The sequence below is a fragment of the Platalea leucorodia genome (assembly GCF_965183815.1).
Source record: "Platalea leucorodia genome assembly, chromosome: 4".
In the NCBI taxonomy this organism is placed as follows: Eukaryota; Metazoa; Chordata; class Aves; order Pelecaniformes; family Threskiornithidae; genus Platalea; species Platalea leucorodia.
The window spans coordinates 38,909,792-39,053,500 of NC_138826.1; the positions used below are offsets into that span (position 1 = coordinate 38,909,792).

General features: G+C 42.8%; 2 protein-coding genes across 2 annotated transcripts; both read left to right on the forward strand.

Annotated features, from left to right (window-relative positions):
• The first annotated feature begins 269 nt into the window (after positions 1 to 269).
• Positions 270 to 15,048, forward strand: CISD1 (CDGSH iron sulfur domain 1). The gene is made up of 3 exons (XM_082310774.1): positions 270 to 365; positions 6,072 to 6,277; positions 12,811 to 15,048. Exons 1-3 carry the CDS (start codon positions 335 to 337, stop codon positions 12,898 to 12,900), a joined length of 327 nt encoding a protein of 108 aa, XP_082166900.1. The 5' UTR covers positions 270 to 334; the 3' UTR covers positions 12,901 to 15,048.
• An 8,329-nt stretch (positions 15,049 to 23,377) lies between these two features.
• IPMK (inositol polyphosphate multikinase) lies at positions 23,378 to 69,976 on the forward strand. Its single transcript, XM_082310773.1, has 6 exons — positions 23,378 to 23,633; positions 28,655 to 28,740; positions 45,126 to 45,222; positions 54,159 to 54,331; positions 63,058 to 63,139; positions 64,154 to 69,976. The coding sequence occupies exons 1-6, from the start codon at positions 23,393 to 23,395 to the stop codon at positions 64,786 to 64,788; spliced, it is 1,314 nt and encodes a 437-aa protein (XP_082166899.1). The 5' UTR covers positions 23,378 to 23,392; the 3' UTR covers positions 64,789 to 69,976.
• Positions 69,977 to 143,709: the final 73,733 nt, after the last annotated feature.

The following is a 143,709-nucleotide window of genomic DNA, read 5'->3' on the forward strand; positions in this document are numbered from 1 at the left end:
AAGCCAAGCCGGTGTCTCCTCAGGGCACACGCCGCCGCCCACCGCCCATTTTACACTTGCAGGGGCCTCAGAGCTCACTTTACCCCCAGGGAGGGCCCTGTGCCGGGCGGCGGTGCCCCGCAAGGCCGCCTGTCTCCCTCTCTTCTCCTCCGCGGTGCGATCCAGCACCAGCCGTACCCGCCCCGGCCGGCGGCGACCCCACCCTGGGCGCCCCATCCCTTCCCCGGGAGAGGCCTTTCGGAGGCGGGCCCGGCCGCCATCTTGCGGGCGAGCGGCGCATGCGCGGCGGGGGCGCGGAGCTGCGCGTGCCCTCAACGGCGTCCGAGCGGGAGCGATGGGGCCGGGGCAGAACTCCCACGTGCGGGGTAGGGGCGCGCGCGGGGAGGGGGCGGCCGCGTGCACCCCGCGTGCTGGCGGCGGCGGGGGAGGAGGGAGGGAGGGAGGGAAGCAGAGCGGAGGGGCCGCGGCCCCGCCGCGCGTTTCGCTCCCCGCCGGACCCCCGGGGACAAAATGGCGGCGCAGCCGCCCCCTGTGGGGACCAGGAGGGACCCCCCGGCCCGGCCCGGCCCGGCCCGGCCCGGCTCGGCTCGGCTCCCCGTGAGAGCGCCGAGCTCCGCGGCAGGCCCTCGTGTGCGCCTCGTCCCTCGGAGCCGGCCCCGGCCGCCCGCCCGGTTTTATTTGTGACGGGGACAGCCCGCCTCAGGCACCGCTGTCTTATTTCTGCCTTTCCCCCTGCCGCTTCGCTGTGGGGACTGGCCTTTGTTCGGGCCCCGTCGTTTATGTGAAGCCACCGGGTGTAAATTTCATGAAAACCTGTAAATTTCTGGGTTTTTAACTCGCCCTCAAAGCCCGATACTGTACGGTAGAGATAACCGTGATATTTGCGCTGTGTAAGGATTGACCTAAACCGTGCCTGAAGTAGCGTTGTGTGGCTTAAATGCTGTTGGGCAGCCGGGCGGGACGAAAGGGTTGGGATGGATGGAGGGCAGAACCGAGAGCTGAGTTATCCGATTTCCTCTAAAAAATGAGCTTCACCTGCGTGGCTGTGGTTTCCAGTTGCAAAGCTGCTCGTGGTTTGTGCCCTTAAGTCAGGAGGATACATCCATACACATTCTTTTTTATTTTTCTTGGGGTACACTGCTGGTATAGAGGATGTTGGTAAAGGCATTGCTATAGTCTAAAATAGGTTTATAGTGATGGAAGGCTGTGCTTATTAAAATAATCAAACCAAAGCCCCAAGGATGACTTGATAATAGCTTGCAGCCAGGTTGCATTCCCAGCGGGAGCTTTACTGTCGTCTATAAGCGTGCAAGAATTAGAACAGTTCCTATGCGCTAGGAATCGAGAAAAAAACATAGTTTGTGGGGGAAGGAGAAGAACATGCTCCTAATCAAACTGCAAATATCCTCCTTATCCCAGGACAGCAGGGGAACAGCTGATCAGAGCAGTCTGGAGGGTGCTTTGTTTAGGAGGAGGTGGCATATGGTTAATGTGATTTCTATCAAGATTAAACTTGATCAGTGCCTGGCAACTGGCAGGTCACAGCTCTGTCTTCAGCTTGTGTGTGTCTCAAGCTGATGAATTTTGGAAATCATACTAATGCCTTATTCCCTACTGAAAACTAGACACCAGAAACTTACCATATTTTTGTGGGACTTAATTCCTGGTAGTAGTTGGAGAGCTTCTGTGTATATTGGTGTGCATATGTACCAAAAGGTTACCATTTGGAAGGCAGTGAATAGCACAGCTAGTGCTTTTTGTTGAGAGTAATGTGGTTATTTGCAGGTGTGACCCCGTACTGACCACAGATCTGAGCATGGTAACTTGTCTTTTTGCTGCTTATTGGCCAGATCCAACAACCTTTCTCCCTCAGGTGGCCTCTTTACGTTACGGTTTCAGTTAAATTAAGCCTGTCAGTCATAATCCCATTTCTTGTGGATGCTGTGAAGTGGCAGAAGTGACTTTATCTGCTTGACTGGTTGGCTCTTAGACTTCGGGTGCAGCCAGTTATCCTGGACGACTCCTCAGTAAGCGAGTGCCACGTGCTTCTCCAAGCATGGCCTTTCGTTGTGGGCAGTTACTGGACTGTCATAAACAACTCTTGGAAAATAATAGCCTCTTCATTGGCAACAAAAGGAGGAAAACAACGCTTGAAAGTTACAAGCACTTATGAAGACAAAAAAATACAGATTTTCATGTCTGGAGTTATTACTCTCTAGCTGACTTTCAAATAACATGAACATTTTTTAAGCAGCAGAGGTAACTTGAAAATTGCCTCTTAGGACTGTCTTGAACTACCTTTGTAGGGGTGCGGCTATCCCCAATGTGGTTGCCAGTTCCTGGAAAGTAAATTGATATGTGTTGTAACAAGGATTGTGTACTCCTGGTGGAGCCAAGACCATCTCAGTGTCTTCATGCACTTGTCAGTGCAGATGGTAAATGCATGTTCTTCCTGCAGATAAAATCTGTCTGAGCTCTCTGGTAAATCTTAAAAGTACCTCTGTGGCCTAGATCTGGAAACATCCAGAGCAATTTTCTAGCTGTTTAGGGAGAGAAGGGAAGAGAAACTTTGTGAACCAAATCTTTTGTTCATTAGGTTATGTCCAAAGAATATAGAAGAAAATAAATTCCCACCATCAGCTTGTTGCTTTTCTCATCTTCTGATTTTTTTTGTTTTTTTTTTTTTTGTTTACTTCCATGCACTGCCTGCTCTCCTGGGATTGCATTCTTTGGACTTCTGTTTCCTTCTTCCCATCTCTCTTCCCTTCTCTTCTCTTCTTTGTGTGTTAATTTTTCTGGAGTTTTAGCCAAACCTTTTCCACTGTATAGTGCATAAGACATTGAAACAATTTTTCTGACGTGTTACACAGGCCTGTAGTGTCTTGTCCTGTAGTGACTTGTAACATTGCATTTTGGTATTACACCAGAATTGGGATTTGTTTAATAATCATGCAAAAGCTGCTTTTAGTGTTTTTATTTTAAAAAGAAGTAAAAAACCTTGACATTCCACATCAATGTCACTCTGTTTACAGATGTCTTTTCGAGCAATACGTGCGTGACCTTAAGAGTTTGGCAGCGCACTGTTGAATTGGCACCAGAGGCCTCTTGAAACAGAGTTTAAAGTATTTAAAATCTTCTGAAAAGTGTTTTCCTTCCAGGTGTAGTTTTATGGCTAACTTAGTTTCAAAATGAAATGGGCATTCCAGCTCTTCCAGATCTGTTTGTGAAACAAAACAACAGTTGACAACAAAACTTATTACCTCTGAAACCTTGCAGGATGAGATCATCCTGAGAGAGAGTGAGTCCATTTGTTAAATTCAAATAGCTTTCATAAATTTAAATTACGTTTATTAAGGTAATGCTGAAATTTAAAGAATAGACTGCTTTAAATGTTTGGGTTTCTTGTATTATCGGTTGATACTATTTCCCACCCTGATACAGCTCCAGAGAAGTGATGGGAAAAAGCTAATATAGTAAAAAAAAGACACTGTGATCTATTATAAGAAAAAAATATATTAAGCTGTTTGTATGTATACAATCTGCCCGTGTGTCTAATAGATGAATCTGGCCCTCGGGAGAAGTAGAGGGTCATTGAAATATGAGATGACAATTACTTTAAATTAATGATCTCTGCTTGTTGAGCTGGATGTGCTGTGTATGGTTATGTGGTAGGTGGCCCGACGGATAGTCAGAGGGATCTGGGTTACCTGCAGATGTGCAGATCAGCTCGGCTGAATGTGCTGCAAGGCTGCTGAATTTTAGTACAGGCTTCCCTGCTCGTGCTGTGAGTCGTAGAAGTATTTTTATCATCAGAATCTTTTCCTCTGATGGTTTGATTTAAAAACATGGGTTAAGATTTGATCTATTGGTAATGCATCAGCTAGCGGCTTGGGCAACCCTTGCAACTGCTGCTTTTCTGAAATCGCCAGCATGGGCGGATCACTCTGTCTTTCCTGGCGCTGTTGTGGCTGCCAGAAATCACTTTAAACTTGTCAGATCCAGCTTCTCCCTGAACTGACTGGCTACCTCCTCCCTTGCTCTTCTTGGGGAAGCGTGCTCAAGCGAGAAGGGGAAAGGGTGCTGCAGACTGTCCGCAGTGGCTTTCCTTGGAAGAACCTGCTGCTTCTGATTTAAGCCGTGGCTGTTCTTTGGATTAGTTTGGGCTGTTTTGCTAAATTAAAGCAGATTTTCATAGAATCCCTTCTTAAATTTCACCTCCTCGCTTCTTTACCCTATTAAAATGAATGCATTACTCTGGCTAGTTTGTAACGGGGAGATAAAGAGGTGAGAACTCACTGGATGGATATAAACCACTGAATTCACAATATGCTCTCTGGGGCTTTTATTGCTTAAGGGAGTTTGGGAGCAGGGAAACATGCCCTAAATTCTTTGATGTTTTTCTGGTTCTTTGATGCTTTTCTGTATCTTAATATCACCCTGTTGTTACGGGGGGGGGGGGGGGGGTCGTCACTCACTTGCAGGGGAGGTCTCAGTGTATGTTGGTCTCTTCTGCTTCATTTACTAAGAAAATGAGCTCTGAAGAATTTCTGCATCTCTTACTCCTTTAGTAAGACTCTAAAGGAGTGCCTGCCTTCCCTGATCTTACAGGACTGCAGACGTCATACAAATATTTGTCTAATTGTATTACTACATCCAGACCTTTGTGGATCGGCATGGTGCGTATCAGCTAACGCAATATTTTAGCTGAGGCAAGGCCTCAAGGTAGGGATTTTAGAAAAGGCTGTGTGACAGGCCAGAAAACCTTCTTGATCCTTTTAGTGCAAGTTCACAGTGGCAATACAGCAAGTCAATTAGCCGTGGAAAGTAGCAAGAGCTAACAAAGGCATTTTGTTTCTTCTTATCCTTTAGACTTAATGTAGTGCTTCTCTTGCCCCAAAGATGCCATGTAGCTTGGCATCTTTCAAATCCAATACAAACATTGAAGGGCAAGATAGAAATTCCCAAATGGAGACTGTTTTAGTTTTCTTGAGTTGTGTAAATGTGCTAAAATTTAAATTCCTGTTTGATTTGTCTGTAGAGGCAGCCAAACTCTATATGTTAGGAGTACGTGTGTGGGTAGAAGTGGTGGATAAAAAGCAAAAAAGGAAAAAAAAGGAGTAACTGCCTGCAGCTCTGAGAGAAACGGCCAGGGCAGTTGCTGCAAACAAAACCTTTGGGTCAAAGTCCAGCTTATTTTCATGAGGCAGAGAAGAAACAATAGAGCCACAAAAAAGTAGGAAAACTCCTTGCAGAAAAGGAAATTATACCAAGTGAGCGAGACTGCAAAGATTTTAGAGATATCTAGAAGGGGGGGGAAGTGAAGCTAGGAGGTGGTAGGAAGAGGATTTTTTAATGGAAGTTGTCTTTCAGAGAGTCAGAACCTAATCCAGTTAAAATAAACTCGTGCCATTATTCTTAAATACAATCTTTTTCGATCCATATTCTTTCCTGTACACCACAGTAGGGATATAATCTAAGCTGGCTTTTGTTACTCTTCTGAAGTGGTAGTACATTAAATAATTTCCCCATTGCCAAACACCTGTTAACATTTTATTTGCAAGATGCATTATATTAAAAGCTACTCAGTACCCGTACCTTGGGGGGATCCTGCTTGGGTTGTTAATGCTGAGCATTCTTCTTTAGTGACTTTCCTGCAAGTGAAACAACAGGGGGTTTTGCTGCTACAGGGTGTACTTAGAGCTGGTTTAATGTGCTGAACTTGGAAACACTATACTAGCGATGTTGGTATCACAGGTTCCCAAATAAAAGGTTAAAACAAACAAACACCACCAAACCCTGCCAGGTTAATCCTTGCCCTTCTGTAGAAGGGATGGGGGAGGAGGAGAACTCTGATCAGGAGAAAGGAGTAGATTAACTAGGTGAGCGTCAAAAGAATATATTCTTCTAAAGTACTGCGTTACTACTACAGGACAAAAAGGTCTGTTGGAAAGCAGAAGTGTTGCCACAAGCATGAAGACATTTACTACTGAGTAGTTTTAATAGAGTGTTGTGGTCAAAAAGTGACAGTCTCTTTCTTTTTTTCTTGTTTTTCCCCTTCTCTCTTATTCTAGCTGAATGGATTGCTGCAGTCTCCTTAGCTGCTGGAGCAGCTGCTGTTGGGTATCTAGCTTACAAAAAATTTCTCTCTAAAGACAAATGCAGCAAAGCGATGGTGAATCCCCATATCCAGAAGGATAACCCCAAGGTAGTCCATGCATTTGATATGGAAGATCTGGGAGACAAGGCTGTGTACTGTCGTTGTTGGAGATCTAAGAAGGTAAGAGAAGAATAAATGCTCCAGTTTCATTCATGTGCATGCATCTTTCAACAAAACTATTTTCAAACTGCTTTATTTAGAGGAAACTAAGTTCTTTTCTTTTTTTCTTCTTTTTTTCTTCTTTTTTTCCTCTAACCTATTCTGCAGTGAGATGTAGTAGTATTTTAATCCATAAAACTATGTAGATTTATGCTGTCACTCAGAGTAAAGCCTGCAGATAAGCGCTAATAGCGAACAAAATATTTCTGTAGCTCTGAAGAAGCAGACCCCTTGAAAGGAGAGCTGCTGTGTGGAGCAGTCAGTCATGAATGACAGATACCATTTTGTGTGCTGCCTTTGCTAATACTGAGGCTTATACAAAACTACCGGCCTGTTGGCAGTGGGAGCTCAGGAACTGCAGTCTGAGAGGACCTTAAACGCTGTTTACTGAAGGAAGTTGGAAGCTTTCTCTGTCAGTCAGAAAGTACCTTGCGACTAGTTCATGGTGTTAATAACACAAATCCATTAAGAAGTCTCTTGGTATACCAGAGCTGGTGTCAAATTGTCACTTGCAATGTCTGAGCCCATCATTAAATCTTGTAGACAGGGTGAGTGCAGAATTGTTTTGGAAGACCTGACTTGCGCAGATGGTGTTACGGTGGTACTGCTGTTCTGTCCTGAATTTATTGTTGTAGTACTGCTATGTACTGTGGATAGCTACCTTTTCTCGTGTGAGTGATTACAGCGGTGAATTGTTTCCAGTGGTGATTGAAGTAATCTAAAAAGAAGTCATTGTGGTTAAAAGCTTTTGAAGAATCTAGATAGATGGACTTAATGCATTGTGCCTTGGCAGCTCAAAATAGTTTTATGGGTAATCCTACAGTAAAGCCAGCCATACTTAAAGCTTTTATGGTTGAGCAATTAGGAGTCTGACCTAGACACTGGTTCAACTTACTTGCATATGAAGTTGGGTTGCATCAATTGCCTAAAATTAGCGGTAGGTGTGATACCTAGCCTTCCAGTAATACGAAGATCAGATGTAAATATGAGGTAGAGATGCATGACATCTGATGTAACTGAGATCTGTATAATTTATCTGTAGTGGTAGTTCTGGGATCTGTAGTGAGAGAAAACAGATTGCATGAGAAGTCCTTTCCATTTACCACTGGCACACATTTAAAAGCTTTTTTAGAAGTCAAGGTGCTAATGTGTGGAGACTGAAATATCGTACAAACCTTCAAAGCCAGATAACTGAGGCCAACAGCCCTGAAATCTAGCTCGCTCTCTATCAGTGAACTGAATACTAGACTTCTCAAGCCTTAGACACAGGTCTAATTGGGTCACACTGCCATTTGCCAGGTACTGTAACTTTTGGTTCTTGCTGTTGTCAGATCTGACTTCGTTACCTTGTGGGTGAAAATAACTTGGGAAGTTACACATTTGTAGCTGTATTTGGTTTAACAGTAAAACACTACTGAGGATTAAACAGCATCATGAATTGATTCTGAAATAGTCCTGTGGAGATGGGCTTGTCTTCTTTGCTCTGTCTGGAGGCTGAACTGAAAAACAAAATTCTGCCCCCCCCCGCTTCCCCCCTGCCATTGCCGCAGTGTGCTCTGTGGACTAAGTTACTTATGGTATGATTATACAACAGGGAATAGTGTATGTTTACATGCAGTGATGGCTGTACAGCATGCAGGTATCATGTATGTGTATAGCACCATTGCCACTAAATCTTTGTGGTAAGTCTCAACTGACAGCCAGAACCCAGTGTTGGAAGCTGCTGCAAGGGCTACAACTTCAGAAAAGAAAAAGGAGGAGGAGAAAGGCTGCTCTAAGTATCTGCACTTCATTTTAATATTTGAATTTGGATTTACCTCGGGTTGCAATAGTGTAGGCACCTCCTTCAGTGCTTCTGCAATGAAAAAAAAAAAAATCCTAACTTGAACCTTGGTGTTTGTATTTTCTGCTTCCTACTCTGTTTTCTAAACAGAAATGGAAGATAGTGCCTGGTTTTAGTGGTTGCATTGCAGCTCCTGCCAATATTCTAGCTATTATTTGATAGTATCTTTTGTGTGTGTGTCGTGGTTTAACCCCAGCCGGCAACTAAGCCCCACGCAGCCGCTCTCTCACTCCCCCCCGGTGGGATGGGGGAGAGAATCAGAAGAGTAAAAGTGAGAAAACTCGTGGGTTGAGATAAAGACAGTTTAATAGGTAAAGCAAAAGCCGTGCCCGCAAGCAAAGCAAAGCAAGGAATTCATTCCCTACTTCCCATCGGCAGGCAGGTGTTCAGCCATCCCCAGGAAAGCAGGGCTCCATCATGCATAAGTGTTACTGGGGAAGGCAAACGCCATTACTCCAAACGTGCCCCCCTTCCCTCTTCCTTCCCCAGCTTTATATTGCTGAGCATGACATCACATGGTGTGCAATAGCCCTTTGGTCAGTTGGGGTCAGCTGTCCCAGCCGTGTCCCCTCCCAGCTTCTTGTGCCCCCCCAGCCTCCTCGCTGGTGGGGTGGGGTGAGAAGCAGGAAAGGCCTTGGCTCTGTATAAGCACTGCTCAGCAAGAACTGAAACATCCCTGTGTTATCAACACTGTTTCCAGCACAAATCCAAAACATAGGCCCATACTAGCTACTCTGAAGAAAATTAACTCTACCCCAGCCAAAATCAGCACAGTGTGAAATAAAAATCTTAAGAAGTACGTTTTGGCATATATTGAAGGGGTGTTGTCAGTTTAGGAATGTACTGTCCTACTGAGTTAGGGCTCTGTAATCACACACTAAAAGGAAGTAGATGGGGCTACCTTATAACAAGTCTGTTAAGAACTCTGATCTGAAGGGTCTTGTAAAGGCATTAAGGAGGTCAGTGGAAAATTTTGAAGGTATTTGTTTTCTTTTACTGATGCTTAATAATGAGTATTTTAATCAGCATGTTATGCTTCAAAGACTGCAGTTTCCAGTTTTGCTGCCTTCCTCTTGCCCTGATCGGTTGACCTTGTATGGTGGGTAGCATGGTCTTTAAGGTGGTGTACGTGCTTTTTCTCATGTTCAGTTATTGCCAAGCAGTAATAAAATACAGAGACATTCTTCGTCATTCTCACATGCTTGTCATCTTTGGAAGTAGTTACCTAGCATTATCTCTTTCTTACAGTTCTCAAACTAAGATCCTGTTAAAATTTGTAAGATAATGTTTTCTGATGGCAAAATGGTAGAATGCGTGTGCTTCCAATGCGGGGAATTACAATTACTCCAAAAGCAGTAAGTACCCGCTGTGCTTTTGTTAAATAAGTGGCGTATGGGGATCTCTATTCCATATACAGGTTAGAAGAAATGTCCTCTTGTATGATTGCGTGAGTGCTTCTCATCAGATTTAGCCTCATTTGAGGCATGAGGCTGTTAGTAGAACCAGTAGCGTTATGAACCATAGGATATTTCTGTATGTACTGACGATGCGCATGCACTACAGCTGGCTTCGCATGGTGTTCCTCCTGTATGGGGAATAACAAAACACTTGGACTATACCAAGGTGTTTTGGAGTAACTCTTAAAAAAGGAGCAGGATTACTTTCAGTTGTTTTTTTTTTTTCCTGAAATAGTATACTTCAAAGGCTTTTTTGTTTATTTGTGCTGGCCAAAGTCTTCCTGGAGTACATGTGTTTAAAAAAAAAACAAAAACAAAAACAAAAAACCACAACCACATCTGGTACCTTCAAATAAGTCTGTCTTGGGATGTCATTATCTGTAGGTAGTTCTTTAAACGGCCCTTTCCTATTCAGTGTTGTGCTCTGCAGGCACTTCAGAGCCCTGCTTGTCAAGTTTTGTGGAAAAACCCGGTATTCAAATTTACCAGTATAGAGGCAAGAGTTTTGTCTTAAAACCAAACTGTAATTAGTCTAAAGTTAGAACATTTGTTTCTGCATGTTTAAGTGTGTGAGCTGGAGGGAAAAAGATTAATTTGCTTTCTTTTGCAACCTGCAACCTCTGTGTCTTCCAGAGAAATATTAGTCCCCAGGCTGCGGGTCAAGGAATGCTGCTGCAGAACATCAGAAGAAATAGTGGTAGAGAATCTAAACCTGTTCTTGTCAAGGGAAATAAGCTGAGCTGTCCAGATCACTGCACAGTTCCCTCAGGGTTTGAGCTTTGGCCGCTGTTGCTAGCCTGCTTTATCTTAATCAAGGATGAACATGTTTTATCAGGCCCAGGATCCATCTATTCAGTATCTGGTCTTCAAGGTGACCAAGTGAGTGCTCTGGAACAGTGGTGGTGTGTGGTGTTTTTTTGTTTTGTTTTGTTTTGTTTTTTTCTGAGAAGCTCAAGTCTAGTGTGCCAGCCTCTGGGAGCCAGTGTTTCTGAGACCAGCTGACCCAGAGGATGAATTCAGAGCAGTCAGAGTTGGTAGCTGTTAAAGATGTCTCGATGCTCTCTGAAGCCTATGAATCCCACCATTTTTGTCACTTGCAAACTTGAAGTGATGATGTTGCTGGACCTTGGGCTTGCCTCCTTGGGGCATGTGAGATGTTAATGTCTGATGGAAGCTGGGTCGACGCTTCAGTGAAGACCAATGGACTGTGGTGTTGCATGGATAAACAACTGGCCCAGGAACATCTGGGTTGGAAGCTGGTCAGTGTCCCATGAACATATGTTCTTGTTTGCTCAGATTTTTCCCAAGTATCTGTCAGTACCTTCTCATTGAGTCACAAATGACTGATGTGATGATAAAGTTCCTGCATGAATCAGCTTACATGAGTATCCTCTGAATTCAGGTTTCTTTATTTGGAAATGTCACCTGCCATTTATAGCGTGGGTTTTGACATTTTGTAACTGTTAAAACCAAAAAATCTCCCCCTCCCCCACTCCCCCTAAACCACTACCCTACAGGGCATGTGGCTTTATTTTTAGAGCTCTAGGAATTGTATTTGCAAGTGTATTGTCTTCATTATATTGTTTTTGTGCAGTACTTTGAAATCTTTTATTCTAACTAAGCGTGAGTGATAGGGTGTTAATTTTTTTCAAGGACTGTGACTGAGGCATGAACATTGGCATCAGTGGAGTGTCAAAGACTGTTTGATTGTGACTGTACTGCGAGGGAATATTGCTGTTGCAAAGGCAACAGCTGAGTAACACCCAACTTTGATTCCCGTTACTTCTAAGCAAACAAAATAGTAACTGAATGCAAAATACTGGTGTGTGATTTCTGTGATCGTTTCCAGAGTTTCCTCTGCAGAGGAGGCATAGCGCCGAAAACACATCCTTGAGAAGTGATGAGATCTAACCTCACTCTTGTTGCTTCACAGAATGTCCTTTGGCTCTTGCACGTGAGAAGAGCTGCCCAGGAGCAGAGTGGTTGTGACTGGTCTGGGACTTGGGCAGTTACAGCTGGCTAAAGGAGTCCCCATGGGTCTTGCTCTGACCAGGCTGTTCTAGGAGGTTTTTTTTATAGAACAAACATTTCTTCAAATTACTTCCTCAGTGCTACCCTTAAAACCCCCTGATGAATAGCCGTGTCAGTTGGAAGTGCAGTTTATTTCCATTAGCAGGTCAAAATCCTAATGTCGAAGCCAGCTTGCGCAAACGGACCTTTGTGTCGACGAGATAAGCTAGCTGTGTCAGGAGGAAGCAAAGGCAGCTTGCCACTCTAGCTGTCTGGAGTCAGGACAAATATGTAGGTGTCTCTTAAATAAGAGATGAGCTAGGGACACTGTCCTTTTTTCTCACCACGGAAAACCAGGAAAAAAATTCAGTGGAGGATCTCCTCCTGTTTCTCTTCCTCACCCCACTAATCTTCTGTAACTGCATTCAACTCTGGCTGTTGCCTGGGAAGACAGAGGGTGGGGCACGGTTGAGAGCAAGATACTCCAGGTAGGTTACCACTGGAGGTCAGCACGTGCTGTATTTTCCTCATGCTGGCCTGAGGCAGGAACACCAAATAGAATCATAGAATCATTTAGGTTGGAAAAGACCCTTGAGATCATCAAGTCCAACCGTTAACCTGTCACTGCCAAGTCCACCACTAAACCATGTCCTCAAGCACCATGTCTACCCGTCTTCTCAATACCTCCAGGGATGGGGACTCAATCACTTCCCTGGGCAGCCTGTTCCAGTGCCTGACTAGCCCTTTGGTGAAGAAGTTTTTCCTAATATCCAACCTAAACTTCCCCTGGTGCAGCTTGAGGCCATTTCCTCTGGTCCTATCGCTTGTTACTTGGGAGAAGAGACCGACCCCCACCTCCCTACAACCTCCTTTCAGGTAGTTGTAGAGAGCGATGAGGTCTCCCCTCAGCCTCCTCTTCTCCAAACTAAACAACCACACATATAGTGTAGAGCTGAGTTGCTGCTTTTTTCTTAACACTCGCTTTTCTTAACTCTTGTCCACTCTGCGCTCACATGGACAAAACTAGCGTTCAGCCAAAATTCAGGGACAGCTGAGATGCCAGCACAAAAGTTATGTTCTGCAGTCACAGTGCATTTAATAAGATGTTCTAATGAACTTTCAACCTAGGTTCTTAATTCTGACTCTGGATGTACTTTAGATGTGTTTATTCTTTCTCTTTTCAGTTCCCGCTGTGTGATGGCTCTCACACAAAGCACAACGAGGAAACTGGTGACAACGTGGGGCCTCTGATCATCAAGAGGAAGGAGGCATAGAGTGGACAGTAGAAGCTACAGAATGAATGTCTGACAAATCCTCTGCTCACTTGTAATTGGGGGAAAACCCACAAATTCTTTGTCATGTCACTGAAGACTTTCCAGTGTAGTATATACATCAGGCTTCAGCATGTGTATTTTCTCTGGTGTTTGTCTTGTTTTAATCACTACAATGCATAATTTACTAAATAGTCATGGTTTAAATTTTTTGTCCTGTAAAGTGTGTGTACCCTCTCATGGAGTATGAAACTGAAATGACACACAGAATGTACTTCCATCAGAAAATAGGTATTATTTTCAAATACGTGTGTACTACTCTGAGGCTATTCAGTAGAAAGTGTGTTCAAAATGTAGATCTTAAAATTCTGGAGAGGTTCTAAAGTCACAAGTCTGGATAGATTTCTATGTAAAAGGCAGTGGCAGGAAAGAAATCACAGTGCCAAAATGCAGCTTAACCTCTAATTATGCTGCATTTTCTGCAGGTGTCATGTTTGGCCTATTACACTACTGTTCTGTGTGGCTTCTGCAAAAAAAAACAAATTTAAAATGGCAAACTATGAACAGACAACATAAAAGGCTTATAGCAAGATGGGGCTAAAGGGCAACTTTACCTTTGATTTTACAGCCGTGTTGAAACTTGACCCTACTACCATATGGTATCAAGAACATACTACCGGAACTGCAGACCTGTATTTAGAGTAGGATTAGGAAGATGGTATCTGTGAGAGCTTTCTTAATAGACCAAGTGGAATGATCCGAAGTGCTCAGAGTGATGGGCAGGGGGTGGCAGGGTTGTCTTTGCTGCTAGAAAGCCTTAGTTTCACTTGCAATCTCTAGCAGTGAAGCTAACTTCCCCAGAGCACAGGACACTTCTGTGGGGGAGGCTATGCTGATTTATTCCAGAAGCTAAAATAAAAACTAAAACCCCACCCATCATTACTGTCTGCTTCATCATTGCTCTGGCTGGTTCCGGAGGACTCTTCCCGCTGCGGAGGGAGGAGGCACACCTTTCTTACTAAGTGGCCTTAGGCTCTATGTGTCTTAAATAACTCCTGCCTCCCTGGGCTAACTGTTAACGTGGTTCAGCTCATTTTACCAAAAGAACTGACATGGACAAGGAAAGGCTTGGACAACAGCTAGAAACAAGGGGGAACGGAAGGATGAGAGAAGAAGAGCTCTTATCCTCCTTTTGTATGGCACTTGTCTGCCTCATCTGACATGGTTGCATTGACGGCTATCATGTTGGTTTCCGTAAATTAAATAGCTTTGATTTATTAACATGCAAATGACTACAAAGCAAAACCCAAAGAGTGGGGTGGCAGAGGGCTGTTTTCTATTAAACCTGGTCCATTAGCATAATTGCAGCCTGTGTAAGATTGAGCTCTCAATGTCCTGGGACAGAGAGACTACCTCAGAGCTAGAGGAAAGGCCTTTTCAAGAAGCTGACATTTTAACCTGGACCCTTAAGGATTCTTCCAGATGATTGGGGCAGTAGAGGTTTTATTTAATTTTTTGTAAGGGTGTGGTTGGTATGATTGGCTCAGATTGACGAAAATGTTTTGCATATTCTTGATGTGAGGCTTTTGGAGGCTGAGGTCTTAGCTGACTGGCCTGAACTTCGGCAGAAGGCACAGAAAGTAGAGAAGGTGGCAGTAGAGAAAGAGGGTTTACAGGTGGAGTGCTATAGTGGGGGCAACTACTGTCTGTGAGAGACCTCTGCTTGTAAGAAGTTGCAGTCAAATACATTTAGTTTCTACCTTCTTGTCTTGACTGTAAAGGTACTTGATATTTTTTACTTGGCTGAGTACTGATGCATATGGAAAGTTGTTTTAACCTTAAGTTATCAAATACGTTGCTTTTATCCAAAACAAAAGTTATTTCTGTATTATTAGAACATGACATTGGGTATTTCTGTATTTTTGTCAAATACACGTTTGAGCTCATCTTAATCTCGAGGTTGTAACGTCTGTGTTATCTGATGGGTGTGCTGTTTCTTTCAAGGGAGAGTTACACTGTGAGTAGTGCTGTATGCCAATGCTGCTGTAATCATAAACCTGTGTCTGGGTTGGGTTTTCCTTCTGAGACTTCTTTTCCTGTTTGCAGCAAAGCCTGGCTGCTCCTGAAGGAATAAAAGTTCACTGAAAACTGCATTAGTGTTCTGAGAGATGAAGTCCTGAAGTTTCAGATGAGTCTCCCGAGTCATAAAACTGTTTCCTGGAGTTTGCCAATAAAACATTTCCTGGAGTTTGGGCATCAGGCAAGTGGGCTCCATGAGAAGTTTTTTTTTTCCTGGGAAGCAAAGATGCAGGAGCTGAGTCTTTGCTGCTTTACATCCTGGTGAGTTTGTTTTGGAGAAGTGTCACATTTATAAATGTTGACACAAAGTGGTTAAATTTTATCTTGATGCACGTACAATTTTCTGTACTGTGCCTAAAAGTTCCTGTTTTTCACATGTGAGCTGTTTGAATGTGACAATGAAGAGAGATACTTGAATTTGAGTAAACAAACTTGCCAGCAGTCTTGCTGAGCATCACAGAGGACACTTCATTTTTTGTTCCTTAGTGCCATAATAGGTTATCATGTTCTGATAGTCCAAGTGCTTGCCTGCTCCTGTGTTTTCGGAAATCTCTGTTCTTTAGTGCTTTCCTCAAATAATCTCTAGAATATGAAGCAAATTGGTTAGATCTTTGCCAAGTTCTTAACCATAAAGAAATTCTTCTGCAAATGTGCAATTTTCACATCACATTGAAACTCCTACATGAAAATGTGGTACAAATCCTTCATGTTAAGGCAGTGAAGGATTCTTGTCCCAGAGTAAAACTGTATCTACAATGTTCTACACTGTTATTTTTCAACATGCCAGTGTCCGTTAGGAAGGTGAACAAATTAAAAGTACTGATTCTGCAGTAATTGAGTGTGACTCATCAAAATAGTCTGAATGTCAAACAGTCAAGTGCTTCTAGCATCAGCATTCTTGAAGAGGAGACGGCTGTAAGTTGCAGGTGTCTGCTGCACGTTTAATTCAAGCACCGTTAATCTAATGGATAATTTGAAATGGTGGAGGCCAGCATTGCAATCACACGCTGGTCCACTAGGAGGACACAAACGCTGTGCGATGTGGCAATGCTGTTCTTGTGGGGTTTTTTTATGCATGCGTGTATTTATGTGGGGTTTTTTTTCAGCAGCGTTGCTGTCTGTCTGAGCCCAGGCATCTAGAAGTGCTGCATAAACATGTTTGGGACTAAGCAGCTTTTCATGCACAGAGGCTCGTGCGCTTTGAATCTAGGAGTTGTATCGCCAGTTCCCCGACTGCCCGCTGCAGAGCTGACCGCAGGCCCTACTAAAATTTTCACCATATTGTTGCAGTTTGGACCTTGTTCTGGTGCTGTTGGGGTCTGTAAAATTTATTTTGCACAGTTGCACAGCAGCCGGAGCGGGATTTTCCTTTAAGTGTAATGCAGCTAGATAAAGACATGGAAACGTGAGTCACTGTGGTATCACAGTCGCTCAATCCAATAACGGAAGAACATTTTATAATAGCAGGAAGGAGAAGAACGTAGGCGTGAAACCAAACATTGGTATTGCAAAGAAACCGTCTTGTCAGCTGCCTTCTCTTTAGCCATCCTGAGCATGGAAACCTCTTACTAAATTTGGCTTTTGTTTCAACTCCTGAAGCTTCAAGGCTGACAAAACCCACCCTGAGCCCTGGCTGGGTTAGGTGGAAGAGCACGACTTCCCCGTAGCGCGTGGGCAGAGAAGGGATGCCCCGCCACAGCTGCCAGCAGACTGAGTTTATCAGTGCTCAGCACCTCTCTCACCCCGGTCAGAACATTTCGTGTGGACCTGCTGAGAAGACCAAATGCCTTTTGCATTGTCACTGGTACACGTTAAGCCCAGCGGTGTCAGATACCCGTTCCCCCAATTGCTTTGCGCACGCAGGCTTGTTCTGCCCTCGTTTTCCTGCGTTGATGAGCGGCTTCTCTGCACCAGCAGGAGAATGATAATTTTCCTAGAGCCGTTGTTAATTTAGGATGGGTACCGGGGGCTGCTGCTTGAAGCTCTCTGCTGCTTGTTTTCTTCTGTAGCGGTGTTGTAGCTGCGCTGCCCGCGGTGCATAGTGCACTTCTCAGGGAGGATGATCTCCAGGCTGCCTAATGCTGGGGCTAATGCAGAGAGGAGCTGAATAAAAACTAAATAACATAAAAATGAATACATGAAATGTGCGGAGAGAAACAAGGAGGGGAAAAAGAAGACATGGCAGATGGGAGGAGAGCGTAAGCTAGAAGAGAAGATTTAACACTGTGTAACATTGCTAGGTGGTAGCAAAAGGGATAAATCAAAGTACAGAAAACGATGTGTTGCATTTAATTATACCTCTTAATAGAGCGAAGCATAAGATGTACAAAGTGGCTGTTTGTTAGCTTCTGGGACTAAGTGGTTCTATTAGCCAAAAACGTACCCCTTGGAGCTGAAGGGGTTATGTGCCTTGAGCAGACATCTGTTACTGTGGGTTTTCTTCCTGAACTGTTTGTGAAATCCCGCAGCACTGGACAGAAAGCAACGTACACTCATGCCGTGGGTCCCCTGTTAGCAGTCTAATGTTCCTTCACGCCCACCTTTGTAAACTGTTTAATTAGATGTGCAATTATAATAAATAGAAGGAGTATTTACCGGTACGCTCCCTGAAGTCAGTAAAATCACAGTAGGTTTACGTGATTGTAGCAAAGCAGAATTCAGTCCACCTTTCTCACGTGCAGCTTGGACTGGTAAGAAAGGATTTATTGGGGTTCTCAAGCAACTTCTGTTTTCTTTGATACATAGAAGTTGCACACGTCTCACGCAAGCCCAGAGAGATCATTTCTCTTGTTATTTTTTTTCCTGGCTGAAGACTGAACCATCCCTCCTCTCCGATTTGACATTGCACTGCCCTTAATCCGCTCTGCTCTGCATCCTTTTTGTCATGCAGACTGCAGTTTTCTTTTGGTGTTTTTGAATGCATGGTACATTTATACAAAAAAAAAGTGCCTTCTGCTCTCTGAGAGAAGCCTGTGCAGAAAAGAGGAGCTTCCTGAGCATGCCAGAAATTATAGCTTTAATGTGTGAAGCATTCAAAATTCAGCACGCTGCAAGGATTTGCTCGGTAGCTGGAATGTTTGTGCTGTTCAGTCAAGTCAGCTGGCAACAGAAACACAGCAAAATGAATGGTAAGGTCACTGACTGTGTAAGTTTTCTCAAATACTTTTCTGCAGCTGGCAAATATAACCATACATGGATAAGACGTGGTCAAGACGCACTGTCTGTTCACTGCCGGGACTCTTGCTCGAGACTCGGGTACCAAAACAACGGCCAGAACAGACTTCCACTTCAGTAATTATTAAATTTGTTGCTCTTTTCAAACAGTGTGATCTTGCTCTTTCAATCTCATTCTTGGCTCCAACATCTGCACGGGTTAAATTACTTTTTAAGGGTTGAAATTCTGTTGCTTTGCAGACAAAGTCTGGGAATAGAATACTGTTTAATAGAAGAGACTTTTAATGCCACTTGGCAGTGGGTTTAGTCAGTAAATAGGTGTTCGATTCTACTGCAGGTGGAGGCAATGTAAGTAGCCTCTAGGGAAAGACAAAGAGCCATTTTAAATAAACCTCTTGGCGTGTTAATCATCTTAAACCAAGTACCGGGGTTATCCTAAAGCATTAGGATGTGACTGGTAAAATGCCATCATGCATTTGTAAACCTTGAGCAACCCCCTGATAGAGATACAACACCATCCTTGGAAAGTCCTTGTTCAGAAGGACTTTTTCTACCTGTAAGCCATGAGATCAGGAGATGGTACTAAAGACTTTGCTCTAATGCTTCTGTTTCAGAAAGAAGCACAACTTCTTGCCCAAGGGTGTCAAAGCACACACATCTCTCATTGCTGTTTTCTAGGGCTGGAGGCAGCTAAAATAATGTTTCGGCTATTCAGACTCTCCACAAATCATGGTTTAATTCCATCTTCTGCACCGATTAATTAATGGTATGTTCCTATTCTCTGTGAGAGACCAGGCATGGAAGCCGAACTCAATAAGTGGCACGCTAAGGCTACACGTAGCAGCAAAATGATGTCTTTTGTCTTCTCAAGGCTCTTCCCGATGTTGCCCAACATTTTGTTGGCTCTCTTTGGCTGCAGACGCACACCACGCTGATGATCTCAGACAACTGTCAACAGTGACTTCAGGATCTCTTTCCTGGTCTGTGACAGCTGGTTCCAGGATCAGCATTGAGGAGCTTTGGTTTGGATTATTTTCCTCTACATGCATTACCTTACGTTTATCCACGCTGAAGCTCCTATGCCAACGTTGTGCCTTTCATTCACTTCTGTAAGATTCTTCTTGGCCATCGGCGTGGCATTTTACTGCCCTAAGGAGGTCATGAGCATCTGCAGACCTGGAGACTTTGCACACGCTCCCTTCTGTGGGTCGTGAGTGAAGAATAAAACCAGCCTCGGCACCCACGCACTGCTGCCTCCTCTCCACCCTTCCATTTGCTTCCCACCCCTTAACCTCCTCTCAGTCCAAAAATGAACGTTTCCTCCAAATTCTTTGCTTCGTTTCTTTAATGATAAAAAAAAAAGTCCAAGGACTGTGAGGAAGAAACTACTGAAATGCACTTCTCACCTTCATAGTCCTCGTAGCTTTCTAATGCAAAAGACTTCCCCAAATTTACAGCTGCGGTTCTGTTTGTAGAAAAGGTGATCCAGAAAACACACAACTGCCATGAATTAACCTCACAGTCATTTTCAAAACGTACTGTATTATCTCTGGAGAGTGCAGGTTGGCTTTTGACACCGTCCCTTTGTTTTCATCCAGGAAAACCCCAGATGTACCTGGTTGCCAGGGAGGAGAGTAGCGTCAAAGAGTTTGCATCAGTCAAGTAAAATATTAATGATTGTGGGACCTGATGCCTAAGTGACAAGGCAGTAGCTAGGAAAGAAAGTGGGATAGCAGCACCGTTGAGTTTTACAGCTACAACAGACAAGGGTAGTTTGGATTTTCCTTTACTTAACAAGAACAAAAAGGGCAGCACGGACCTTCTGTGAATTTATCAAAGGATTAAAAACCCTGAGCTATTTTAAGAGGGCACGATACAGCAACCCTTCTGCTGTGAAACGGCGAGAAAAAAAGAACTGCAACACAGCTACAACTTCCACACTGCTGTGACAACGTCTGCTGTACGCCGATTGAGCAGGACAGGCCCTCCTGCCCATAGAAGCACCGCTGCAGATGCTCTCACCCATCCAGCAAATTATTGGTTTCACTGATCGACGTTTCTTATCCGGACCACACGCACGGTCCAGGTCGGGTCTGTTGCAATCCGTTCGTCCGGCAGAAGCTACGCAAGCACGGCCGCCTGCTGCAGGAAGCGGCTCTGTGGGCAGCAGGATCCACGCCTCTTGCACAGACCTCACGCAGAAGACACGGCTCCGGCAGAGGAGCGGTATTTTTGGCGAGATGGGGAAGAAGTGGCTGTGAACCATCCAAAAGGACAGTCAAAAATCCAGCGGCACTTGTCACCGTACCTCTAGAGTACCAATATTTTGGCTAAGTCACAGCCCCACTAATCTGTTTACCTAATGTCCCCCTGCACTTCCACTGAAGTATGAGCTTATTTCCTGTACTAAACTACTGTGCGTCTTGCGGTTAGTTATTAACTAGCTGTTGTTTTTGAAAAAGGGCTTTATTTCAGCAGAAAGTTATTCTTTTGTAATCCTTGCTCAGTTCGGGGGAGCTTTGCAATCTGCTGGTGAGACATCCTCTTGCAGCGCAAAGCAGGTTGTGCAAAATAAACGAGCGTGTAATATTTATAATTATTATATTGTTAGTGTTTACATTTTTGTCAGACCGAGGGAGGTAAGATTGTTTTCCAGCAACAAAGAGCAATCCAGAATTAAGCATAATTTTGCCAAATGCATTTTGTCGGGGGGGGGGTTCCCAACCACCTGCCCCCTCTTTAGGAGCTGTCTGCAGCCTGTTTCACTTTCTCTTCGAGTGCAATTGCAAGAAGTTTCCTTGGGAATCTTGCTGGTAGATTCAGCTTTCAGCGCAAACCCTAACAGTATCACACTCTATGGAGGAGAAATTAATTATTTGTCATTTCTGGTATTCTCTTGGTTTCGCTTGTTTTATTTTAGGAGAAGTTCCCAGATAAGATCAGTGAACTCTGTGTGCTGAAGCGTGAGGGTGGAATGAGTGAGCGGAAGATAGAGTCTCGCGTCACTTAATTTCTATATGCATAAATCTGACTAAAGCAAATATCAGGGAAAAGGAAACAGTCAGTGTTTGCTTATTCCAATTACTCATGCTTTCGTATTTCTTTTAATCCCCTCCAGGCCCACTTCTGTTAGCTCTAGGGATATCTAGAAGCTATCTGTTCAGGACTATATACTTGAATAGCCTTTAAATTCTAATTTTTTGCCTTTTAATTCAATTTTTTTTTCCATTAAGATTTCAAGCTCAGGTAGATCGCAGTGTTAAATGGGCACTCATGCAAATCTGAAATGCCATCTATGTTTTTCTCTCTGCGTTTATACCCAGATCAGCCGAAGCATCTCACATCTCCACAGGGGGAAATATCTTTCCACAAGGCTCAGGTTGGCATCCAAACCTTGCAGCAGCTGCTGCTGCCGAGACTGGGAGCCTTCTCTCTGCCAGACACGTACCACTTGTGCTTTTTTTTCACTGTACTCCTTGGTAATTTTTTTTTGTGCAAGGGCTGACCAATCTGTGGTATTTATCTCCTGTGTCAGCACCCCCCTGGTGGGGTTCCCATTGGGGAACCGAAGACAGGAGCTTACGCTTGCAACCACCTGACTCCTAATCTTTCGGGCTGGACAGTAACGACTGATGAGAAGGGGATATTCGGGAGGGAGAAACGTAACTCTTCTGACCAGCCTTGTTTCTTCAGAGAGGATCTTGCTGAGTTGTTACCACTGTCTTCCCCCTCTTACCCAATTAAGAGAGTGAAACAAATTGTTCCATGAACAATGAACTAATGAGTCTCAGTTTTGCTAGATTCATATGCCATGCTCCTTACTCTCACTCTTCAATACTCTCATTTTCCCTGTGACCTTCCTGTTCCTTCGATACTTTAATTTCCCCAGTAAATCCCCCAAATTGCCATCCAGTTCTCCCAAGCACCTGCCAACTATGGGATGGGGAAGAGACAGCAATAGCTGAGCTCACTGCATCGTCGTTCCTCCAATGTCAACGCTGATTCCTGATATGCATCAGTACATTTTTATAAAACCTGGGGGAAGGTCATCTATCTGCTAAAATTCATTTTTCTATCTCTGGCCTTGTTTTCCCATTTCTGCATCCTACTAATGCTAAACATGACTTGATACTGGCAGATACTGTGGCAAAAGTGCAGATCTAATATTCACAGAGTTCAGCTAAGTTTATAAAGGAAAGGAACAGCAAAACAGAAAAGGCAGTAATTACAGGCTGAATAGAGCTGATGTATGCCCTAGTGAAAAGAAATCTTAATAAAGCCTCCTAGCCAGGCAGCGGGCTTTGGGGCCCTGTGAGCGAACGCGGGGCTTGTGCATACCTTCCCCTACCCATGGGGAGTTAAAATTCAGATTAGAGATTAACCCCTTATCCAGTTTTGATCTGGTGTTAGGCTAGGTGCGCCCACCTCAAATGCAAGACCAGCACCTACAGAGCTTGGTAAGGCTCTGGTTTAGACTGCTCTAACGGTCCTTACCCACTTTAAAGGTCTGATACTATTTACAGGCTTCAGTTCGCTCCCGCTTGTAGTCCCTCTGATCGACTGGAGAGGAAATAAACGACCCTCGGGATGACGGTGAATTGATACAAAACTGAAGAGGATTTTGGGCGTGTTTCTGGTGACCGAGAAGCAGCGGAGGGGGAACGGCCTCTGCCCGCCAACGCCCGGCTCTCGCCGCCCTGGGCGGCAGGCTGTCCCGGGAGAGCCGAGGGAGCGAAGGCTGGCCCCGGGGGCTGGCGGCGGGTCGGGGCGGCGCGGGGATGCCCACGGGGGTGGGTGTCACCGGCCCCTCTGCGGCTCGGGGCCGGTTTCGGGTGCGCTCGGCCCTGCTGCCTCCGCAGGCGGCCGCTCGACCCAGGCGCCGCCCGCCCCGGCCTCAGCGAGGCGCCGGGGCTCGGCCGCGGCCTACCCCCAGGGCCGCGCCTCGCTCGGCGGCAGCGGCGGCGACCCCGGCCCCACGGCGGGCCGGGCCGGGCCGGGCCGGGCCGGGCCGGGCGGCGGAGGCGGAGCCGCGTCCGGGGCGGGGCGGCGCCGCGGCCAGTCGCTGCCTCGGCGGCGGGGTGGGCGGCGCGGCGCGGTGCGGAGCGGCGCGGCGCGGGGTGATGGAGCCGCGGGCCCTCGCCGCCCGCGCCCCGGCACGCAGCGCCCGCTGAGGCCCCTCCGCCGCCGCCGCCGCAGCGCGGCCGCCCCTCGCCTCCCGCCGCCACCCCGCCACCCCCGGGAAATGGCCACGGAGCCCCCGCGGCCGGCGCCGCCCGCGGCGGGGCGCCCCGAGGGCGGGCGCGGGCGCTGCGCGGGCGGCGGGCGCGGCGAGGCGGAGGAGGCCGCGGCCCAGCCGGCGCTCGGCGCCTCCCCGGGCCCCGCGGCGGCGGCGGCGGCGGCGGGGGGCCGGCGGCGGGGGCTGAACGGCTGCGTGCCGCTGTCGCACCAGGTGGCCGGGCACATGTACGGCAAGGATAAAGGCGGTGAGCGGCGGCGGGGCGCGGGGAGGAGGGCGGCGGGGGGAGCGGCGGGCCGGGCCGCGCCGCGCCGCCCGTGAGGGGGTTCCCCCCGCCCCCGCCCTCCCGTTTTACCTTAACGCTTTCCAACCGGGTTGTGGCGGGGCGGCGGGGCCGGTCCGGCTTCAATTCTCCTCACGTCCCGCTGGCGGCGGCCGGCAGCTCTGCTGTTGGCGGAGGGTGGGGGGGGCTCGGTGACAGGCGTGAGCCGCTCGCCGGCGGCGGCGGGAGGGGGGCCGCAGGCGGCACCTCGGGAGCGGCGGGCAGGGCTTGCCGCCCTGGTGGCTGAGCTGCCGCCGCCGCCGCCGGGCTCTGCCCGAGCTGCGAGCACCTGTTCGCCCCCGGGGGCCGGCCTCAGCGGGAGGGTGAGTGTCAGTGCGGGCTCCGGCGGTCACCTCAGCGCTGAGGGCTCCGTCTCCCCGGCCGGGGCCTGCGCCTCCCGTCGGGGGCCGGAGGGGCTGGCAGAGCTCTGCCGCTGTGCGGGGGTTGCGGACGGACCGGTGTCACCGCTGCCGAGTGTCTGTCTTACGGTGGTTTTCGTAAGCGGTAACGACCCGCCAGGACGGGATGGTTAACAGGCACCTTTAAGCCAGAGAGGCCTCTGCAGTTCAGCTTCCTTTTAACAGGCACCTTTTAAAAAAGTGGGAATTTAGGCAACGGCGTGCTGGTACCCTCAGAACGTATATTTAAGCTATGCTTTATCTAAAGGGAACCTCCAAACCTATGGCCACCAGAAACTTCAGCCAAATATTAGTAAGTGATTTACCAGTCTGGGGTAACTTCTTAGTTGTTTGCTTATTTGATGGTAAGTCCGAACCAATGGTTAGTAAGCGGTCTAATAATACAAATATCATGAGGATACAGCATTTTTTAAGTGTGCCTCCACTAGCTTTAAGTTTCTATTTTAATTCCATTTTGAGGAGTGAGGTGTTGGCCCTTCTGATGAAGGTGCCTTTTAACATAGGCGATGCTCAGTGCCAGAGCAAGCGGCCAAGTTAACGTTGCCAAATGGCATTTCTCACCCTTTTAGGACATTGCGTTTGGTATAACTCCTGCCTCTGAGCCAAATGTAAGGCATACATCCATTCAGCTCTCAGCGTGCCCTTTGAGAGTACCCTATATATGAGTATGTAGGGTATAGCTATAACGAGTACCCGCTGTCATACTGCCTTTGAACCCTGTCGGTAGGAACTGCCTCTGCTGAATAGGCCAAGGGCTGAACTTCAGAACCCCTTCAGCCATCAGCGAGTGGAATTACAGCACTAATGGCACTGTGAGTTTGTCTTATCTACAGCCTGCGTCCGTGGCATGTCTTGCTGCTGATAATCTCCATAGCAAAGTAATTCTTGTCCCTTGCCCGTGCTGCAACCGGTGCAATAAAATGTAGAGGGAGGTACATTGGATCCTTGGAGCTGTATGTCTTCCTCGTTGTTAATATATCATAACATGGGGTGGGATCAGGCAAAAAAGAGTCACTTCAGGGAGAGCCTCACCTTTGGCACGTCAATTTTATCACAGTTGGGTCAAGACAAAATGGGTGATACACCATCTATATTGTGGGTACAGCTCAAATGGATTCGTTAAAGCTAGCTCCACTACATCTAATGAGCAAGACCAAGATTTTCCTGCAGAGGTACTACCGTGGTTGATGATCTCATCTTAGAAACTGAGTTTTACATTTAAGTGAAGACCAAAGCTGCTCTGGCACTCACAGCGCTCTCATTTTTGTAACTGAATCTTCTTGTTTTATTTCTTTACAGATGTTGTATGTAGGAGTGCAGGCAGTCGAGATGCTAAAGATACAGGGTCATGTATAATTCTGCAGTGCTGCTCCTCATGGTGTCTTTGTTGTGAAGCTAGTGGCCAGATGTTTGGATATATGTAGTTGCTAATAGCACTGGTAAGGAATATCGCAGACAATCTGTATGCCAGAATCTGTGAGAACTTTAAGCATGTGTGAGGAGACCAGTGTGTCTTCTACCTTCTCCGTTGCCTTTTCTGCCTTTTCCTACAGCAGTCACCCTTCCTGCTATTTTCCATTCTGCCCTTTTCTACCCCATTGAACCTTTAGCATTTTAAAAACCTAAAGCTATAAAACCAGTACGCCTTTTTGTTGGGATACCTCTATTGCTATGCATACAACATGGCAAATGTACCTTGAAGGTTGTACTCGGCTGGGGTTAGTATCTGAGCTGTTTACTGATTCAAGCTCAGAGCCTTCCTTGTTCTGCCCAGCTTCCTCCTGCATGTCACTGCTGTTGTCTGCGCTCAACTTCCCTTCTGTCCGCGTATACAAACACACAGAGGACTTGAAGGTATCCAAAGTATTTTTTAACTATTTTATTTTTCTGGTTAAAGTACGCCTTAAAATTTCTTTGCTATAGGGTTCCCTCCCTCCTGAATAACCTTTCCATTTTCCCTTTGTTCCCTGTGACTGTTACAGCTTTGCAAAGAAAGGGCTCTAGCAGTCTCCCTGCATGCGCACATAGACTCTTGGCTTCTGGGCGTTACAATTGACCTGTTGTTGAATGCTGTGATCAGTAGCGCTTCCCCCAGAACAGAGTAAATCATGTGTAGCAAGGTAGCCACCTTGGGTTGTGGCTTAATTCCATAGGCAGGTGGAGAGAGACAGGAGCTGATGGGATACACCACCTTATAGAGCCTGCTGCACCTGGCTGTGGTTTGGTGCCTGTACCCACAAAGTGCTGGAGGTCCTCAAGCCATTAGTGGGGTTGGGTAGCTAACGGAGCCATTCTCTTTCGGTGTGACTTGCTCGTAATGCAAATCACAAAACTTCTAACTCTGGCTGCAGTTTTCCTGATGCAAAGATTAAGGTGGCACATACCTACTGGTCAGTCCTTATTGCATACCCTCAGAGGACAAGAGGATTTTTTTCTAAAGTAAATGTTTGGCGTGTTTGTGCAGAACAGGTTTTGCCTATAGTTCAGTAAAGCATGTGGATTGGATATAAATTTTTTTGTTTTGTTTAGAAGAGTGCATACATCTGTATTGGTTATTCTTGCAGTAGATTTGAGTTTCAGAATGCTAGCAAGCTTTGCATGCAGAGCCATAGAGAAATGTTTGTGAGATATTTCAGAATTTTAATGCTGGTATAGTTCTGCTGCTTCTTCAGAAATGTTAAATTGCTTATTCATCTATTAAAACAATACTGTTCCCTATCTGTGCTGAAACACCCCAGGAACCCTAAAAGAAAACCATGACCAGTGTCCATATGTTAGTATGATCTGCAGGTGATGGTATCTCTGGGTGGTGTTGTAGATCAAAGGGAAGGTTATGGAATTTTCATCTTCGTGGTGAGTGTTGAAACATGAGTCTTTGGTTTCCAGGCCTGCCTCAGTCACAGTTACAGAGTAGGTGCTCTAGTCTGTCAAGAAATCCAGAGGATGAGGGAACTTGAAACAAGGTCAGGTTATATTAAACTCTTCAAGTAATATGTATCAATCCAGTAGTGTGTGGGTTTTACTTCCAGGAATATTTGCCTGGTCTTTCTGCCTTGTAGACGGTCTACTTGTCTTATCATCAAAGCCAACATGCAGATTTTGAGGAGTATGTGTTACAAAACCTTTTTTAATGTTGTGATTGTTAGCAATTCACATTCAAAACACACGCCATTCAAATACTTTGTGCACTTTGCGAAGTGGTTTCCAGCCCATGTAAAAGGGTACGGGGCAGGGGGAACTGTTGTGTCTTGAAGATGTGGTGGTAGTCTGCGAGTTGTTGTGTGGCAATATTTTTCTAGTTCTGGGAAGTATACAAAACCCAACTTTCAGCAAGTAACATGACTTGAGAGCTGTTTTACACAAATTTTTAAAACCACTCTTTGTTCATTGGCACAGCCAACTAATGAAACAACTTTAAGTCTGGTGGTAGTTTTAAAGTAAATATCTTAGCCTCTAAAGATTTTGTTTTGTTTTTAAGACTGCACAGCAGAGCCCATTCAGAGATAATGCTTTCTAAAAGGTGAAAACACTGTTGCTGTTACAACTGCAAACTCTTTTTGGGACACAAAGCTCCTGGCTCGTTTTACTGTGTTTCCTCAAGTGGTAAGCTGAAGATGGAACCTATTTTGGATACAGTTCACATTTTTGTTGCCCTCCTAAGCAAAATAAATTACTATCTGAAAAGCTATGAATAAATCCTAGGAGAAAATTTCTTTTCCAGAAGTGGGTTTTTCTTTTTCCCTTACAACTGATGATCTTGAAATTTAGAGCGCATTTCACAGGGATGCAGTTACTTTTCTCCATTCTCTCCCATATCCATCTCTTGAGTACCCTCAGATATTCAGTTGCATTTCTTACACAGCTACTCAGCAACATTGCTGACTGGAGAGTCATTAAGGCTGTTTTGGGAGGATATTTTGGATTTTTTTTTGGTGCAGGCATGGTGAAGGTGGTCGCCTGGCTCAGGTGAAATTCTGTATTGTAATTATGGGTGATAAAAATAGTAGCATCTGATTAGCATGGAGTACTGTAGGGGTGCCACTTCTAGAAATATAGAAGTGCTCGTTCTATGCCACAAGTATAGTAATACATTCACAGGACATATATTTCTATTTTAGCTAGTGAGAAATGCATTGAATGTGGTACTAACTCCTTTAACTTCTTGGTGTTGTTGGAAAAACAACTTATCAGTTATTTAAAAAGGGAGTGTCTATGTAATCTTCCATAGTTGATTGAATGGGTTTTTTGAGTGGAACTTTTCATGTCAAATCCCAGTACTGTGTTGGCCTTCCGCAGAATTAGACCCAGGAAATCATCTGGTGACTAGAAAAAGAGGAATGCAAGGAAACCTCTCCTAAGGGTTTTGTGTAGGAGCTGCCAATTTCGACTCTACTGTGCACTTACTGAAAGCAGTACAACTTTGCAAATAGGCTGTCCGTGATGGTGTATTTGCTATTTATGAAGGGGGGGGCGGGGGAAAGCTGTATCTCTTAAAACTAAGCTCTGAAGGAAACGCTTCTCTTGTAGGTATACTGCAGCATCCAGATGGGACTGTCCTGAAGCAGTTGCAGCCACCACCTCGCGGTCCCAGGGAGCAGGAGTTCTACAACAAGGTGAGGGTCCTGCAGCGTGGAGGGAGCTGGCTCGCTGTGGGTGAAGCGATGGGTGTCCTTCCTGTAGAAGTACATCCTTATTGTTGCGGTTGGGAAAGTGCAACCTAAATATCTGAACGGTTGGTCAGTGACAGCCCCTAAATTTAGCATATCTTATACTTCTGTCTAGTCTGGTTTGTTGCTAGAAGTATTGCTCTGTTCACTGTATTAAAACTCAGCTCCTTTAAAAAGTTAATAAAAAGTGAAACTTTACAGTTGTTTTAACTTTAGTTTGTTGTATTTCTCCTATTGCTCATCTTCAGTTTGAAGGATGAAGGATGAGAGGGGTCTTGAGACCCTCTTTTTGCTGTGGTGTTTGGTTTGTTTTTCCTCCCCCCCCCCCCCCCCCCAATTTCTTTCCCCTAGAAGGGTATTAATTTAAGTTACCAAACGACCTTACATATTTTGTGGAAACATCTCACATTAAAACAGACTAAGCGACTGTGCTCTAAGTGAACAATGTGTTTGCATACTAGCATTACTCGATAATTCTCATGATGGGACTGCTAGACAAAACAGCAGCTCTTGAGTTAGTAGGAGCTCAGCAGGAGCCAGTTAAATCTAAATGTAAATATTTTTCTGAGGTTTCTCAGTGACTGTCATTTAGATGAGGTTAAGAAAGATGCAATCCAGCCCGAGTGGTAATTCTTCAGTAGAAGGAGAAAGCTTGAACAGACTCCTTTGAGTGTCAGGCTACTTACTCTTCTGTGATATCCTGAGGTACTGACAGTAATGTGCTATCACTGTCTAAAGCCGGCAGGTGAGAGGGGTAAGCTTGAGCATTGCTTAGACATTAACTGTTCGCAGCACAGGCTTTATTATTTTGCCTGTTGCTTAGACTCACGTAACAAGCCATGAGCAAGACCCTGGGCAAAATCTTCGAGAAAGAGGTCTGGCACACTAATACTGCCCTTGTTAGTATGCCATATCATAGTGGAAGAAGTCAGGTCTCAATGCTAGTAACTTGCAAAGTTAGCTTCAGTTATGTCTTCCAGGGCCTTGCTGGGTCGCGTTTTTTGGTTATAAGCCATTTGGGAAAGGGGTTGGGCAATTCTTGAAAAATACCAGAGAAAGGGAAAGGTGTATACACAAGTAGTTGTGCGTGGGTTAGAATGCTTTGTTGTGGGAGAAGGGAAGGAGAGCAAATGCCTGTATGTTACATAGGTGAAAGTACAGGAGAAAGATCTTGGGGTTTTATCGCTTCTCTATGATTAACTACTATCATATTTGCTCTTGGGCAAGAACCACGTGATGCAGGATATAGACACCTAAACACTACGTGTGGTTGTTAGAAGATGAGGATTACTGCGGATTGTGAGGTTCAGTGTAAGGTACAGTTTCACGTGCAGCTTGAGCTGATACAATAGCTTATTGCTGCCAAGAGGGAAAGGCCTTTCTTCCCGTTCTTACCATTTACCTTGTGCCGTGCTGGTGTTTTTTGGACATCGATGAACTGATTTGATTATTTAAAAGATGGCAAAACTTCCTTGTGTTGGTAGTCTTCTGTCAGGTTTAGTGATTAAACTGATAAAGAGTGGGAACGACAGCAAGACTGTCCTGTTTTGGTGACTGAGCTCAATGCATCTTGTAGTCTATAATCAAAGAGACATTATCACCTCGGGGTAGGCTAATGAGCCTCCAGAGAATGGGGGAAGGAGAATTTTACCACTCCTTGAGACAAGGGGTTGTTTACAAGACAGTCAGGTGCAGGAGATGGTGAGAAACAGTCCAGAAATGAAACAAGTCCGATGAATCCCAGGCTGTCACTTTGTCAGGACTAGACAGCAAGTCTGTTGATAAGATCAAACCAGAAAGTTACCCATTAGTATATGTGGATTAATCATGACTTTTTTTTTTTTTAATTTCTGCGCCTGCTTTTTCCCATGTGCTTGTAACTGTTTTGTCTGTAGTGATAGATCAGTTATTGCTTCCTCTGCATGCTACCTTATCCTGGCCTGAATTAAGATTAGTACCCCAGTACCTGGGCCAGAAACAAGTGGGTTTTTTTTCTTAGGGGTAAAGCAGACATCCTTGGCTGAAGTAATTGAGAACTTCTGTAGTTTATGGTAGCAAGAAGATGAGCATGTCTCACTTTCAGCTGCACAAGTCAGCTGGAGAGCAGCTATTGCAGATCTGAGGCAGAAGTGTCTTTGAATAACCAGCAGTGACCGGGAAGCAGTATTTCAGCATGCAGTCCAAGTGCTTGTGAGCTGAAGGTTGCAGGGAACGTGTCACGATAGAAGATAACGAGGCATTAAGAGACAAGTTTGACTATAACTCTGATATATTTAACCTGATACCAGGTCTTCTGTCTGGACAAGACAATTTTCTCTTCTGAAACTGCTGGATTTGCCTTCAGCTGGGTGCATGAACATGACAGAGAGCCATAGTCTGCATCAGTGAATCAACAGATGTTTTTTTCCCTGGTTATCGATGGGTTATTTTCTATTAAGCACGAAGCTGAGTGCTGACTGGTAGAGGCCAAACAAAATGGGCTTCCATTTTGGAATGGAAACTTGAGCAAGACACTGTAGTGCAAAATACTAGTAGTGATCTGAAACCTGTTCAGAAGTGGGTGGCAACTGGAAGTTTTGAAGAATTTCACAGGTCTCTGTCAAAGTGGAAAACTGGAAAAATCTCTCAAGTAATTCCTACTCAGACTGCCATTAGGTTACCCTTCTGTTTTCCTGATAGTGTATTTTCAGTTTAGCAGTTTAAAAAAAAAAAACAAAAAAAAAAAACAAAAAACAAACAAAACAAAACACCATGCTCTAAACAGGTCGTCTTTCTTAGAGATTATTTCAGCAAGTAAACCAAACTTTTATCTCTACTACAGCAATATGTCATTCTCTACTGATGGGGAAATGACTTGCCATGATTCTGTGTTACGAGGGAGGGGGGGGAAGAGAGTATGACAAGATTATCGTTAATACCTTCTATGATGAAATGTAGTAGAACAATGAGGTGTTTGTAACCATTGTTAATAACTTACTACGTATTGATTAACGTATCATTGGAGTGTGACTTTCCAGGGGTAATGTCCACTTTCTATTGAGTTCTGTAAATATGAGTAACTATCAAATCAAAATAATAACACTTTAATTTTGTTCCTGCAAACTCCCTTCCTGTACCTGAGGGCGTGAACTTCTTACAAACATAGGCTGCATAACCATGGAGTGTTTTACCAGGTCTTCTGGTACCCAGATTATCTGGGTAAAAAATTGGAGTTTTTTAACCTTGAATAGCTACAAAATACTTTGTTTTCAATAGGTATGAGCAGCAAGAGAATGAAAAAAATTGAAATAGAAGGGTCGTGGTTTTTTAAGGACTATCTACACTACCTATCAGTTGTTTCCATCTAATGGAAATACTTGGTGAGAATGTGTAGGCGGAGGCACTCTAAAGGTCCGGTTTTAAAGGAGTTTCAGGAGGGAGCGGTATACAGAGATGTGGAAACAGGAAAATAGTGCTGTTGGAAAATGCAGTATAATATATTATGTAGTAGTGACCCATTTCCATTAAAGAAAATGAATTGGTAAAAGGCAGTATGTGTTTATGGTAAGGCTGCCTACACATGCATGCGAAGAAATACACAAAAGCAGGCTACTACTTGGTGTGGTTTAGTATTTGGCTTTAGCCTGCTTTATGCCAGGGTGCATTTATACATGCTGAAACAGTCTGATTTAATTCAGCAGTGTTGGGAGAGGGAAGGGAAGAAGCCTATCAGCCCTCCTACGGTGATCTCTTCTGGCAGATGAGTTGGGAACTGTGAGAAACGCATCCTTTGAGAAGGTTAGTGCAGTCACTGTATGAGGTAAAACCTCCCTGCCTAGCTGGGTACAGGGCTCTTGTCTCAAACATGCCAGGCTCTACCAAAGGGCGCTGTGTGCTAGCGTAACTCTCTCTTCCTATTTAAGAGCTATCCTCTTCAGCACGGGGTTTTTCTTAATTTGTCATGTCAAGAATGTAGCATTGCAGAAACTACTGTCCTGTTGGTGCCTTGAAGAGGGGGAGGAAACTGGAATGTCAGCCTTTAAGTAGGGCACTGCTTTTGTGGGCGCAAAAGGATAGACCTTGGGCTGCCAGTATTTAAAACTGAGGAAGAGAGAATTTACAGTTGTTGAGGTTACTTTCGTGAGTACAGTTTCCTACAAGCTGTGTGTTTAGCACTAAGAGATGGAGTGTTTCTTACGTTCAACAGAATGAAAGAAGGTCGCTGAACTGTTCTGAAATGGCAGTTCTTTCACTTCTGATTTCTGGCATTCACTCAGTGGGGCTGTAAACCTCTGTTACTGTGTGTACCTGTTCTGAGCGTGGCATACTGAAGTTTTAAGGGTTGCTAATGCAGTAGCTAATAAACCGGGATATTATGCTTAACAGATCAATAAATGTTCCTGTAAACTTTTATTTGAATTGCCTTTCTGCTCTCCTACGGTGACTGGATGATGCTTGGGCTGTGAGTAGTATACCTTTTCCCCTTACCCTGCCTGCCAAAAACTGTCCTGAGAAAGCTCTTGCAGCATGGACAACTTGCAGCGCTTACCAGGTGTTGGTTTTTGGGGTTTTTTTGGGTTTGTTTTTTTTTTTTTTCTTTTTCCTGTTTGCTAGTGGCTGCATGTCAGAATTGTCATAGCTGGTTCTCATGATGTTGCCAAGTCATGGCTCCAATTAACATACCTGCAATACTATAAGGTTTCCAAGGCTGTTGTAACACAAGTCTTACCTGAATTCTCAGATACCCTTGTCCCAGACTGCAAGGGTAATTTTGGGGGGTTGCAATGAAAACATGGATGGGGTTCTCCCAGTCCCAGCTCAGCTCTGGCAACCTTCTACCTCTGTCCCAATGCTTGGGAACCAAGGGAGCTGATTCACCCCACGTAGCATTGGGAAAAGATAATTGGGTTAGTCATCTGGCCCTTCTGGATAACAGATCTTCCACCCATTGCCAGCTAATGACGGCTTTGTTAACCGCTGTAGCAGTAGCCTGAAAGTTCAGGGTTCAAGCCCTGCTGACATATAAAATGAATGCAAGGAAGCTGTTACCACTGTAGATAATAGAAATTGTTTTTCACTCTTGTTACATGTCCTGAAAACAAAGCCAGGATGTAAGAGACACAAATAGCTCCAGCATGTAAAAGAGATTTACATTAGTTAGGTGAGAGTCAGGCGCTTGAAAGCTAGGAAGTAATGGTTTCATGGTTGCCCGCACAATTGTTGTTCTGAACTTTTGTTGGATGCATTATAATGCAGCTTTCAGTAGGGCAATGACCTGTCTTTCTGTTTTGTTTTCCCTAAAGAACTTACTAACTCATTTTACAACCTGACATGAGGCAGAATTTATATCGTTTGTGCAACTTTTACGGTCTCTCTTGTAACAGTTCGTCTTTGAGCTTGTGACCAGAGGATAACGTGTTAGTGAAGACCCAATTACGTTAATATTCCTGAAGCCATAGTTCCTCGTGCTTCTGCGGTTACAGAGAAGAAACGTGCAGGAAGTATGCTCGTTTGGACTGTTATCAATAATCTTCTCCTTACTGTTTTATCTATTTCATTCTCAATAACCTGCCACTACTTCTGTGCCATGGCTTTTCATTACGGCTTGATGCTTTCTTCTTTTTTGCATTGTCTAATTTATTTAGTATTCAAGCAGCTTCAGGCAGTGCAGAAGACTTCTGGTGGCTTCCCTCCCCCTCCGTGGCATAAAATCAAGCCAGCAGCCTGAAAGATGTGTTTTGGCCTGGAAGCTTTTGCATAGAGTTGCAAGAACTGACTCATAAGGCTCAGCCCCCTTTCAGCCTATATAGCACAAATCACGATAAGGCAGCCTGTGTTCTATAAACTGTTCCCTGCTAGTGACGGAAAAGGAAAGGGATTGGGGAGGCAAAGTATGTCTTGCTTCAGGATGAAGTACCCTATTTTGTAAACTCAGTTAACTGGTTTTGTAGTCTTGATTTAGATGATTATCCTTGACTGAAAAAGGAGTGGATGATGGCCATCGTGCTGCTATTGTGTACTAAAATATCCTTATCCCGTGATCAAGTCTCCAGCTAAGGTTCTGCTTTTCAGTCTTGTATGGACAAAGCTTGGAGAAATAGGTTGCACGGTTCTCTTAACATCTTATTTTGGGGATGCAATGCCTTGCCCCAACCTTTCATTACTACCGCATTCAGAGCTGTAGCTCGATATCCTGAAAGGTTATCTTTGGCCGTGTCTCATGCTGGTACATCCAGATCTGCTGCATCTCCAGAAGAGGGAGCGGCACTGAAGTATACAAATTACCTGTTCGCAAACATAGCAAGCACGTTCTGATACAGTCCATTTCTGCCCTTGGCGTCATTCCTCCTGCTGAGGAACTGTCTGGGAGGAATTCTGTTTTGCTGGGAAAATAAGCAAATTTAAGTTCTCAAACCAATGTGTGAAATTGCCTCACACTCTATACTTTAGACCATGAGCCTGGACATAGTAATAAAAGGAAGGACATGCAGTACTCCTCAGCTAATGAGAAGAAAATGGCTTTTTGACCAAATTGTGAAATACTGGCAGCTTGTACTAAGATCTTTTTCACATTAAGAGTTGTCTGAGAGATGAAGGATGAAGTGTAGGTATAAGAATCTACTGAGTTCCTATTACTGTCCTATAAACACTCACATTTTTTTGTACTTCAGATCACTATTAAATGACTGAAAGCCTACTGTACCAGGACAGTAAGACTTAGAAAGTATGGCAGGTTTTTGTGATTCTTGCACTCTGTAGCAGAAACAAGTTTGGAAGGGACACACCGCGCAGTAGAAGGTTAACCTAGAAGGGTCTGGTGAGCGTGTGTTCCCTGTGCTCCTTGTATATTGTGTGCTACAGAATAAACTACAACCTGCTTTAATAAATCTAAGAAAACCTCATAAAAGGAGACAGTAAAAGGCTGTTATTGCAGTTTGATGCTATCAAGGAACTACTGGGTGGAGTTGGTAACAGGCTGAGTAGTCTACAGTCGATGCTATGTAAATAAGCAGGAAAAAAAATCCAGTTCTCTTACCAACCTGATTTTGAGGAAGATTCCTTCCCGAGAGTCGATCTGGCTGAAAATAAAGCAAAAATGCATAGTTTTAATGTGCATATCCGCAGCATGCTAAATTCGATTAAGTTACAGTACAGTGCTCCTGCCGTGCTAGAGGGTCATGCAAGTGCTAACTTCTTCAGACTGGATGAAATACTGTTTAAACTTCAATTCAGTTATGAATGTTTCAGAATATGGATAAACTCACTAAACGTATGTTGGTGTTATACAGAAAATACAGTACTTTTTGCATTATAAGTTTATTTGAAAGTAAGATATGGTTGGTGGGCTGCCAGTATGGGATTGAGGAAAGCGTAGGTTGCCTCCTTGAAAGAAAAGGAAAATAAATTCAGGCTCTGAAAACAAGAATTCCAGTTTCCAGATTTAAAAAAAAAAAAAAAAAAAAAAAAAAGGCTTTTAATATGAGAATATTGCATAAAGCCAGGATTGTGTATGTGTGGAAAGAGATGTGAATCATCAATGCATATGGTGGAAAATAATGTAATGTTTTGGTGTGTCCTTGGCCATCCAGGTACCAGATTAACCATAAGTAATTGAAAAACTCCATTAAATATTATGTTGAATGTCCCACTGTGTATATAACATGCTTGTTAAAATTCCTGTAATATCCAATACTGAGGGAGCAATTTGGTAGCAATTATTTTTCATTCTTTGAGTATTTATTTTTCTGAGTGTGCGTGTATTATATAAACATACACATGTGTGGGTATATACACACGTATATGTATGTGTGTGTACATATTTTTTATATATATATATACACACACACAAAAATCTTCTTGACAAATCAAAACAAATAACTTGGCTCACCATATCTGAGTGTAACAGAATCCACTTACGCAGGTTTTTTCTCTGCCTTAACTGGAGCAGACTCTGATCAAAGGCTTCCCGGAGTTTCTTAGTGGTGCTATTACTGTTGTTCTTTTTCGGCTTCAAACCCACCCCCCCGCCCCTTGTTCTAGCACCAGTTAGCACTGCTTCTTTCCTTTCTTGCCAGTGGTGAGCAAGGAAATTGTTTGCAGGTTTGGGAAGCAGCAGCAGCCAATGTGCTTGCCCAGCAGACTGGTGAGTAAAAGGAAGATGCGGGCTCATAGCTGAATCTGTAACTTCCAGTTTTGCACAGGCAAACGTGTAGGTGGGACTCCAAAGAGTTAATTATTCAAAGCAAACCAAAAAATACCTCTAGTTATTACAAACCAGCTGTTTTGATGTGAGTGTATCTTCTCTAACAACTGAAAACCCCTCTACTTGAGTAGAAAACATCAGAATAGCTTTTGGGCTGTTATTTTTAGTCCTTGTGGAAGGAGTCGTTGCATACTTTCCCAGAATCATAAGCTATAAACTAGAATTCCTGTTAGTAGGTGCCATTCTTCTCTATCCATTTAAAAAATTAATAAAAATAATAAAAAGATTATTACTAGCTGCCTCTGTCTTGGCAAGCGTTCTCATCACAAAGTAGAGCCTGTTGCTGGCAGAGAAGCTTTTGATGTAGAAACTGAGACTATAAATCTGATGTAACATTTGTGGGGCAGCACTTGAAATGATTGTTTTGGATACCTGGCTGCAGGTGAGAGTTGAGTGTTCTGGAATAAGGGGTAGGATATACTAGGAGATGGTAAAATACATAGTTGCTGGTAAAATACAAATTAGATGAATAAAATTGTTAAAATTAAGGAGAGTGCAAACAGGTGTTTATTTTAAAGGAAGGTAAAGACTTTTTTTTTTTTTTTTTTTTTTTTCAGGGGTATTGATGGTAGGTGTACTTAAATGGCAGCTCAAACAGAGTGCCTTGGCCTGGCACTCAGGCAGTGAGCCAACTCAAGGTGCTCAGCAGGCTGTGGGACCAGCTGGATGCTGACGTTGCTGCAGGGGAGGGGATGAAAGTGTGTGAGGGACTGTGGTAGCCCTGGCTCGGATTGACTTAAACTACCGTGAAACTGTACCTTTAGGGTAATGCTGCAGTAAACTCTTTGTGAGGGCTGTCTCTTGCAGTATTAAGAAAAAAACCAACCCAACATACATCTGTCAGGACTTGGTTCCCCTTTCTGTCTCTTTGAAATGTAAAATTGAATTTTGCCTATTGAAGTATTAACTGCTTCAGGGTTCCTCCCACCCCTTGTTCTTTCTCACTCCCTAGCTTGAATCTTCAGCTGTGATCAGATAGCTTTTCCAGAGACAAAGGGTAATGCTTATTAATGTTCTCAGAAAGTGGGACAGCCATACTGGCTTATTTTCCCTTTTGTCCTATTGTTCTACCATTTCACTTTTCTTTCAGTAGTTTCAGTGATAATTTAAGCTTGAGCTCTTGAATAGTTGGAGTTGCTTAAAAAAAAAAAAAGTCTTCTTGGAGCAGAAAGTTTGTATGAAAACACTCTGGCTGCTGTCTTTGTTCAACTTGCTTTTGCATCTGTGAGTGTTTGGATGTGTCAAGGTGGTGTTTCTGACCAGGTCTGTGTCTTCCCTTAAAATGCTAAGCAGCGTTTATGTTGCACCACTTCGTGTACTGCAGTAACAGAGCTGTCTTTTGGCACAATAGTTGTAAAGAAAGATGAGAAAACTGGTTGTACCGTACTTCTTCAAGGGAGGTATGAATTGGCAGAGTGAGTTGACTTTTTGCCTTGAAATTTGCTGAATCTCTCTGGCTGTGGGTTGCTTGAGTTTTTGCAGTGGGTAACTTCAAGACAGTGTCACTACGGCTCTATTGGGTGAATGGTAAGTGTCAAACTAAGAAGGAAGAGTAAGTAAGAATGGGAGAAGTAGTATTTAGTGTGTTAAAATTGAAACTTCCTTATCAGATGACCAACAGTAGTATGTCTTAACCATTTTTTTAGGCTATGTTCTCTTTATTTTGACCTCTAGTGGAGAGTACCTAATGTGAACCCTGCTCCAGTCTGTCGTACATGCACGTTGACATAACTGAACCAAAGGAATGTAGGTTCTGCACTAGAGACCTTGATGTGCAATTTGCTGTGTACTTTTGGATGATATTCACTTAAGAGTCTTGTAACCTACTTAGGAGGCTGCTTAACAGGTGTTTGTGCTGTTAATCTAAGTACCATCACCTACACTTCCCTGGGTATCTATCTTCTTTAAGAGCACTTTTTTTTTTAAGAAAAAGATGAATCGGATTGAGGGATCAGGCTTTGTTGCACATCCTGAAAGAAGAATTATCTTTGACTTCAGAGAGCTCTCAAGTTCATTGAAGACTCCAGCTCCTACGCAGTTGAAGCTGAACGTAACATCTGATTGCGCTAGCGAGTTGTGAACCTAGGAGAGACTGAAGGGCAAGAGGAAGCTCAGTTCTGTGGCAAGAGATTTGTGATGAAAGATCATCTCTAATTTTGCAATTTTGACCAAGAAGGCCCTGATGTCTAGTAGCCTGCTCCGTGCTCAGCTGGGTGGCTTACAGCAATTGTAGGGGGGTGTGGGTAAAGTGAATAATTTAAACTTGCTTTGTTGTTAATCGTTGCCCAGGATCTTGTGGGATGAATCTTGTGGGATGAAAGATGAGATGGGAGTTCGCTGTCTTGTGAAGAGGGAAACAGCCCTTTTCTGCTTGTGATGGGGTAGGGTCGGGTGCCTGCTTATGTCTTTCAAAATACTTTACTCTGCAGTAAGTGGTTATTGGAAAGAAAGAGGGACTGGATGATCTGTCTCTACCCAACTTACCTCTGACTGTTGCAGAGCGACTTGCTGCGTATGGTGTCTGTGGCTCTTCGCTCACGGCTCCACCGTGGTATTTGTTCAGCATTGCTGCTGGTGACTGTGCCTGACTGCTGCCTTTTGGATTCTTCTTCTGTCTGCTGAAGTTTTGAAGCTCCGCCACATCCTTAGAAACGGGTCAGGGTTTGCTTTGCCTCTTGTAAAGATGATTCCATGCCTGAGGCTGCAAATCTTGCTAGGGTCAGCCTAAATTTGACTGTATAAAGCATGTGGAAGTGGATAAAATAAGACCTGTTGTTTTTTTGGCATTGTTAGAGAATGACTGGTTGATAAACATGACCAAATAAGTATCTCTCTGGGAGATTTTCACAGCCTTTGTTTTTTGGAAGGTAAGATGGCTGACTCCTTGCTGTAATTTTTTTTGTTTTCTGACTCATGGAAGAAGGATATGATTGTCACAAGTGTGCGCCATTCTTATTTGAAAATCCATTTACGCAATCAGATTAAGGGAATATATCCTGGTTTTTTTAAGATTTTTTTTTTTGTCTTTCTGTAGGTATCGTCAGTGAGAATAATGATTGCAATCTCATGTATAGCACAGCTATATATTGGATAGTAAGCAATTCAGTATAATAGCGTTTAGTATAAGAGCATTCACAAATATTTAACTTTTGGAATTACTCTGGTATCAGATATTTTGAATATAAGCAGAGCTGGGTCAATTCCAGTCATGTTTGTGGAAACAAATACTGTGGATACTCGCAAGTCAAAACACGATGGTACTACTTGGAAAAAGAAGGAAGGGCTATCTGAGTTGTAAAGCCAAGCAGTTATGAATTGCTAAAATCACAGCTGCTGTGATTCAACCTGTTTCAACCTCAATTTTTTGGCGCTAGTACTTGCCTGGTGTAACTGGGTGATGTAGGAGTCCGGAGGGAAACGCAGTGTGCGCTCAGGTAATTAAAGTCTGTAATATAACGCATATAGATTGGGAGACAGAATTAAGGTTGCACTGTCATCTGTAAACATTGCATTTGCTAATTTGAGCGCATGACTTATTAACTGCTCCCCACTCCTCAAGAACCCCCCCCAAAAACGCATTGGAAACTGAACTCTCTGCCTGATGTTGGCAGCTGGTTGGGCATCCTGAGACCCTGCAAGCTATAGTGCTGCTGCCTTTAGGGACAATTTATGATAGCCGGCAACAAGAAAAGGTGGTGCTTCAGACTGACATGCCTACTCTGGCATTTAAAGTTTCCTACTGAAATAGCTTTAAAATAAATGCAAATTTAAAAATATATTCTTTTAAATCAACTCTTTTATGTACTTTAGAAGATTCTCTTTAGACTACATTTCTGTCAAAGTGGTATTTTTTCATCAGGACAATTGAAGATGGGTCTATACTGCCAGAACTAGTTTCCTGTTGAAAATTAAACATTTGTTTTACCCTCCCTCTGTCGTTTATGTGATTAGCTAGTCTTGAGAAAACAAAAAAACCCCGAATGTCATGCTGCTGTAAATAAGGAAAAGAACATTCCCACTTTCCCAAGCAGCCCCTGTTTGCATTAAAAAAAACAGATGAATCTGTTTGGATCAGACTTACCAAAACAAACAGAGTGTACTTTGGATTAAAAACTAAGGGATGGTAAATTTGCCTCGGAATTAAAAAGTCCTGAGGAGCTGGAAATTATGACTTCATGGTGTCTGTTAGACTATCATCTGAGCTGCCACAGGACATATCTGGGGCATATTCTTCCTATGAGTTAGTTGCTGTAATTTGTAATGGTTGTGTTGTGAGCCCTCCAAATGTCAGCATCCTGTTTACTTGCTTTTAAGCCCAACAGTTATTACATTTTATGTCTCCAGTTTGTGCTATTGGAAGAATGTAGCCTGTGATATGTAGAATGAATACCTCCCCTGGCTGAGCTGACACTGAATTGTTTTGCAGTTCTTGATTTGTTGGATGAAGACGTTGTGTACAGTTACTGGTAAAGCAGAAATAACTTCTATTTGTCAGTGTATGCTGGACCTGTTGTTACATTAAAAAAAAAAAAAAGGCACAGCTGCTTGAAATGAAACTGGAATATTGCTGATATGAGTAAAAATATAATGGTTTATTTCTAAAGGTTGTTCTGGGATAAGTGATAACCTGTCTCTTCCATGAGTTTTCCAGCAGTACTGGTAGCGATACCTTTTGGGGCATGAGGTGCACGGTTTATTTCCTGTGTAATTTTAGGGATGGTTTTGTCATGTATACGTTTATATTTGGTATACTGAATGACGTCTAAATGTGTAGCTTGCTACCAGGTTGTATGAAATGAGAAGAAATGTCCGTGGCATGGGTGCTGTTTATGAGGCCCCTCTCTAAGGAGCAGAAGTGGTTCTCTACTGCATAGGAATGAGCATCATTCCTGAAATGTCTGGTTTTGTTGCTTTGCCCACACCAAATGACTTCCTCTCATCTTTATTAACTGCGTGCTCATTCTTGTTTGACATGCAGATGCTTTACAGGCTGAGATTGAGGTCTGTGTTAAGGTCAAATAAGTGCTCTGTTACTTACGTTACGTCAGACTTATGAGGGGAGTTTATTACTGTTTCTGGGAGCAAGATAACTTCTTGAGAGACAGAATAATGCACTTAGTTCTGTTATGCTGACGTAATGGTACTGAACAATGCCATTACGGTGAGTTTTGTCTTCACTTAAAATGTCTTATATCAGTGTATTAAGGGATAGACTACTTGGAAGATACCACTCCTGGAGCTCTCTTCCCCATTTGGCCTTGACTTTGGGCTGTCACACCCCTTTATAAATTATCTGAATATCTTTATTGTATCCTTCTATTTGAAATACACAGAAGCATACTCATAGTTACTTGCTAAGTCGCTAAGTTTAATCACCTAGTGTTGGTGATTAAAAAGTAAGCCAAAGCAAGAGTACTGTCGCTTTTAAAAATGGAAGTGGTCTCCTGACATGTCACTTCCTCAGAATTTTTTTGCCAATAAATTAAGCAAATGAGTTCTTAATTATGTTTGCCTGTGTTTTAGTTGCATTCAGTGTTTCTCCTCCTTGTCTGCTGCACTTTTTGCTTCCCTCTCTCCTCTTTGTCCTGTCCTAAATACATATACTTGTTCCCATATAAAGGCTGTGATACTGCACGATTGTCGCTGCCTCTCAGATCTGCTTAAATTCACCTGGGAAGAGAGTATTTGTGCAGGGTGCAATGCAATTCCCTGTCTTGGCTATGAGGTGCTATGATAATAAACTACCACAGTAAGCAAAAATTGGGTTTGTGCTACTTGTCTGAAAATACCCACAGCATCAGGTAATTTTACCAGTCAGTGCTTGGAGTCCTGGCCCAGAAACAGCCGTCTGTACAGTGCGGGACAGTGAACTCTCTTATAAAAAGATAGCAGTGGACGGGTCTGCGCCTCAGCATCTGCGTGGTGCTAATCTTTCTCTCTCTGTATTCTCTCCCACCCTTAGTGTTTTTTTGTTTGTTTGTTTGTTTTCTCTTCCTTAAGCTAATAAGATCAAGCTACCTTACAGTCTTCTGGGGAAAGCACTGTCTTCAGCTGGCAACATCTGAGGCTCAGCAAAGAAATGTTGCATAAATAAAAATAAACAGCAGTCACTGATCCCAGGGACAAGCAAGGTTGTTTTGTCTTAGAGCACAAGAATATCAGCATACCAGCTTGTGTTAACACAGAGGAAATATAGGCCTAGACGTACAATTACCTGTAGTCCTCAGAGGTCACGCCAGCTTGTTAAACCAGGACATGTGGAAACAGATCAGTGCCCTGCGATGTGACAGTGTGACTTGTAAGATACACACCCAGCAACTTTTGTATGCTTAAGATAGCAACAGTAGTGGTAGAGGGTGCGGCGGTAGGCGTACATCAGTGTTTTGCAGCACGCTGTGCACATATTGGTGTGGTTTGAGCTTTGAGGATTCAGCCCCCTCCTTATGATCTTTAAAATGGGGCTTATACCATAAGCTAGTTAAAGGAGTGGGTCAAATTAAATGCTGTAGCGTAAAGTCGGCGTGGATTTGGTTGTATCGCGTTCTTGATCGCTGCCCAGTAACGGTGCTGGCATAAAGGTGTCGGAAATAAAGGTGTCAGAATTGTGGCTGGTACAAGCCCAGGAGAGCCCCATATTAGGTGTGCGTAAAGGACTATGGAGCAATGCCGTGTGATTGAAGCACATGGGTGATTTGAATTTGCCCAGTTTGAGGTTTCTGTGATGAAACCTAAATTTAGCACAGACCCACATTGACTAATTTTAACGTTCTGCTGCTGCATGTAACTCTTAACTCTGTCTAGAGTTACACGGCATTGGTGATCATAGCGGAGGTTTGCCTTGATGCTCTACAATAGTAGCTGGACTTCAGGTCTGGGTTTTGTTTTTTTTTTTTCCTCTCCCTAGATTATTAATATTACAACGCTAACAGCATGTATTTTGTGATATCTACCCTTTGTAGTTTCCATTGCAAGATATTCTCCCACCACGGTTAAACGTGGATCTCGAAGCAACGAGCTGAGCCAACTCTGCAGAGCTCTGTTAACACCTGAACACCCTTCTTGCGTTGCTTCTGACTTTGCAGCGGGCTCTGACCGCGCTCCTGTGCGTTGCATACTGAAGTGAAAGCAGAATTGTTAGCTTGCCCTGGTCACTCACGTGCAGCGTCTGCGGGTATTGCTGTGCAGCTGCTGCAGGGTTGAGGGACAGGAGGCAAGTCCGATAGCATCAGAACTGCGATAGCCGCAAGGGGACTAGGGTGAGATGGTTCCTAAATGCAGTCATAGTCATTGTAACCTGTACTTGTGGGGACATAGATCTTTTAGTCTGCAAAGCGTGTTGAACCGTGCTGTAGGCTATCCCCTATGTCTGTAACTAGATCTTCAGGCGGGCCGAGGGGAATCTGGTCAAGGGAATGGTTTTGAAAGCCTCTTAACAGCAGCACTGCAAACTGGTGATAGTCATGCGATTCTGTAGCAGATAGCATCCAAGGCTTCGTTTTAACTCTGCAAAGAATTACTCCTTTAGGAATATAAGCCAGCTGCTGTTCCCAAACTGTTCTTGTTTTTCTGACAGAGTTTGAAAAAAATGTTGAAAGTGTTAAAGCAGATGAAAAGAAATACATTGTCTGTCTGGTGTAGTTAGAAGATGAGTTGTTCTGGAGGAAATGAGGAAATACTATCCAGTCTGAGCTTGTATACTTTACCTGATGTAACTTAAAAAGCTTTGGATATAGAATACAACGTAGTAATCCCATACAGTCTTGGATCCGGGATGGGAGAACACCCTTTTCGCTAAATAGGCTTTGGTGCTAACAATTATAGTTTAGATTTTTATTCAAGTTAAGCTATAAACTATTCTTAGGTAGAGTTGGTGCATCTTTTCCACTTTAAAATTTGAAAGAAAGGATACCATTCGTTTATGTTGAACTGTGATAATTATCATCTTCATCTTGTATGTTTTTTAAATGTAAAGTAGAAATTTCAAACATGAAAACAAAGACTGTAAGAAATTATAATTATGGGACAATTGGGAATATAAAATGAATGTTTTAAACTGATGATCTCTCCACCCCTTCCTAATTTATTTCAGGTTTATGACTCTGACTGTTGCGACAGCATTCTTCTGGAGCTGCGGGAATATCTGCCAAAATACTTCGGTGTCTGGTCACCACCTACTGCACCAAATGGTACCGTTCTAATTTTATCTGCTAATCCAAACCTCCTGGAAATATCTTCTGGAGACTGATTTTTGGCAGTTGCAAGCTCTGTAGGTTTTTTTTGGTTTTGTTTTGTAACCCACTAACGTTCCCTCTAACAGATGGTTCCAGTTTGCAGTCCTCTGGCTGGATTAGGTCTTTGGGGTCTTTCTGCCAGGGCAGATGGGGCATGGACGTTGGTACAGTAAAGGTTTCCTGAGTAGCTGGACCTGATGCATATTGCCCCAGAGCTGCTGCTCTGATCTGGGTCATGTTGGAGGAACGGGCTGATTGCATGTTTGTCTGGTCAGGCCTTCAGAGCAAGAGACAGGCACTGTGTGGGTGTGTAAGGAAGAAAAAATGGATAGGTTGGGGCCTAAGAGGAGGCATTCCAACTGGAATCTGCTGCTGGATCTCCCGAGGTTGGATCCCATTGCCTTACTATATCATACAAAGCAGTTATTTCAGCAGGTACCTTGCTGGGGAGCTCTGCTTGTCATCCTCTGTTACTAGTTTGAATGGAACAAAGCTCTGCTATCTTAACTTTGTGTTTGTATAACATGTTAGGAGTCAGGAAAAAAAGGTATTTTGGGAGGACAATTGGAAGACTGTCTCTTCAAGAGAAAATAGATGTTATTGATGTATTTAAAACGGAAACTAGTTTTTCTGGGGACTTTTCTTATTCACACTGGAGAAATGTTGCTTCTGGAACATACAGAAACAAAAGGATGCCATTGAGTCTATTTAAATACACGGGCACCAAAACTAGATCCTACGCTCCTTTAATACAACTCTGTCTTCTTTTGCTTAGGCTGTCACTTGATAGACTTGTTTTCCAAAGAGAGTAGTAAGACAGTGTCCAAAGACACTGTCTAAACTCTGCAAAAAGAAATGCAAGGAGGATTGTGGTAGTACCCGGCACTTTCTTCGCTCAGATTTGCCTTCACACTTCCATATTTGGCACTAACTCAAATAGCTCTACCAGAGCTATCTTTTTCCTTCCCTCATAATTTTATATGTGTCATGGAGCTCACTTAATGTCCCCTCCAAATTGCAAATCAATTTTTTCTATTCACAGTAGGATCTTAACATGTAAAAATATGTGGTCTAGCCAAGATACAGTAATTCAACACATCCCTAGTTTACTTTGGGAATTCACTAGCACTGTGTACCATGGGGCTGAATTTTGGCAGGTCTCCACCAGACATAGCCAGTAGGAATAACTGTTTAAAGGAAGAGTAACTTTTGATTTTGTTTGTTTTTGCTTCTTGAAAAGACTGTGCACTATCAGGAGCCCTCTTCATAGAAAGCTATGGCGGGGGTTCAAACAAAACACTCCATTGCCAACTCTGTTATCTGTAGTATTAATGAGTTTTGTGTGGTCTTGATAGAAATCAAATACATTGGAGATGATGGAGCGTAAGAGAACGCATGTGTGCTGGGTACATCCAAAGCTAAGGAGGTAGCCATTCACGTTGGAAGTCATCTGTTGTTTAGCAGGTATTAGCAAAACTGCATTTGCAAATGCCAGATGTGAAAGAAAACCTCTGTGATGCATTTGTGTGTTTGCATCGGTGCTTGGCACCAGAGGTGAAAAGAATCAGCAGTGTTGCATTTAGACTGCATAAAAAGTAGGAAAACAAGTTTAGAAAAATAGGAAGAGGGGAAGTAACCACACAGAGGAGGGAGATGGAGAGGCTATTTTGGGGAGATCAGGGATGGGTTTGTTACCTGTCCCCTCAAATCAGCTGTGCATTAAGCTCTGGTTCAAAAAACTGAACAATATGCTTAGCTGCTATGATGTGTCCCAGTGTCATTAGATGAGGGAATCTGGCTGCTGAAAGGTGTCTAGTTCTTAAATGTAGATTGAGGATGTATTTGTAGGTTTTTGCAGTCTTGACATTGGAAGCCTGACCTTTCCTTTGGCAGTCACTACTCTACAGACTCGGGGGACACAGCACCATACAACCTCTGAGTAGTGAACCCAGTAATTCCTTATTGTTGCTAAACTGGGCATAGGTGACTTCTAAAAAACCAAAAATTAAATTAAACAATCTATCAGTTACCAAACTATGCTTGCTGCGTGTTCTGAACTATATATATATATTTTAAGAGCATTTGTGGGGAGGAACAACTGCTTGCCTGGTTTGGCAGGGCAGAGAGAGGATGGCCATTGGTGTCCTTGTTTCATATGAAGTTATTTTATAAGATAAAAAAGGAGGGCTCTCTGGCGAATGGTGTCTTGCATGTGTAGCATCATAGTTGTTATCTTGGGTAGAGGGTTGGGAGTTTGAGTAGATTCATACAGACATGAATAGAATCGTAGGCTTGTGTTAGGAAAAAAAAACCAGAGTAAATTTATTTAGGACCACTTGATCTGTGACCATCTCTTGAGTTTCCACATGACAGGTAACCAGGAACTGTGGTGGGTAAGGTGGAGAACACCAAGAGTTTATTTTCTTAGAGAAATATTTAGGGAGAAGCATCAGTCTTCCATGCTGAAAATGTAGATGAGTGGATGAAATTGCTGGCTAAAAGGGGTGAAATGTATTAAGTGTAAATGAGAATATAGCAAGTGTGACAGAAGAGATGGACTGATATTCACAGTACCAATAAAATTTGTAAAATAACTGTCCTGTTATGCTGAAATTGCATACCTAGTACTACTGCACAGGAGATGGAGTAAGAGGTGGATGACACTCCATCTCCCTAAGCTCGTCTAAAATTGGAGTGAGACAATTTGATTTGAACTTTGGGTTCACTGGCATTGTGGGCATTTGGAGTTTATTAATAGAGAAGTGGAAAAGTTGTTATAAAGATGTAGGAGCCATGTTAAGCTTTTTATATCTCCTGCTGAGAGTTCTGGTTTTTGCTGCCTACTTGTTGCCCCTGCATTTTTTTTTTTTTTTACATAACTTTACTGCTGCTCATTTCATACTGTGCTCTAATTTTTGTTGCCTAAACTGAGACCAGGGTAGATAAATATAAGACAGCTTCAAACCTTTATTTTCTTCCCTTGTTGCTGGGAGCAACTGAGGCTTTTCCCTGCTTATTCATATGTTTTGAGAGATGTCTCTTAAGTTATGAGAAGAAGTCAGATGCCTCAAGTTATTTTGTCACTTCTGATTCCAGTGAGGAGTGAATGCATCAGCATGTACGTGCTGAAGTCTGCAGTGGTTCATGCCATGCATACTTGATGAATTTTGGTGGTCTTTTGGTTTGTCTTCTTTGGGACTGTAATAAAATATGTAAATAATATGTCAAGCCACATCTTCCTGCCTCCTTCCCTGCCACTGAAAAATAGAAAGTGGGAGGGCAAGCCTCTGAGGAATGATTTGTTAAATCCTTGAAATATATAGTCAGGGTTATTTACCAAAGCTAGGATAAAAAAATCCTTATGAATTCTTTTCTCTGCAGGGGATTTAACCTGCTGTTGTGGTTGAACCCCAGCCAGCAACTAAGCACCACAGAGCCGCTCGCTCACTCCCCCCTGGTGGGATGGGGGAGAGAATCAGAAGGGTAAAAGTGAGAAAACTCATGGGTTGAGATAAAGACAGTTTAATAGGTAAAGCAAAAGCCGTGCATGCAAGCAAAGCAAAACAAGGAATTCATTCACTACTTCCCATTGGCAGGCAGGTGTTCAGCCATCTCCAGGAAAGCAGGGCTCCATCATGCGTAAGCGTTACTTGGGAAGACAAATGCCATCACCCCAAACATCCCTCTCTTCCTTCTTCCTCCCCCAGCTTTATATTGCTGAGCATGATGTCATATGGTATGGAACAGCCAGCTCAGGTTGGGTCACTCCTGCACTTGCACTGCTTCTTGTAAGACTTGTTCTCCATTGGTTCAGGTGGTTCCTGAACTCATGCAACTCAAATCCCACGTTACCACAATTTAAAGGTATTTATTTCCATTACAATCTCCACCACTGGTCCCTTTGGACCAGACCATGGGGTTTGACATTGCAATGAACTCCTCCCCTTGCCCCTGCTCTGGCTTGGACTTATCCACAGACTGCGGTCCCTTAGGACTTTACCTGCTCCAAGTGGAGCCTTTTCTATGAGCCACAGTCTCTCCAGGGGGGTACCTGCTGTGGCATAGACTCATCCACAGCCACTCTGAGGTGCACCTGTTCCAGCCTGGCCTTCTCCATGGACCACCACGCCTTCAGAGATAGACTTGCTTCAGCGTGGCCTTACCCACAGCCGCAGTCCCTTTTGAAGTAAACCTGCTCCAACATGGCCTCACCCATGGCTGCAGTCCCTCCAGGGGTGTACCTGCTCTGTCGTGGGCTTATCCATGGCTACATGCTTTGAGGTGCTCCAGCATGACCGCATGCACAGCCACTGATGCTTCAAGGTGTACTTGCTGCAGCATGGACTTATCCACAGCCACAGGTGCTTCAAGGTGTACCTTCTCCAGTGTGGACTTATCCTTGGGCCACAATCCCTTCAGAGGTATACCTGCTGCAGCACAGACATAACCACGGCCTCAGACGCTTCGAGATGTACCTGCTCTGATATGGGCTTATCCATGGCCACAGATGCTTCGGGGTGTCCTGCTCCCGTGTGGACTCATCCACAGGTCACCGTCCCTTCGACTCGAGTTCACACTGGAGCTCCAGCCTGTCCAGTGCAGCAGCACAGAAGCAGCAGCGATGCCCTGGCCATCTGCCAGCCCAGGCGCATGGCCATTGCTGTTATCAAAATGTTCCCAGGCACAGCGGAGTAAGATGATAAGCAGTTCAGCAGTACAGCAAGCAGCGAAAGCAAAAAGCAGCCACTAATGAGCACTAGATTCTAATATACAGTAAGGCAAGCAAGCCCTGTGGCAAGCACAGGAGCCTGTCAACTAACAGCTAAACAGCAATAACCGGCTATAAATTTCATCTAGCACATTCCAATCAAACCTGTCGTTATCTTGAACCCTTTGAGCCCCACATTGGGTGCCAAAATGGACTGTTGTGGTTTAACCCCAGCCAGCAACTAAGCCCCACACAGCCGCTCTCTCACTCCACCATGGTGGGATGGGGGAGAGAATCAGAAGGATAGAAGTGAGAAAACTCATGGGTTGAGATAAAGACAGTTTAATGGGTAAAGCAAAAGCTGTGCACGCAAGTAAAGCAAAGCAAGGAATTCATTCACTGCTTCCCATCGGCAGGCAGGTGTTCAGCCATCCCCAGGAAAGCAGGGCTCCATCATGCGTAAGCGTTACTTGGGAAGACAAATGCTATCACTCCAAACATGCCCCCCTTCCCTCTTCCTTCCCCAGCTTTATATTGCTGAGCATGACATCACATGGTATGGAATAGCCCTTTGGTCAGTTGGGGTCAGCTGTCCCAGCCGTGTCCCCTCCCAGCTTCTTGTGCCCCCCCAGCCCCCTCGCTGGTGGGGTGGGGTGAGAAGCAGGAAAGGCCTTGGCTCTGTATAAGCACTGCTCAGCAGTAAGGAAAACATCCCTGTGTTATCAACACTGTTTCCAGCACAAATCCAAAACACAGCACTATACCAGCTACTCTGAAGAAAATTAACTCTACCCCAGCCAAAACCAGCACACCTGTTTTTAGATTGCGAATGCATGATTTTCAGAAGCACATTGGGTTAGCAGTGTACTACATAATAATTTAGAAAATCTGAATTTTTTTGTTTAACAAAACAAGGAGAGGAAGGAGAGTGCTGTAGTTATCTAGGCTCAGCTGCGGACTTGTTTGTGACCTTGAGAAGGACACTTGAGGTCAGATCCTCAAAGACTATGAGAGCACCTGACTTGAAAAGGTAGAGCAGTGATACCTACTGATGTCTCAATCTGAAACTTCCTTTGTTTGCCTTAGTCTTAATGCTTCAAGATATTGTAGGGGTAACTGTTGAAAGTTGTGATATGTTCTGGTACTGTGGCGTTGGAGTCTGTTCCGGTAGACCATAGATCTTGAACACAATGCAAGTAAGAACCGAACAGTGCCTGGAAAAATGAAGCGTAAACACTTGATGCATTTTTCTGAAGCTGTAATGAGAAAAAATAACTTGGTATTATGCTTTATCTGTGGTGGCATTGCTCTCCCCGCAAGGACAAAAAGCTTTTTGAGAGTGGGGGTGTGCATTGAACAGATGTAATATAGTCTTAATTCTGAGCTAGCAGTTAGCTAATGATGAAGACTTTAATAATAGTTCCAAAAAGTGTAAGAGAGAGGAGTTATTTCTGGATAATTCACAGGCTTTGCCGAGTAATTAGTATGTGCCAGGGTTAGTGTTAGCTCCTAAGTTATTTTAATGTTTAATTTTTTTTTTAAATAGTAATTGTTACATTTTTAGGGGGTCAGTAAGGGAGATATTCTAGCTTAACAGATCCGAAACGGATAGGGAACTAAAAAGTGACAGATATGTAGAACTTTTAAATATTTTGGAGGTGCTGAATGTTGGTGCTGCGTGCTTAAAAAGAGGGTTTCGGGCCAGTGGAGTAGAGGACAGTGGATAACCATGGGTGCTCTACAAATGCCTGTGATGGAAAGAGCACAATTATCCTGCCTGCATGTTGTCTGAAGGGAAGTATGCTAGGTTTTGGGAGACTTAAGTTTTACTTTTTAAGCTATTTTTATGGATTCACTTCTTGTTGCATTATGGAAACAGATGTTTTACACTACTTTATATATAGTTATATTTTAGGGTTGATAAAAACATTGCGTCTAAACAAGTCATATAATTTCTGGTAACTTGCAATTCGTATAATTTTCTCTTTGTAACAGTTTGAGACTGGAAGTGCTCACAACATAATCCAAAGCATTTTGGAGTTGGTGGTGAAGGAGTGCAGCCATTTTCTGAGAGGATTTTGTATTTCTTTTCTTTCCCCACCTCCCATGGCATACCTCTGGCTCAGTGCTTTTGAGAGCTAAATACTGAAAACCTTGAATTTCATTTAATTGTTGTTTTCTGGATTGTTTCAGAGTGATGACACGAATCTATTGATTACAGTGATTTCCATAATATGCAAAACAGCTAGGTGTGAAGGATGACGCTTAGATTTTTACAATTTTTGTTATAATAACCGATAGCTAACAGGTGATATGGATTCCCCTGGATTCAGTAGTGGTTCCCCAAAGCCTTGCAAAAGCCGTGCTAATATCTGACTGAATTAGACCTGTGTATAAAACCTTTGAATAGGAAAAGTGGCACCTGCAGTTCAGGTGACACAGAACAGCCTTCCTGGTAGGGAGAGTATTTGTCCTGCTTCTCCTTAGGGGATGTCTGGTGAGCAAATATCAAGTATGTTTGCTGCCTGTGGCTTCTCAAAGTTAAGTATGAGTTATTTTAGCTTGGATATCCCTGCAGTTGTAGTTAACAAACCTGGTTTATGGGTGAGCTAGTCTACAATGAAACTTTTTGCTGTAGCTAGATTGATTCTGTAGCCCAAAGGACATTGCAAAGTACTGTAAGCTGATACAGCGAGTTAGTAGAAGACTGGATTTTTTTTTTTAAATAGTGTATTGGTTTGACGTGCTTTCCTGAGAATGACTTTACGTTAACAGTATGCTTAGTCCCATTTATACATAAAGCAGGCATTTAAGGATTAAATGAAACCTATTTCAGATTGATACATACGTGCGCTGGGGAATTGGGACGTTCGATCATGGTGATGTAAAAATTGAAGCTTTAAGTAGTACTTATTAAAGTAATAGAAGTCCCTTTCATTTCTTATCCTTAAGAAAGTGATTCTACTTAGTGAATCTAAGTGGAAATGGAACGTTACTTGTTCCCTTTATTTTGACTCTAACTGGTTTTGTTACCTGTCTGTCCAGCTATCGAAACAGGGCGCTTTGTCGTCCCTCTTGTCTCTTTAAACTTGAACTCTTTTTGCTTTCTTTGGCAATCCCATTTTAGATTATGCTGCAGCAGTGGGGAATAATACAATGTTTTTGTGTATTCGTATTGCGTTAAAGCCAAATAAATCCACTCAGGGAATAGGCTGTACTTGGAAGAAAAACAAACTTTAATGTGAAGTTTGTTACTGATAACAGGTGGATTTGCAGAAACTGATGTGACGAATGAGACGTGTGTTAATGCTGTGTGTTGTTCTGGTGCATATCGTGCCCTGGCAAGGGCTGGAGGTCTGTGCCAGCTTCCTCCAAGCAGAGCTGTCTGTGAGTCAAGCAGTTACTGAAGTTTGTTTTCTTGTTGTGTTCTGACAGTCGGTGCTGTAGATCATGTTGGTAATAGTCTCTTACCTGCACTGGAGAAAAGCATAAACCAGTTTGACCAGGTTTTAGATACTCCTTTAAATCTTCAGGCTCTCCAAGGGCTTGGGGTTTTTTGGTCCACCCACCATCCCAAAGGGACTTTTGGAAAGGGATGAAAGGCAGCCTGGGATTTGGGGAGTGTTTTCACCAAACGGTGTGCCATGAGAAATGAGTACAAATGGGAGTGGGATAAAAAGAAGAAAAATGAGATGCATTTCGTCCCCTGTAGGGTAGGACTCTGAAGTGTTAAGTTCGTTTTTAAAATAGCACAAAGAAAAATTGCCTATTTAATTCTAGCCCTTTCACACGGAGAAAGGAAACACCATCTCCGTTGCAAAACCAGCCATGTAGTAACCTGCATTTGTATGTGCTTATTAATGCTATTTGAAGTATATTAATAGCTTAATAAAAGCTACTCATTAATTTCATCTGGGCAATAATTTGAATTTGAGTGCTAGGTTAGCACACTTTAATTATATACAATTTTCTAAACAATAAGGCATTTAGAATTTAATACAACAGAATTTGTGGGTGTCAGTGAGCATGATTTAGTCTGTGTTCAGAGACAAATTTGACTCTTAAAGAACTCGTGTAACGTTAAGCCTGAAACTATTCTCCTTCCTGCAACAGAAGCTCAGCAGAAACTATATAATTCTTTTGCTTTGACCCACTGTTTATTAAAGTTTTGTCTTTTTAACAGATACGTATCTAAAACTGGAAGATGTGACCTGTAAGTTTAATAAGCCTTGCATAATGGATGTAAAAATAGGTCAGAAAAGTTATGATCCGTATGCTTCAGCTGAGAAGATACAGCAGCAGGTCAGCAAGTACCCGCTGATGGAAGAGATTGGCTTTTTGGTACTTGGCATGAGGGTAAGAACTTGTTTTGTTTTCAAATTCAGCTTCTGCTCTGGCCTGTTGGCCCACACCAGACACAGCGGCTAGTTTTTCTAGCAAATGACAATACTCTTGAGTTTTACGTAAATAAAGCGTTATCTGAATATGTTGGTAGTACTGGTATCAACCGTTGTGTGAAATATGTTCCAAAACACTGCTCTTGTTCACAACAAGTGTTTAACTTGGCCGTGTCCCTTCTGGGAATCTGTTTGCAACCTGGGTTCTGTATATGTATACAAGAAGGGGCTTGGGACGGACCATAGTTATTTAAAACTGAATGTAGTTGCAATTAAGTCTTCTTGCACAGCAGACATTTCAAATTACCAAAGTATTTTTTTGACTTTTAGGCTTATATCAGAGATTTACGTGCTGAACCGGTCTTTGTAATAATTTAATAACGAGCTGTATCCTCTCCAAATTTTTCATCTTGATTTTTTTTTTAAATAAAAATAATTTTTATGCAATTTTTCTATTTAGGGAAGAGTAAGTTAGCTCTCAGAGGTGATGCATGTAGCTATAAATAGCTGCTTACGTTCTGCATTTAAAAAAGCTTTCCACCAGAAAAAAACCTCTTTGATGCTCTTTGAGGAACAACTGTCAGTTGAAGGTTAGTTTGAGATGGATAAGGCCCTGCAGATGTCCATACTAACGCTATTACATTTCTTTATCTCAGGTGAGGAGAAAGATTCGATATTTGTGTATTGGCTCCTCTAAAACTTCAATGTAAAGAAAAGCTGTACAGAACACTTACGGATCAGTAACATAAATGTGTTGATGTCAGTAATGAATTCCTGATGCAATGCATTTAAATTACTTTTTTCTGCTATGATTGGTGCAGGAATAATTTTCTTCTTGATGTGAGATTTTTTTTGTTTTCCTTCTCACATACACAAAGCCAGGGCTTCTCAAGCTCTGCATCAACAAGCATAAATGGCTGAAGACTTTGATAAGCTTCCCCTTTGCTGTTAGCAACAGCACGCAGGTTGCACCATTGTTTGAAATAATTCTAATATCTCTGTAATGTTTTGTACTTCATTGCCTAGGCTCTCAGCCTTAACTCCTGTCTTGAGATAAGCTTTTACAGCTATAAATTATAGTGGTCAGGAGTAGTAATTATGTAAGCCTATGAGAAAGAACGTGGGAGTCGAGTCAAAAACCAGTCAAACAGTTTAGATTGAGAAGGAAGGCTGGAGATTATAGCTTTGGATTTGGCTTATGTCGTTACATAACCTTTCTTATCTCATGTAAAACAATGTACTTCACGTCCTTTGTTTCATGACAGCGCAAAAGGAATGAATGCTTGCTTCCACACTCTTTTTGCTTCTGACTATTGTTTCTAACATTGTCATTTATTGGTATCTTTGTCCTGTTGCCGAAATTTTTTCGATTCCCTAATTCAAACTGTATGTATAATGATGGTTCCCCCAAGCATTGCAGTTTCCCATCCGGTGTTTAACTAGATGAGATTTGTTTTGTGCCTTTGGTACCAAATTGCATGTTGGAAGTTATTTTCCAAAAAGAATTCAAAAGGTTCCTCCTCCCCTCGCGCGACACTTGGCAAAGTCTACATTCACAAGGCGTTTTCTCTGCTCAGCTTGCCGCCTCGTGATTATGGGGTGCTCTCTGCCTCTCTGCTTGCTTCATTTTTGCAAGATTCTGGCCATAATGTGAAACACTCTCCTGTACGGGCATTTACTGCCTCTAAGAGCTGGATAAAGGTTGCTAGTGTTTGCTGGACAAAACACGGTACAACATGATTCAGAAGGTAGAGGGTTTTGGTCTTAATTTCTCCATTCAATGTTATTTTTAACATGGAGGTGAGCTTGCTTATTAAGTTTCTATTTTAGAAGAGCAAGAAAGAGAGGGCCAGGAAAAATAGAAAATGTAGTTATCTGTGTTTTTTAAAGCACACATCACAGAAGCTGTCATGAAGAGATAACAAGCAAAAATGTGTTATAGGTGGGGGTTTTTTTTACCCCAGAATTTATTTATAGTGGGTTTTTACCCCAAAAGCCATTGATACAGCTTTTTTTTTTTTTTTATTCACTGGTAAATAAGCAGTCATCTATTTATATATAAAATATGTATGGTTTGTCCTTAAAAGAAGCGAGTCTCCTATCTGGCAGAGCTTTGATTTATGCACATAGTTCTGGCATTTGGCATGTGCTAAACTATATTCATCTTAATGCACTGAATAGACAGAATAAATGCATGGAAATGCAGTTAGAAAATACAGTCATTTCAGTAACATTGGTTGAAACCCAATTTCGTATTTACTGGAGAGGTTCCTTTCTTTAACAGATGAGGACATAGATTTGTTATGAAAGTAGTGAGAGTTTAAGTATAAGTTGGAAAGCTAAGGTACGGTTCCAATAGCAAAAAATACAAGTTGCGATATGGTTTCAATAGTAGACGTATAAATATATAGGAAATATCTTCACAGCGCGAAGTATTAAAAATAGAGTATTTTGTATGCTGTTGAATACAAGCAGAATGTGTCGGTTGTGATCTCATTTCGGATTCGCAGTCCCTTCAGAATCCAGAGTTCCCGATTTCTGCAGGTTTTCTTTTTCTTCCAGAACATCTTGATTGCAATATCACGTAGTCCATAACATTTCTGAAACATGTTTTTAAAGCACAAACTGGTGATTACATAACTTTACCAGTATAATCCATCATTTTTGTTTGTGCCTGTGAACTATTGCATGCAGTAATGCAGATACCTCATCAAAGCTGTTTTTACAAGTGAATTTCCTAATCTACAGCACATGTTCCTGCAAGATATTTTAAAACTGACTGTAGCTGAGTCCGTTTTATGAGTTCTTTATGAACCCTTTCTAGTATCATGGTAATTTTCATAAGCTCTGATGTGTTAATAACAAGATTTAGGAAGGGAGGAATAATACAGCTATTAAATCCTGCATCTGGTGTTCATATTCTTCCACAGTAAAAAATGACCAGAACTGGGTTTTTTACATTTATAAGTCTAATTCAAGCTTTGATGTTTAAGAAAACAGGAAGACAAAACAAAACAAAAACTAACCCACCTCCCTACCCCGAAACAAACAAACAAAAAAACCCCACAGCAAACCAAAGAAACCAACCAAAAGCCCTGAAAAAAACCCCCTCCAAACAAGTAAGCTCCCCCCAAAGTCTGGAAATAAATGTCTGCAGTGGTTGAAATGAGCAGTAAACCAAAGGCTCCGGTTGTTTTCTCTGTGCTGGCTGTGTTGCCTCTGTGCACCACCGCCTCCTCCGCTTTCCCCTCTTTCCACTTTCACTCCCTGGTTCTTGCAGTTGAGTTGGGCTCATCTGTTTCTCAGTCTGACGGTGCTGAATCCATGCTGCGGAACCGAATGCAGCAATTCCTCGGAGTCCGGTATGTGCTAGGAGATTGAAGGGTATGTTTCAGAAGTACTTCATTTGTAGAGTTCAGGAGGTTCATCTGTCATCCTCTTGGGCGAGTTCTAGCAGATGGGTACCCTGGCATTTTTTTCCAGCAATTTTTCCTTCCACAAAAGACTCGTCATGTAACTGACAGCTGGCCCACTTGTGTCCTTATGGCTGATAAGATTTCCTGCATGTTAGGAAAAAGCTGATGATGGACGAGATGAGAGATGGTCTCTTTTTTTCCCCCCTATTACATAAAAAGGAGGCATAAAAGAAATTTATTTTAATGAGGTGCTCCGTGGAAGTTCTGGGAGTCCAAAATTATGTATTAAGCTATTTTTAAAATGGTTCATTATTTAACTGCAGTGACGTCGTTTCTTTTATTTAGGAGATTATTAATCTGCTTTTTCACTGAATTAGTTTCAACATAATTTCATTCTACAACTTATTTATGTAAGGACCTTACCAGAACTTTATATTGATTGTCAGAGCATTTGGTGGTATGCTTAATCATGTAAAGCACTCTGTCAAATACCAGAAGAACAAAGAAGCAAAACAGGCAGAATAACATTATAACTGTAGTCTTAGAAATGGGGGTGCAGGGACGCATCTTTCCTGTGCTGAATTTTCAAGCCAGCAGCAAGCAGGGATGTGTGTACTTTCATCAGTTGTGGTCTAGCAACAACAATGTAAGTTTTTTTTAAAAAAAAGGGAGGGGGTGAAGGGGAGGTGTTTAGATAAATGGGCACACTGAGCAGCAGTAATAGTGTTACAGTGTTACTATAAAGAAGTAGTATCAAATAAGAGAATGTATTTTTAAAAGTTTCTCCCTTTGTTATTTTTTCTTCGAATCCTTGTTTTACTTTCTTTTGGAAAAAGACAAAATAAGGCTTCTCAAAACTCAGTGTTTAAGTCTTCTGCTGTGGCAGGATCAGTCCCTGAGAGATCACAGGACTCCAGAGAAACCTGGGTTCCTCAGACATGAAGGAAACCTGTATGTTTATATAGGGACAATTGTGAGGTCCAGGCAAAAGGTACCCAGCTGTGGGTGTGGGTCTTGGCCTGGCGCTGGAGTTGCCCCCTGCCAAGGTGGTGGACTGATGCTGATGTCGGATGTCCTGGGTTAGCAGGGGTGCTGCCTGCTTACCCCCGGCTTTCGGCTTGGTTCCAGTTTCGGCAGCAGGCTGGGTACTGACCTTCATATGCCAGTTATGAGCACAGAGGTGCCTTGCTGTAAACAGAAAACTGTGTAATAAACACTCACTCGCTCTGACCTGTACAAGTGTAAAATAGGGGTGACTGTTAAGTATATTTATGGGAAAAAATACGAGGGGTGGACAGCTCAGCCCTTTGCCCTTTGAAGTCTGGATGTCTCGGCATCAGAGCGTGTATCTCTAATCTCCGTGTCCTTGCTTAGAAGAGCAGGTCCTGGGCTGCCCTCGTTGGGCATGCGGGGGAGCAGGGATGGGCACCGGGAGCTCCGCGGGAAACTGCTTCCCGGGCACCGGCCAGCGCGTGGGAATGCCAGCGGCACACGAGCCCATATCATGCGTGCAATCGAGTTCGTCTTTGCTCTGCAGTAGTACTGCAGAGTGCTGTACGAGCCCGCTCAAAATATTTTTTTTTTTTCCCCAGTTTCAGTGATGTGGATTAGTTAATATTTCTTGCAGATGTGAAAGAGCTCTGCGAGTTATTTAATGGAGATTTTTATTTGTGCTAGCAGTATCTCCACTAAACAGGCTAGTCTTAATATGTATTTAAATTATACTTTCTGGAAGTTAGGGAGTTGCCGCAGATAAGTATTTGAACAGTGTGTGTATTTTTCTGCCTCGCCATGGAAGTCGGTACTGAATTGCCGTAAATAACATTACATAACCTTTGATATTTGTTTTCCTCAATCCAGTCTTCAGTTGCAAGGTTTCCAAACTCTGTATCTCACTGTTGAGATCTTGCAAGGGTTGTGCTTTTTTAAAGACCACGCTGGACCAACTTTGTATTTTAGCTCAAGGTTTTCCTCGGTTCAAGAATGTCAGATGAACTAACCATGATCGAAAAAAGGGTAAAAAAATACGTGTGCGTATGCAAGCGGCAAGAACTTAACACCTCATGGGGAAACAAAAGCCAAGTGCAGGTTGAGAAAGCCTGAAGAGAATTTCCCTCAACAGTTAATCATCTGGATTTTTTGACGTGCTGCCCATACAGAGTCCCTACTACTACTAATCAAAAAACCAAACCTGTTAGCATGCTGGATTCCAGTTCTGTTTACGCAGAAACCTCACTGAATGGGAGCTGCTTGTAGGCACAAGGAGAAGCCTCCGCACTGTCAGCCAAAACAGCTCTGATCTTGTGTAGTAAGAATGTTTCTTTGCCTTTTTCTTTATCTTGCACTATACAGTGAAACGCGTTGTGAATACAGAGCAAACATGCAACGAGCTGGGGCAGGTGGACAAGAACGGAGATTTTCCTGTCTAATAATTTCTTGGCCGTTGTTAAGGTTACAGATTTGACTTATTTGACTTGTCATTGTTTTGACAGAAATGGGCTAGTACAGACAGCTGCAACAACAGGGATACAGAAAAAGGTTGATTCAAAGGCAAATATCCTTTTGGGAAGGGTTAGTAGTAGATTAGTAGCAGTGACAGCATGAACAGAAGCACGGTGAAGCAAGAGGTCCGTAGACTAGGGAGCTGATTTTAGTCTACTACAGCACAGCCATCCCTGTGTTTTGGGGGGGTCGGTGAGGGTGAAGCAAGAACTGGTGAAAGATTATTTTTGTTTGAACTTGGTTTTTGGTTCCTCTGCTTTTAGTATGGGGCTTAATGTATTTGAATTTGGTGGAGGTTTCCCAGGAATGTTTCAAATAGCCACGTCCTTGCAGTTGAGAAAAGGCTTGAAACAGTATTAAGAGACAGCTCTTTGACGAACATGGAGAATACTTTCATGATTACTTATATGTTGCCCTTCAATGCTGTTGTCTGCAGCCAAGCCCATTGGTAACTGAGGGTGTTTGAGTCTTTGCTTGTTCACAAGATAAATATATACATTACATTACGCTGTTGGTACGTGTATGGGACTTGGTAGTTTGTTATCGACCATTTTGTATAGTTAAAAATGCACTGTTAATGCAAAACATGCACATCTGCATGGGTATTTTTAAACTGTGTAGAAAGCCATTTGGGGGGGAATGGTTTTGTGCAAATTATGAGAAGAGGTTGGGTGGCTTCACGGGAAACCCAGCTCAGAAGCAGAGGGGGCTTATGTGCTGCTCCAGCATTTCTTTGGAAAACAAAATGAGCTTGCAGATCTTAATCAGCATTTTTGAGCAAGTGCCCATGTCACAAAAACTGTTAGCTCCTACGGGGGAGGAGATGAGGTTCTGGTAAACAAGATTATTCGTTCAGAAGTGTGCTGCGGTGCCGGTGTATGGAGGAAGCTGCCCCTAGATGGACGAAACGAGAACATTTATTATTATTAAAATGAAGACACAGCTAGTGAAAACTTAGATGTAGTCGTCAGACTCTCGATCCTCGTCTTAAGCAATATATATATTTTTTTTATTCTTGCTCTATTTAATTATGTTTGGCTTGTGGCTCTTTAAATTTAAAAAGTTTTTGAGACTTTTTGTATGTTTTTGAAAATAACTTCAGTACCTGAAGTATTTACATAAGTAATCTTTGGGTTCATACGTTGTGTGCTGTACCTCTTTTATGTGCTTTGGGAAAAAAAAAAAGTGGTGAAAAATGGTTGTTTTCATGAAACCAAAATCACACTTGTCAGATACTGTTTTAGAATAACTCACCTCTGCTATGCTCTTCTGCAATTTGTGGGTATCGGGGCCTCAGTTTCTATAACTATCGTAAGAGTGGAAATAGGAATCATAACAGTGGGAAGTGTCTCTGCTACCAAGTGAGCTTAAACATTCAGGCTTACAACTGTTATTTCTTGAATATAACCAGAATTATTTACTGCCCCTTTAATTCATGGTTGATGACTTAAATCAGTTTCCACACACTATGATTTAAGTTCCTTGGGGACCCTGAATTTAATTACATCTATCTTTTTGTCAAAATAAGAGGTATTTGAGACTTTTCTTCCCAACTACTTTGCGAAGCAGGAGTTACAGACCTGTGTTTTCATATTGTGCTCGTCATGGTTTGGATGGGGGAGAGAGGTTTCGGGGTGGGGGGCTACAATGGAAACAGAATTTTTTTTTTTTTTTTTTTTTTTTTTTTTTTTTTTTTAAATTACTGCTCAGGTACCACTCCTTTTTATGCACTGATGTTTCACTGGCCTGGACTTTCTCTGTGGGCTACAGCAAGAAAAAGACCCCAAAGGAGGGATCGGGGGCAGGCGCCTCACCGGTGCGCCCCAACTTGCTTTCCGTGGGATCCTCTCTTTTTACGGCGGGTGAAGGGAGGGCAGAGCGCTGCAGCCAGGATGGGTGCCGCAGGGCTGGGTGGTCTGAACAAGTGCCAAGCGCAAAGTTTCTGCCAGAGACAACTGCCTGCTTGGTAACACCATTATTTCTGCAAGTAAGAATTGTCTACACTCTGATAAACAAATTCTACTTGGGCCTGGCTGGCTGGCACGTTTCTACTATGGAAATTATTTCAGTTAGAGAGAAAATGTCTCTTTGTAAAACATTTTTGAATTAAGTTGTTAAGCTTGTACAATTCCTGATATGGGCAAAAGTGTACCCGTATGAGTTGCCTCCCTCTCAGGCGAGAGCTGATGTATCACTATCAGCGCTGGAACCGAGCTTTCACTCGACTGCTCTCATTTGTTTAGTATAACCTCATTTGTGCCAACAATTATAGTTTCAGGTGGGTCTCATGGAGCTGGGCCTTCCTGGTCACATCATAGTGTTTCTTATTGTTTTGCTGCTGTGCTTAATATTTTCATCGTTTTAAGAACTGCAAAATAATTGCATTGAATTTTTGAGCTTGTTACGTCTTACTGATGTAATATTCAAAGTAACATGGGTAGGAGCATGACAGTTTCAAGCCTTAGCATTGATTTGCAAGGCAGGTGCCATATCAAATGTTTTCCCGTAACAGATATGTTGCTTTTTGCCAACGTAATGATGTCTTTCTAATGCAGGAAAGCTGTAGCTTAGACCCCAAGATGTGAAGGGGGAGGATTTTGCAGATCAGAGCACTAGAGGGCAGTGCTGACCGCCGCAAGTAACTTAAAGCTATGCAAGGGATAAATGGTACCAAAGATTTTGTAGCCTGTCTCCGAGGGGTCTCATAATTTTGCAGAAATATTGGTTGTTCGAATTAAGTACAGAGTTACCTCCTTGTTTCTTGCAGGTTTACCATGTCTCTTCTGACAGCTATGAGACGCAAAACCAGCACTATGGAAGGAGCTTGACAAAGGAAACAGTAAAGGACGGTAAGGGAATTGGTGTGTCAGAATTTGGCGCTCTTGGATATTTTTCATTTATTTACTTATTTATAGAACTGTAGTAGTCTGTGTGTTCCCATTTTAAAAGTCCCTTTTTCTCCTCTTGCCAGATGGGTCTTTAGCAGTTTCCTGTATCATTTGAACTACCCATCGATCCTAAATTAAGTTTGCAGTTGGCTTTAACAGCAGTGTAGTCTATAGGAATTTCCTCATCACATGTGTTTTACTACTAATAAGGGGGTGATAGTGGTGGAATTCAGTTTTGTTGCAGCTTTGAGACTATAATGAAATAGAAAATTTTTAGAAGTATTAAATATTTTATAATATATATGTTTTTATCTCTAGTTGTCTTCTGTGAATATGTCCTGTCTTTTGTATTAGAAAGCTACTGTAAATGCATCTTTCAGTTAAAGTGACCTTCTCGGTTGAAGTCAATCCATATGTTGCTCTACATTAACAATAAATAAAAATGCTACCGGCGTACATCTGTTTGGTGGTGATAACTATTTCAAACTAGTTATTAACTGATGTGTGTTTATCTGTCCCCCACCGAGAGACAGAAGGACACATGCACAAACACACCCCTCTCCAGAGCCGGCACTAACTTGTCAGCTCTGTCACTCACGATAAAGAGCTCCTTGAGCTTCTTTATCCCTGGAGAATTTAATGAGTCCCTGCCCAAAACTGTCCAGATGCTTGCTAAAATGACATGGGGAGCAGGAACCATGTTCATCTACTGTTTTATTGATACATTGCTTAATTTTATCTACAATCCAAGCCCAATCTGTAGTATTATACAGCCGGCCTTATACAGGCGGGGTGACCGAAGGTATCTGAGTTCCTCAGTTCACTTCTGATTTAGTTAGTAATTGCCTGAAAGGAAACTATGTGAATGCTCTCTGTTTCTTCAAATCAAGAACTGTTCTCATCCTGAAAGAAATGGAAAATCTTTGATTTCTTTTCAGGGCGAACATAATCCCAAAATGTGTCTATTTCTTGCAGGCATCTCGAAGTTTTTCCACAACGGGTACTGCTTGAGAAAAGATGCAATAGCTGCCAGCATTCAGAAGATTGAAAAAATTTTGGAGTGGTTTGAGGGCCAGAAGCAACTCAACTTTTATGCAAGCTCATTACTGTTTGTTTATGAAGGTTCATGTCAGGCAACAACCGTGCGGTTGAGTGATGTCACCTTGGCAGAGAAGAGAGGAGTGCCCAAAGGACTGTTATCAGGTGGAGACATACTGGAGTATAATAATAATATTCATGTAATAAATTCTACAGAGAATGGAAAAATTGAGGCCTCTGTAAGTAAAGGCTTGTCCAAATTTTATGCACTTCACAAAAAGGCATACTCTAAAAGGCACCACAGTCAACTCTCACTAAAAGTTGAAAACTTGGAGCAAGGCAACGTGTGGAAGAGCAGCGCGTGCATTACACAGGAGCATCTGAACGGAAACGTTATACCCCAACTGGAAAAAGTTTTCTGTCACATGCCAGCAGAGATCAAGGAAAGCGCAACCGTAGAAGTCCGAATGATAGATTTTGCTCATGTGTTTCCTAGCAACACAAAGGATGAGGGCTACATTTATGGTCTGAAGAATTTAATCACAGTACTTCAAAATATTTTGGATAACTAAATTCTTTGCTATGGTTTTTACTGGGGGCCAATGATAAAGAAGAGCAACAACATGAAGAATTTCTGCACTTGTAATGCTGTATAACTGGGTTTGTATTGTTCTATATTTTATTTGTCTTTGTACTTTTGGTAGAAGGGTTTAACTTTTTATAATCTCACTCAGGAAAATAATTGATAGTTAATTAGAGAGTGTGAAAGGATGAAGATACTTGAGATTAAGCAGGATAGGTAAATTAGTAGAATAAAATGTATGTGGTTGGCTTAAATCCAAGGAGTACAGTTGTACAATAAGCAAGGGGTATGCTAGTTCCCATAACGACTTTAGCATAGATAACATTTGCCCGCTTAGCCTTGACACTGAGCCGTATCTCCATTAACAGGTTTTTAGAAAATGGACTGAAACCTATTATATAAAGTGCAGGATTGATGTCCTCAGTACTGCCCTCTTGTGTTTACTGTCTTTAAATAACTGGAGTTAACCCTACTTTGAGAGAAATCCCATTCTGAGTCAGTGGTCTAACTTGGAAGCCACTGTATCAAAAAGTGCTTTTCAATGTCACGGGATGATATTGCTGTTATTTCAAGACTGGTGTGGGCGCTTCCCCTCTTGGTGGTTGTCCGTAGCCGACGTTCACCACAGACAAGCTACAACGTAATTTGTGTTGAGGTGCTAAGAAAATGCTGGAGTAAAATATCGTTAACAGGCTTAAACTGCACAACTGCTAGAGAAACTGTTTGTTCCTAAGGAAGAGTAAAAGAATGCAAACGTGAGATGTTCCAGGAACTAATTTGGTTTAGGAGATTAAGTCAATCTGTTAATGGAGTGTCTGATGTTGTGACTAAGGGAAATGCCTTGCTCCCTTGTTCTGATGGCCCTTCTCCAAAAACATTGCTTTTAAAAGCAAACTAATTGAATGGGGAAACAAAGCATTTTGAGTAAGCATACAGAGATTTCCTCTAGCCCTTTGCCGCTTGTATTTTTGCAACAAGCGTTTCACATTTCCACTGCTGGGCAGCACCGACTGGAAACGACGAGCAATACAGGTGAAGGACCCTTTGCTGCGAGGATCCGGTTCGGCCCTGGAGCAACCAGACGTACCTCCGCTTGTCGCAACGGAGTTGTAGCTCTCTTACCCTGGGCTAAAGCCGGCGCTTTTTTTTTTTTTTTAAAATGAAACACAGGCAAGCTCTGTAATTTGAAAGTTGTCCCACTTCCTTCTTTTCCACAGGAAAAATTAAAGCTTCCATATGGAATATTTGAGATCAGGATGATGTATGCAAAGCATTTTTGGCTTGTCTCTTCTGTATGCTGTAAATGTGGCTGTCCTACCATGCATATATAGTCAGCTATACGAAAAGTCGGGATGGAGGAGCCTTGCCATCCATAGAGCAAGGTTTTAATGCTTTAAGCAAGCCCCAGAAGTAAAACTTTTTCGAATGGATTTGGTCATTGGAAACGTACATCTTTTACATGTGGACTTAATGTGACACCGTGGCCTTGCTGCTCTCTCTGTATGATGTTCTGCACTATGCACTCATTTGTGTACACGTCTTTGCAAGTTCTCTACTTGACATGTGTTTTCTATATCAGAAAGAGATAAATACTTTTTCAAACAAATAGGCTGTTTTAAATAAAGCTGAAATTTTAGCTCTTTGAGAACCTGGGTTAATTGGAAGAAACAGGGTATTGTGTGTAGAACTATATTGTTTAAACTTTAGAGCTAATATTGGCCAATACATTCAAGAATGAAATCAATCTGTTAGTAACATAATGTTTTTGAAGCGTGGGAAAAGACGCTTGCAGGAGGGGCAGTATCATTTTGTTGAAAATTTTATGCAAATTATGGTGAAGGCTGAGGGGAAAATAACAGGAAGATAAAGTATTTTTTTTCTACCTGGTATTTCCATTGCATCATGTCGTTAATATATTCCCAATTCTCTGTGAACTAATTTAAGCCATAGTCTAGGAAGAGTTTGTGGTTTTGTTAGCTTTGACGCTGGTTTCTCTGTTAGGATTTTGTTGTTCTATCCCGTAAATAGTCAACGCTAGAGTGGTCTAGGCTGGTAGTGGCCTTGTATGATAAATTCAGAATGTTTTATAGAAAATACGGGGGGAAACATTTATACATCTGAATTTTTGTCCTCTGTAATTCATCTCTTCTGGATTTTAATCCATTTTGTGCCGGAGAAATCAGACATCTGCCTCAAAGAAGTCAGTTATTGGAAAATGATCTGTATGCTCTTAGTATAAGCGCATTCTCCTGTCTCTGCTTTAAGATAGACGTCTTCAGTGTTTGAATGCTCTTTAAGTATTGATTGTTGTGTTGACTATGGCAGTGTTTGTAATGCACCTGGAATATTGTTAAACTGTCAGAATATTTTGAATAAAAAAAAAATAAAATAATTTTATCATGTTTTTTTACCGGTAGTTATTATGGATGTATTTCTGTTAATTTAAAATGTAGCTTGAGAGATAACAGTATTTTTAATTGGAAGTTGTGTAAATAAAGCTTGCTGTAGAGGTGTTTTGGCATAGTACCAGCTGTGAATTTAAGCCTGCAACGGCGTTATATTCACATTGTTCTTGCACATTTTAGATTCGGTGTTTGTAGTGTCTTGTATCTGATCAGATTGGTTTCAGTTATAGTTGGAGACACATTCACAGAAATCATTGAAGAGATTACAGAATTAATTAGAAAATGAAGAGGGAGGCACTGGTCACTAAACGCATGCATCGCCATCGATCATTCCTCCCTCCCAGCGATGCCTCTTCTGTTCTCTGGACGAAGCGTACAGGGCAGGGGACAGTTACGTGGAAATCTTTACGGAAATGGTAACGAGGCTTATAGGTATTTCTGTCCCACAAAACTGCAAGCAGGCCCCTTCCCCAGACTGGTGTGGTCTATCTGAGTGCTGTTGTCATTGATGAAACCGGTCTGTTTTGGTTTTAAGCAATAAGAGTTTGATCTAGCAGAATCGATTGTCAAAAGGGAAGATTCATGGAAGCACTGTCGTTCATGTACTCTCTGAGAATATACTTTTCTGAAGACTTTCTACCTAGGTGATTGTGAGAATTGTGTATAGAGCTTGAATTGTATAAAGTTTTATAAAAAAGCATTTACATATATGGTATTTTTGGATATGGGTGGACTTTGTTGCATAAATTACATTGGAAATTATTATACCATTATGAGATGTTTAAAGTATTTTAATCAAATCATTTTATGAACTAAACCGGAGACTTTACATATAGTTGTAATTCACATGAAACTTGTACTGTTTTCCTTTTTTTTTTTTCTGCTGTAATGCATAGTCAGACCGTTCTTGTCCATAACCCTACAGTTTTGCAGAGAACTTTTAAAGTACTCAGTAGATTAGGAAATCACTAATTCCCTCTAGTTTGATTAACAGAGTGCATACATTCTTGAAATATTTCAGTGCACGTGATATTTTAAGTAATGTTAGTGTATTATACATCTAGAGCCCCAGTAAAACTTCCTCACCTGCAGAGAGCTCCTGCTGATCCGAATCTGGATAATGCAGTATTCAAAATGGGCCTTTTTAGATGTAACAGCAGCAGCGGGGAAGGGAAGGCATCACTTGCGCTGGCCATGGCAGGCAGGGGTGTTTACAGCCTGAACTTTTAAAATCATTGTAATTGTTTTCTCACTTCATGACGTGAAGTACTATCAAGTTATAGGAGGACAGCGGAGGGATAGAGACTTGCATCCACATCTGCTGTTTAAAGTTACAATTAGTTGTTCATCCTCCTTCCTAGTTTTTTTTTTTCTCCAAGTAAGCTTTCCTCCTGAGTGCCTTCTTCGGCCCTTGCCACTGGTAACCTCCTGTAGCATCATTGTGAAATGATTCAAAGTGAAATTTTTATTTCCTAAAAAACTTCTTCCCCATAACTGCTCTTAAAGTGCAGGTATTGAAAACCACTATCAGAATGCCTCAAATATGGTGGGAAATGCAATTTCCCTTTTGCACTCTTTCCCATGAAAGACTGGGAATGGAACGTGAGTGGAGAGCATGCCTCGATGGGAGACGGGATCGTAGGTTTTGTGAAACTTCTTTATCTGTGTTTTGAAGAGGACGTTTTGGGGGCAAGGCGAGTGACAGCCAAACTGCGTGAAGTTTTCCGTTTCTTACTGCAATTAATATTGAGGTTTGGGTTTAAGAAGGTAGCATAGCGGGAAGCGGTGAAAGTTCATGAGGAGCCCCGAGCAGGACATCTGGTCAGTTCTGCAGTGCAGGGAATGGCTACAGGTAAGACGCAAAGGCTGCGAGTCTTCAAGTATCTTGCAGGGAGAATATGCCATGCGTATACGTCGAGTTACACCAGACCGTGGCAGGGTGTTACCTGGGAAGTACATTCCTCTCCATAGCCACAGGCCAAATACTGCCCGTTTTCCATGTTCATGGCAATCTATAAATGAAATCTGCAGAGAAGGTTGTCATCCGAAGGACGAACGTAACTGTTTGAGCAGCGTTTGAAAGGGGAAATAGGAGAAAAGCTAAGGATCGTACAGCAGAAAACACACTTCAAGAAATATCTTTTACTGTAGTCTTGTTTAGCGGAGATGGGCCCCGTGTGTTTGGAGTTTAATTTGTTTATTATATGACATCCAACAGCAAATCGTCAGAACAGAGGTACTTTAAAACCGCCTTAGTTTGAATCGTGCAGATTGGTTCAAATAGTTATTTGATTTTTTTTAAAAAAGTGACCTATGAAGTAACTTCCAAATATGTGTGTTGCACCTGACTTTAAATGAAACTAGAGTGCACAAAGGCACTTTAATACTCTGGGAACTGTACTGGAAGATAATTGAAAGCATGTGAAATCGCACCTGATGTTGTCTTGTTAATTGTTTTTAAAATCTAAAATTCTACATTAATTATGCTTGATGGATGAATGTATCTAGTCTAGTCTGGTCTCAGTTTCTTTGATTCAAGTGTCTAAAGCCGTCACTCAATCTCTTCTGATTTGTATGTGTTTGTAATTTCATTTGCTATTTTTTGCCATTATTGGACTGCAGGGGGCATTGTTAATATTACATGTGTTTATTTTATAGAACATTGTACTATGCTATCTACCGACTTTTGTAACTTAATTATATATTAAGTGATATTTAGGGTAATTCTAATAGCTGTATATTTGGCAAATTATTAAAATTTTCTGCAAGCGACTTGCAAGTATAATTGGTTTCTTTTTAATACAGGAAGATTGAGAAAAAGTTTTCTGGAATATACCTGCACTGATTAATCCCTCTTTCTTTCTCCTCTTTTCTATGCGCTCTATAATGGGTGTTTACCTTGGGTTTACCAGTTTTGCTTTACCACCGTATTTTTGTCATGGCATCCACTGCCATTGTTTGTTGGGAATACCTGCCCTGGTATACAAGAATCACTTCTATAAAATGGAAAAAAAAAAAAAAAATCCAAATCTGCACACAAAAATAACCCCCAAACAGAACCTGTTTTTTGAACAAAAGCCCGTGCTTTGCTGTGTTGCATGTGAATTGTTGGTCAGCGTTGCATTTGATTTCCATAGCAGTCCACCAGTCTTTTTCCTAAAACCTGTTTCCCTGCTAGGAAATACTTCTCTGAATGGAAGGAGGATTGGAAAAGACAAAGCCGTCCCCCTAATGGAGACACAGCAAAAAAAAAAAACCTGAAAGGGATTTTTCATAAATTTGTGACAGTTCAGGCCTTGATGAGCAACTAGAAAAAGGCTATTTTACTCCAGAAGAATTGAACCTCAAGGTTACCTTTAATGTTTGATTGAAAGCTGTGAAAATGGCAGCTTAAGGGTGTTAAAGCTGACTTGGTTTTTCTCCTTGGCCTTTCAGAAGAGGGCGAGTAGTTGGGCAGTAAAAGGAAGGCAGAGATGGAAAGGTGGAAAAGCCACGCTTTGCCTTTGTGCTCTGGGTTGCGAAGCAGGATCCTGCGAGTTGTCCTCAAAGAGGACATAATCTGACCTCTGCATGAAAGAATTTACTGCCTATGTTAAGGTAGGCAACAGAGTTACTGCTTTGCAGATGCGAAAACTAAATTGAATTAATCAACTGATGGGCTTCGTGGTTGTAATTATATTGGAACAGTTGGTGCCAATTAATAGTAGTTTCCAGCTAAGGGATACGTGCAGACAATGCCTGCAGTTATTCTGGAATATAGAGCATAGCAGTCTTATTTTACACCATACCCTCGAGTAAATGAATTAAATTGTTTATGCAGGATGTCTGTATCTAAAATTTCCATAATCCTTTAAATTCATCCTGCAAAGCACTTACCAGGTCCACCAGAGGCTGTGTATGTTGTTGACGACAAGTCCTTTTGCGTCCACGATCAGGTCGCTAATTCTGAAAGCCAGCGGGAACAGCCTTCCAGTTTCGTTGTAAATCTGTTTGGTTTTGGTGTTTGGGTTTTGTTTGTTTGGTTGGGTTTTTTTAAAAAGTGTTGTATTGCTTGTATACCAAAAGCTTTCTAAATGCGTTCGTTAGTCTTTGTCCTGTGGGTCTGCGCAGCCTTCCTTCCCATGCTCCAGAATTGAAGAAAGGATTAAAGATGGCGTGAGGCTACAGCTGTGGGAAGAAGCATAGTTTTGTGGGGATCTAGTTTTTATTGGGTTTTAAATTTAAAAAATCTGACTGGTGGCTATGCATTGAAGAATCCTCTAAAGAAAACCCCATTTCCTTGTTGTTTTAGAGTGAAGGAGGAACCGTGCTCCTTCGTTGCCTGCTGAAATCACTTGTCAGCGGGGTATCGCCCAGTTGGGGGTCACCCCATCTCTGCTGTCTCCTTCCTTGTGCCGACGTCAGGGTTTGACGGGCTGCACAGCGAAACATGTTGGGGAGCTGACGTGGCTGAAAACTGACTCGGACAAAGAAAATTACACGTGGGGAGGTGCAGAGGGGAGCTGGGGCGCTGCGCAGAGCCCCCTTACAAGGAAACCCCATCCAGGAGGGACGTGGCGTTTCGGCTGTTCGGATACGGCCCTGTGTGAAGACCGAACCTACTACTCTTTTATCATAAAGTTCTACTTGCGAGTCTTCGCTAGCACAGCTATCGGGTTTCTTTCCCCCCCCCGCCTCTCTTGCACAAAGCGTGACTAACGGCTGACGGATGCTAAACGTTACAGTCCTGCTCTCGCCTCGCCCTGGGCGATCTGTTCCTGCCACCTCTCCAGCTCAGCGAGGCTTTCTGCAGCGAGTGGGTTTCACTGGAAACCAATCTGACACACAAATTACTAATTTTCTGCTGTCCTGACTCCCTCGATTTGGCTCATTTTGGGGGAGACAAGTGCCTCTTCTGGGCACAGCGGAAGCGGTGAGAGATTGCGGCTGTGGAAGGGGATTGCTAGAGAGCCGTTAAGGCGGCTTACTTTTAATATCAAACATTTCTCTTCATCTCCTGTTGCCACTCTGCTGTCTTTGCTTGTGCTTTTCGTCGTCCTTGCCATCCCCAAACGTAAACTTCCACTAAATGCAATTTATTTTATTTTGTGGCTTAGGTCATCGCAAGATTTAATGATGAATGTAATCTAGAATAGAAACTCTCAAATACTTGCAGTCAGTACACGTTTTCCTCTGGTCATCTCTACATTTACTTTGACCCTCAGCAGAGCAAATAAATCTACCTAGGTATTGTGCAGTGCATCTGTAGGGCAACCTGTAGCCTGCTGCACTGTGCGTCCCCACCGCCGGCAGTAAAGAATCGACATCAGCACACACTTTGGTTGATGAAGCGTAAGGAGAAATTGAGTGCAGCCCATTTTCCCACAGCTATATAAGCTTTGCAATGTGGCTAGCAATAAAAACTTGATTTTTGTTAGCAAATTCAGTGGATATAAATTGGGCAAGCAGATGGGAAGCTATCAAATAGATACTATGCCAAAGTACCAATTTTGCAAAATTACTTTTTAAAAGAAAAGCCAGAAACAAACCAGGAACAGCTACAAAGAAAATATGGACTTCTTGGAATTTGGTCAACACAAACAATTTGTTCTCAAATAGTCTGAGTCTGCAACTGGAGTAGCATCTCCTCTAGGATGTTTTGTCATCCTTTTCGCACGCAAAAAGCCACCCCTATGGTCTCGGGCTTCTCCAGTACCTGTTCATGTAAGTTTGTGGGTAGGAGAGGTAATTCTGGAAAAACATCGTGTTCAGTAGCAATCAAAACCATTGGGAATTTGTATCAGGTCTCTATTTGATCCAAGCAGAAAACAGTGTTATGCTACTCTATAAGTCCATAAAAGCAATGGGCCTCCTATAGCTTGAATACTGTGTGGTTTGCAAAATATTGATGGAAAGCAGGGCTGGATGGACCCTCATGCAGAATCACATAGCCTCTTGTTAGGTTTTACCCTGTTTAAACTCACTGTGGACTCCCTTAGCCAGGGAGGATGCATCTCCCGGGACCCTCCTGAGGCCACCCAGGGCATGTCTCCTCTCCAGCGCCGGTGGCCAGAGCATCGTCCTCCTCTCTCCTCTGCCTATGCCATGAGATGCCGACCGCAGGGCCTCCCTATCCTCTTTCCAGTTTTTTTTTTCTTTACTGTTTCTTTTTTTTCTGCTAAAATCCATTGGGGGGGGGGGGGGGAAAGCAGTGTTTTTAACCTGTAAAGTTAAAGGCAGCTGGGTTGGTTATCAGTGCCCTTTTCCAGCAGTACGCTGCTCTCCTTAGCATGTGGCAAATCTCCAGAATAACCCATTAAACTACAGTTGTTGCCACAGGCTTAAGTAATAATTTTTAATACTGTGTTGCACAGCTGCCTTCTTAAAGAAAAATAATGTTCTTGTGAATAGACAGCATGGCGTCAGCCTGCCTGCTTGCTTCTCTTTTAAATCTGATTTTTACTAAACTTAAGTATGAACCCCATAGTTCTAAAATGAACTAAAAGAGACTTATCATAATTGGTTTTATCAGTTAAACTGCTTTTGTGGTCTGTGTGAGGGAAATGGAAGCAATAAAATGGAAAAAGAGCAATCCAGGCATCAAAGCAACAGTTACGATCTGTCTGGGTCAACAGATGTATTTTGATGAGTTTGTAATTATCATTGCAAATTAGAAAAATGTACTGCATTATAAAGCGACTTGAGAGCTGGGCAGTTTGCACAAGCACTTCTCTTTGCTTTGTGTTGTTAAACGGGTTAAACCAAAATCAGGGGCCGTACACATATTTTCGTTAAATTACGGTTAGCCTTAAAGCTAATCAAAATGCACATAACTGGATTTTTTGGGCTGATTAAAGCCCAGCAGCTCACACAGGTTTGTGGGAGGTGCTTCTGAAACAACCTGAAGGTTTTCAGCAGCCGAAATTGAGCTCTCTGAAATCTTGGATCTGACAGAAGTTATTTTAGTACTAATGGTAGTTCCTAAGTTGGACTAAGTTTAGCATTTGCTTACTCGTTGCTGAGAGTAACATAACTGCGAAGCCTTTGTTTGTGTTAGACCTTCATGCAGCTACTGGAGGAGAGGTATCCTTGGGGGACGTATAGGTATATATATCCTGCTATATATATATATTATATATATATATATTTTGGGTCTGTTTTCAACATTGGTACCCCAATATCTGGAGCAAGGAGGCTCCCGGTCTCTCCCCTGCCACGGTGGTGCCTTGGAGGGGCCGATAACCAGCCAGGCTCTGTCATGGCTCATCTTTGACATCCAACTTGCGGCAAGGCTACAAGCAGTAGTGTTTTAACACTATTAAAACTCTGTGAAGTGATGAATCCCTTGATCCGAAAAAGCCAGTGTGCCTCTAGGAAAATAGCGAAGACACCAAAGTCCTGAGTATGCCCTTGATTTACTCTTTTTTATTGACCCCTTTTCATTTTCAAAGCTTCCACCTCGCCTGGTACTTGCCAATACAAAAGCAACTGCACCGTGTGTTGGAGCAGTCGGCAGGGCAGCCTGCGTGGGAAGTCGGAGAAGTGAATCAGGTCTTTATAATGCAAAGCTTTTTTTCCAGCAGGAAATGAAGGTGCCACTTTTCGTCCTCAATTACGTTAGCTTTGTCTAAATGAAAGCAACTCCCAGGGTATAGAAATCAAGACAGAACGGACAAGCAATCAAAGAAAGGGCGGGGGAGAGAACAAGGCAGAAGAGGAGGAACGCATTTGCAGGGAACTGGGAGTTTTCCTTTAAAGAAAAGTGTATCGAAATAAAAGAAGTTTAACAAAAATAAGGGTTTGTTGCTTGCGAAGCATACCAGCGTAATGGGCTAGTAATAGAAATCATTGATTTATTCACACTAAAACAGAGCCTGGGAATGGCAGAAGGGCGCCCTTAACCTCACCTATGTTGTCCTTAAATCCCAATGCCAGGTCTCCCCACGGGGACCACTGCGATATTCCACGTGACTTTTGATAACGTGGAAAACTGAATTCAGTTTTTGCCTTTAAGTGGCTCTATCGTTTGGTACAGAAAACTCAAGCTGTTGCATTTTGGTTGGTGTTACTGAACGAAGAATGTTTGGGTCTGCTTTTCTCGGGGATGTCAGCAGGAGCTTTCCTCTTGGAGTACGTTTGGAAAGGACCCTTTTGCTCCTCTGATCGAATTCAGTGTCATTTCCAGTTGCACGCTGCACCCAACTACAGAGTACTGCCAAGTCTCCTGAGAGTCCGGAGGCTGATACAACGGCCTGCAGCATCCTCCTAAACCAGCTGCTTCTCTGGGTGATGCTAGGTGCTGATTTGCGACGTGCCCCTTGTACCCAGCAGGGACGATGGCATTCGGCATTAGGCCACGCTCCTGATTTATTCTCCCTCTGCCTCCTTCCTCCCATTAGGACTTTGCAGGGGAAATGAGCCTTTGGGTTTCCCCCATGGGGACCCTGGGGCTCGTGTGACCAGGGTGGGGGTGAACAGAGGAGGCTGGTTCACGGGACTGCTGCGCTCCGTGCTGGCAGCCCGGCGGGGGCCCCCATCGCTAGTTTTGGTGGTATCTGCACAAGTGTCACCGATGCCCTCCGCGGGCCACGGCTTGGCTTTGCGTGTACTTTTCCTGTTTCTCAGAGCTGAAGTCTTTTTAGTTCTATTTCTTCAGTGCCTCAAGATGAGTAGAGTATCCTGTTTGTTTGTGGAGAGTGCCCTGAATTCTGGTCCTATTTTGGCACCACGCCCCTCACCTCGCCTGGTTCCAGAGTTTCTAGTGACCCTCCTGAGACTCTTTCATTGCTTCAGGGTTTTTTTCTTTTCCCCCGCCTTCCCTTTATCAGGAGATAAACCCACCACTGACAGAGAGTGTTTAATTCCACCATTGCCACATTTTTTTTCCAAAACATGTAACAGTAATTCTGGCTTGCGCACCACCATCTATCTTAAATATAACAAATATCCCACGCAGCTTTCTTACACATGGAGAATGATTGGGTTTTTTTTGGCAGATAGCATCTTTTGCATTTTCCCTGGCTGCAGATCCCCATGGCAGTGGGGAGGCCCTGGAGCCTCCCAGGTCCCCTTGTACTTTCTGGCACTGCTGTGGCCCTGCTCTTACTGAGGATGTGAGTACCTCACCAGCACGGGAAGATAAACCCTGGGATGGGTCTGGATGAACACCTGCGAAACTCATGGCAGAGATGGCTACTGCCCATAGGGTGCTTAGCTTTTGACCTGTAATTCTTTTAATTAAAATAATTTTAAGGCATTTTTCATCATCAAAGGCAGATCAGACTTGATTTTTGTTCCACACCAGGATCATCTGTTGGTGATGATTGATTGCTTTTTGTTATTTTTTTTACGCAGATGCAGACAGCATGAGCTGGGCTCTGCATACTTCAGGAGCGTTTGGAAAATGCTGTGTATTTGTGTTTCAGCTGTGCGATATCTTTAGCTGCCAAGTGAGACATCCCAAAATCAGTGTTCCAGTTACCTGGGAAGGGATTGACAACACTTGTCAGTCCTGTGTACGGCAATTGGGTTGAAGTGGAGAGGTGGTTAAATAAGGATAAAATTTTGGACTGTCAATTTTGAGAGTATTTTGTGGAGGACCACAGCTCCTGTGTTGCTGGAGATGCTCTGTCTTGTGCCAGAGGCATGACGGGATGGGGGGGAATGTGGGGGGAGCTGTTGTTGTTGTCCCTGAATTTCTCTCCCCTGCTTGGAGATCTACAGTTATTTTCTTTGGTGGCAGCAGCTGAGATACTGCCGACAATAAAGAGAGCTCCTCTGCCCCAATAAAATGCTAGAGACAGTGCATTAAACCTGACCAAGACAGGTTTACTACTGCGTATCTCTTGGCTTTATAAATGTATATTAGAGAAACCATTCTATACATTAATGGGGTTATTTCACAAGATGCAGAGAAGTAATAGAGCTCTTACATCAGTGGAGTTACGGTAAATAGTCTTAGGACTAAGTATTAATTACTAATAATAAGCAGGAGCACTTTCCCAAGGGAAGCTGTTGCACATGCTTAGTGCAATGTGTTACTGACAAATATTGATGTGTTTTCTTAAAAAATGTGGTTTTAAGGACATCAGTCTATAATTCCCTCAGCTGTGTGATTGTAATAGATATGTATTTTTAAATGAAAATCTGTGAGGGTCATGCTACCTTGCAAAATAACGTAACTAAAAAAGAGACCCTCTGGAAGATAAAGGTATGTATACGGGAAACACCAGTTCCTCCAGGAGGAAAGGCTGCTGGCTTTGAACAAGAAATGGATGGGAATAAAATCCCAAACTCTTCCGTGCAGCCTCATGAGGTGTCAGGCAATAAAGGGACAATGGCAAGGGAGGAGGACACAGTTGGCAGCTGGGATATGGGAAAGATCCAGTTTTTGCCTCTGGTTGAGCCTTCATCCTCTCACCCCTCCAGTTAAAGCTCCTTAATCACAGTTTCCGCAATAAATCGGCCCTCAAAAGTACGTTGGAGATGAGCTTATAACCCGCAGCCCTGCCAGGGTCAAGAGAGAGACAGTGTTGAGCAAGAGGGCACCAGCTGCTCCCTGCGATGGTTTCTCTTGCCCCCGAGGACAGTGGCAATGATCTTTGATCGCAGCGGGCACAGCAGCCCGGCCGTGCAGAGCGACTTCAATCAGAAACCTCGCTGGAGTGCCTGAGAGCATCATGTTAACCTGCTGACTTATGGAAAAAGAAGGAAAATGCTGGTTTTTTCCAAAATCCCTCTATTTATTTAGTAGTGTAATAGTCAGTGGAAGTTGAAAGAACAGGATTGATTATTTTCTTTCTTTACAGCAGCCTGGGCTGGGTTACGGCCACTTTTGGAAGCAGCTTTGGAATAAGTTTCCTTCTTGGTCTAGGACAGCTCATTTAGGGAGTTGCTCTGGGTTTTACCCTCTGGCAGATGGTTTGTATTCTGTGTTAGGAACAGCATATTTCACAAAATAATTGCTTTTGTAGCTCTTTCTTTGCACGTTCTCAGTTGAAGATGCTGCCCTAAAGCTGGTGCGTGTCTGTGTAGCAGCATGGATGTTAGGGGCTCCAGCATGCAGCTCTTGCCTGGCCATCTTGCATAGGGGATGCAATACGCTGTAGGTTTGCACCACCAAAGACCAAGTTTTGGCTACAAGAGAGCTCCTGAGAAAGGACAGAGGTTGGAAAGATAGAGTGAAGTTTTGGGGGGGCTTTCTGCCTTTTTCCCCTTTACCAGAGACCCCGTCTTCATCACCCCCAATGGATGGGCTTGCAGGGAGCTTCCCACCCCTACCACCACTTGGGGAGAAGGCATTTTCTTCCCCAAGGCACCTACAAGTGATTAATCACAGCAACAAGGTGCTGTATAGGCAGAGGTAAGGTGGCCAGAGGAGCCCATCCTCATCTCGTCTGGCTGGGTAGAGGCCGAGCTTTGAGCCAGTTCACCTCTAGGTCCATAGAGCTTAAAATGAAGCTGCTCAAGTTTTTTTAATCTCTTTAGATGGGTCCTGACTCTGGATACAATACTTCCTGCTCCCACCACCAAGCAGGTGCCCGGAAGGTTTCCGTGGCTGGTCATCCCTAGCTCATGTCTGTGCACATGGGCACAAGGTTGCTGAAACACCTGACTGTGGAAGGAAAGCGGCTTGTATTTTAAGGAAATCCGAATGGTTGTAGAAGGAAGAAAAATAGTAATGCAATTGCAGGCCTTCTGGCTGTTTCGCAGTACGTAGGATCATTAAGAGAGGTGCAAAATAAAACAACTATTTGTGGAAAAAATGAGACTGTTGTTGAAAGTAATTTTGATTTTCTTTCCTTCTCTGATCCTCTCTTATTTTCCCTCCCACCACTCCTTCCTGGTTGCTCTTGAAATAGCCCCAGCACCTATTTTTTATTAAATAGAGGAGAGGCAAAGACTCTCCAGAGCACCCTTCTGTGTCAACTCCTGATGACAGGAGAGCCTGTTCCCGCTCTATGTGCACAAATGCACTGATGTCTAGGATTATTCTGGAAGCAGCTGAATAACCTGTTAGGCAATAACTGCCTTCATTGAGCATGCAGCACCAGCTGCTCTCCCAGCTAGGATGGGGAGGCAGCTCCTTTTGGGTTGAGTGAATTGCATTAGGGTGATTCAGTTCATTTTGGCAAAAATATTGGCAACAGCTGCTTCAGGTCCAGCTGCAAATGGCCCATCCAGCAACCAGCAGCAATCCTCCTCCTTTAAAAGCCCCAGAGCCCTCAACCAAGCAGATATTCCAGTTTGGCTCTTTAGTGTTTATTAGCCTATTGGGAAGAAGTTGCTGGAAGTCTGTCGAAAATATGAAATAAATTCCTCTCTTTGCTTCGGTCCCTTATGTTGGTTTACATGCCTGAGCGTGCCCTCCTGCTGGTCAGCCATCCTCTCTGACCAAGTCCTGTGTAGGGGACACGTTCAGTGGAGCGTCCAAGTTCATCGGGAAAGCAGCTCCATGATGCACAAAATGCAATGCTGAAATGAGATAGTGCCCTGGCATAGATGTGTGCTGTCTGGCAGAGGTGAGATCTTCCCACATCCTGCCCATCTCCCCTTCACACTCCAGCTGCCTCATCCCAGTCATCTTTGTGTTTGTTTTTGTTGGGAAACAGCAAAACGCAAAAGAAAGGCTCTAAAGCAATATATTCCCTTTTCTATTTCATGTTATTTATTTTTCACCTTGTGACAAGTACAATTTTCTGTTGGCTTTCCTGATGGAGTTGGAAACATCAGGGTGATTAATGCTTGCAAGGTGGTTTTATTTTATTTAAGCATTTAGCATGGCGATTTCTCTTCAAAATCCACCCAGAGGAAGTCTGTGGGGATTGGATGGTGCACAGGTGAAAAGCTGATGTGGGTCTTCCCTCATGAAATGTATCTCCTTGCTGTGCTTCTTGTATCGGGGAGGTTGAAGGAGCCAGTGTTGGCCTTGAGGATTAAACGTGAATAAAGTGAGTAAGGGGTCAGTAAAGCTGGGAATTGCTGGGAAAACCTGCTGCTTCCCAGTGAAAAGTTGAGGGAGCTACTTATAGCTCTGCTAGTGCTTGCAGCAGGATTTCCAAGCTGGCTCCAGCAACAGAAGCTCTGGAGGGAGCTATAAGCACAGTGTTTCAGCACAGCTTTGAGGTTTTTTGTTTTTTTTTTTCCTCCTCTCAGCCAAAATTGAGCTTTAAAGAGGTGGTGTGTTGGGCATTTGAAAGTGGATGTATTTTTGAGTGATAAGAAAAGAAATTGTTTTCCTTACCCCTGTTTCTATAAGCTGCAAATGTAGTTACTGAAGTCTTTGTAAGCGGTATTCACCTGTGCCTTTGCTGGTCAAATTTAAGTGGTTTTCATCAGTGTATGAGGCCAGCTTTGTTTTCTGTGCTGGCTATCAACTTTCTCTAGAATAGAGAAACAGAAGGGTAGGTAAAACTACAAAATATAGACAGCAGGTGTGGAATTTTTTTTTGGTAAAGGATTTTCATGGCTTTTCAATGTTATTACTGTTTTTGAGATGGTGATTGCAGAAGGGGATGGGTAAATTTAGACACAAAACACTGAGGTGCACGTGTGGTTAAAAACAAGGCTGCCAAAAGACAGCCCTTAGCTGTGTGATGTTCATAAACTACTGGGAGGACTTTTTTTTTGTTGGCAAATGACTGCTGAGAAGCTATGCAACCTCAAATGTGGGGTGAGAAGCATTAAAAAAAGCCTTGTCAGAGGCTGATGTGGAGTTTGGGTGGTTTTCCTTGCCTGTGGGAGTTACCCCAGGCCCTGGAGGCTGCTGTCTCGTTCTGCTCTCTGCTGGTATTTTCGGTATAGTGTGAGGAGAGCCTGATCAGCAGATCCTATTTTGTGTTGGTTTTGGGACAGCTGTTTCTTCCAAGGTGTCCTGACCGCTCAGGAATATTTTTCTTTCCTCGTGAGTGAGGGAATAATTTAGGTTGTTCATCACGGTTGAGGCCTGTGTGAGGAGCTGGACTGGGCTTACGAGTCCCGATTCAGATCAGAATGCCTCATGGTAAGAAATGTGTCATTTCTTCTGGTGAAGTAGTGCTCGTTTTCACCAAAGACCTTTCCAGTAAAAACTGCGAGCCTTTTTTTTTGAAGGAAAATAGGCGTTTGAGGAAGGTTTTTGCAGCGGGAGAAGTGGGGGAGCCCGGGAGAGCGGCGCCGCTGGCGGGCATTACCGACCCCTTGCTGTGCCCCAGGGGCTCCCCCGGCTGAACGACACGCTCGCGGCTCTTTAGTGCTGTATTTACCGCTGAAACAAATGCAGATTTGTTTGGGTTTTGTAGTTGTTTGTTTGTTTGTTTGTTTTTAAAAAAAAACACGGCGCAGCGGTCGGGCCCTCGGTCCTTCCGCGGCGACGCCGCGAGATGGCGGGCTCCCGCCGCCCCCCGCCCGGCCGTGGGCGGCACCGGGGTGGTTGGCGGGCTCCCAGCGCTCCCGGTGTAGGCCAAGCTCACACCGCCGGTAAGCCAAACCTTACTATTTTAAAACCACTTGCTGCCTGTGAGGGTTGTGTGTGTGAGGAAAATGACCTGGGGGGACACCATCAGTGGTGGTGCCTGAGGTAAACCTGAGCTGAGCAGCGGTGCGGCCGGTGAGGCTTTCCTCAGGGCGCGTGTCTGTGGGCACTGAGGTAAATTTGAAGCTTGCCAATGCTCAGGCCCATGTCTTTACCACAGCCTTCGAGGCCAGCTCAGGGGGAGTTTGTTTTCCCCCTGGCTGAAGGGGAACTGGGGGCTGAGATGAAGGATGATGGGGAATGGCTGTCTCCAGTCAGCAGGGTCGTGCGTGTGGGGGTTTTGGGGGCAAACCACCCTTGGGATCCTGAGGGATCCCACTCTGGGAGCAGCAGCAGGAGTAGTTTGCTGTATTAAATAGTATATTGCATGCTGTGTGCAGAGGTCATCTTGGCCTATGTGGCAGAAAACTAGTCCTCAACTGGAAATGAAGGGGAAGGGGACATGTACCATCGAATATGTAACCCTTGGGATATCTGATGCCCTTGGGTTTGCAACAGCTGAGGATGTGCCAAGTCATACTGGAACCACACATAAGAAATTAGCCCGAGGCTGGTGTGTCAGGTGAGCACCAGCTGCTGCTGAAAGGTGGCTCTGGGTCTGCTGTTATTTGGGCAGTGAGCTGTTGTGTACCTGCACTCCTGATGCCTCCTTCTGCTTCCCCTGTGGGTCCTCAGCATGGGCTCTCCTTCAGAAGAAGCCACCTCTTCCCACATTTTCAGTCAGATCTAGTCGAGCCAATGCTATTTGGAACATGTCCAGTGGTGGCATGTGCCACACACAATTTAAAAAAAAAAAGGGGGGGGGGGGGGGGAGAAGTTCCCAGACAGTAGTCTGCTCTACATCTATGATGTATAGTAATGTAAAAGCTGTAGGAGGAATAGTAATGTCTCCTATGAGTCACTGTGGACAAAGTGAGGATATACCTGTTCAAAGAAAATTATTTTAAAAAATCTTCTTGTCCAGATATTTGATGGAACAGGACTTGTTGTGGTGTGGGGGAACCAAGTCTGACCCAACTTAATTCCAAAGAAAACAGGTTTTCAAGGCTTTATCCAGCTGTTTTGGGGGATGGCAGCCTTGATGGCAGGAGCAAGACAGCTCTAATTTGGTGTTTGTAAGTCGCTTATTGTTACCCCACTGGATAGCAAGCAGGAGCAGGGTAATAGCAAGGCTAGCAAGGATGCTGGTGATGTAATACTACTCTGCAAAAATAAACATTGTGTCAAGGATGTAACTTTTTGGTTTTTTTTACATGCAAGGGTTTCTTTTTTATGAGTGTGGGAGGAGTTGTTGCTTTGTTTGCTGTTAGGGAAGAACAGCCATCAAAAAGGTAGAGCTTGGAGCTCATCACATCAGTGTCCTAGCAAAGTCAGCCTTCATCCAAGCTCAGATCTACTTTGAAGTCCTGGAGTGAAATCCTGCCCCACTGCCACCAGTGGGAGTGACACTTGACATCGGTAAGTCGAGGGCTCAATTCCCCATGTTAATCTGGCAGGCTTTGCCTATACTTTGTCACCTTCTTCCTGGCTATCATCTGTTGCTTGGAGACTGAGGAAGGTCAAGCACAGGTAAAATTAGGGTTCAGGACTGTGAGCAAGCTGCTGTCTGCTGTCCTTATGACCTTTCATGCTGAAGCACTGTCAGATGAGACAGCATCTTGCAGAAGCAAAGATTTCCAAATATTAGTGGGTACTGCAACTGCTTTGTAGTGCATGACTATGAAATGGTGCTTCAGGTACAGACCAAAATGGGAAAAGAAAAGCTGTCATGCTCCGTTCTTAAAAATCTTATATCTTAAAAGTTTTATTTTAGGGTTGTCTCAAAACTAGTTTTGAGTTCTTTTTTGGATTAGAAAGAAATAGGTGCTTCTGCAGTGTATTAGTTTAATGATAAACAGTGGTGTAGCACTAGATGTCAGTAGTGCTTCACCCGTTTCTGTGTCAGACCTTACAGGCTTTATTTGCTGCTGGCTTTTGGCACACGGATGCCCTCTCCTTATTCCATATTTTCCAGAATAAACACGTACAAATATGCTGTCCTTCAAAAATACATTTTCTCTTACTTGCTGTCCTTGGTGAATAACCATCTTAGGTCACTGACTTCCAAAAATGACATGTTTTCTGACATTTCAGTAGATCGTGGATAAACTTTTTTGTTCTTAGTGGTCGATCTATAACAGTTGCGTCTGGGCTTGTAACTTAACAAGCATCGCTCTTGTTGCAGCTGGTCATTTAAATTCAGCTGTGAAAGTTTCAAAAGCGGTTCAAACACTACCAAAGAACTTTTTATTTGTAAAAAGATACCCTAGGTCTAAAAGCTCTGGTTTAGCTGCATTCCTTTATTAAACTTAAACTAGACTACTATCAGCCAGATGCTTTAATGAATTGTCCTTTATCACACTTCAGGAAAGCAGATGTACAAAGGAGGTAGCATAATTGGCTGAAGGACTCTGATTTCTCTTCTTAAAATGCTGTAAAGCAGAAGACACATTTTCGCGGTGATCCTATGCTGTTTCTTCGTTCATAATGCTTAATAAAAAATACTACAGCTAGTGTTGTGACAGAAGCCAGAGAGTACAGCCACTTCTTGCTTCTCCTTCCTTAAGAAATATTTAATATGTTAACATAAAATTTCTGAACCTGAATTTCTGTTATTGGAAGAGTTTCTGGAGATTGTAGTTATTTCTCAAGGGTATGCTGTTGTAAAAATTCAACCTATATCAAATAGTTATGCTGTTTGGCTTCAGGATGGAGTTAAAAATGTAAGTATGTCTTATGTTTACTCTTGTTTTCTTCCTTCAAAGTCACTGTAGTCTCTTAGGGCAGATACTGTCCTTGTGTGGTTAGATGCTGGGCAATGTATGGGGTTCAGATCTCAGCTGTGCCTCCTGGATGCAGCACTTATACAGTGTGGGGAGGAGAGAGGTGAGATTAGGAAAAAAGGAAGCTGTATATAGAGGGAGTTTGCTAAGCTCATCAAATATGCTAGAGGAATCTCAATCACAGAATGAAACTTTGAAAATTGCTAATTTTCCCAAGATACAAAGAGCAGCAATCTTTCCAATAATCCACACTCCTCATGCATGCGTTGGATTTAATGAGGTGGAAGGACATTCCTCGTTTCTCCTAATAAAAGAGCTGGGAACGTAACGTGAAATAGTTAGCTGGCAGGTTCAGGGCAAACAAAGTATGTCTTTTACACAAAGTTTGGTGAAATGGGAGAATACATTCCCACCAGGGATTGCAAACAGCAAAAGTTTAAGTGTTCTGAAAAGGGGAGTAAAAATTGATGGCAACTCAGCTGAGAGCTGTTAAATAGAGCCAGATCAGGGACAAGGAGTCCAGGTATTGCTGATCCATGGAACAGGGGACAGTGTGCAAAGGCCTTGGCAGAGACTGTGTATGGGGACGAGCAGATGTTTGGCTGATAGACGTCAGCGTATCAAGCCTGGGAGGTGTGGCAGCAGGTCCCTCTGTCCCTACCACTTGTCCTGCTTTCTGTCCTTATGTAATGTAAAAATATGAATTTTGTGAGAATAAGCATTTGGGGAGAGACTTCTGCTGGGAAAAACAAGTTATCCCCATCCTTTCTGGAGATGCTGGACACAACTCTAGGGGAAGCTGTCCTGCACGAGGAACTTCTTTTTTTTTAATAGTACTAGTAAATCCTTAATGCTAAAATAAACCAAAAAGAAAATAATAGTTCTGTGTAAGGGAATGTTACATTTTAAAGAAGTGTTATCATCATGTATTCCTTACCTATGCAGGGTAGGTATGCACATCTTTCTTACCTACACTCCTTATGCTATCAGTTTTAAGATAGGAGAGTCCACTGGAGACAAGAGCTGTAATATTTGCTTTTGTGGCATCTCCTTGCCTTCCCTTTGAGAGCTGTGTGGTCAAAAATAGCTGTCACTCCAAGTCAGCTAGCCTGGAGAGTAAGTTTCCTTCTGCTGAAATGTGTGATAAAAATATGAACTTTTAATCCATTTATCTCTGTTTCTGAGATTTTTTTTTTTTTTTTTAAATGGTGTTTCTATGTGCCAGGCTTGCTTTGGTCTTCCAACTGTGTAGGCTAATTTCTTTGTGTTTATTCTGGGTTGGCATCTGTTATGGTCTGTACAGAGTAAGAATTGTGGAGGACCACTAGGATGTTTGTGGTATTGTGGGACAGCATGGTGTTCTCTACTGCAGCCTCAGGTTAAAGAGTAGTTCATCCAGGAATGGGTGTTTCTCCTTCACCAAGCAGCTTAAGGCATCCTCAGGAAATATTTTGTTAAGAACAGAAATAATTCATGTGAACATGATGCAAAATGTCTGCAGAAGCTCCTTAACAACAGAATAACTTACTGTTTTAGCAACTTTAGTGCATAAAATGTTTTTTCAGTACTTGATCACTAGGGTATGAGACAGTTTCTGGGGATAAAATTCAGCTGTTCCAGTTGCTCCAAGTCAAAATAAGTAAAACATAACAGAAATTACTTTTAATTTTTTTATTTACTTTTAGACTATATTGCTTCATGAGTGTGGCTATATCAAGTAATATTATGAAAATGTGCTCAGCTGGTATTGTTTTGCAGGAGATGGTGTCACATTGAATTTTGCAAGCATGGGGCTTCCGTCTGCTTTGCAGGCTACTCTTGAGACAAGTAAAGCAAGGATTAAGAATGCAGATGTGTGTTTAGAAAGTAAAGGTGACAGGCAGAGGAACTATGAGAAAACTTATTTCCTGGGGAATTCCTGAGCAGGCTAGAGGCTTGGCAAAGGCTGTGTTGTATGGTAGGAAGAATCCAAAGGAAGTTAACAGGGAAGAGAGAAAAGGCTTTTTAAAATATTCCTGCCCTCTCTATTCAGCAGAGGAGTGAAAGACTGTGCTGTGCGTGTGCTTGGGGTATAGTGTCCCCCTCCTCTTTGGCTGGGATCCCTGAGAGTGGGGTGGTGGTTGGTAGCTCCCCAGGCTGTCCCTATGTGTGCCTACCAGATGGATGAGCAATTTGTGAGCTGTAACTTTTCTTTTTTCCTTTTCCTTTTTTCCCTCCTCTCTCCCCAAAGAGGTCATGGATGTGGTATGGGGGCTCAAATCTGCAGGTTCCCATCAGAGCTATGTTGCTGTTGAGGAACTTAGAAGGGCTTACACAAAATGATGCTTTAAAACTTAAAAATTTTGCTGCTGCAAAAGGTTCAGGTTTACACCAGGGGAGCAATAGCTGGAGTGATATACTCTGTTATGGCCTAGCAGCAAAGGTGGGTACTCTTAATTACTGCATGAGGAGATATGTGTTGTCACTTTGAAAGACAGCTGTATTTGGTTGATGGGAACACATGTGCAATCTTATTGTCCACCTGGCAGTGAACATTGCTGTCCAGCCCCTGCAAACTACTATCAAAGACTAACCAAAACTAAAGAAAAAGGTTAGAAAAGCCTGTCCAAATGTGAACCTGTGCAAGGGAGTGTCCACTTTGGGATCCCACTGTTTTGAATATCATCTGGTGTTGCTCTGTTTGAGGTGCTCTCCTGAAAATCTGAGTATATTTTGTAGCTCTGCTTGGTGGCATCAGCTGAACTGAGTTTTGCAGCTAAAGGACAGAAAAGTAATTTTTTAAAAAACTTTAAAAACTCTGTAGGTACTCTATGTACACAGACTTTCTCTTAAACAAGTACAATTTGCTTTTTCTATGTGATTATTTCCAGTATGGGGAATTAGGTCAGGTGTTACTGTTAAGCTAAGGCTTCCCAGCTTTGATTTCCTTAGAAGGAAATGAAGACAGATAAAGGTGACTGGCTCTATCCCCCTCAAAAATAAATAGTAGCACTTCTAGTTAATAACAGTAGAGTGTTGTGAAATGATAATGTGGACAATATTGCTGTTAAAAGCTTATGAAGACAGACAAGCATTGCAGATACGAACGAGATATATACTTGAATTAATCTATACAAACAGCTTTGTAATTGAGTTGTGGAAAATTATATTTTACAATAAGATACTGTTAGCTGTATGGGTTGCTGGCATGAGTATCTGGTTGCTCGATGCTAACAAAGTAGATTGTATAAACGTAGCTATGTAAGTAAGGATTTAATGTACTTGAAAGTGATTTCAGTGAAATTATTCACTTATTCTAATTTTTTTCCTCAATGTCTCTCCATATATTAAACAGCAAACCTGAGTTGAAGCAGCCAGACAGCTGAATTTTTAAAACAGGAAATGAAGGTAGAGATCCTGTATAATTTCTTAAATTGTTCCCTGAAAGCTGAGCTTCATCCTGTCCTCCAAAATAGGATTCTGAATCTTAAAGGATTAAATCCTCTCATTTCAAATCTCTTAATGAATTGTGATTAGTTCTAGTTTATTTTTTTCTCAACTTCTGTTTTTCAGAAAAATAAATAACTGCAAAGGTAAGAACCTTTTCAGATCTGTGATGGTGAAACTTAATCCAGTGATGGGCAGGTCTGGCCACTGTGGACCCATCATGGTCTAGGCAGGTGCAGTAAGCACCACCGAGGTCTCCCTGATGTTGGCATACCTTTGAGATGCCGTCTCGCCTGTTGCCGTGATGGATTACTCACCACTGCTAAGTGGTGCTTTTTTTGCCATATTGGGGAAATGAGATGTGTTGTGGTGGTGAATGGTGGTCAAGAACAAAATAGGAGAAAGCTTGTTGAGAAATGCTTGTGTTGGTGCTGGAGCCTGAAATGAGTCTGACTCCACCTTTATGTATGATTTGTAAGAAGATAGGGCTGGTGAAGTTAAGCGTTACCTGTCTGCGTTTGAGCTTGCTTTGGTATTGCAGGCAGTGATTTCCAAGGTCATTCCTAGGGCCCTCTGGCATTTCTGGGCATGCTCCCTTGTCTGTATCCCAGTCCTCCTACTTTGTTATACATCAGCTTGTCCTCTCCTTGTAGAGTTTCTGGTGGGCTTTCCACACCAGAAGTAAGAGCAGGTCCTCAAGTGATAGGACCTTCACTTAGCTCTGCTTGGGACTATTTTCAAGAAGGGCCACAAAAAAGCTCCATCATCACTTCTGCTTGCACAAGAGGCTGCAGGATCTCCGTCCCTGGAGGAGCGAGTCTTTCACCACAGGTGGTGAATTTGCCAGTGACCTCCTGCATGTAGTTTCAGAGATGAGAGTTTCCAATGGTGTCCCAGAAATAATCCATCAGCATACACAGCCTGCCCCAAAAGGCTCTACTGTACCCCAAGAGGCAGGGGGTAGGTTCACACCAAGCAGTAAATTGTTGTCTGGTCAAACTTAATGCTGATGAAAAATTAAGCATGGTGTCAACGCATGCCATGGCATGCTCCTTCTCAAACCTGGAAGAGTTGTTTTGTTGGTAAGGGGCTGAGAATTTCAGGGACCTTCTCCTGTGACTGACCTCAGGTAGGACTGTTTGTAAATGCTGGTTCTCAAAGATATGGAAATTCATAATGTATCTGAAACCTTCCATTAGCTTTCAAATGGTGTTTACAAATTTTATTGTGACTATTCATTTTATTAACTCTGTCATAAACTATTCCAATATTCAATGTGAAATTAAATAAACTGCAATGTTAAAGTGCTGGAATAGAAACAAAATAGATGTAAATCCTCCTGAAGGAGGATGATCTAGCAATAGTGACAGAGACAAGAGGTCACTGTCCTCATAGGAAGAAATCGTGTGGGTAGGGGAGGAGGAGATTTCTGTACCATGAGAATTGTGCTTGTTTTGAAGTGAAGGGTAGGAAGAGGTTAGTGATATACAAATTGTGGCAGAATGGAGTATCGAAACAAGTAAGTAAATTCCCTGAGTAGGACAGTCCAGAGAGGCCTTTGATTCATGAGGCAAAGGAGTGCTATGCTGATAAGGGCACTTGTGCATGACTCAGGAGAGATGGCTTTGTCCCTGGTTTTGCTGTTGACCTCGCACCTCTGTGTTTCTTTGTCCTTTCATCCTCTGCCTTGTGTACTTAGACTGTGTTTCTTTGTATTGGGGCCAGCCTGCTGGAGAGTGTGCGCTCATTCAAGACCTTGGCCGGGGACTGCAGACCCTTTTGTCATAGAAATAAATAATCTTTAAAATGCACAGAGAAGCTGTAGAGGATAAGATGGAGGTGACACTCTTTGGTGCCATTTTTGATAAGTTGGCAGCAGTGTTCTGCATATAAAGAATTATTTTTTGAAAAGCAGCCTGCTGTGCAGCAGGGGAATCAAGGGCAGCAGCAGCAGAGGTTTGGAAGAGGCTTGGTGGTGTAGTGTCTAGCAAAAGAGCATTTGTGAACCAGCCTGAGTGTTCCTGCAGCCAGGACTAACCAGGTATTAGCCAGGAGAGCTATGGGGCTGTGCTAATAGAGAAGTTAAATAGTTATTAAATTTGGCTGTGCTGCAGCATCCTGTGGATAAATGCAGGTGTGAAAAGGCTCACTCACAAAAGATGCTGTTTTGAACAGTTTTAAATCTGCTAATTGGTAGATATGAGTGAAAAAGATAGGAGTCTTTTTTCGATTCAAGCCTACCTCTTCATAGTGATGTACTGACATAACTAAACCTGGAGACTTTTGTGTTACAGACAAGAGAAAACTAGCTACCTTGTCAGAAGTGGTTTTTGCAAAGAGAAATTTTAAAAGCTGGTTTGTTGTAATTTAAAAAGCAGAAAATACCTGTGGGTAAGGAACCAAGCAAGGTTATGTGCTGTTGCAAAAAGAAAATTGAAATCAGAGTTCCTTGAAGCTGAGACTTTTAACTTGAAAAGAATGCTTTATTATTTATTTTTTTTTTTAATGGGACCAGCATGGTATTGGCATCTCCTGCAGGCAGAAGTACTTCCACGTCCTGGTGGTGAGGTGGGCCAGATGGAGCTTCCTTACCAGCACATGCAGAGGATGTGGTTTTGTCAGTGGCTGTGTGACTTGGGCATGTCGGTGATTCCCCAGCCTTTGTGAAATTCATATTATACCAAGACGTAAGTGGTATTGTCTTGCCTCCAGCTTGGAGGAGAGAAAATGGTCCAAGAAAAACTAATGCAACTTCTTGTACTAAGATAGAAGATGCTCACCCAGCAGCTAGCTGCCATCTGCTGTTTGTTACTAGTCTGTTCCTGCTGTGGGAGCCTGAGATTTAAAAGCCATTTTACTACTGGGGTCTTTCTGTACAGCAGAACAGGCTCTCCATAAAGCACAGAGCAGCCTTTCTGACAGCTACTGTAGGAAATATCACTAGGAAATGTAGCCTGAGGGTCCGAGCACTCTGGGAGTTTTTTTGTAGCTGTTTATTTCCAGAATAAAGCTACTAATTTTGGCTCTTGACTCTGCCCATGTTCATTAGGCAGATTTTGTGCCTTGAAATGTGTGCTATTGAATGAGAGAAGGGTAAGAAAGGTCAGTGGGGAAAACCTGAGAAGACTGGAAAAAAAAAAAAAAAGTAAAAGTGGTAAAACAGAGCAGAGGGGTAGTGATGAGGTGGTGGAGCTGCCTGCTGTTTTCAGGCTGGGAAGTGAGGAACAGCTGAGAAACGAGCATCAGCAGTGAAGCTGCTGAGGATGGCAGTAAGGAAATCCCACTGTGAAGTCCCTGATGAAGGATGTGTAGGGAGTGTCAGGGGGTAGAGATGTAACCTTGCCTGGGAGGAAGGCATAAAAGGCATTTGGAGCTCCGTGAGCAGGAGAGACCAGCTTCTTTTTCCTCCTACAACTTTTACAATTGCTTCTTGTGCAAATTTTTTTCATTTCCAGCTTTCCAGGCGTGGCCTGACAGATGTGAAAGGACTGCGCTGGAGCTGTCAGGGCACCTGGGGCTGATTAGTAGAAACGTGCAGCTCTGTGTCTGCCCTTGTGGGCTTCACCTACTGATTTTGAGTCCATCTGTGTGGCAGAGTGTGTTAAGGAAAGGCCATGCGCAGTGTCTTTTTGTGGGCTTGCTTTTTTCCTGTCGTCCTTTTGCCTTTCTTAATCTGCATGGAAATGTGGGCAGCAATCTGTAAGAAAACTATAACCCGAAGCAATGAAACCATTTTAAGACTTGTGTCTTGAACTTCTCAGCAAGATTATGTCTTCACTGCCTGAATCAAGCTGGCTTTCATTTTAGTGGTGGGTGCTTGGCTTTTAAGCCATTAGTGCAAGTATGGAAGTCACCGGTATTGTTCTACAGACCCGTGGAGAATTGTAGACAGTTCTCTGAATGGGTACTTTACAAACATCAAGCCACAAACACTGCTGAATGTTAATTATTTCTAAAGGATGTGCATGTTTTCACTTAAATACACCATGATCTTAACACAAAATAAATTTTTAGTGAGAGCCCCTTTTAGAGAAGAGTAAACGCGTAGGGTTTAACAACAGTAATCACTTCTGTCCTTAGAGTTAAGTCGAAAACCAAGTTGTTGGCCCTGCAGCCTGCTATAATGTGTGCTGGGCCATTGGACATTGCTTTTTGCCCACTGTATTCCTATGCACCTCTGCAGCTCCTGCTACCTTTTGCTGATCCTGTTGAGTTGGCAGGTGAGCCATTGCCACCTTCTGATGCTCTGAATTCAGTGAAACTGTTTTGCAGCGGCAAGAGCATAGGAGAGGTGCTTTGCTTTACTTGCTGAAAAAATCCTGCTCTTGAGCCTATGCTGATGGTTCTCTGGGTCCCTCTCTGTCTGGAGGAAGAAGTGTTTGGGATGAGCTGGGCTATGTCTGGTTTTTTGGGTGCAAGCTGTTTTCATATGTAACTGCTCTTAAGCAAAGGTGGTCACTGACAGCCTGTGCAAGGTTAAGGAGGAACACTGGAAATAATATTTTTCATCATTTTATTGATAAGAAGTAAGCATTCAGTCTTCAGGGGGAAAAAAAAAAAATCTCTAAGTCTTGAAGGACTCCGTAGAAGATCTTTGGTCCAAAGAATATGAAATCCCAAACTGGTGCATATTGGACACAGGATGTTGTGAAAGGGTAATGAGATTTCAGTGGTACAACTTGACATTGCTCCATTGCTCATGAATAGTGACCTCAAGGCATATTTACACCAAGTATTCACCAGGTAGCTTCTCAGAGTTATCTAGTTAAGTACCAGCTGAAAGGTATTAATGAGACTGTGACAGTCTAAAATATGTTTATCAGAAGCTTCTGCCTTATTTCAGGAAACCTTTTTCCAAGCTGTCATGCTCGTAGGCTAGATATCTGTTTCCCTTGGTTAACAAAGCCAGTTAAATTGGTATTCTAACTCTTTCTGCGTGAGCCATTACACATGTCTACTGTTGCTCTTGGTAGTAATGTGGGATCCTGTTTGCACACAAAGTGCAGAGAGATGATTCACTCCAAAATTATGGAGTGGCCCTTTAGAGAGAAGCAAAATTGGTGTTCCCTCTAACCAGTGTTTATTATAAATCTGAGTCTCTCAACAGCAATAGCAAAGTACTGAAAGCGCTTGCTGAACAGCATTGCGTTAGCTGTATGTCTTGATGGAAGATGTTATACCACCTCCGAGTCCCAACACTTGAGATAGTTATTCAGTTTGTGCTATTGCCTGAATGAATCTCTATCTGCTTCCGAAACTATGAGCACAATAGAGTCTTCCCTTTGACACAGGTCTGTGCTCACTAGTGAAGATGACGGCAGTAAGTCAGAGGGATTTTTTTGTGGTGAGTTAAAGTTTGTCAAATACGTGAATGTAGCTCACTGAGGGTATTTCCTATAAAGGTGCATGTATACTTCAGATGCTTTTGTGTTTGTATTGTCCTAGGAGCTGTTTAGGTACTGAAAATCCCTAAACCCCATAGGTAAATCCTAGTGATTTTCAGTGTGGCAGCTGCTGGATATATAAACTGTCAGAATATCTGTTCCACAAACTGCCCCAGCAAAAGTCCCAGTGAAAACCACTGTTGGAATGAAATAGGCATGGTGAATATGCGTTTCAGAGGAATAGCATCTCAGGGTTGCATCATCTGCTACCCTTACCAGGTAAAAAGGATGACTGGGTGGCAGATTCGTCCTATACCCTTACATGTAGAGGGAGGATGTTGCAGAGCAAGGTTTTCATTCTCTGGATACCACAGGCCAGATGAATTTCTTCTCAGTCACCTTTGTACTATGCACGAGCATACCCAGGAATTGAACTACTTTGGGGGGCATTGGACTACTCTGGGTGCTTGAGTCCCTTGAGCTACCTGTGGTCCTGTGAGTAACAACTCCAGGTTTCCCCTTAGGCTGAGGAAAAAGCAGTGTCTACAGCCTGGTGTGCTCAGCCTTTGCCTGCCTCTGGCAACCTGTTGCATTTGAAGGTTTAGTATCCTGGGAGTGTTGCAGTGTGGGTCTTTGGTGTCATTTTGTCCTTAAAGGAGGCAGTAGCGGATGTGAAGTGGCTGCTATTATGGCTGCTGTGGCTTTAGGTGTTTAAAGGAAAATTGCTTATTGGGAGACAAAAAATTACAAGTCAGTACCTTGCAGACAATCTTACATTGTTCCTTAAAACTTGGATACATATTATAGCTGCTTTTGTAATGTATTTCTTCTGGGTATGTGTGCTACTGCTGTCTGTGTCTTGGTGCATCTCATGTGTTAGCTAATGGAAAGAATGATGTCAGAGAATTTGTTGTTGTATTTGTTATTCTCGCAGAACTTCTTGCTGAAAGAAGAATAACTATAATGAAGTATTTAATGGTAGGAATCAGTCCAATATTTGGATAGATACAATAAGCTAGGTTACTTTGTAAGGAAAAATACTGCTGTAATACTGAATAATCTTGAGTACAGCTCCTCTAAAAACTTGGTAGGGAATTCAAAGAACTACTAAAAAAAAAGACTACTATGAGAATGTCAGTGGAATAGGAATAACATTGTTCTGAAAGTTCAGCTTTTGATAATGCAGTTTCATAAGCAACATGTCTGTGTCTCCTCTTATCCTGAGATTGAGTGGGTTTTATTCCCCATACCATGGCTATATCTGAGCACTTTTCTTTGCATTAGTGTTTCATTATTTACACATGTCCTAAAGACTCATTGAGTTTGGGTGGAAGATGGGCAGTCTCCCTCCAACGTGTTGCGGCTGGGAGTAGGTAAAGAAACTACCCCTGCATGCAGTAGGGGATATACTTTGTACCAGAAAGCATCATTTTTAGACTAATGTAAAGGTTTGTGGTTCTGTGTAGATGTAGGCAAACTTGGAATAACTTGTGTCAGCAGAATCTGGCTTGAATTTTTCTTTGCAAGGCAAAGAACCACAAAAAAAAAAAAATCAAGATGTTCAAAAAAACTGTTGAAGACCTTTTCTGCTACAAGTATTTTAAGGCATTTTGTTGCTAGGAAGCTAGGCCATACCAGGGTAGTGCAGTGCTTGAAATGCACTACTGTAAATGGCTATCCCTCCAGACTGACCACTGAGACTTTTTTTTAAAATCAATTAAATGTCAATGGACTTTGCAGACAAAACAATGTGTTTATTTCCCTTTTTCTCCCCTGCCCTGTATTAATGAGCAGGCATTGATTATCCTGCTATAAAGACAAAGTGGAGAGAGCATTTTATGCTTTTACCTTCTATGTTGGTAAAGCAAAAAAAAGGTGCAAGTCCAAGTTAGTTACTTGGAGATGCTGATGTCACTTCAAGAGATATGTATCTTAATTGCTCATCTGTCAACTAAGCCTTGCCTCTGTGTGGAAGTCCCAAGGAAAGTGAAATTATCTTCATTAACCTCTATTTGGACTATCCTATAGCGCAGTACACACTCACAAGAGCCACGTGCCAGCCCAGTGTTTTTTCAGCTGAGGGCTAAGGCTGAATGAGTCAGTAGCCAACATGCTCCTGCCACATCACCTCCTGGGAAGTGGCTTTCAGATCTCCAAAAGGAAGCTCTAGCAGTCTCCTCGTGAAGGGAGTATTCACAGCTGTGCAAGCCACCGCAGTGGCACTGAAGGAGCAGCTTAGAGCCCAAAGTTAGAGAGTATCTTATGTGAGGCATCTGCCTATGGAGGAGACATCAAAGAAAACACTTCACATCGCGTTTCAGGAAAGATCTCTAATCTCTGAGCCAGGAATGACAGAAAAGTACTTCCTAGCAGGTGGCTTAGTATTACTGTTCCTCAAATAACCTGAATTCTGGGGTGTTCTCATGCATGTTCCTGTGTCATTTTGCTTACACATGCTTTCAGGATAGACCATTGGTTATCTTTGCTTTCATATGTGTCCACCCTTGAAAAATAAGAGGAAATTATAGAATCCAAGTGCTGAGTGTTGTCACAGCACAACAAACTGTGATGATAAAGCATGTTTTGAAGCAGTTAGCATGAATTGCCTGTTAACATTGCAAGGGGGACCCAATATGAACCTTGTTGGAAGTGTAAACTTCTGCTATTTTTGGCACAGTCACATTTTCAGATATTCTGGTGGGATTGTGGCTGGCACTTGGTGTTTGTGCCAGACTAAATTTTAAAAGCATGTTGAGATTTTACCCTCTTATGATTGGGCTGGTAGACTATGTCAGACGTACTGCTATGTACAAGTACTCTATTTTAATGTGAGGAGATTGAAGTGCTCCACATATTAAGTGGAAAACTGATATAAAGTAGCTTCTGTGCTTCCATTAGAAACTTTACTATGTTGTTACAGGCATTTTGTCTGGGGGCTGGAATTTCCTTGTTATGTTACAACTGTACTAACACCCAAACTTTGTATTTCCAGAGTGTTGAATATCCTTCAACACTTCCCATCCATTCCAGGCTGCAACAATAAGCATCTGATTTCCTAAGATTGAAAGGCTAGTAACTGTGGGGGTTTTCCTTCTTGCTTTCTAAAATTCACGTTTTGTTATTCACTTTTTGAGTAGCTATGCTGGTTCATTTCCCCTTCTGAAAATAGCAAGTGAGTCCTGCACAGCTGCATGCCTCCTGAAAATTCAGACCTGCTTTAAAATTGGCCAAAGCTGAAATTAGATTGGAAAGACTTGTTAGAGCTCATGCAAGTGGGGGAGCTGCCTGGGTGAGTATGAAGTAGGCTATTCTGTGAGCTAATCCAGGGTCACTGTCAGAAAATTGTGGCTCTAGGAGGGAAGCCCCTGCACATCTCGGACAACTTATTGTTTTCAGGTGGCATAAGGATCGTGCTGCATGCATAGCTGCTGCTGCAAGAAGAGAGCTGGGTATTTCTGCTTGCTGCAGTGGGACTTTAGCACTCCTGAAGTCTCATATTTGTGGATTTGGTGCTTCTAAGTGCGTTTTGAGGGATGCCTTCCTCCTTGATTTGTGCTGTGGTCTTTGCCAGGAGATTGTGTGTGCCCTTTTCTTCTCCAGTGCAGTGGTTTGGTGTAGGCAGCTAATGGAGCACTCTGCATGTTTGTATATTTGAAATAAACCTTGGAAGGGCTGTCACTGAGCTGCAGGTTTGCGTTGCCTTCATGCTGCTCAGAAGCTGCATATATATGTGCCATAGACTCATGGAATGGTTTGGGTTGGAAGCGACCTTAAAGATAATCTAGTTCCAACCCCCCTGCCACGGTCAGGGACACCTTCTGCTAGACCAGGTTGCTCAAAGCCCCATCCAACCTGTCCTTGAATGCTTATGTCCTTATTATACCTTACCTGAAGCACACATAGCCTAGTTATGAATCTCTTGAAACGCTAGCTCCTGCTTATCTTCCTTAAAGCAAGCAAACAAAACCATCCCTCCTACCACACAGAGCAGGCTAATGAAAATGCCCATCACATGAAAAATGAGAATATATAAATGCCAATCAGCATTAAGCTAGCCATATTCAGACTTCATATTCTTACAGTGCTGTATGTAAAGAGTATGAAACTGTAAGAATATTAAAACAGCAGGCAATACTTGGCAACGTTTATTGTGACAGAATAAAACGGCATAAAGTGTCTTTGAGATCAGGTCTTTAAAGGAGAGATGACTCTACAGATGAGCCTTTAAAAATGGCCCTAAACTGCCCATCAAACCCATCTTTTTTTTTTTTTTTGGTGTGCTGCTTTGCTCTGTGTCATAGAAATCTTACTCTTTTCCTAAAATAGCCTGTACCCTTGCACTTGATGCATCCGAGTGCATGTCATTTGGCAATGTTATCACAGCAGATTTCTATAATCTTTGAGCAATGCTGCTTTTTACTAGACTTCTCTACAGTGCAGTGCCTATACCCAGCTGCACTTAATTTCACTGATCACTAGCTTTTGCTTAGCCTAACTCTCATAAATTCAGTAGTTCATTTGATGGGTTAAAAAAACAGAAAAGGGATTCAAGAGCCAAATGTGTTATGGAGGCTGAAACAGGAATCATTGACTATTTTCTCTCACTTCTTGATGTTTAATCTAACATCAAGGACTGAATATTTATGTGATGCTGAGGTATTGAGACTGAGAGCTTTCATTTGTAGGATAATTTCTTGTAGGACCTGCTGACACCTGATCATCTCATAAATTCAGGATCCTGCTCTTAGAGCAGACCTGGTGTTAGAAACAACTTCTCTTGCTGGAGTGCCAAAAGGTAAAATCTGGGGCTGGAGCACTGTTACGCATCACAGCTTGCTAGACTTTTTTTTTTTTTGTGTGTGTGTGTGTGTGTTCAGTGACTATATTTTCTGTGAAGGTTATTTAAAATTATATTTGTGTGACTGGCTTTGCAGGTGGGGACAGCAGGGAGTCCCACTCCTACCTCCTTCCTGTGGTGACTGTAGGAAAAGGGGTCTCCGAGGCAAAGTGTTGGAAGTTCTCCCCCATCTGGGCTTTCCCTGCTCCGTATGTATATGCATGAGGATTCCCAGCCTTTCTCTTCCCTGATTCCCCATGTTTCCACTTGCAGAACCCTTCATAGGCACATGGGCAATCCAAAATGCCACTTACATGTGTAGACAATTTAATACTCCCATCCACACTGTTGCTTACCCACACAATATTTGCATATTGTGGCTGAATTGCCCAGACAATTTTGGGTAGAAAATGGCTGTTGTGATGGGATTAAGTTGCCTTGGTTGCAGCAGCCGACGGCCTCTCTGTTCCTTGGTGAAAACCCCCATTTGTAGACTTCTCACTTCCCTGACCATCCTTTGGTGGATGAGCCCTAGAAGTCCATCCTTGTTATGCTAATGCCTTTTGCACGTGGAGCACGCATCCTGTTGCATGTGGATGTGTGCGCACATGCTCCTGCATACATGCAAGGCTCTGCTGAATGAGAAGTGCTCGTGGACCCAAATCTCTGAAAAACAATGCTTCATTTTTCTGGGCGGTGTTTCATTTTATTGTCCCATGGTCAAGTTAGACATGTTGCTGGAGCTCTGGCTTGCCGTGATTATGTCTCTTGTAGGCGGTGCTCAGTATATCAGGGAGCTCTGCGTACTGAGGAGCGTGCAGCCATGTCTCCTAACTAAGATGATGACTGGCAGAAAAATTAGTCTGTAAAGGGGTAGTAGTGATAGGGACAGCTATTTTGGCATTGCAAATGTGATAAATCGAGAGGCTGTTTTCAAAAAAAATATGACTTGCATCAAATGGGCTCCATGCATCTGTTTTAGTGCAAGAAGGCTGCACAGAGGTGTCATGTTGGCAGACCTTTGGTAATGCCTATTCTCATTTTCCTAGCTTTTATCAGAGAAATTATGATCTCCTCGGAGGTGCAGATTCCTGCTGAACCCTAATGTTTTTGTGATCTGTATGAAAGAAGGGGCTCTATTAAAACAATGCAAAACGCCAATTGAAAATCCTTGTAAAATTCAACATGCTGAGTTAGCACTGTGCTTCAACAGAGCAATATATGATTGATTTTTTTTTTTTAATCTCAAGACATGAAGCTTGACTGTTTCAGCTTGTTTTCTTCAATGTTTAGTGGTTAGCTCAGCAGAAGTGCCACCAGAGCTGAAATGGTGCAGATGAGACCCAGGAGGAACGAGAAGGTGGAGCTGCCAGGGTGTGCTTCAGGAGCATTTCTGGGCTGCAGAGTTATGAAGCACGTCACCGGGAGATGGGCAAGATGGTACTTCCTTGCAGTATTAGCCTAGATAATATTTTCAGGGATTGATCAGTGTTTCCCCGGGGGAGCTCCTAGTTTGCCCTATTCATTCTGTTGTGTGAACACAAGTCATTGTATTTAACATATGTACTCTCTGCACTGAGCCTCAGGGATGGGCGTTTGATGAAAGCATATTAAAAAGGTTGAGATTGGATTTGAAAACCCAAAGAGGTGGAGAATATACAAGTTCCTTGGACAGTGTTTTTCCACCCTTGTTGGCTAATTGCTAGTTGTTTTGAAGTGCATTGCCTCATTTTGAATTCGGCTTCAACTTCCATGTGCTGTTTCTCAACCTTTCTCTGTTAGATTAATTTAGTAACCAGTATCTTATAAAAGTACATAAATGTTGTAATCAAGTTACTTGCTGAAGCTTTTCAGCCCTTTAGTATCTCAGCTTTAAGACCTTTGTAACACTGTTAAACCACTTGCTTGAGCTCCCCCCTCCCTGCCCCCGGCTGCCTCCTGATTTTTTTTTTTTTTTTCTTTCATTCTTTTGGAGACTTGGAGGAAGATGAAGGGAGCCCTTTCTTTTTCCCACCGTACCTTTTCTGTTAGCTTGCAAGCATCCGAGTGAGATGGGCATCTGGCCTTGCTCTGGGAAGGGTGGGTGTAAATACACCAGCACAGAAGTGATGTGTTGCAAACTTTGCGTCTGGTGCAAGCAGCCTGGGGCCTCACCTTTCTCACTGTGGGAAGAAGCTGTAATTGCCACTGTTTGTTTGCGGCAGAGCTGCCACTTCAGGATGTGGCGTGTTGACTCTTCTGCACGGCCTTCAGCAGCTGCTGTGGAGGTGTATTAGGGCCTCACTTCTAATGTGCTACCCTGGTATGTTGTTGTAGGAGAAGCTTTCATTAGAAGGGGTCTAATGTTATTTTTCCCCCATTTTATCACGTTTCCTTTCTTTGGTGTTTGTGGTGGGTGCATTTGTGCACGTATGTGTAGGGAAGAAGTGGAAAACTCCTTTGAAATGTGTAACTATTTTCTGATTGGAGTTGATCAAAAACGGATTTCAGGGCAGTTCTCTGCAAAACAAACTAAATGAGTAACCTAGCAACTTTGCCCTTGAAAATATTTTCATTCACTGAGATACATGCAAGGAAGACATTTGTTACAGTTGGCCACGTATCCAAAATGATCAGGTTCTTGTCTGGCTCCCTGGCTGTTACAACGATACGAATAAAGGCGAACAGAAATATTGCTATGGAGGGGCACAGGGATGGGAGATAGACGGGTTCTGTGTGACACTAGATGGTGCTCCGTACCCATATGGATGTCACAGAGTGCTTGTGCCACTCTCACCAATTCCTTTGGCAGTGTTTAAGGCTTTTTAATCTATATCAGATTTAGTCACGATCGGGTAGGACAGAGTTTGTTACTCTGGAAAATACCTTTGGTAGAATTCCAGTTTAAATACTCAAATGAGACCACTGGAAGTATATCCTTTTATCTGTGAATCTTAAAGTACTTTTTTGAATATTAACCGATTTCACTGGATGACAGTGAAACTAAGTGAGCAATACATCCACTTTATAGATTATTAAATTAAAGCACAGTTAGATTTATTGACTGCCAGAAGTCATGTAGTGAGGCAGTGACAGGGCTGGGAATAAAATCCAGGAGTGCTGGCTTGCAGTTCCCTCTTCTGTCTGTTAGATAATGATTCATTTGACCACAGATTTTTTTTTTTTAAATAAAATTGGAACTGGGAGGCTAAAAATGAAATTTAAGGAAAATGATTGTTTTATGATAAAGGCGTTAGCCTAGGTGTGAATATGCAGATGTCACACATTTCTTAGTATAAAAGGCATTAGCTGGATATAACTGGATAGTCCCTAATTTAACTAGTGTGATCTGCAGAGTCCTATTGAGTCTGCTTGTAGCTGGCAGCACCCGCGGACAGGAAATCCCTAAATTTGTCTTTCCCTCAACCAGCAAATCTCTCTTCCTATTGCTTTTTCTTGCCCTGTCTGATTGGGATGGAACAAAGCTTAGCCTCAAGTTACATGCTAAAGTTACTTTCCCCACTCTGCTCTTGCCTTTTGGGGATTTCCCTGATTTCTGCCACTAAGGACTGGCAGTCACAGTGCTCTTCCCAGGCAGGTGATAACTGGCTCAGCTAGGGACAGTGCTTCACTTGTGAATATACGGTCACTAGGAAATAATGGTATATTAGACGGCTAAATTAAGTATTGGAGGTTGTTTCTCACCCTGTGTTAATCAGAGCGAACTGTGAGAGGCAGTGGAGGATTTCCAGGTGTTCCCCGTCTCCCTTAGTGTTTGATGGCTGCGCCACCTTCTGTGGTCTCCGAAGGTGCCAGAGCTTGCTCTCATGCTGTGGAAGTATTTCCAGATCTGATCTTTAGGAATGTAAGAATGCTGTGTCTCTGGAAAAGCAGCTGGTGGTAGGTAGCAAATTAATCCCATTGGAAAAATGGCAAATAGTTTGGAAATCACGTGGGGAAGGCTGGTTTGATGGCACTGATCTTCCCAGGTATGTGTGGTTTGCTGTTTGTGGGACAAAATGCAGGAGTTTGGAGGCTTGTTACCATCTACCTCTGTGCAGTGGAAACTGGACCTTTCTTTGCTTTTGGTCTCTGTGAGTGATTACACTGGGCACAAGGAATAACTTTGATATCATTCCCCAAGGTGAAAACTGAATTAGCGGCCTGTATTTGGCATAAACTACGTATTTTGAATTTTAACTGTATGCTTTTGAATGTGAATGTGTGATGCTAACCGAATAATATTCTCTGGTTTGGGGCTAATGGTGCATTTAAACAGCCTCATCAGTGCAGTTGACTGAAGTCATTAGGAGATGGAGCAAATCTTGCTGCCATTCTGCAGTGGTGTCTCAGGGTGGTTATTTTTGGAGCCCCTCTGAAACATGGTTATATCCAGACCCACTGCTTTATAGCCATCTAAGCCCTGTGACTCTGTCTGGGACCCACCAAGCCCCAGCTGTACCTGCATAACTGAAAATTTCTCAAGCAAATGAGCTCAACTTTTTCAGAAGTAAATTTTTGGCAGTTTGGAGCAAAGATTTGTTTGGTCATATTTGCTTAAATTGCTCCCCTTAAGACTTTTCCCATCTGCTCGTGACATTTTGGAGGCTAATGCACTTGCTCTTAGTACATTATTATTATTAGGAAAAGCTGCAGGTTGGATATTTGCAATGCAGTGGTCAGGCATTTGCAGCTGCTATGGCTTAGAATTTCTTTGCTTATGTAGTATTTTTAGATAAGTGAACAGTACAGGATACTAAACTAGCCATGTCGTAACATTTCCATAGATCTAGTCTTTTTCTCTAGCTTCTTGATAGAAGTTGACCTAAATAATATTCAAGGTTTCTTGAAGAAGATAATAGGGTGGAGAAAGAACTCAGTGGTGTTGAATGACACATAAAAGCTGAAATTATAATGAGCAGGTGAGAAATGTAGTGGCTTTGTTATGATTACTTTGCAATATATATTTTCTTGCCGCTGGAATTGGGAACATAATTTCTGTCTTGAACAGTCTTATCCAGATATCTGTCTGGATTATGGTGAGGGAATAAATATAGGTTTAAAAAGGAATCCAGAATGAAAAATAGTGTTATAAAGCTGTATGGTGCTGGGGTTCAATGGCAAAATTTTCTGTGTAAGTCTGTAGAGACTTAGTGTAAATGGCTTGATGAATGGTGATTATAATATCAGTCCAATTTCAATGCAAATACATGGACAGCCTATTCCAATATCATTACAATCCTGTTACAATTTGAAATTGCACTGAAGTATTTGAGCGATTCTTTGGAGGCTGTGCTAATGAAGCTATTACAATGCAAAATCACTATTGTAGGATAATACTTTCAGTGCAAATCTGTAGCTTAACTGTGATTTCATATCACTAGACAGGCTATACCATCATTTCAAATAAAAAAACATCTGGCTGAGAAATTGTCTTAATATAGTGTTGGGTTTAGGACACAAATTTGTATAGTGACAAGAGGAGTTGAAGGCTGTGAAGTGCTGTGATGTTGCTAGGACTGCATCAGCCTTGTTGTGTGTAGCAGCTGTAAACTCCTCATGGAGTTTTGAAACAAAACTTTTATCTATTTCTATATATTAGTGCAAAGCTGCAGTTGGAGCGCAGAGTTTCTACTTGGCGGCGTGCCTTGCGGGCATTGCAAAATAGTGTGGGTGCCTGTGCTCACTGGCAGAACTGGCCAGCCCACCCTCAGCATGTGTGAAGGCAGAAGCATGGGGATGAGGCATGGGAACTGGCTTTAAAAGAGGGGGGGAAAAAGTGATGGGTTTGAGCTACAGACAGAGCTGCTAAGGGCGGGTGTTGGGAAAATGTTCTTGAGGATAAGGATAGTGGAACAGATATGGTGTGGCTTCAGCTGACCTCCAGGGAAGGTTTATTTGCACTTCACTCTATTTCTTGCCTGTCCTCTCCCTCCAGTTCATCCATTTCTCTGCCATTTCTCCTTGGATACTTTTCTGTCAGATTAAATTTAATACAGATAAGGCTGACCACCTGAACCTCCCTCCTGCTCTCTGGCACAGGTGACATCACTGCTATCTTACCTGTCATCAGGCTGGCAAGCCACGGGTCACTTGTGTTCCTCCCTGTTGTCCTCTCTGGATACATAAGCTGCTTCTTAATCCTATTCCTTCTTCTCTAACCCTTCTGAAATCTGCCCTTTTTCTGTCTTCCCATGCAGCTGAAAAGGTGATGTTTGTGTAAGTTTAATCAGCAGTAGGGAATTTGCTTGAGACCTGCTGCCTCTTACCCTCTGACTTCTGCCTACCTCCTCATCCTTCTCCACTTTATTTCTTTTCCCCTTCGGTCTGTGTTTTTTCACTTCTTGCAAAAACATTCAGGCAGCTTCGTTTAACACTGCTATGAGCTCGTGACAAAAACTCAGCTAAAAACAGTGCCTCAAATGCTCTTGTTTGGTACAAGTTGTCCAGATTTCAGAGTGGGTTTAAGCCCAGGCGCTGTACCTGCCATCCTCTGGAAAGGAGGCTGCATGTAAGAAAGAAGCTTGCCTTAAGCAGAAACTCATTTTCCTTTTGCTTTTCTTTTTGATTTTTTTTTTTTTATTTGTCATGTCTTTCTTTCAAGAAGCAGGCATGGACTGTCATAACAGCAGATTCCTTCCATCTCAACTGCATTTTTGCCTTGCTTCAAAAAAGACAGACAGCTGCTGCTGTCTCTTACTGTCTTAAAGATTATTGAGTGGGTCTGTTGCCTGCTCCATAAAAGAAGAAGAAAGATATCTGCAAAACAACATCATTTACTGCTAAAAGAAAAAGAATGTTTGCATGGGAAATTATTTCACTTTTCCTGATTTTTTTTTTTTTTTTTTTTTTTATCTTTTAAGTTGTTGGTTTGTTGTTGGTTTTTGGTGGGTTTTTTTTGGTTTTTTTTTTTTTTCTTTCCCCCAGGGCCTCTGCCTGTAGTGGAATATGGCAGCCATGACATTTTTGTCCTTGAAAACTCAGACATTAGGTAACAACTTAAAGCTGTAAAATGGCAGGGTCATTCTAAGATTTCTGATTTTCTAAGGCCATTTCTTTCATTAAAGTTAAGGCAACACTTTATATACTTTACTGTTAACACTGCTTTCCCAATGATATTATGGAACCATCCAACCCCATGAACAGGTAGCATGGGTAACCACTGCCACTACATGTTAATCTTTCTGCTGCCCACTCTTCTAGTATTTGCTTATGATATTGAGTCAATCAAGATTACAACTGATTTGGAAGAGTGATTGTGTTTCCGTGCTGAGGTTTCTGTACAGCAATTAGCACAGTGTGACCCAACCTTCATGGGAGATTTGGGAAAGTAAACTGACAGAACAACCTTATAATGGAGAAAAGAGCTCATTTCTTTGACAGCTGGGGGCCAATCGTTACTGCTTTTAGGGCTGACTGATAACTCTTCTCACTCTTCTAGTGAACACCTTGGTTTTTGTGGGGAACTCCAGCAGCTTTCTGCCAAGTTCCAGTTTCTGGACTCATCTAATCATATTGCATAGGCTTGATGTAGCTAATGCTCTGTGCAGTACTGCTGAAACCAAACAAAAACCAGTGGCCTATAGCTCTCCCTAAGCATGTGCTCTCCCTAAGCACGTTCTTATGCTGCCAGTAACGTATCTTTGTGCAACTTCTCACATAGAGGTACTAGACACAAAAGGCTGCAGTAAAGCAAATGCAATAGCAGCTGCTCAGCAGGGAAAATCCAATTGCTTTGCACTGGGCAACTATAACTAGCATGGTATTTTTGATGGCTGCAGAGACACTGATTTAATTTTCTCCAAGGCAGCCCCAGTCACTCTGGTCCCTTTGCAAAATACTTCTTTCTCTCTGGCTTTAGATCTTTTTTTGGAGTTGAGACAGGTGTTGAGGAGAAGACGAATGCATAATAAAGAAGAAAACGTAGCAAAGCTGCAAATGTACTAAAGCACTGCAAATAAAAAATTGGTTTTAAGAAGAGTATGATCTGTAGGAAGTGAATAAAACATCAAGTGATAGTAAGAGTACTTAGAGAAAATTGGTAAGTTAAGTCATCTCCTCACTGAAAGACAACAGAAGTGAGTTAATAAAGTAAGGCAGGCATAGGAGGGAAAACTTAAGCTCTCAACTCTTGTTTTCTTGAGGAAATGCTGAATTATGACCCTCAGAAGTGAAAACTCATTTTTTTTCTGAGAGAGCACGATGGAAAAAACAAGGTTGCCACTAATGGCTTTTTTAACGGAAAAAATTTATTATTGGTCAGTCATGAAGTGAAAACTGAGTTCATGTGTCCCCTTAATTTTGTGTTTTTCTGTAAATAACTTAAATAGAAAATGGTTAGATTGTGATTTTTACCTAACAATTAAATTCAGAGTAGTAAAAATCAGAAACGGCAATTTAAAATAGTGTCTTACTGAATTGTATCAGGATGAATACATAGAAGTAGTATTTTCTGGAGTCCTCACTACTTAAAGCCATTTTGCATCGGCTCTTGTTTCATGCTGTTAAACACTGTATTATTAAAACTGTCTCTATAATTAACATCAGACATTAACAACAGCTTGATTGTGGGAGTTTCCTCTGCCTGTCTATGGACTAGGAAGAGTTGTCTCTTCTTGCAGCGTTAGGGTGAGCAGAGCTCAGCTTGGCTAAAAGTATGGGAGGAAAAAAATAAGGTTTCCTTCACTGATATAAAAATGTTAAAGTTAACTGTCTGGTGGTTATGCAGGAGCGCTCACCTGGGTGGCTCTTACAGTCTTTCATGAGGAGGTGGCAATCAACGGGGTCAGGTTGGCATTTGGTAATGTGGCTCTTTAGCAAGACCACATCAGGGACTGAATGTCCCCTGTGTTGTGTCACAGCGATGCGGCGTTGTGTTGCAATGGTGCAGCGCTGTGAGGCTGACCTGCCTTTTCATTCTCTGTCACATCAAGGATCCCTGCAATGTTATAGTCTCTGTGCTGTATTATTGGGGTTATTTATGTTGTTTTCCCTTTCAAAATTATGTTCTGGTAGCTCTTGTCTGTCTTGGTAAAACATCTCTCTTACCTGTGCAGAATTTGCTAGCTCAGTGGAGGTCCATTACCCTTCAGTGTTGTATTCATGTACAAAAATGTTTCCTGTAAAGCCTCTATTAGCTGTGATTTAACGGTTATTCAATGCTGCTGTTTTAAAAGAACCTCCGCAATGCGGGAAGTGATTTCTTCTCAGTTTGACACATGAAATAAAAAGAACTTCTTTGTGCTGAGTGACTTGGACTTTGCCGTGTTAATGAATACCTAATCCAGGTCCGAAAAGTAAAGCCTTGGAGCTGCTGCCTGATATAAATAGAGAAGAGTTGCTAAGCACTGAAAGAAGAGCTTGGCTCACAAGCTGCATACAGTTGGGCCAGTTCATACCCCTGTGCTCACGTGGGCTTCATGCTAACTTCCACGATACTTAGTGCTTACCTGTTGTGGCCTTAAAAATGAGGATTAAAAACTTAATGTATGACACTGCATGAAAGGTGAGTAAGCCACATGAGCAAATAACAAACATCGCATGCTGTCAGACTTAGGTAGGTAAATAAACTCGGGCTATGTGCATTGGAAGTAATTTAGCAAGCCAGATCGCAGAATAATGAACGTCTGCATGTGCTCCAAATGAGGTGAAAAATTGTGAGGTGTGTGAAGCCCAGATAATGCAGGAAGGGGGCCAGCTGAAATAAGTACTGAATCCAGCACCCCCTTGGGCAAGGCACCCTAGAGAGAATGCACTATATTAGCAAATTTGCTACTAATGATCTTTAAAGGGCAAATTAGAGATGGATGTGGTTTAAAAGATAACAGAAAGGTGGCCGTCATATACAGGTTACTGTTGTGAGGTGCCAGAGTAGAAAAAGGGCATCCCCAAATGTCCACTTTTGCTTGAAGCAAGAGGAGTAGTAATGGAGGAGAGGAGGCGGTTGTGGGGTGAGAGAAGGGCTTCAGGTTCCTCCACTGCAGCGTACCCAAAGCTGCCTGCAACGATCCAACATCATGCAATTCCGAGTTTGTTGCACAAGGGCGAAACAAGGACAATGGCATGTCTATTCCTTCATAATGTGCAGGCTTGATAAAAGGAGAAGATTTGCTATTATCCAAACCTAGTCTTAAAAACTGCAGAAGGTGAAAGCTTTTTTTTTTTTTTTTTTTTTTTTTTTTTTTTTCCTGGCTATTAATTCTATGCAGAAAAGACACTTTGTCAATATTTTCTTTTCAATCCTGAGCTATAGGCACTTTTTCCAGAGAAGTACCTGAGGGAACACTAGTGAAGAGGATGCCATATGGTCTCCTTAGGGGTGTATTTCAGATAAAGGATGCTTTAAGTTTAGTCCTCAAAATGTGCTAGATATGCTGTTGGTGTACAAGTAATCTTCAACACAGTGCGGGGGAGAAACCCACCTGGTGCTTGCTTGCAGGGTGTTCAGGTAACACGTGGGATGTGAGAGGCCAAAAAGGGACCTGTGGGCATGACTACTGCTGATGCAGGCTGCCCTGGGTCAGAGCTGGGCTGGTTTTGCTCCTCCTGTCCCTGCAGGCGTAACGTGTTTTCCCCTATAACTGTGGTGCCACAAGCCCTAAGCATGAGCAGTCCTATGTCTAATGCATCCTCTGAGCTCCTCTGTCTCTGCCCTACCTCCTTGTGTTCCTGTGAAATTCACTTGAAGGAGAATCTAGTTCTGAAATTAAGATTGCTTATGTTTTCCCTGTGAATTTTTTCCTCTTTGGAAAAGAGAAAACTGCAATATTTGCTTGTTTCCTTGGATTTTTTTTTTTTTTGATTTAACAGAATTTTGGTTTGGGTGGTTGACTGCCAGGGTTGGGTGGTTGTGGCTGAGTTGTATTCCCCCCCTGCCAAGACTTCCATGTTTTAATAAACAGTGGGATTTTTTTCCTGTGAAAAAACAGAAATGCTATTTTTGACTGTATCTGAATTTATTAAAAAACGGTTTTATGTTCCAAGGGATGACTTGAATGTCAGAAGTTCTCCTCCCCACACTGTGTCAGGAAAGGACCTCCCTGGAGCCTTTTCCTGGGTTGCAGCAGCAGGAAAAGTTCCTCCCCCTGCTGAAGGGGACGAGACTGATAGAATAAAGTTGGACATTGCCCGCTGCATCGCTGATCCCTCATCCCTCCTCAGCCAGTTGGTTTCAAACATGGGCTGGTTTCAAGTTTGTATTTCAGGAAGCAAATTATGCTGCAATTTGCGGATGGCTGTAGCAGAGAAATGTGAGAATTTGCAATAGAAATTCCAAAATAAGTGTTTACTGCGTGGCTGTGTATTTGCTTTCACTTGGTAAGATGCACTGGACTTGCATAAAAAAGGTGGAGGGATGGTTTAAATGAATTGGGGAGAAGGTGGGGTGGTGATTTTCTGAAAAAGCCTTCCAGACATTCATGAACAAATACATTTGAAATGTAGTGAAAATAGTTTGACGTGTTTTGCCCCTGATAAGGCAGAAGTGGCAAAATGCACATGTTCTTGGTATAGAGCTTGTTCATCTGCAAGATCTACTATATTCTAATTAAGGACTCTGTGAGGAACCTGACCTGCAGTTCGGAGGTGCTTATTAAATTCCTTTGGTTTCAGCCACTTGCTGTGATAATACGGGATAAAAATTTTACTTAGAGGCTAATAAGAAACCATTCTCATTGGAGACTTTGATGCAATATCTTCAGAGCAGATAGGAAATTTCTAAATTAATGCATAATGAATAATCTACTTTCCTGTTTGAAACTTCTGATTTTCCTTCAGTACCATTTAAATCACTAGCTGCCTGTGATGCCTCTCTTGTGGCAAATACAAAAAAAAAAAAAAAAGTATCGGTGGTGGAGGAAAATTAAGAAATGCCAAGGAGAAGGTCAGGGGTCTGTCGACATGGGTAATGAATAAAATCAGGAAGGTGAGAGGGTTGACAGAATATGAAATGTCTTACAGAAGGCTGAAGTGGAAATTTCGTTGTTGAAATGAGCTGGCATAAGATCAGGCCCTCTGTGAAGACGGTTGATGGAGATTGGTACCTCATCGAGGATGCAGGGAAGGGTGGAAGTGGCTGTAGGGCAAGGAAGGAAATCCCTACAGGCAGGGTTGCAAGGGCAATGTGTCAGCAGGAGGCTGTGAATATACTGATATGTTGAGTTTGGCAAAACAGGAGGAAACAAATCGTAGGCTGAGGTAAGAATTAAATGAAAAAGAATAAAAAACATTTCTACTTTAAAAGTGCCAGCATTTCAAATTTTGAGGTGAAATGTGATTTTTGAAACTAAAAAAGTGTTTTGTTTAGGGAAACATAGATATTGAATATTTTTAGAAATGAAGGAACACACTATTTCTAATTCTCAAGTTTTAAAAGCCACAACGTGATCTCTTTTTTCAAACAATTCAATTAAATGTAAAAGAATACAATTGTTCTGTGAATCATTTCAGTTGACCTGATTACTTTGGTAAGGATTTGGTCAAAATGTTTTGCTCATCTGTCTCAGTGAATCAGATCAAGTCAAATATCTTACTGTGCCTAAACCCGGACTTAGGATGGTGTTTTGCTGCAGAGTTATTGATGAAATTCTTTAAATGTTTGTCATCCTTGATACTGTGTGCAACCCAGCTTCTCCCACCCTCAGGGAAGGAGAGCTCCTGACTATTTTGAGTGAATTAATTAGTGCATCAGTAATGATTATGTCTGAGCAGTACCAAGTTTTTGTTATTTTTCACAGAGATGGGAAAAAAACAAAAGAAATGACTGGAAAATCATTTCTGAAATGAGCATGATAATGAATCATTAACAGCTCAAATAGCAGTGTCAGGGATACTTGTTTCAATGGGCATGTAGTAAAATTACTTATACATTTAAGAGAAGAATTAATGGTGTAAACTGCTGTTATAATGATGTTTTAATGGCTGGAAGAAACTTATAAGAAAACATTTATTTTACCAAGCGTGGTCCAAACCCAACAGGAGATTGAATACAGCCCTTAAGACTAAATGTGTTATGCAAAGTTGTGGCATTTAGCTTTTATCTTTGAACTAATGTTTTAATTATCATCAATAAATATTAGATTAAAACTCCCTTACGTTATCACTTTAGGTTAGCTGAATTGCGAATATAACCTCCAGTGAAATGGTCAATGTGTATTTGCAGGTTTGCACATAGAAATCTAAGATTTTTGTTGGGTTTTTTAAAGACCAGTAAAACTTTGCACAGCAAGCAGTTCACTTTGGGTTTTGTATGCTGCTTCTCAACTCTACGCATTATAGAAGTGCAGTTTGCTTGCTGAGAACCTGAGAAGCAAAAAGCTGTTTAAATCAGATGAATGGCATAATAGATATGACCAGTTTTTTTAGGTGTTCACTGTAGTCTTCAGATTAAATAGTACAGATACACAATTTATAAAGAAACTGCTGAACAAGCACAGGAGCTACTTACTGTAAAGCTTCTTACTGCTACTATTGTTAATCTATAATGTGCAATCTAATGGTGTAGATCCATAACAGCAAATTTACAGGTGAGCGATACACAGTATGGCATGCGCAGTACTACAGCAGTTCTTCATAAGGAAACAGACTTGGTATTTATTTAATCCTTTCTGTCCCCAAAGCATTTTTTTTTTTTAACTGGGGGAAAAAAAGTATGAATTAAGTGCTTAAATTCTCATTAATGGGCAAGTAAACTAAATCATCCCTAGAATTTCAGTTCAATAAGCTACTTAACCTCTGCGCCTCAAATTCGCATGGAGAGTAGTTGATAAAATGACTTTGACTCCGTGTCGCCAGCTAGCAGTATTGTGGTTATGAGGAGGAGGACCGCATTTAGGAGCGGTTCTGCCTCTCGCTCCAGGCCTATCGATATATTTTTATGAGTATATGGAAGTGCAAAATCATATCTCAGAGCAGTATCAATCTGTGTAAGATAAAGGTGTCTAACTTGCGATAATGTTTCAGGCGCTGCTTCTTTGTCTTGCATGATGTATTGAAATAGAATAAAGTCTGCTCTTCAGAGCACTACCTAAAAGTACTATTACTATCCTTAAAATGTGTGAAGTGTGGTCTAATATAATCTTCATCGCACCTACTAAATTTGCCCTGCTTTTGACTACTAATGTGAAAAGGAACAAAAAAGGACTGAAGTAGGAGCCTGGCTCCTGTTTTCATTGTTTAAATGGTAGGAGGTGGTTGAGAATATATACACAGTAAACTATGAGATCATTTTAAGCACTTCAGTGCCTTGTGGCTAGGATTTTATTACCCTATATTTAGAAGAGAGAAGGGGAAAGGGGTTCAGCCACCCCTAAAAGCATTGCCACCACAAAGTGGTTAAATACCACTGTGTCTGACCTTATGTTGAAGCCGGTAATGTGCCAAACACATCGATCCTGTTCAGTTGCCCGTGTGCAGCGTGTTTGCTAATGCATGAGCTAACACGGAGCGTAAAGCTTAGCAAAGAGACCTCGGCTTGAAATGGGGCCCGAGTGCTGCCCTTGCTGTCTGTTGGGCAGCCCAGCACCGGGGGTGGCACCTGTTTAATGATGGGCCTTTATGTCTCCAAGGAAAGCTGGGTGCTCTTCTGGGTAAGAGGAAATAAAATATATGTCAGTAGAAGGGATATAATCTATCCAGACTCCACAGGTTTGGGGGAGTTTGGCTACAAAATCTAGCATGTGTGGCCAAAATAAAAAGCTTTAAGAGCTTCAGCCTGCAGCCCAAGGTATGAAGGAGGAGGAGACTTGAGACACCAATCTGCCCCAAGGAAAAGCTTGCAGAAAACCAGTCTGGGAAAATAATGTGGGAGAGTGAAGTTGTCTGATTCAACCCTAAATTAGGCTTATTTCTCTTATTTAACAGATATATCTTCTGCAAACAGTTCTGATGACACAGTCTGGTTTGGATGTTGTGAGTAAAGGCTTTCTGTTCATGTATAACTCAATGAGATGATTAAGTTTAAGGTGATTATTTTAAGCAAACTCAGCATCAAAAAGGCATTCTTTGCCCTATGGGGTGATAAAGCTGGAAACAGGGTGTCTGTGCTCCTCTCAGCCTACATCCAAGGTAGCAGGGTCAGGTCATGCAGGGAAGTCGCTCCCTGTACCAGAAGGGAAGGAGACAGGCCAGGAACAGAGCATTCTGCCTTCATTAGGGATCTAAGACCTCTAAAAGCTCTCCTTGCACAGTGAATATGGTTCTGAATTGTTTAATAAGGGTAAACAAAATCTACATATGTCTGTGCAGCATCTTCTGCATTGCTGTCTGCTAATGACCTATAATTATATAGCCGTGAGATGACTGTCAGGAAGTTAAGACAGGCCAGCCATTTCTGATGTTAATTGCACATAACATATGGTTTTTGAAGGCTCTGAATTACTAAAGTAAGTGGTTGTCAGTGGCCCTCATCTCTTGGGTTTCACTGTTTATTGCTGGTATCAAGCGCTGCCGATAATTCCCTCTAAAGGCAATTGGGGAAAAGGGAGCTGGCAGCTGTGTCTCTGCCTGTAGGTCCTCCCCAAGGGGTCTGGTTCCAGTGTCATCTGTCACTCCCAAAGCGTGACCAGCATGTGCACTGTGGCGCTGCAGTTGGCTCTTAATAGTGAGTGTACCTTAATGACCTGCCGTGGCCCTTGGTGTCTCTGGTGCCCAAAGCTATTAATCAGCAAAAGGGGGGAAGATGGATTGTATTATAGGGAATGATGCTACTGTTACCTTCTTGTTGTGGCATAGTAAATAGGCTTTGGGGAGTCTGTTTTTGGAACCTTTTTGATATGAATTTATGGCAGATTTAAAACTTCTTTGGGTCCCAGAAATCCAGTGTTTAGAAGGCTGGTGCCAGAGGTGCTCTGAAGAAGTGTGTGTTGACATTGTTTTGCTTTTAACTGTGTCAGAAACCTAAATCTTGATTTAATGTGCATATAGCATTTCTCTCGAAGAGCAGATGGTGCCTTGCAAGCTGACAGTGAGCAGGCTCTCTGTGTGTCTTGCTCTTCTGTCTGTCTCTTTCCCATATGCCTTATGAAAATAAAAAGGAGAAAATAATATGTGCATGTTTGGGTTTGTTTTAATGGCACTAAGCCAATTGGCTGTCTCCACACTCCACTTTTAAGTGCAAGGTGCTGGAAGCACCTGCTCTGGTTGGGGTTTTGTTGTCTCATGGTGCTATGGAGTTTGGTGTGCCTGTGCTGTGACCTTGGCCAAGATTGATCTCCATAAGGGTTTTGTTTTTTTTTTTTTTTTAGTAGTGCCAAAACACTTCACAGAAGCACCCCTGTTCTTCTGTGCCCCTCGTCAGGAAGGCTGCTGGGGCTGGGGAAGGCATTTCTAGATCAATAGGAAAGGAGTAAGTTGAGGTCCAGGTTAATCTCTCTGTAGCCCACTGAGGCAGTGACCTTCTTCAAGGGATGATGCAAAAAAATTCCTCAAAAGGAGTTATTTCAAATGGGGAGGAAAGAGGTTGATTAGTGAAGATACCCTAGGGGTAGCAGAGGCCTCAGATAAAAGGAAAACTTAATGGAGTAGGCGTACCCATTGTTGTGTGAATAAGGAAAAAAGGTAAGGGAATCTTTTGCTGATTTTAATCCAGCATAAATACTCAAGTTTATTAATATATAATCAGTATCTGGCAAAAATTGTATATCAGGAAAGAAAAAAAACCAATGGAATTATGTTTGTGTACAAGGGAGAGTCAGTGAATTACTAGCAATAAATTCCATTAATTTTGTGAGTAATGAGAAAGAAGAGATGATTATTACTATTATCAGACAAAAGAAACCTTTGCAGCTTCAGTGAAAGCCTGTTGAAAAAGAAATAAACATGTAAATGGTGCCAGAGCATCATTAGCTGGTGGTGATAAATATAATAAGAGGCATTAGTGCAGAAATAGCAACACTAGCGATTTGTATGCATTAAATTTTCCCGAGGCCTGTCGTATTTCAGTGAAAGAAAAAAAGATGGCGTGGTACCAGAGGACAATGCTGTTGCTTGGTATGTGCAGTATGACTCCATCATTTTATAATATGTTGGTTGGGCCTATAGTTACAGTTTAGATGGAAATACTTAATGCTTTAAGTATGAAGGCAATGTTGTTAAAAATAAGCTTGGAAAATAAAATTGCAGAGAGGTATAGTGAGTCGGCCCTGCAGAAAAATAGGGGATAGCAAATTGTGGAAGAAAAATGTTACCATAACAAAAAGATGTAACATGCACGTATTTGAGTCCTGATTTCAGCTGCCTGTACCATGAATGGATCTAGCAAAAATGAGCCTGTGTGCAAAACCAGCCATTTGGTGAACAGATTAAATAGGTGTGCACACAAAGAAGGGAATAGACGTGCATGCAAATCATGTAAAGTAAGTTTCTCCATACATAGACAAAGATAACGCTGTTAGCAGATGAACTTTTGTGTCTTGCCTATTTGCCTTTGCTCTGAAAGGGTCCTAGACAGAAAATTCCTTGTTAGGAACCCAGTCAGGGAAGGGGTTTTGCATACTGTTGGGGTTGGATATGTTAAATAAAATATCCCCTGTTTATATTGTTATCTGATATAACATTGCGTTTTATTAGCTACATATTTTAGATCAGTTTTCTTTGCTAAAAGAATGATGATACACTTTGCAACTCTGATGCATTGCTAAGCAATGGTGGTACAATCTCACCCAGAGTTTTCTTAGCTGCGGCACTGGACTTTGGGCTCTCAGCTCATTGTAAATGCGTTTCTTGCCCCTACATACAGAGGGGGTAAGATTTGCTTTTGAAAAGCAGAATATGAAGGTAAATGTGAACCTGGGGTGGTCCTTTGGTTGCAGCCTCCCATGGAGACTTGAAGCTAAAGGTGATTTTTCATAGGTATGTTGAAATTGCTGCAATTGTTGCCAAGTTGGGGCCTGCAGCTGCTTTACGCTTTATGTTTTAGCCCTGCTGATTTTTGCCAAGTGTCACCTTTGGGTTGTTCCTCAACCCTCCCGTATTCGCTGCCAGTTTTAGGTGGGGCTACTGAGCCTCTCAGTTTGGAGGCAACAGCAGGGACACAACCTCTTGCTTATGCAGCCCAGATTCTTTTGTTACATAATATAAAGTTATTCAAGTTAAATTACATAGTCTGCTTTAGTACCGCTAAATATGAATCTTGAAATTGCAGAAGCAACATAAATGGCTGATTTTTATCCTGAGAAACATTGTGACTGTCTTCAAGTTCAATGTCAGATAATGTGTTTAATAACATTTGTTGATGGAAGATAACGTTCTCTTCTGTCTTGCTTCCTACTTTGAAAAATGTCCTTTATTTCTTTAGAGTTCAGCTTTCTCCTATAAATCAAATATACATGAGCGAGTTTTCTGATAGAGAAACGCAACAAGGTTATAGCCAGAATCACTCTCTTGTCTTCGCTAGAAAGACAAGAGGTTATTATTTTTTTACCATTATTTTACATTAACAAGGATAACAAATGCAAGTTGAAGCATGAACTTACAGGGACAGTATATTTTAGACAGCCCATTTTCCACTTTTATTACAGTGATTTTAACATTCGCATATTTTTTGAGGCATTTGGAAGGAGCACAGGCCCTGCATTCAAGAACAAAAATAGCAAGCAAGTTGCTGGATGCATTCATTAGACTTGAATTTTCTGCACAGTACCTGGGTGAAATTTTGTAAGTCAAGAATATTTATGGTGTAAGATTGTAAGTCTTGAGCCAGTTGAAGCATTTTGCTTACAGTGAGAAGAAAAAGTCCATCCATAGAAGATGTGATTTAGTGTTCTGGACTTACTGAAGTCAGTGGAAGCAGAATAGACAAGGAAGTAGAAATTTTGTTTCTCAGACCATTAAATTTAGATTTTAGAGATGCAAGGTTTCAGGTTTTTATAAATTCCCATCTGGAAATGAATCTGACTTTCAAAGTCTTTTCTAAGGAAGCAAGTTCTAAAGCACTGAATCTGAAAGGTAGACTTTTCGATCAGGTGAAACATTTTCTTTAAGTTTTAACTCTATAAAATACAAATGGTGTGATACTACACTTTAAAACTTGAACAGAACCATTTTGGAAGAAAACCAAAAGTAGCGGATTGGCTCTTGTCAGCTCTGCCCCATCCCTGCCTTTAGAGTCCAGGATATAAATGTGAATTATATGCCACTGACAAGGGACTCGTGATCGATATGGTAAAAAGAAATCATATCTGGAGCTTCCTCTGTGAAGTGTCGAGTATCATAGAAGTTATTTACATCTCAAATGGAAAAGTACATCGCGGAAGGCAAAGGATGTGCTTTGCGCTCTCCAGAATTAGGGCTGTCCCTTGAGTTAGGTGTCTCTAGATACAGTATCTGTATGATGCGATTGCTGGAGACCTTCTGCTCCCTCTGCTATTAAAAATATATCTCTGGGGGCAAAATGCCGTAGTTGCTGAATGTGAGTGGCAGTTGGTGGAAGGAGTCCATCCCAAAGGGAGAGCTGGATATGCACAGATGTGCTCTCTGGCTTTCTCAGGGTACTTGGGCAACACAAAATGTGGAAAAATATCTGGCATCAGATGCTCTTCTCTGCAGTTTCCTTGTCTGTAGTACCTTCAGAAAATTCCCTTTTTTCCTCATTTAACCACCAGCTGTGCTGAGGATGATGTTTCTCCTGCTTTGACCAGTGAGTCTGCTTGCCTTGTTGGTTTTTACTTGTCACTTCTTGATTCCCCGTGAAATTGGCCTTTTTCAGCCTCTCTTCTGGCTGCTGCTGGAGGAGGAAGAGAGCTTTCCCATGGTCTTGAGTCCTGGAGAGGCTGGGATCTCTCTCCTCTGTTTTATCTGTTCCCTGGAAGATGTTTACAAGTGCTTCCTCAGCTGCTTCTCTAGAAAGTGCATGAAATTAAGGGAGTGTTTAGCCATATAGCCAAATCACACATTTCTTTCTGGAGCTGAACTGTGGAGCCCAGGATGTTGCATGCTTACGTCCCACTGCTTAGTACCTTTCCTTTTAAGGCCAGGCACAGTGCCCAGCAGCCCACTGCCTTTTGCATCTGACCTCAAGGTAATTAATGTCCAATTTGCTCTGACGGATAATCCATTTATCATGCCTTGTGGTGCCGACAATGTGGTGCTCTGGCCTCGCCGTGCTGTGATTGTGCACGCTGGGGACGGAGGGTGCTTTGCTCTGCCTGAACACTGCTTTGCATCGTGTGGTCTGTTGCATAATTTTTTTTTTTTGTCTCTATCTGTTCCAGGCAGTGTACTGATGCTTAACTGGTTTTGAGCTGTGCAAGTTTTCCTGCCTCAGGTGTTTCTTTAAAAATCTTCATTTTTCAGCTGTCTCTCTATTACTATGGTGCTGCACATCTTCCATTTGCAGGCTCTAGTTGGAGGGACTTCGACTGTTAGCCAAGCTCTAAATCCCTTGTCAGTGGCAATTTAGATGCTCTTTTGTACTGTCTTCCACTTCAATTATTTTTTTTCCTTCTCAGAGAAGACAATATGTAAGAGAGGTGCAATTTGGATTTGATTTTACATTTCTAATGGCTATTTTTCATGTAATGTAAGATTTTTGAAATACAGTACTGCTGTTAATGATTTTTGTGTACTGTGGGAGCCAAAAAGATACAAGGAGTCTAGCTATCTCTGTTATACTTAGCTCCTGCAGATCTGGTTTTATCTGTAAAAGCTTTATTGGACAAAAAGAAAGATTACAGCGCCATCACTCTTGTGAGTCTGCCTAGACTTTTCCGTCCTTGCTAAAAGAGCTACTTTTGCTACTATACTGAAAAGCAGCAGTGGGGGACAGTGATTTAATTTCCTAAACTGAACACAAGCATTTTATGTTAATTGTAAACAGGGTGATGGCAGACAGCAGTCCTAACTGGGGCATCTTGTGCTGTGACGGTGTCAAGTTGCCATGTTCCTCTTCAGCAGCAAGATAGCAGGAAACTATGTATTTTTAGATAGTGCACCAAAAAGCATCTGCAGCTAAAAATGTCTTCGTACTTTTGTTTTTAGAACCAAGTCAAAGAGAAAATAGCTTAATTATTTTCCAGAACAAATAGAAAGAAGATGCAAGTTCTGTTATGCTGGAAAAAATGTTGACAGGGAAGATGGAAGATTTTGTTGTCACAGGTACTGAATGGCCAGGAAGGAGGCACACCACTGGTGGGAGTTAATCTATAAACTGCGGTGATGAAAGGGCTGTGCTTTTTCTCTGCTCCACTTCTCTTTTCTTTGTTCTCTGCCCCCCTTTTTTATTCTGAAAGTGTACTTTGAGATTTTGAAAAGCACATGGGGGGATTTTGTGACTTGAAATCACAAGTCCCACTAAAATAGCTATGATGTGTGCACTTAAATAACTGTTTCTGTCACCCTTTTGGGTAAGGAGCAGCCCTGCCCTGCACACCTGCCTTGACAACCCCCAGTGAGTACCAGCCAGGAAGTTTCTGGCTGACTTCTGCCCTGTGTGACTTCTGGCTCCTCACACATGTGAGTGCTGGGGCTGCTACAGCTGTTGAAAGGGACATTTCTGAGCTGATGCTCCCTTTTCCAGCTTGGGGAATGCTGTTAGTGGGGGCTTCCAAGTCAGGGAATACTTGGGATTTCAGCCTGTGCATGTGCTGAAACTCATGTTTCTGTACTTCTCTGTCTCAAGCAAAACTGGGTAGAGCTGCTGATGCTGCTAATCACACCGCTGAATTGCAGTGTCAAACCCCTCCTGCAGTACTTTTGGAGACCGGATAAGGTGTAAAAACCCTTGTCCCTTGTGCTCCTTTAGTAGCTGCTACTTTTCAAGAGACGTTTAAATGGATTATTTCATCCCAACCGTTGTTTCATTTGTATTGTGTGCTGGGATTTTCTTAGGGGGGTGATAGGAGATGCTGAGGGACTGCTGCTTCATGGTGCTGGTATGACCGGTTATGAAGACAACTGTAGAAATCCATAGCAGCAAAAATAGATGCCAGCTTTTGTCTCCTTTCCGGGATCAGCTGCACCCCTGTACCTCTATGATAAATGTTTGCCCTGCTGCTTCTTCAGGGTCTCCAGTGTCAGAGATTTCAAGGCTTGCTCAGGAAGCCTAACCCAGTACTGCCCTGTCCTTCCTTTTAAAAAGTTTCACTGCTTGACTGACTTTGATTTTCTTTGCCCCAGTTGAAGTAGGTTATCTCTGTCCCTATCCACAAGGACACAGATTATTCCTTGCCTTTGTGCAATAGCCTTTTTTTTTCTTTTTTTTGTAGTCTGTCCTTTTGTTCCTCTTTCATCTCCTTTTCTTGGAGCTAAGCAATGCCAAATTATTCAATCTCTCCTATGAGATCTTTTAAACACCTCCAAAGGGGAAAAAGTACATTTCAGTTGCAATATTTCAAATAATATTTAATGTATAGCTTATTTAAAAAAAAAAAAAGTCTATATAAACTTATCTCTGCATAGTGGCATTTTGTCAATTTTACCTGCAGTGAAGATTTATCTACAGTATTTTTGTGTGTGTTTTTATTTAGCATCAAATTGGAATGTGATTTGAAGCTTCATGGGCAGGATATACTTTGAAAATCCATTATGAAAACTTATAACTCAGGTGGTGTTATTAGATCCACTTATCTACCAAGTAGCCCAAAGAACTGGGACAATTGTCAGCCACTTCTGCAGTGCTTGCTTTATCCTGCATTTCAAATTGCTTTTTAAAAGCTAGCTTATTAAAACAACCCAAAAAACTCCTAAGTGTTACAGGGGTAATGATCTCCCTAAAAGTATTTTTGCCTTGTTGTGCTGCAGGAGTAGGAACTTGCCATGAAGTTTAGAGCAGTTTAGATTAAGGGTTTGGAGGGGGGAAAAAAGCTTGAATTGCTCTTAGAGAAACAACGCAAATACATGCAGGGAAAGTGTTTAAGGAGACAATCTTAGAGCTCTTAGTCCCCACTGCCTTTAGTCCTTCATCCCTGTGTCCCGAGGCGCTCCCACCCCTCCTGCTCTCTGTGACTGTGGCTGCACATGTGGCTCTTTCCCAGTGCCGTTTCCATAAGTAATCCATGATTAGGTACGTGCTGGTTTTGATATTTTTTTGATAATGAAATGTTACACTCTACCTTCCTAAATGAAATTTGTCTCTTGCAGTTTCATGATACGGCTTTATCCAAATGACTTGCAGTAAGTGGGAGCCTAGAAGTTGTTTTTTCTCTACCTCATTTTTCAAAACCTTTATTATCGATGTCTTCATTTTCAGTCTACTCCAATGCTGCTTATAAATGCATTTAGAAAGGTTAACGTTCAAAAATAATGAGACTTTCTTCATTTATAACGGTGACCGGGATATTGTGTAGTAATAATGTCTCCTGCTGCAATAAAATGTTCTTCAGAATGTTTTGAGGGCCTTGGTAATTCAAGGTTAAAGATACTAAGATAAGTCAAACTAGACTTAGTATTCTTTAATAGTTTTCAGAAGAGGTCCTTGCAGTTTGGGAAAGTGGTTGTTTTGAAGTGGTGTCTTTTTTTTTGTTTTTTTTTTTTTTAACTGATCAGCTTGTTAGATGAGGAACTAATGAGAAAACATGAGAGTTTCTAGAGATTTCTGTTTGTAATTTTTGACTGGCGGAAGTAATATCTACTCGTTAGGGTCAAATTTTTATCATGTACTGTTGTCTGATCCAAATTCGTCATTGTATTATCTCAGTTAGAGGAAATATTGTGCCATTATATTCCCATGCATCATAGGAATAACAGAAATTGAGTTTTTTGTTCTCCTTTGATCCCCAAATGAGCTCAGCCTTTTTAAAGGATTTCAGCAGGGTTTCCAGGGGAAAAGAAAGAGCAAGCCTGGTCCATTTGAGACTCTTAACCAGAAAGACAAAGGAAATTCTTCTGGGCTGTGCAAATTTTCCCCTTCTGTCTTTATTAATTTGTCCATGGGAAGGTGTAGACATTAGCACGGTGTTGCTGAGGCACGTGTATGTATTCCCTGTATGATCGTGAAACTATCTGCAGAATTGAAGGAGATGTTACTTAAGGACTGTCAATTCAATACAGGATTTTAAGCAAAAGAAAGTTAATGTGAGCAGGGATCCAAACTGCCCCTGTGCAACTGGCTCTGTTGCTCGCAGAAGTTCAGCTTGGGTATTTAATGTAGTCTGTAGTGCTCATCAAGATGAGTGTGTGTGTTTAAAAAATACATAGTACTTGGTTGCAATCAACCAACTCTGTATTGAGTTGTGCCTAGTAGCTATCAGGAGTACAGTCTAACCAGCCAGCCAGCTAGAAGCAGGTGTTAATGTGTGATTTATTAAACTGTATTGCGTTTCTGGGCTATTTTTTTCATCTATTTGTTAAAATGTGAGTTTGGTCCTGACGGCAGTTTTCCTTCTGTATTTGTGAAAATGTTTCTGTGATATCTTTAGTGGATTAGGAAGGAATTTCAGAATATTAGTCCGTTTTTGGTGTCTTTAAGTATCATAGTAAGGGTAAATGAAGGAAAATCTTGTATAAGGCAGCAGCTATCTGGAGAGTGTTAGCAAGAAGTCTGGGTACCACTGCAAATATTAAGGGGTATGCATGTCTTTGGCTATTTGTTTATGAAATTTCCTGTGTCAAAGTTGTTTTTAACATCCTCCATAAAAGAAGTCTGCACTGCATTATGGAGAACCAATTTTAAGGAAAGTTACTGAGTACAACCTTTTGTGGCAGTGTGTAGATGTAAAAGAAATAGAAGTAGGCAATGAAGTTTCTTCTAAATCCACTGAAATCCAGAAGGCAGATTTACTGGCTTAGGTCAAATACTTGAGCTAGGTCCCAGAATTTCTTCCTTGACAAGTTTATCAGCAGACAAAAAATAGGAAGTTTTGCAATGTAGTACAAAAATTGGTCCAAAATAGTCTTCTGTTTTCTTCAGCTACGCTTAAAGAAGCCTTACTCCACTGTATGTTTCTATACAGTGTGAAAAGACAGATAATAGGATTTCTCTGGCCCTCTCTATTCTATCCCTGCTTTCTAGGGAAGATGTGTTACCTCTGGCTTCCTACATGTCACCTGCCTGCTAGTGATATACCCTTAGCCAGGGCTCATGGTTTTAAGAGCTACAGCCAGGTGTTTTTAAATCTCCTCTGTTTCCCGGAGCTCAGAATTCCTTATGCTCATGGCTGTATCTGCTGAGATGGGAAATATTTCGGTATGTTATCTGACCGCAGCCTTCAAGTGCTAATTTATAACAAAAATAAAAAGATAACTGGAGAGCAAATGATTGTGTAAAAAACAAACAAACCAACCCAAAAAAACAAAAAAAAACCCCAAAAAACCAACCAACCAACCCCCAAAAAAACCCAAAACAAACCAACACCATGCCCCCCCCCCCCCCAAACCCACAACACTTCTACACAACTCCTGAAAAGTATAAGGAATTATAAAGGAAAAAAAATCTAAACTCTTTAAAATATTTTTTCCTAATAGCCTGCAAGTTCTAGTCCTACTTGAATGCTGCTGTGCCTTCTCTTTCTGAATTGATTCAGCCTTTTCTGTAAGCTCTCAAGGATCTTGTAGAAAATAAATCAAACATTTTTTTAATAATGCCTCACCATGGTTCTGTTTAAGAAAGAATTACATCAAATAGTCTTATCGTAAGAAAAATGTATTTTGTTTCCACAAATCAAATGGGGGAGGGGGAAAAGAGACACTGTAGTGAGCTTGTTGCTTTTTTTGCTCCTATTTGTTATAGCCCCATGATTTAGAGCTATGACCAAGGGCACAGTGAACTGGTGGAGAAGAGCTACACCACTGGTGAGAGGAAAGACCATCACTTCTCAGCTCTATTGCAGCATGCAAGTAGAAAATCATGTAACACTGGTACTTGCAAAAAAATGCAGCATCACCTGATGGTAGGATATGATCATTGCTGTTTGCTGCAACAAAAATAGTAGCAGTATTCCTGGCTCAGGGGGATGTTCCCACAGCCAGGTCTGTGAGGGCATGCATATTCTGAATAAATATCTGAGTATATAAGTCTAGAGCAGTATGGTTATCCTTGTGACCCTTATGATCTTTGGGCAAATCTGGCATCGTCCTCTGTTTGTGAAGCTTTCCCAGCAGGTAACTGAGATCAGCTCCCAGCCCTGTATGTCCAAGGTAAAGTGGCCTGGGCATGTGCCCAAGTATTACATGGCAGAGACCCAGACTCCTCGTATCTGTAGTGGCTGGAAATTTTAACCTGAAATTAAATTCTTAAGTGAAAGTATCTTACCTTTTTATTGTGTATTTCGATGATGGTGTCCAAGTTGCAAGGAAATTGCAGGCAGTAATTTGACCCACGGTACATGAAAACTCTGCATGTATGACTTTTAAAAAGGTAAGAAAAAACAACTACCAAATAGCAAGCAGTCTTCTGAAAAAACTACGACTTGCCATTTTTGAATGATGCTTGTATGTATTTTGCATTTCTGCTTTGCCTTATGGTAGCTAACCGTTGCTTGGAAGTATTAATTTTCTCCAAGTATTGTATATGGTATCAAACAGTAAAACACAGGTTCTGGCTGGCATTTGAAGTGATGTTGGAACGGTTTTACTTGTATATTGTCAGTCATTGATCTTACTATGCAAAATGATTTGTTGTAGCAAACAAAATGTGTATGCTTTGCTGAAAGTAGAGCTCTGGAGTAGAGCTCTTTGCTAGTCTAAAAAATGTAAGCCCTGTAATCGATGCCTTGAGATAAGAAAAGCAATAGGCAAACTTGCATGTGTCCAAATTGCTGGTAGATGCTTGGCAGGTGCCTGGAAATATCTGTAAAGACTGTAGGGCTTTGGTTTTCTACCCCACATGCAAGCTTGAAAAACCTGAGTTTTATATTGTGTGGTCAGAAGACTTGCTTAATACTTACAAAAGATATGTAATAGGGTGTCACTTCCCACCTGGGGAGGAGGGGGGAGGAGTGACTAAGGTTTGTAAATCCTCTCAGTGTGGATTAAGGTGGGCCAACACTCAAGGTCCGTACACAAACACCAGCTTTAATAGAAAGCTTCTATAGAGACAAATAGTGAGTAAAAATACTCGGTACCCACCAGCCCTCTCACAGTTATATCCACCCCAGCTATGCGGCTTTATGGAAAGTCGAGGTAGGCCGTGCAGTACTTGACTACAGTTTAACAACTTAATCACCTTAGGAAAAGTGAAAGAGAGAGAGGGAGGAAGAAAAGAGAATCACCAGTCCTGGATCCAGCGTTGGTCCTGCCGACAGGGGTGTTTGGTGGGAAGGAGGAGAAGAGCGAGGAGAAGTGAAGGTTCTTGCAGAGATGTTGATTCTGCGCAGGGAGCTCGGTGATAATTCCACAAATCAAGCGCACCCAAGCACACCGTCATACAAACTACGGCACGTTTATCAGGCTACGTGATTAGTGTAAACCCGCCTAAATTTACACTTATTGGTTAGTGATTAACATTCCCTACCCTATTGGTCTACTGTATTTAAATGAGCCTCGCTTGCTATGTAAATTAGCACGCATGCTCCTTCCAGGTGGGGGGGGCAAGTCTTTTTGGTCCCGAATTGAGTCGGTGGTCGCGATCTCCCCTCGCCGCATTTACCTTTCACCCAGTTTCTGCAGTTTTATCAGACTTCACGCTTCTCTGGCCACCGTCCAGTCTTTGGTGCCAAGATGTTCCCTTTTATCAGCTTGCTAGCTCTTCTTCAAGGCTAGAGCCATTAGTTTTCCACAGTTTGTTATCTTTCAGCTCCCTCCCAGATTCCTTTCCCAAGGCAGGAGTGGTTAGTAGTTTTGCTAACTGGAAACTGACATCAGAGATACTGCTGGAATTAAGAGGGGTGACCAGTCAAGCCAAGAGGAGCGATACCAGGGCTGTCCCCCTGGCAGCAGGTGTGGGGGGGACAGGAGGCTTCCCAGCCCCGGAGGGGGGGTATGGGCCGAGGCAAGGCCGCCCTGCCTCCACAGGGCTCCCTCCCTCACCCTGGCTCCAGGGGCTGCCCGGTCCTGGGTCCCAGCGACCGTCGCTCTGCATTGTGGTGTTAGCACCCAGGCTGTTTGAGACATCTCGTTGTTTTGCTCTAGCAGTTCTCTACACCACCCCGTGGCTCAAACAGTGGTGTGATCTGAGTTCTGTATTTTACATCTTCATCTTCGGTGGTGATTCGAATATAGCGGATAGAGGGAGAAAGAGAGGACAAGAGTTTAGAAATCATACACCTAACTACTGCAAGGCCTATTTACCACTGATAGAAATATCATTAAAATCATAATGCCAATGTCTACAAGCCATTTTCCCGCCCCACGAGTCCAAGAGGCTTCAGGAGACAGTTGAACCAGGGTCCAGAGCTCCAGCTGTTAAACCGGTCCTTCGGTTGCATTGCCCGGAAAAGTTCTCCAGTCTGCTTGGACACCTCTCTCATCTTCTTTCGCGCTTCTTCTGTGGCGGTAGTCGCGTTGTGAATGGTGAGACAGCATTCTCCATCGGTGAGATTTAACGTTCCACATACTCCCTGCTCTTTTCATAGTTCTGGGATATACCATGTTTCTGTGGCGTCCCACGTTAGCGATCCACGACTAACTGTTCATGAACACTTCATTAGAGGGGTATCATCATAGGGTAGGGCATTTATTTCTAGTACATCAATCGTACTATCTGGGTTGGACAAAAAATGGTTAAGGGACCAAGCATATTCATAACGAGAGCGGCTATGGTGAGCATAGCCACCCCGTTTGTTAGGAATTTGAATACACCAACCCGGGGAAAACGGGACATTGTATTCGTGTTGCAGGGCTTCACCGTGAGAGGGGAAGATCCCACCAATGTACAAGATTGCAAGGGATCTCCACCTCCTGGGGACACAATGTCCAATTTTTTCGGGCTGCAAGGGTGGCACTTGTAGTTCCCCTGCAGAGCTGTTGCTTCCAACAGGTGGCATTCCACATGTCTCTCCAGGTTACATTAACTGGAAACCGATAGCCCTCTGGCATGTACCCAGTTGTCCCGCTGTACTCTTGGAATGGGAATGAGTGAGTCAGTTCCCCACAAACGTTTTTCCTTTCCAGTGTGTATTTTGAATACATCTTTGGTTTAATGTTTCTAGCTTTGAATTTAGAATTCATGAGAAATTTAGCCAAATGATGGCAAATTTAAAGCCCGTGGATGTGGGGAGGTCTACACAAAGACTTTGGTCTGTTCGATTCCAGATCTGGATAAAACCTGTAATTAGTTCCCATGCCAAATTGGGTTGGTTATCCAAATTCCCAGTTGACTGAGACAGGATTATACATGCACAAAGTAAGAATATAAACTTCTCCCACACCATTTATCCCTAGTAAAGAGCAAAAAATATGCTTAATAAAATCAGACCAGCAGCGTGAAGGATGACCCATTCAACAACAGAAAACATAAGTCCTACAGTGGGCTTCTGACAACCTGTAAAACATATACATAAAGATGAACAATGATTAGTAGGGTGAGACAATCCACTGGGTATGAATTTGGTGATCCTTCCTGTGGGTGTCGGTAGCTTCCCAGGCATACGCTCCAAGAGGTTTCATTAAAACCAGTGGAACTGTTCCTACAGCGGGAAGCTCCACCAGCATGCGTTGTCCTGGGTAATGGCATGGGTGAATGGGGTCTTCGGTTCCTCTTCTTCGTGGGAGTATGGTGGGCGGTTGGGGACAGAAAGCAGTGAGTCATGGACATCCATTTATCCCCCAGCGACTCTTCACTTTTTATGAAGTGCATCGGGCAGTCTGTCTGCCCACCTAGGATCATGAGGCCTCAGGGCACGTTTCAGAAGCCCGTTTGTGTGTTCAACAATTCTGTTTGCTTGAGGGTGATAAGGGGTGTGGAAGATCCACTGAATCCCTTCTCTCTGCGCCCACTCCTTAACTACTCCTGCATTGGATCGATTGGGGCTTGGGTAGGTCTTTCACCGGTAGCTTGCTGCACCGCCTCTGCTTCTGTCAGCCCTGATACCACTTCTACCCCTACTAATACATACCTTTTCCCATTGGAAAGTTGAAAGGGAACGATATAATCTACTTGCCATGTCTCCCACAGCCCCTTCTTATCTCTCAAGTGTAAGGGCATTGACTACAAGCAGAAATGATCCTGTGACACAGCTCTGGGGTTACAGTCCAGTCCCTGCTGCCGGCTTCTTTGAAAAGGTCTTTAACCGCTGAATGACCGCATTTCACATGTAACCACTCTAACAGATATTCCCATTTCTCCCCTTCACTTTCTAAGGCTATATTTGCTAGGTGGGTCAGCGAGTCTACCTGGTTGTTCAAGAGGTGGGCTGGATTGTCTTCCACTTGATTTGCAGCGACCCATCCTACCAGAAAGGATTTTCATTTGGAAATACTCAGAATTTCCTCCCATTTTTCCCGCTGCCATACTGGTATTCGATTTACCTCCCATCCCTTTTGTTCCCCAAAAGGGAGCCACTCTGTACATCCCTTGCACGCAGTATATGAGTATGTATAAATAGACACTGGTTCTCTCGTCTCAGCTTCCCTGGTGACCACGCTTACCACAGCAACTAATTCGCCCACTTGGGCACTCCCTTCACCCTCTGTTATGATTTGGTCCCCAGAGTCAACATGTGGTACTACTGTTTGGTACTTCCACACCTTTCGCTCCCTCCTAGAGGATGCGTCAGTGAACCACACGTTTTTCAGAGGGGGCTCAAACAGAGGAGCAGGTTTTGTGCATGAGGGAGGGGGTTCTGTGTCTGGGTGATCGGTGGGTGGATCTTGTATTTGGAGTATTTTGGGCGTTTCTTCCTCTGTTCCCGGTGTGTGGCAATAGTGATCCAACTGCGTGTACTGCTTCCTTACTGTTTCTCACAGTGCCACCCCCATGCGAGGTGGGGTTCTGGACAACGCTGGCTTCAAAACCTTAAAGGACCCTTGTAAGGTGATTGGTTACTGCTGTATGATCCGTTTGGCTTCCAGCAAAGCTAAACTAACCACAAAAAGGCCCTTCTCCCAAACCGAGTAACGTTTTTCTGCATCTTTAAAACTGCGTGAGTAGAATCGTATGGGACGAGTTGGACCTTCAGGCCCACGTTGCCACATGTGTATAGATAGCCTGTGAACTGCAAAACCCCATTCAATATGGAGTGTATCTGTTGGGTGTATTGGCTCTAAAGCCTGATACGTGCCTGCTTCAAAAATCAATAACTTTAAGGCTTCTTCATGGACGGGGGTCCAGTCCCAGGTGACTCTTTTGCGTGTTAGATCATATAAGGGACGGGCTATGACAGAAATCCAGAATGTGTTTTCTCCAAAATACCAGCAGACCTAGGGCATGTTGCAGTTCTTTTTTTATTACCAGGCATTTTTACTTGTTCAAGAATAGTTAAAGTTTCGGGGGGAATGCACGCCATTCCTTCCCTCCACCAAATGCCTAGGAATTTTACCTCAGAAGAGGGAAGCTGTACCTTTTCTGCTGGGATTTGGAGCCCTGAATTCTCGAGGTGATTGATTGATTATCTCTGTCTGGGTCTGTCCTACTGCAGCAGCATCGGGGCCGCCTATCAACACATCATCGATGTATTGGTATACCTTGACGCCCCCTCCAGGAGTGACTTGAGCAAGCTCTTGTGCTAGCGCATAGTGCGCAATGGTCGGTGAATGACGGTATCCCTGGGGGAGATGTGTGAAAGTGAGTTGCACACCCTCCCATGTGAAGGCACAGCGGTCTCTGTCGGCTTCCTGTAAGGGAGCCATAAAAAACATATCCTTCACGTCAACAGTTGCTAAAATCTGATACACTTCTCCTGTATGGTCGCAAGCAATTCGGCTGTGTTAGGCACTGAGGCTGTCAAGGGGCCTGTGTTGGCATTTAGGCACCGATAGTCAATTGTTAGTCGCCATTTTCCATTTGGTTTGCGGACTGGCCATACTGGGGAGTTGCAATGTGAGTGAGTTGGGATAATTATCCCTTGCTCTTGCAACTCTGTTATCACAGGGGTTATACCCTCCCGAGCCCCTAAAGGAAGAGGGTACGGTTTGACATGAATGATTTTGGAAGGAGGGAGCGCAGGTGCCAGTTGTAAAAGTCTTATAGAAACGATGGGGAGTCCAAATTTCAACTCCCTTCCTTTTGAGTCTGTCCATGCTCTCCCCTTCAATAAATCGAGTCCTAAAACGTTTGCATGCAAAGTATGCAATATCATCGTGACCTCAACAGGAGATGTGTCTCCCGGTAACCAGCATCTGACTCAAGCCGTTGGCTGTGGCTTAGAGTTTCCAAAAGCATCTGTGACCCAAATCTGTTTTTTATCAGCAACTGTGCCATTGCAATTAGCGACATCCGCCCGAAGCGCTGACATCTGAGCACCCGTGTCAACTAAGAAAGTAACTGGGGTTTTAAAGGGACCAAGGGGAAAAGTAATTACAAAGTCTCCTTTATTATTTTCTGTGAGCCTTCTCAAATAGACCTGCTGGCTGTCCCCTGGCTCACTTATTGGGGACGGTGCATCCAGTTTCCCGTCCCAAGATCAATCAAATCCTTTTCAGGGGCGTTGAGTACCTTGGAGGTAACTCCCGCGATGTTGTCAGATCGGGGCTCTGCCCTCCTGCTCTCTCGAGCGTGCTGGTCAATTTGGAGGGGTACTTTCTGTTTGTTTTTCCACGCTTGCACGAGTTTCTCTAAGGCTGTAGTAGGCATACCATCCATTAACTCCCGGGGAATCCCCTTTTCGATTCCCTCCGCCCACAATAGGTTTCTCCTCACCCCTGAGGCCCGAGGGGGAGGGCGATTTTCCTGCTGTTCCACTCTCCTTATGGCAGTTCTTGATTTTATAGCCCCCCCAGTGAGACCTATTCTCCTACCATAATTTATCAGCTCCTGGGCTACCTCCCCCCAAGTCATGGCCCCTCCTTCTCGTTGGTTTCGCCCCCCCCTTCCTCTCGGGGCTAGCATATCCCTTAGACGGTCCTGCAGCTGTATCGCGTACAGCTTCAGCAAGTCCGGAAGACCCCGGATTAGGGGAGTCATTCGATCAGGGTGTGCATTTAGCAACATCGGGGAAGGCTGTTGAGGGACTAAATGCCTGTCGTGCATCAACTGGAGGCAAGCAGCCTTTTGTAAACTTTCAGTTAAATGATTTATATTGGGGGTCTCGATACATGCTGGGTCTCCTCTTTCCAGGGGGTCTAAACCTCCTGCCCAATATGCAGCTCGTTGAGTTAATGACCATGGCTCTCTTTGATCATCAGTGGTTAAAAATACACCGGGGCCCCAGTATCCCCGCGCCTCATCTTCTGACAGTAAAACTCGGTCTCCGCCAGTCAATGACACCCTCCATACGTATTCAGTCTCAGATTCTTGAGCCCGCCTAGTATATTTTTCCTGGATTTCTGTTAGTTCAGTTGCCGAATATGGCACTGTCTGGGTGGTGACTTGTGGAGCTCCTCCACCTTGGCCTTTGGTGGTCTCCGTTTTGATTAATGGTATCAGAATTGCCTGCTCCTTTTCGGCTTCAGGGTAAAAAATTTCTTGACTAATTTCTAATTCCTTGAGCGGGTATAGGGGTGTTAAATTGCATGCCGACTTTTCGGCTAACTTTGCCAAACTCGAAAATCCCGGCTTGCTATCCGGAATTGAGTCATAATCTGTTTGATCGTAAACCCCCCGCTCGTTCTCTTCTAATTCAGACCATAAGATTTTCTCTCGGTCCCATGCATCTGCGAGAGCCGCGCAAGCCCGCTGAGCGGCATTACGCTCCACAGTTAGCTGTTTTTGTGAGCTCTCCAGCTGTTTTTGTAAACTCGCGCTTTTCTCGCGTTCCGCTGTTAATTGGTCCTGTAAAGACCTAATTGTTTCTCCTTCCACCTGCCTTGCCAAATGCCTTTCCTTTTGTGCTGCCGTCAGCGCAGCTCCTAATACAGCACACACCAGAGCCTTTCCTTTACCCGCTCGCCACTTCTGCTCCTTCGCAAGGGTGACTATACGATTTACCACTGTCTCAGGGTCGTGCCAATTATCGTGAGCCCAAGCTATTCCAGGTGCCGTAGGGCACGCTTTGTACTCCTTCAACTTCTCAAAAACTGGGGAGCAGTCAAGCATCGACATTTCCCGGGTACTCATGACTTGCCACTGCTCAAACCTCTCCCGGCCTATGGCTGAGAGGTCACTTCCCGATTCTCACTGTCCGTGTTTGCCGGATGGAGAATCAGTATCCCCTTAGGACCTTCCAGCACCGAGGGGATCCAGTCCGTGATGCCAATTTAAAAAATGTCACGTCCCACCTGGGGAGGAGGGGGGAGGAGTGACTAAGGTTTGTAAATCCCCTCGGTGTGGATTAAGGTGGGCCAACACTCAAGGTCCGTACACAAACACCAGCTTTAATAGAAAGCTTCTATAGAGACAAATAGTGAGTAAAAATACTCGATACCCACCAGCCCTCTCACAGTTATATCCACCCCAGCTATGCGGCTTTATGGAAAGTCAAGGTAGGCCGTGCAGTACTTGACTACAGTTTAACAACTTAATCACCTTAGGAAAAGTGAAAGAGAGAGAGAGGAAGAAAAGAGAATCACCAGTCCTGGATCCAGCGTTGGTCCTGCCGACAGGGGTGTTTGGTGGGAAGGAGGAGAAGAGCGAGGAGGAGAAGTGAAGGTTCTTGCAGAGATGTTGATTCTGCGCAGGGAGCTCGGTGATAATTCCACAAATCAAGCGCACCCAAGCACACCGTCATACAAACTACGGCACGTTTATCAGGCTACGTGATTAGTGTAAACCCGCCTAAATTTACACTTATTGGTTAGTGATTAACATTCCCTACCCTATTGGTCTACTGTATTTAAATGAGCCTCGCTTGCTATGTAAATTAGCACGCATGCTCCTTCCAGGTGGGGGGGGGCAAGTCTTTTTGGTCCCGAATTGAGTCGGTGGTCGCGATCTCCCCTCGCCGCATTTACCTTTCACCCAGTTTCTGCAGTTTTATCAGACTTCACGCTTCTCTGGCCACCGTCCAGTCTTTGGTGCCAAGATGTTCCCTTTTATCAGCTTGCTAGCTCTTCTTCAAGGCTAGAGCCATTAGTTTTCCACAGTTTGTTATCTTTCAGCTCCCTCCCAGATTCCTTTCCCAAGGCAGGAGTGGTTAGTAGTTTTGCTAACTGGAAACTGACATCAGAGATACTGCTGGAATTAAGAGGGGTGACCAGTCAAGCCAAGAGGAGCGATACCAGGGCTGTCCCCCTGGCAGCAGGTGTGGGGGGGACAGGAGGCTTCCCAGCCCCGGAGGGGGGGTATGGGCCAAGGCAAGGCCGCCCTGCCTCCACAGGGCTCCCTCCCTCACCCTGGCTCCAGGGGCTGCCCGGTCCTGGGTCCCAGCGACCGTTGCTCTGCATTGTGGTGTTAGCACCCAGGCTGTTTGAGACATCTCGTTTGTTTTGCTCTAGCAGTTCTCTACATAGGGGCAAAGCCCTTCTGTTTTATTCAGAAAAATGTTTCTTGTGCATTTTAATGCCAACTTTAACATACATCATTCTATTGTTAAAAGATACTTTGGTAGTACAAATTTCAAACTGGTATATCATTGTATATGACTTTGTATTCTGCTGTTTAGCTGTACCTGTGTTACAAATATTTTGCCTATCTTTTGCTTCATATGGAGCCTGTTAAGCGTATGCCTTTGTGGGTGAATCTTTAAGGTAATAGATTTTGACCATTCCTGTGAAGTGCCAAATTGTCAGCTTTGTTTTAAAGTGGTAGGTTTAGACATGAATTAGGAACCTTCTGAGAAAACTTCCTCGCTCTACTTCAACACTCCAGTTTTTCTCTGGAAATAACCAGGTTGGGCAATCGCATTTGTTTCCTTGGCTGTCTCCAGGATGCATGTGCACCACAGTCTCTGTCCTCATTTGGCTCGGCACTGGTGGTCCACACCAACCCCTGGCACTGCACCACGTCTTTCACCAGCTCTTCTCAAAGTACTTTTGAACGGGACCAGTTCTGTTTTCTGTTGCTGCTTTGTCTTTTGAAGCTTTGTAACACAGTTATTAATGTGTTAGGTAGTCTCTACATGTTTACGTCCTTATTTTTTGAGCCCTTCTTTATATAGGGGCTGGGTATGTGCCTATTTGCGTGCAGCCAGCCAAGCAATGTTGCTTGCCCAGCTGTCCTGTGCTGGACACTAATGACAAACCTGTGTTGCACGTTGGAGGTTGTGGAGAAGCTGTAATGAGGAGAGCAGCCCTTGCTCTCCCTGTGTGCCAGCCTGGGGCTCTATGGGATTAAGCAGAGTCTGCCCACTGAGGGCACTGTCAACCCATGAGCACCTTATTAGCACTAACATTTCCTCTCCTTACAGTCTTACCCTCCTGCACTTTGTCCATTCCCATCTTCTTTATCTGATTTTCATTGTCTTGTGTATTTAAAAGAAGTTTAGAAATTGCATCACTCCTCCTGACTTTCCAGGCACCCCAGGGCACCCTCTCTGTCTGCTGCTTCTTTCTCCTTCTCGCTCTTCAGGTATTAATATGAAGCATTCATTAGGAAGTAATGCGAACCTACAACTCCTGTTTGAAAACATGAATTGCTATTTCTTACCTCTACCCTTCTTTAAGCCACCTCCGTTGTGTTTTTTAAAGTCCATCTCCTGTTTTGTCTCAGTGCTAAGAGTAAATCCCCAAAACAACCATTTAAAGGCTCCAGCATAGTCTCCCCATCTCACTGTGTCTGTTGGTCAGCTCCTCAGGCTTTTAAATCTTTTAGCTGAGGTCGGGCTTGTGATGAGTCTTGGCAGTTGGCTGTCATCTGGCAGTGATTAAAAGCAAAGCTTCTGTCACACAGTCAGCTAAAAAGCCTCTGCCTTTTCCTAATGCTTGGATGCTGAAAAGACCCCCCTGCTAACTTAAACACTGCAATCAAGTCAGCAATCAACCAAAAAAGAAAAGTCAGAAGGAATATCTTGTCATCTTTGCCATCAAGAACTTGCATCTCACGTTCTCTTCTGCTGATGCCCTACTGGCTCCTCTGCTTCTTTAGTGAAATCTCTAATTTATTTCTAAGCAAGGTGTAGAGAAGAACAGTGGTTTAAAAAACCCCAATAATCTGGTCTTGTGCAAGAAAGACATAACAGCGTAAACACTTTGAAGAGGTTTGTTGTGATGGAATTCCTCGGGTATTAATTGGGGTACACAGGTAGGTCACTTCAGGCAGTAATGTGTTAAATGAAGTGGGAAAGGAGGAGTTTAGTGCAATTATCAGTGTTAATTGTTGTGAAACTGATAAAAAATTTTCCACAACTTGAGTTATACTCTAAATCTGATCCACTTGTACAAGCAAGGCAGACTGAGATGGATATCTCCTGTTCCTGAGAGATGGTTCGGCTCGTATCAGACCACGTCCTTTCCTCTAGTGTACAGGGATGCGCTGGACAAATGCTGTGGTAGGGAGAGGAGTGTTGCCTCCTTCCAGCTGTGAAAGAAGCTGGTATCCAGCATGAATGACTAGCCAATAGCCAGTTTAAGAATGCAAAAAAGACTTAAAAAATAATTCATTTAGTATAACACCCTTTTTTCCTTTATTCTGAGAAAAAAATCCCAGTGCATGAAATGGCCCACTTAAAGAAATGAAGGAAAGTTAGTGCTGCATGTCATGGTAGCAAATATATGAGTGTCTAAAGCAGGCTTCAGAAATTTGAGTAGTGCATGCACTTATACATCAAGAAAGCCTAAGGAAATCAGCAGTCATCACCTGGGGATAGGTAGTACTCATATCCTAATTTCGGGCTGACTTCAGCTAAGACCCTTGATCTTGCAGTGAGTACTTAACTTTATTTCTAAAAATTGTTCCATTAATTTCCCGTTTTACCCATGGCAATAAAGTTGAGCACATCTGTAGGTCTGTGGTGCTTTGGAGCCTTGTTTGAACTGTTATCTGTCCAGAAATCATATAAATGGTAATGTGAGCTGCGCTTCATTCAGCCGCTGTCAGTAGGGAATGGTCCTGAATAGCCCTTTCATAGGGTTTTGGGATGTTTCTGGTAGTTGGCCTTTGCCTGCTTGGCTTTCCCTGGTGGGATCAGGACTGTCTTAAAAGTTTTCTGTCTACCCTATGTTTTTTTCTCTGTCTCAAGGATATATATATATATATATATATATATATATATAGATATATAGATATATATATTTAAAAGAGCCCAAAACTTTCCTTCAAGTTTAGGCTGGAAAAAGGTTTGAAGTTTCTATCTGTCATCTCTAGGGTAATGTAAACTTTTGAAAGCTGTGCTCAGCAAAAGTGAGGGGGTTAGCTCAGTAATCCTAATTAATTTAAATTATGAAGGGATGCCCAGCTTAATGCAGTGATCTAAATTGTTCTTCAGCTTGATGAGTCATGCACCATCAACAGCAGAGGGCAAACCATGAAGCTTAGAAAAAGTATTTTAATACCCTTGTCAAATCATTAGATGGCTCTTAGACTTAAAAAGTTGGCAAAATGTTGTTCTAGATAATAAAAGTGGTAGGGGTTAACAGTCACCTGAAATATTATTGCTAATTTTTTTCTTTAAAAGCTACTTTAAAAAAAAAAAAAAAAATTCCTGGAAGTATTTTGTGCTGTCAAAACTGTTTGGGTGTCACAGCGTCTTCATCTTGCAACTGAAATTCAGAAGAAGGTTGGTCTACGCGGAGGAAAGCTTTTCAAGGATTGGGCCCTAAGTCTGTACTGCTGTAAAAAGGATCTGAAATTCGTATGAGATTTTGATGGACTCCGAGGAAACAAATTCAGTCTGTTCCAATATGGCTCATGCAAAGAGACTAAAATAAATTTTACTCTTCTGCTGAACAATATGCTAGCTTTCTTCCTGATAAAAATGGATATTCCCTTACAGTGCCAATAATGAAGTTCAGTGCAAAATAAATGAATGCTCTGAATCTATTACTAGCAACACACTGGCAGCTTAATGCAATAAGAAATCATGAAGCCTGATTTACATATACATTATTAATTCATACTGGTAGACTGTTTTAACACAAATAAAGAAAAAATAACTTAATTTTCCCTCTTCCCTCCTCCTTTTCTTAAATGAAAGACCTCTTCCTCCCCAGACTCACATAGTGGTGTAATGTACAAGCAATTTAATTTTTATTGTGCTCTCTAATTAGCATAGTGGGATACCTCGGTGAGCAAGGCTGGCTTTGTCCTCTTGCTTTGCTTATAACACAGCAGCTTGTGAGAGGCAGCGCAGCAAGCTCAGCATCTCCAGCTGCTCCTGTTTTAAGTTCAGCAACCCAAGAAGTAATCTGTCAGTCTCAGTGGCAGCTACTAACAATGCTCAGGCTTTTCATCAAATCTGCCTTTAATTCCTTGAGACGGGGGAGTCTGCCAGTCTCTAGTGGCTCAGAGCGTACCAGAGCATGGAAGGAGAGGAACTCAACTTCAGCAGCTGGGTTAATTTTTTCATCTGCATGTCCCTATATGTTTTATGCAGTGGCATCTGCTATCAGTGCCTAAAGACAGCTTTTTTTTCTTAAAAAAGACCCTGTGCATGTTACTAATTTTGACTTTTTTTTTTTTTTATCTCTGTCATCTTTGCTGAAACTACTCGTCTTTTATTGTAGTCTCAGTGACATCAGAAATGTGCCTGTGTCTCCTCATATGTAGTTCATCTTCTTCCTTCAGTCCCCTGGTATATAGCAGTAAAGAAATAACAGTATGGTTCTTTCTATGCTGTAAATCCCTTTTGCTTCCCATCTCTGTTTTCCTTTCTCAGCTATAGACTGCCACTTTTACCAGAGCCCTCTAACTTATTTTCAGTCTGTATATGTTCAGTTCTGAGACAAGATTGCTTTCCGCATTGTTACTGCTTATGGTTTATCTCTCTTTCTAGGCTTCATTAGCTTTTTATTCTCCCAAATCTGTATGTTGAAGAGGAACAAGGTCACCTGAATACACTAGTAAATTTTTAGTTTATATATAAATGCGGGCAAGTTTAGATATTGAAGGTTCATAGTCGGAGTTTACAGTATATACTTCGCCAGGATGTTAGCTGCATTTTTTTTCCTGTCACTGTGATACGGGGGCTGCCCTTTATTTCTGCGTTAAGATGTGAATGCCTTGGACAGGTCTTCTCCTGGAAGTGAGTTAAATCAAACTTCAAGGAAGAAGTCAGCATTTTCCATTTTTTTTCAGTTTGCACAAGGCCCTATTGGACAATAAATCTCTTTGAACAGAGCTGGAAAGCTTATAGCAGCATTGGGGGATTTGTAGCCCTTGTCTGGTATGAGGGAAGAGAGTGGGCTGGGCGTCCCTGTTCTCCCTCTGGGGTTGGTGAAAGCTGCCAGGTTACCCCAGGGCACCTTGAGACATTTGTCCATCACGTGTTTAGATCAAATTCTGCATTTTTCTTGTCCAATTTCCCTACCATCTGGTAAGACACATGTGAAACTGGAGCCCACAGATATGCTCACAAGGTTCGTTGTTTTGCTCTCAGCGCAGTTAGTGCACGAATAATGGTGCAGGCCCCAGACTGCCCCATGTCTCGGCTTGGGGCAGATCCTGTGGCAAAATGCTGGCCACCCTTACCGTTATTGTCTTCTAATTCAACACTCGTTATCAGAGTTAAATTTTTGCTTTTCTAAGCAATGTAGGTCAAGAATAAGACTCATCTACATAAAACCACTTTGAAAGTGTGCTTTGCAGAAACACTTCAGTGACCTTTCCCCAGCTGTATAGTGGCTTAATGGTGAAGATCTGAAAGTAAATGCTAATGAGGATGCAGCTTCATACAGGACTCCTCAACTATTTTGGATTCCTTTGTAGCAAGTTATATACAGCACAGTTTTCAGTTTTCTGGATCTAAAAATTTTCTATATTTGTAAAAGGTCAGATCTGTTTTGAAACTTGGATTGACATTTCACACAAATCTTACTTTTATGAAAGGTCAGTCATAACTTCAAAAGACAATCATCTTGTCTCAAACAGGTGATGAATCAGGGTGTTCAGTATAGGGGTTACTTTCATGGAGTGTGGAAAGTGCCTGTCTAAGGGAAGATGGTTCTGGGTGAACTCTCCATTTCTCCTTGGTTACCCTTGAATAAAAATGAAATGCTGAGTCTAATCCTGGCAAAGTTGTGTCTGGGCTCTTGTGGGTGTAAGTATGTGAAAAGTCCTTTATGCAGCTCAAAAGCTACATAAATTCATGAAGCTGTGATTTCCCTTTTGTTCTTGAGGACAGCTACTGAGGAGCTGCTCTGGATGTTGTGGAAGATCTCTAACTGTCCCAGATGTATCAGCGATTTAGGTAAGAAACATCTGGAAATTCCTTATGACGAGGAGTATGTTAGTCTTCAGAGGGAATCTTATGCTGCAGTCACAAGTTACCCCAGGGAAGAGAATGGTGAGTTTGGCCTCTGGCTCATGTCAGAAAGCAAATTTTTGTAGCTGAGGAAATAGACAGGAGAGTGCTAAATTTGCACAGAAAGAAAGGGTGAAACAGGGAACAAATGAGTGTTCGTTTAGTGCAAAATTAAAATGTTATGAACAAAATTAGTTGAGACCCAAAAGGGTATGGGGAGAAGAGAATCTGTAATTATCTCCATGTCAGTGCTAGGAACCTGGAAAAATAGGCAGGAGGGCCTAGAATAGCTCATTTCTGAGCACAGCTATGACTGCACTGCATTGCTGAAACGTGGTAGCAAAATCTGCATGGTTAGATTATTAAAACCCCTGGGTCTGACCTGTTTTGCAAAGTTTGAATGAGAGAGAGAGGAATGCAAGTGCTACGGTCAGGAAAGGCATTGCCACTTCTGAGGCTCTGATCAGAAATAAATTACTGGCTTGAATAACTACAGAGCGGCCAGCACCCTTTCAGTAGCGGGTTTGAGACTGTCTTTTTCTTTTGCCTTGTGGCAGGACCCCAGAAGAAGCCAGGTGACTGTTCCTCAAGAAGGAGGCTGAGCTGCTTTGGGGGACTGATCCCTGGGTGGGAGGGCCGGGGCTGCAGTGCCCAGCTCTCCCAAAGCCCCTGGTGATGGTTTTCTCTGTGCAAGGCAGGCGCCGCCTTAAAATAAAAAACTTGCAGCGTGTTTTGAGCTGCAAAATTTTCTCCTATGCCTTACAAGGGCAAAACCTACATTAGACCTTGCTCTGGCAGGTTGAAAATGAAACATGGAATTGAAAATTGAGGCTAGGTTAGATACAATGATCATAACTTGATTGTATGTGTGATGTGCATAGAATAAAATCCAACCAATTACATTTTTAGTGCTTTAAAAGGCCCATTCTAAAAGCTGCAAAGATTATTAGCCAAGCAGGTAGGAAGATGATGTCTAAATGGAAAAAATAAATGATATTTTGGAACTGCCAGGAATATCTCACCATATAGCCTGACACCCACAGTCAAGAGGAAAAGGAACTACTTGTAGCATTGCTACATCTGCATCTAGTATAAAGCACACGGCGACAATAAAATTGCCAAATATCCAAAACAGCAAGGGGACATGGATAGTAAGAGGTGTTTTTTAGATAATATGAGCAGAAGCTGGTCAAGAAAGAAACAGGATACAAGAAGTAACTATAATTGTCAGCACTGAGTATAATAAAGAATTTTTTGAGTTTAAGTTAAGAGACCACCAACAAAACTACTTGTATTATTAGATAGCAGTGATGGTTTTTGGCAGTTCTATGCAGAACCATGCGCTTAATTAGTACTTCCGAACTGTATCCGGGAAACAGTCAGGTGACATGGTGATGTCAAATGAAGGTGGTGATAACTCCTTTCCAGTCTGGCTGTACCAATATTATGGGCCCATGGATGAGTTACTGTGAGCTGACCTCGGGTGAGCCTGGATGGTGGGAGCTACTCAGTGGTGATTTTCTGCATTTGACTAGTCTTTTGTTTAGCGATAAATCACCTCACATGCATCAGGAGGTGCTGAGGTATTTGAGCACTTAATGTAGATGAGCTGATTACTTAAACTTCACACAGTTGCTTACCTCTGTCATTCACTGTATAGCCAGATACCAGAAGGACACCGAGTGACATGTAGTCATTTGTAAGCTGATAACTTGCATTATATGAGAGTGGGTGAAGACACTTTTGGCTTGAATTGACTTTAATTTTCTTTGTTTAGTGTATGTTGAAATGTGGGGGAAATACAAAAGGCTGAATGTTAATGTTGTGAATACAGCTGAACAGACAGAGAAGGTGATTTAAGTTGCTGTAGGCGTGATTTACCCTAATCTTGCTTATGACTGAAATACTGATACGGGTTTTGAATGATGAATACAAGATCAGAAAGTAATTGAGCTCATACAAAACAAAGGTGTAGAAAATACATCTTGTAAAACTGATCATATCACAGACGATAAAACTAATAATGTTGATAAAATATATTTTTCTGTGGGATGCAAGCTCAGCTGCCGTGATATTTTGATTAAGAAACTAACCATCCAATACCAAATGCATTAAAAGCCAACTAACTGGTGGAACTGCAGAGGTCATGTTTAAATACAATCATCATCCACCTGTACGCTTAGAGCGGTTTTCCTGGCAGGGTTTCACACAATTTGTGCCTTGTCTCCATGCTATTTTGTTGTTAAATCAGTGATTTGAGGAGGAAAAAAAATCTTGGTAGGATCACTGGCAGTAGAAATTTTCAGATGGCACAAATAACCACTATATGTAAACTTCTAACCCCGGGGGGAAGTTGCAGTGATAAATAATGAGAAGATGAGATCATTGGTTCAGTACAGTCTGGGTTGGTTGGTAAATTGGGTATAATATACCTTGTAATAGGACTTAACGTGAAATGAGGAAAACATGAGCTGATGTGATCCATCGTGCACAGCATGTGGGATGGGAGTGGGAAGGCTTTGCTGCCCTGCGTGTCACCCAGCACAATGCCTGTGAGCCTGCCCTGTGTCCTGCTGAGTTGGGAGGAAGCCGAAAACCAGAGAGAGCTCTGAGCAGAGTCAGGAGGGTTGCCTGGAGAACTGGCGAGGATTGCCTTAAAGCAGCTCAATCTTGGTTTAATAAAAAAGAATTTGAAGGGTGACGATGATAGCCTATAACTGTCTGTAAGGGAACAGATATTTGACAGTGCAGCAGATAAGACTTGGCTTTTTTCCTACTGGGTGAATAATTAAGATTTGGGACAACTCACTCTTCACTGTAGAGGATTTTCTGACACTGGTTATTTTAGAAACTAATTGCCCTGTTTTTCTACAAGATAGGATTCGAATGCGAACAGGATTTAACTCTGGGAAATCCCATGTGCAGCATGTCAGATGGAAAGATCATGCTGTTTCCTTTCAGCTTCATAACTTGAAGATATTTATTAGACTGGGAAGCTCATCTGGATAGGTGTCTCAGCCAAGAAGTGTATTATAAGTTTGAAAGGAGCTCAAAACTGTGCCTTGGGAGAGGCATATATGGATGGTAGGATGCATTCATTCATTTGGCTCATCAGTGCATTCTCCAGCACAAAAATCTGGAGATGGATACTGTCCTGCAGACTTTTCTGTATGAGTTGAGTGGGTTTCCAGTTGTACAGACTTTAAGGGGACTCTAGCAATGAAACAATTAATGCTAAAGAACGCTTAATTCTCTTTCTACTTTTAGGCAGCATATCTTTCTGTTAAAATTAGCTAGGCTTTATAAATTCCTGTGAAATTTGCCTGCACACTTCCTATGCAAGCTCCTTTATTCCGAGGTGCCCAAGACAGGGAGAAAAGGAATCGCTCTTGGCATCAGTGCAGTTGTGAAAAATGTGGCAGTCCAGACTTTCTCTGTTTGTTTCTCTAAGGTCTTATCTGCAAGTCTGAACATGGTACTATAAATTGGAAACTGTATTTGTCCCCCAGAAAAGCAGATCTGCCTTGTGACATTGAGTTTAGTTAAGTCCCCTTTCTGTCCCCTAGCTTTCATCTCGTGGATTCAGACAAGCTGCTGAGTGCATCATAAATTCTCAAGGCAACTCTCAAAAATGCTTCAAAAACGTGGTTGTTCGTGCAGAAAAGGTCTGTAAATTTTAAGCACCAAGCAACACATAATTCAGTTGTGCTGTGAATGGCAGTGCAGTGGTGTAGGATAGATGGAGATCTGAATTCAAACAAGTCTTTCAATTTTCTTTCTTTTTTTCCCTTGAATTCAGTTGCTTCTTTCCTATTCTTGCTCCCCCGTGCCCTTCCTTCCTGTGGTGTTTCCCAGCTGTCTTCTCCCTGTGTTTCACTCTGCCTCTTCTTGAAGAATTGTGCAAATTAAAGATGTAGAAGGACACCAGAGTGTACTTAGGCCAACAAGCCTCTAAGAAAAATGAGAATATATTGTCCTTTCTCGCAGCATTTGAAACGATCGGGACAGAAAATGTAAGTGTTGAGACTTCAACAGCTTTTCCTCATGAGACTTTCCTGGTGCCTGATAGATGATATAATCACGAAGCTTTCCCTGGAGTCCCAAACATTTCCTGTGTTGTCTTCATTTGATGGCCCCTAAAATGATATTAGTACACCAAGAAGCAACAAAATCTTTCAAGTGTTAGTGGATGCTACAGTCTCTGCTGCGCGATCGTTGCCTTGCAGAGCAGTGTCAAACTGAAGTGAGCTCTCTGAAATGTTTCCTACAACAAGCTCTGCTGTGTTGCTTGTGTCACATCTCTTTGTATGCTGCTGTTGTGATCCTGCA

What these genes read in the sequence shown, in the direction of transcription:
- CISD1 (XM_082310774.1), top strand. Translation starts at nt 335, where the DNA reads ATGGGGCCGGGGCAGAACTCCCACGTGCGGG. An exon ending in GCAGAACTCCCACGTGCGGG is followed by an intron (nt 366 to 6,071) that starts GTAGGGGCGCGC and finishes CTCTTATTCTAG; the next exon opens with CTGAATGGATTGCTGCAGTC. An exon ending in GTTGTTGGAGATCTAAGAAG is followed by an intron (nt 6,278 to 12,810) that starts GTAAGAGAAGAA and finishes TTCTCTTTTCAG; the next exon opens with TTCCCGCTGTGTGATGGCTC.
- IPMK (XM_082310773.1), top strand. Translation starts at nt 23,393, where the DNA reads ATGGCCACGGAGCCCCCGCGGCCGGCGCCGCCCGCGGCGGGGCGCCCC. An exon ending in GTACGGCAAGGATAAAGGCG is followed by an intron (nt 23,634 to 28,654) that starts GTGAGCGGCGGC and finishes CTTCTCTTGTAG; the next exon opens with GTATACTGCAGCATCCAGAT. An exon ending in ACCACCTACTGCACCAAATG is followed by an intron (nt 45,223 to 54,158) that starts GTACCGTTCTAA and finishes TCTTTTTAACAG; the next exon opens with ATACGTATCTAAAACTGGAA.